Source organism: Seriola dumerili, unplaced genomic scaffold (genome assembly GCF_002260705.1).
Source record: "Seriola dumerili isolate Sdu_G_001 unplaced genomic scaffold, Sdu_1.0 BDQW01000149.1, whole genome shotgun sequence".
In the NCBI taxonomy this organism is placed as follows: domain Eukaryota; kingdom Metazoa; phylum Chordata; class Actinopteri; order Carangiformes; family Carangidae; genus Seriola; species Seriola dumerili.
In genome coordinates this window covers 4635234-4756121 of record NW_019174404.1, presented here as the reverse complement: position 1 = coordinate 4756121, position 120888 = coordinate 4635234, and the positions used below count along the sequence as shown (strand labels likewise).

The window sequence follows — 120888 nt, the reverse complement described above, 5'->3', positions numbered from 1 at the left end:
GCTCATCACAGCTCGCCGTTCATATTCTCACCTTGAAAAGCAGCTCAGTAAATCTTTGTGTAATCGCCCTCAGTGTTTTAAATATCTGATGAAGGGTGCCACATGAGCAAAAAGTGGTCCGCCATCTATCCCACTTCACATCAGCAAGGACCATTGGAGAAATAACTCGGGCTGATAGGTGAAAACAGAAGCCTTACAACCATTTAGCAGCACTGGAGCACTCGCCACTTTTTTTTTTGTCAGTGAATTGCATTCGACCTTCGTTGTTTTGGGACTGGCTGTGAGATAGGTGGAAGTGGTAGAGTAGTTCAGGTAAGTATGAAATGAGTTAATTCTGTAATTCTTGAATAGTTTAAAAGAAGTGAAAATAAAAAAGAAAGATATGCCATTGCTGCTGCCTTTGTGGAAGCGTGAATAGATGGGAGTGCATGCAAAACATCCAGAAGGTAGAGAGCAAGGCTCGTCGTTTTGACAGCTACTACTACAACCACTGTCCAGCAATGAAAGACTGAACGAGCCCATTATCCTCTCCTGTGCGTCACTGATACTCTAGAAAACAGAAAAAATAGAAAAGCTAAACCGGATCTTCCACAGATTTCACGTATAAGCAAAAGAAAACTAAAGGTAAATAATGTGCATAACACTTTATTTAATAATAACCTAACTCCTAAAACATCTGCTTTCATTACAGTGCTGAGATGAACGCACACGTTTTCAGATAGAGAAAACCCCAGCAGCATGATGATTGTGTTTGCACCTGCTCAACTGTCCACACAGTGTAGAGATATACCAGTCTCAGCTCTGGTATATCTCAGGTTGTCTCTACAACGCAGCTGGATCCAAAGCAAGTGTAAAAATAAGCCAAAAGTCAACCTTCATCTAGACAAAGTTTTTCCAACAGGACGGGGAATGAATTCTTGTATCAATCTTTGGGAATAAGGTGGAAGTATTGTTTTACAGTTGTAAAGCTTTTATTATGAATTTATAGGCCCCCTGTAGACACATATTTGTATTAGCTAAGTTGTTATCGCACTTTATACACTGAAGGTCATACCACAGTCTATACACAGTGTATTATAGTATGGAGATTTATGGATGGATTATGCTATGGTTATTGTTTATATTTGCTATTATCTTACGTGCTGGAATGATACATATATTTTTATTATTTACGAGAGGTGATGGTGATGTAAGGCTGTCTCATGTGTATTAGGAACATCATGGTGTTATTAAGATATAGAGAACATTTTCCCTGGACTTGCGACTTATGCTGTTTTCATTCACAACTAAGCTGAATATAATCATGTGGAACACAAAGACAAAACTAAGATGCATTGTTGACTAAGTGGTTTAGGAACTTTGAACAAGGTGAAATGACAGTGTGGGAAGAATGATTCTTTTATGAATCCAGCATTGGACACTCGCAAACCAAATGTAACAGAGATCCTTATTTGATTTTGCACAAATTTGTGTAACTTGACTGACGATTTGGATTTGGGCTGATTCAGGATTCCACATCTTCTTGTTGTTCTTGTATCTTCCACATCCTAAAGGTTAAACAACAACATACATCATCTTTCATTACCCTCCAGGACAAGTCCCATAAGCATTTTCTGTTCTTTACGCCACTATCAGCAGGATCACATCATTCGTCTGTGCCTTCCAAAACCGTCACAAATCACCGTTTCAGAAACAAAACAAAAGCGTTTTCTGATCTGACGCTGCTGTGGTTAATGTCTGGTTATGTTTAGGCACAAAAACAACAGGGTTAGGGTTAAGGGAAAGATCATGTCTTGGGTTAAAATTGATAATTTGTTAAGGTTATGGGGGTATTTGTTGTCATGGTTACGATGAAAACCAAGTGGTTAAGGTTTTGGAATAGCCATGATCATGGTTAAGTAAGAAACTTGCGTTGACTGTCGGTAGGAAAACAGGAAACAAACATCCGTCTCCCTGTCGCCGACCCATCCATCCACCCTGGCCTTCTCCCTCTGTGGAGCTCTGTAACAAAAAAATAATGACATGACAAAAATATCTTGTTTTTGGGTCATTTTTTTTTTTAAACAATGCTGTTATTTTTCTCAGTAGAGTGTGGAGTGTTTAAGTTTTGCACATCTGGACAAAAATGGATGATTGTGTGTCTTTTTCTCTGATTTTTGTACTACTGTTGAGCATGTATGTATGTGTGTGTGTGTGTGTGTGTGCATGCATGTGTGTGTGCGTACATGCGTGCGTGCGCGTGTGCGTGTGTGTGTGTTTGAGAGAATGAGAGAGAGAGAGACAGACAGAGTGGGAGAACTCCTGTGTGTATTCTAAAAGCAGGGGGTCTCTTCCAATTGCCAAAAACACAAAGAGCTGCTCAGCATGAACACACCGGGGGGGCTCTTATGAAACCCATCAGCTCACAGGGAAAGGGCAAAGGAAAGACTTAAATGTAGGAAATAGGCTGTATATGAGGAGCACACACACACACACACACACACAGACACACACACACACACACACACACACACACACACACACACACTCACACACACAGATCCTTAAATCCTGTCTGACGCACTGTTCCACACTATAGAAGTAGGAGACAGCATGGGAGAAACCTGACGTGTGGAACCACAACTTTACTGAACACACTGATACACAGGCTGAAAATGTTTGTGAGACTGTTTCAAAAAAGCATAAAGTAAAAAAAATAAATAAAAAAACACTTATAGTGCCAAGAATTTTTTTTTTTTTTTGTTGACTAGCTGGAGGAGAAACCCTACACCCCATGCTGGCCATTAGACAATCCACAGTCTAACATCAACACATTAGTGTACAAACACAGTCAAACTGTCGGATCTTGCAGGGACACTCACACACATAGGCAGGCCCGCAGACCCTCCCACCGTGTTTCCATTGTAGCAGCCATTGTAACAGTTTTGTCTGAGCCATATGGGCTGGTTTAGGGATGTGGACCCCCGGCAGCTGAGGCTTTGTCCCTGTGTCACAGAGGTCGCTGGGATTGTGTTCCCAGCTAATTCCCTCTTTCAGGGACTGCAGATCAGAGTCTATAATGATCTGGGCGGCCTAGCACAGGGATTACTGCTGCTGCCTCTGACATCAACAGGCTTGTGTGTGTGTGTGTGTGTGTGTGTGTGTGTGTGTGTGTGTGTGTGTGTAGGTGGGTGGGTTGGGGGTGAGAGAGAGAGAAGGAGATAGAGAGAGATGACATCTTAAGATGAAACAATGTCGCTGCTCCTTAACAACAGGAATCAATTGATTCCCCCTCTCACACCAAACCCACCCACCACACCGAAACATATCCACACACACACACACACACACACACACGCTCTGAGTTTTCCACCTCATTTCCCTCAATCCAGCTTAGGCAAACATTATTAGCAGAGAAAGTGAAGTCACTGAAGGGAAAGTAATAACTTCTTGTGTCTTGACTGACCTCCACTGTCATCATATGGTTTACAAATTACAAAGTACTGTCTGAATATTTTGCCTTGCTCCTCTAGTGTGGCAGCTTCTGTCCTACCACAACTAATGAATCCACCATTTAAATGTTATGATCTGTTGTTCCTTGTCTGCAGTTGTAGAAGAAGCATTCAGATATCCTATATTAACAATAATAGAAACTCCATTAGAAGTAAAGAACATATTCAAAATTGTAATTTGTTATGAGTAATTATCAGCCAAATATACTTTAAGTATTAAAAGTAAATGTACCTATTATGCAGCGTAAGCCTGCCTGTATTGCAATATTATAAGCAATATTATTGATATACTAATAATAACACATTACATTGTAAGAATAATATAGTTGATGTGCTAGTTTTATCGATTACATTTTAGAGATGAAACGATTAGTCACTTAATCATTTAGTCAATCAACGGAAAATTCATATGCAGCTGTTTTGATAATTGATTAATTGTTTAAGTTATTTTTTAGTGAGGTTTTTTTTTCTTTGTATTTTCTCTGATAGTCAACAGAAAATTTTAGGCTTCTGGACTGTGAGTCAGACAAAACAAGTAAAGCTAATCAATAATAAAAGCAACTCTTTTTTTATGTACTGTTAGATAGTTTAACATGTGATATAACAACGATGATTTATATGGTCATCTTATGTTTTTGTAGCCTAACCAATACTGGGTTTTTACTGGATAAGGATGTACTGGCCAGTATAATTTTTTTTACATAACACATTACATAACCAAACAATGTTGATACAGATCTTTGACCTTTGAAATGTATGTGGGACAGAAAAGTGTCTTTCGATGGAATTATACTCAAGTAAAGTAAAAGTAGTCTATTCAATTACAGAACTTGATAAGCTTTGAATGGATTTTGCTCTATGATGAGATATTATACAAAAATAAAAGTCAGTCTACTTTTTCTCTGGACTTTATGGCTCCCACACAAACTGGAACATCACTGAGATCACAATCGGGAAAGCCTGTATTTAAGTTAATGGCTTATTGCAACTAGAGTATATCAATTACTTTCAGTGGGGGAAAAAGCTATCGTGCACAGTTGAATTCATATATTCAAACATTGTTGTTGTATTGAATTGTTATAAACAATGCTTTCCAGACACACTTCCAGGAAATAGAAAACCAACCTGAATAATCAGATATATGTGTTCTCAAGAAGAGAGACATCTACATCCTAAATGAAGAGCCCTCGCAGACATACATGCTGAAGAAGACGCACCTTACTTTTCATGAAGCCCTCTGCTGCTTTACAAAGAGTACTTTCAACAAGGCAGCTGAAAACAAAACTTGTTTGCTTTCCCTTATTCCACTTTTAATTTTCTGCTCTCATTTGTTTCCTTAGGCATCTTTCCATATTTTATTCTCTTTCTTCTTTCCCCAGTGAAAGGGACTTTCATTGAAATTCATGTTCTCGAGGACCGACACCCATGCAAGGCCGGAAGATAATAGGCCGACCTATTTACCCTGCAGTTTTATTTATCCCTCCCCCCCTCCCGGCTTTGGATTGATCATAGTCGCTGCGAGATGACAGCTGTCTCCTGTGCATTTGCATTGCAAATGAAATAGAAGAAAAAGAAGTGGCGCTTCAGTGTGTTGAGCCACTGGCCTGCAGTCTGGGCTGGGAGAGCAGATCAGCATCCTGACCAAGTGCTGCCAGGACACTGTGGGACGAGGAACAGCTGCCCAATCGACCATGGATATGTAAGTATTTCCGGGTCATACAAATATGGTAAGCACCAAGTTTGGTGAAGAGTGAGGGAAATTTGGAGAACAGTGACAGTTGCATTTTACAATAAATAAATAAATAAATAAATAAAATAAAAATGTTGGAAATGTAATTATGCACAAATGGGCATGGACTATAAAAATCAATTCTGTTCAATTCAAAGAACTTTATTTTTCTCAAACACGCTATTAAAAATGTATTCAGTGGAGCACACACACGTCTCAATTAAAACACATTATTCTACCAAGGCTCTCCGTTAATGAGTTATTAGCCAAAATACTAAATCTGTATACTTGGCCATATGGTGACGCTATTGACACTGCTATTCATGCCACCATTTATAGGTTGAGGGAGACTGGGTGCCAAGTTTGATGTCTTTAGCATTAAAAGTTTTTGAGATATTTGATAGGAAAGTGTAAGTAGCCCACATTTTAAATGGTGCTTGTATTACTGCATCTTTCTCATTGTGGCAGTTTGTTTTTAGTTTGATGAGGTGACCATTAAGACATTTTTATTACACTGTTTCTGACTGAAAATGAACATAACAAGTTTGTTTGTATGTCCTCATTTATCTAGCATTTTGCTAGCTTCATAAGAGGGTCAATCAATGCAGAATTATTGATTTTTATTCTTTGATTTTTTATTTTATTATTATTGAAAGAGCGTCACACATGTGGAGGGGAAATGCATTCATTTTGGCCATGTGATGAATGCAGCTGTATAAAACCAGGATCAATTAACACAAGGTATTAAGTCCAGCCTTCACACAGTCATGTATGTTAGCACCCAAGGACAAATCTTATTAATATCACATCTACAGCGAAGCAATACATGTAGGTGATTGTTCCAAACCCCTGCAAAGTATTGTCATGGTAACCGGTAAGCACTTCAGACAAAGCTGCATGTATCCTCATGGAGTGAGAACTCAAACACACACACACACACACACACACACACACACACACATGCGCAACAGTAGTACCAAAATCTGAGAAAAAGAGACAAAGGTTGTGAGGCTTAAAGTTTACATTAGAAATAATTCACCATGGTTGTTATGGTTAGTTCAGCTCAACCCTTGGTTATGTGTGATGCTCAGCAGTTTTATCATATTATAATACAGCAATATTGCGGCAATATGCAGCTGTAATAAATTACTATATGTATAACATATAACGAATAACAAGTATATTTATATGTTTCATGAATGGGCAGGAAGAGCAGTACAGGGATCTAACGATGGCCTTCAGTGAATGGAGCAACAAGAACTGCCTCCTTCTGAACACATCCAAGATGGAAGAGATGGTTATCTATCTGTCTGTCTGTCTGTCTGTCTGTCTGTCTGTCTGTCTGTCTGTCCGTCAGTAATTCCGTCTATCTATCTATCTATCTATCTATCTATCCAAGTGAGGCATAGAAAGTTATAAAAATGTTATAGTATACATTTAGGCATAAAAACATCAGGGCAAAAGAAGGACTAAAATAACGTCATGGTATAGTAAGACATAGAATAGTGTAAGGTATTAATTGTTTTACATGCATAACTTTGACTTTAGAATATAATATTTGTTTGACTGTATATATATGTGTAGGAGACTGAGGAATTTAGGACATTTCTGGAGTTCCTGGTTAGATTGATGAATGTTTGTGTTTGCTGGTATGGTTGGAATCCGACGGATGGAGAATGATCTCAGGAACTCTGAAGAAGGATGAGCAAAAACTACGAGGCCCCACGGATGTGAACTTCTCCTGATCAACATCAGCTTGTCACGCACATCAGAGAGAAAAAGAGTAAACAAGCAGTCAAATTTTTGTTACTTTTGTTACCTTGGTGTGCCTTGTACAAGACCTGTCTTTCGTGTAAAAAATAAAACCAGCCACATTGAAGTGTTGACTTGATGGTCTGATTGTGTTACTTTTTTCATCTTTTTGTCACAAGAAATCATCTCATCAGGTAGGCATAAAAAGGCATCAAATTGGCATTGCATAGTAACACATAGAGAGTCACAAAAAGTCATAGTATAGTAAGGCTTAAAAACGTCATAGTATAGTAGGCCATAAAAACATCAGAGTATAGTAAAGTATAAAAAGTCAAGGAAACGTTACAGTATAATAAGACATTAAAAAAGCCATTAAAAACGTCATAGTATAGTAAGGCATTATAAGTCATAAAAAGTTCACAGTATAGTTAGGTATAATGAGTCATAAAAATGTCATAGTATAGTGAGGCATAAAAATGTTATACAATTAAAAGGCATAAAAGGTAATAAAAATATCATAGTATAGTAAAGCATGAAAGTTCATAAAAATGTCATAGTATAGTGAGGCATAAAAAGTCATAAAAATTGTCATATTGTAGCAAGGCATAAAAAGTCATGAAAACGACATATTATAGTAAGGTATGAAAACGTCATAAAAGTTTCATTGTATAGTAAGACAAAAAAACGTAATAGAATAGTAATGCATAAAAATTCTGAAAAACAACATAGTATATTAAGGAATAAAAAGTCATAAAAATGTCATAGTATAGAAAGAAATAAAAAGTCATAAAAATTACATCGTATATATAGTGAGGTATAAAAACATCATGAAAACATCATAGTAAGCTATAAAGTTATAACAACGTTATAGTATACATTCAGGCATAAAAACATCAGGGCAAAAGAAGGACTAAAATAACGTCATGGTATAGTAAGACATAAAATAGTATAAGGTATTAATTGTTTTCCATGTACATAACATTGACTTTAGGATATGATATTTTTATGGCTATATATATTTGTAGGACATTGAGGAATTTAGGACAAATCTGGAGATTCTGGTGAGACTGATGAATGTTTGTGTTTGCTGGTATGGTTGGAATCTGACGGATGGAAAATGCTCTCAGGAACTCTGAAGAAGGATGAGCAAAAACTACGAGTCCCCATGGATGTGAACTTCTCCTGATCAGCATCAGCTTGTCACACACATCAGAGAGAAAGAGACCAAAGAGATACAAAATTTTTGTTACTCAGAGAGAGACCTTGGTGTATGTTGAACTAGATCTGTCTTTCGTGTGCAAATAAAACCAGCAACGTTGAAGTGTTGACTTGATGGTCTGATTGTGTTACTTTTTTCATCTTTTTGTCAAAAGAAATTATCATATCAGGAAGGTATGAAAAGGCATGATAATGGCATTGCACAGTATGCCCTAAAAAGTCACAAAAACGTCATGGTATAGTAAGGCATAAAAACATCTTAGTGTAGTAGGGCATAAAAGCATAACAGTATGGGAAGGTATAAAAATGTCATGAAAACGTCATAGTACAGTAAGGAATAAAAAAGTGACAGGATAGTGAGGCATGAAGTCATAAAAACATCATAGTATAGAAAGGCGTAAAAAGTCATAGAAACTCATAGTATAGTATGGCATAAAATGTCATGTAAAAAACATAGTATAATAAGGCATAAAAGTCATAAAAACATCATAGTATAGTAAGGCGTAAAAAGTCTTAAAAACGTCATAGTATAGAAAGTCATAAAAACAACATAGTATAGTAAAGCATACAAATAAAAAAAACGACATAGTATGGTAAGGAATAACAAACATGACATCGACATGGTATAGTACAGCATAAAAAGCATAGTATAGTAAGGCATAAAAATGTCATAGTTAAGCAATGCATAAAAACTCATGATATCGACATAGTATAGTAAGGCATAAAAAGTGAAAAAAATGTCATTGTATAGTAAGACATAAAAATGACATAGTAAAGTAAAGCAAAAAAATTTTAAAAAACTACATAGTATAGTAAGGGGAAAAAAACGACAGTATAGTAAGGCAAAAAACATTTTAAAAAACGACATAGTATAGTAAGACATTAAAAGTCAGAAAAATGTCATAGTATAGCAAAGCATAAAAGGTCAGGATATCGACATAGTACAGTAAGGCATAAAAGTGACATAGTATAGTAAGGCAAAAAAAGTCATGAAAACGACATGATATAGTAAATCATGAAAAAAAAAAACGACATGTTATAGTAAGGCATAAAAAGTCAGAAAAACAACATAGTATAGTAAGTCATAAAATGTCAAAAAACGACATACTATAGCAAAGCATAAAAAAGAAATAATATAGTAAGGCATAAAAAAAACAAAAAAACATAGTATAGTAAAGAATGAAAAGTCCTAAAAACAACATAGTGTAGTAAGGCATAAAAATGACAAAAAACAGTAAGGCATAAAAAGTGAAAAAAATGTCATTGTATAGTAAGGCATAAAAATTTATAAAAACGACATAGTTTGTAAGGCAAAAAAAGGCAAAAAAAAACGACATAGTAAAGTAAAGCAAAAAAAGTAAAAAAAAAGACATAGTATAGTAAGGCAAAAGAACGACATAGTAAAGTAAAGCAAAAAAAGTCCAAAAAATGACATAGTATAGTAAGGCGAAAAAACGACATAGTATAGTAAGGCAAAATTAAAAAAAAAAAAACGACATAGTATAATAAGACATTAAAAGTCATAAAAATGTCATAGTATAGCAAAGCATAAAAAGTCAGGATATCGACATAGTATAGTAAGGCATAAAAATGACATAGTATAGTAAGGCAAAAAAGTCAGGATATTGACATAGTATAGTAAGGCATAGAAACGACATAGTATAGTAAGTCAGAAAAAGTCAAAAAACGACATAGTATAGTAAGGCATAAAATGTCAGAAAAACAACATAGTATAGTAAGTCAGAAAAGGTCAGAAAAACGACATAGTATAGTAAGGCATAGAAACGACATAGTATAGTAAAGCATAAAAATTTATAAAAACGACATAGTATATTGGGCGAAAAAACGACTTAGTGTAGTAAGGCGTAAAAACAACATAGTATAAAAAGGCAAAAAAAAAGTTAAAAAAACGACATAGTATAGTAAATCATAAAAAGTCATAAAAACGACATAGTATAGTAAATCATAAAAAGTCAAAAAACGACATAGTATAGTCAGGCATAAAAAGTCAAAAAAACAACATAGTGTAGTAAGGTATTAAAAGTCATAAAAATGTCATAGTATAGCAAAGAATAAAAAGTCAGGATATCGACATAGTATAGTAAGGCATAAAAATGACATAGTATAGTAAGGCATAAAAAGTCATGAAAACGACATAATATAGTAAGTCATAAAAAAAACCCAACATGTTATATTAAGGAATAAAAAGTCACAAAAACAACATAGTATAGTAAGTTATAAAAAGGACATAGAACAGTAAGGTATAAAATGTGAAAAACCATCATATTATAAAAAGTCCGAAAAACGACAAAATATAGTAAGTCATAAAATGTCAAAAAACGTCATAGTATAGTAAATTATAAAAAAGACATAATATAGTAAGGCATAAAAAAAGACATAGTATAGTAAAGAATGAAAAGTCCTAAAAACAACATAGTGTAGTAAGGCATTAAAACCACAAAAAACAGTAAGGCATAAAAAGTGAAAAAAATGTCATTGTATAGTAAGGCATAAAAATGACATAGTATAGTAAGGCATAAAAATTTATAAAAACGACATAGTATAATAAGGCAAAAAAAGGCAAAAAAAACGACATAGTATAGTAAGGCCTAAAAAGTCATAAAAACGACATAGTATAATAAGGCAAAAAAAGGCAAAAAAAACGACATAGTATAGTAAGGCCTAAAAAGTCATAAAAACGACATAGTATAGTAAGTAATAAAAAGTCAAAAAACGACATAGTATAGTAAGGCATAAAAAGTCATAAAAACGACATAGTATAGTAAAGCATAAAAAAGACATAATATAGTAAGGCATAAAAAAAAGACATAGTATAGCAAGGCGAAAAAACTACATAGTATAGTAAGTCATAAAAAGTCAAAAAACAACATAGTATAGTAAGGCCTAAAAAGTCTAAAAACGACATAGTATAGTAAGGAAAAAACGTCAAAAAAACGACATAGTATAGTAAGGCCTAAAAAGTCATAAAAACGACATAGTATAGTAAGTCATAAAAAGTCAAAAAATGACATAGTATAGTAAGGCATAAAAAGTCAGAAAAACAACATAGTATAGTAAAGAATGAAAAGTCCTAAAAACAACATAGTGTAGTAAGGCAAAAAAAGTTTAAAAAAACGACATAGTATAGAAAGGCATTAAAAGTCATAAAAATGTCATAGTATAGTAAGGCATAAAATGTCATAGTATAGCAATGCATAAAAAGTTAGGAAGTCGACATAGTATAGTAAGGCATAAAAACGACATAGTATAGTAAGGCATAAAAATTTATAAAAACGACATAGTGTAGTAAGGCAAAAAAAAGTAAAAAAAAAACGACATAGTAAAGTAAAGCAAAAAAAGTCAAAAAAATGACATAGTATAGTAAGGCGAAAAAACGACATGGAACAGTAAGNAGGCAAAAAAAGTTTAAAAAAACGACATAGTATAGTAAGGCATTAAAAGTCATAAAAATGTCATAGTATAGTAAGGCATAAAAATGTCATAGTATAGTAAGGCAAAAAAATTAAAAAAAACGACATAGTAAAGTAAAGCAAAAAAAGTTAAAAAAATGACAGTATAGTAAGGCGAAAAAACGACATAGAACAGTAAGGTATAAAAAGTGGAAAAATGGTCACAGTATAATTAGGCATAAAAACAACATAGTATAGTAAGGCATAAAAAGTCAAAAAACGACATAGTATAGTAAGGAAAAAAAAAGTCAAAAAATCGACATAGTGTAGTAAGGCATAAAAAGTCAGAAAAACAACATAGTGTAGTAAGGCATAAAAAGTCTTAAAGGTGTCATAATATCTAAAGCATATAAAGTAAAAAAAACCACATAGTATAGTGAGGCATGAAAGCGCCATAGTATAGTAAGGAAGAAAAAGTAAAAAAAGACATAGTATAGTACAGCCTAAAAAGTCATAATCGTTCTTACGACTTAGTATAGTAAGGCAAAAAAAGGTCATACTATAGTAAGGCAAAAAACATCATAGAATAGTGAGGTATAAAAAGTCATAAAAACAATATAGTATAGCAAGACATAAAAATTTATTAAAACAATATAGTACAGTAAGGCATCGAAAGTCATAAAAACATCATAATATAGTAAGGCATAAAAAACGACATAGTATAGTAAGGTTTACAAAACGACATAGTATAGTAAGGCTTAAAAAGTCATAAAAACAACATAGTATAATAAGGCATAAAAACGACTTAGAGCAGTAAGGCATAAAAAGTGAATAAAACATCATAGTATAGTTAGGTATAAAAACAACATAGTATAGGAAGACATAAAAAAGACATAGTATAGTAAGGCATAAAAAGTCATAAAAACGACATAGTATAGTAAGGCATAGAAACGCCATAGTATAGTAAGGCATAGAAACGCCATAGTATAGTAAGGCATAGAAACGCCATAGTATAGTAAGGCATAGAAACGCCATAGTATAGTAAGGCATAGAAACGCCATAGTATAGTAAGGCATAGAAACGCCATAGTATAGTAAGGCATAGAAACGCCATAGTATAGTAAGGCATAGAAACGCCATAGTATAGTAAGGCATAGAAACGCCATAGTATAGTAAGGCATAAAAAGTAATAAAAACATCATTGTATAGTTAGGCATGAATATTTATTGAAACTATATAGTACAGTAAGGCATTAAAAGTCATAAAAAGGACATAGTATAGTAAGGCATAAAAGGTCAAAAAGGTATTAAAACAACATAGAACAGTAAGGTATAAGAGGTGAAATACTGTCATAGTATAATTAGGCATAAAGGTATCATAGTATAGTAAGGCATAAAAAATCATCAAAACATCCCAGTATAGTTAGGTATAAAAACAACATAGTATAGTAGGGCACAAAAAGTCTTAAAGTCGTCATAGTATCTAAGGCCTAAAAAGTCATAAAAAAGACATAGTATAGTAAGGCTTAAAAAGTCATAAAAATGTCATAGTATTGTAAGGCATAAAAATGTCATAGTTAAGCTATGCATAAAAAGTCATGATATCGACATAGTATAGTAAGGCTTAAAAAGTCATAGTATAGTAAGGCATAAAAATTTATAAAAACTAAAATAGTATATTGGGCGAAAAAACAACTTAGTATAGTAATGCGTAAAAACGACACAGTATAGGAAGGAAAAAAAAAGTCAAAAAAAGGACATAGTATAGTAAGGCATAAAAATTTATAAAAACTAGAATAGTATATTGGGCGAAAAAACAACTTAGTATAGTAATGCGTAAAAACGACACAGTATAGGAAGGAAAAAAAAAGTCAAAAAAACGACATAGTATAGTAAGGCTTAAAAAGTCATAGTATAGTAAGGCCTAAAAATTTATAAAAACTAGAATAGTATATTGGGCGAAAAAACAACTTAGTATAGTAATGCGTAAAAACGACACAGTATAGGAAGGAAAAAAAAGTCAAAAAAAGGACATAGTATAATAAAGCATAAAAAAAAAATAGTACAGTAAGGAAAAAAAAAAAAAAAAGACATTGTATAGTAAGGTATAAAAATTCTTACATTCAAAATACCAAAAAGTAAAAAAAAACGACAAGGTAAAGCATAAAAAGTCATAGCAATGTCATAGTATAGTAAGACATAAAATGTCATAAAAATGTCATAGTATAGTAAGGTATAAAAAGTCATGAAAACAACATAGTGTAGCAAGGTATAAAAACCACATAGTATAGTAAGTCATAAAAAAGAAATAGAACAGTAAGGTATAAAAAGTGGAAAAACCGTCATAGTATAATTAGGCATAAAAACGTCATAGTATAGTAAGGCATAAAAAGTCATGAAAACAACATAGTGTAGTAAGGCATAAAAACCACATAGTATAGTAAGTCATAAAAACGTCAGAACAGTAAGGTATAAAAAGTGGAAAAACCGTCATAGTATAATTAGGCATAAAAACATCATAGTATAGTAAGGCATAAAAAGTCAGAAAAATGACATAGTATAGTAAGTCATAAAAAGTAAAAAAAACATCATCGTATCGTAAGGCAAAAAAAAGGTAAAAAACCGACATAGCATAGTAAGGCATGAAAATTCTTAAATTCGTCATAGTATAGTAAGGCATAAAAAGTCAGAAAAATGACATAGTATAGTAAGTCATAAAAAGTAAAAAAAACATCATCGTATCGTAAGGCAAAAAAAAGGTAAAAAACCGACATAGCATAGTAAGGCATGAAAATTCTTAAATTCGTCATAGTATAGTAAGGCATAAAAAGTCAGAAAAATGACATAGTATAGTAAGTCATAAAAAGTAAAAAAAACATCATCGTATCGTAAGGCAAAAAAAAGGTAAAAAACCGACATAGCATAGTAAGGCATGAAAATTCTTAAATTCGTCATAGTATAGTAAGGCATAAAAAGTCAGAAAAATGACATAGTATAGTAAGTCATAAAAAGTAAAAAAAACATCATCGTATCGTAAGGCAAAAAAAAGGTAAAAAACCGACATAGCATAGTAAGGCATGAAAATTCTTAAATTCGTCATAGTATAGTAAGGCATAAAAAGTCATAAAAACATTATAGTATAGTAAGACACAAAAAATTCACTAGAACAATATAGTATAGTAAGGCATAAAAAAGACAGTATAGTAAGGCAAAAAAAAAAAACAACATAGTGTAGTAAGGAATAAAAAGTCATAAAAACAACATAGTATAGTTAGGTATAAAGCGACATAGTATAGTAAGGCATAAAAAGTCGAAAAAATGACATAGTATAGTAAGGCATAAAAGTCATAAAAACATCATAGTATAGTAAGGCATAAAAATGACATAGTATAGTAAGGCATTAAAAGTCCTAAAAATGACAAAGTATAGCAAGGCAAAAAAAGGCAAAAAACGACATAGTATAGTACTGTCTAAAAAGTCATAAAAACATCATAGTATAGTAAGACAAAAAAACGTCATACTATAGTAGGGCTAAAAAAATCATACAGTAGTGAGGCATAAAAAGTCATGAAAACAACATAGTATAGTAAGGCATAAAAAGTCATAAAAACAACATAGTGTAGTAAGGCATAAAGACGTTGTAGTATAATAAGGCATAAAAATGACAGAGCAGTAAGGCATAAAAAGTGAAAAAAACATCATAGTATAGTAAGGAATAGAAACGACATAGTATAGTAAGGCATAGAAACGACATAGTATAGTAAGGCATAAAAAGACATAAAAACATCATTGTATAGTAAGGCATGAAAATTTATTAAAATTACAAAGTACAGTAAGGCATCAAATGTCATAAAAAGGTCATAGTATAGTAAGGCATAAAAAAGACATTGTATAGTAAGGCATGAAAAGTAATAAAACAACATAGGATATTAAGGCACAAAAAGTCAAAAAAACGACATAGTATAGTAAGGCATAAAAAATCATCAAAACGTCCCAGTATAGTTAGGTATAAAAATGACATAGTATAGAAAGGCATAAAAAAGACATAGTATAGTAAGACCTAAAAAGTCCTAAAAACGACATACTATAGTAAGGCCTTGAAACGACATAGTATAGTAAGGCATAGAAACAACATAGTATAGTAAGGCATAAAAAGACATAAAAACATCATTGTATAGTAAGGCATGAAAATTTATTAAAATTACAAAGTACAGTAAGGAATCAAAAGTCATAAAAAGGTCATAGTATAGTAAGCATAAAAAAGACATAGTATAGATAGGCATGGAAAAGTAATAAAACAACATAGAATAGCAAGGCACAAAAAGTCTCAAAAATGACAGTATAGTAAGGCATAAAAATTCTTAAATTTGTCATAGTATAGTAAGGCATACAAAGTAATAAAAACGTCATAGTATAGTAAGGCATAAAAAGTAATAAATACGTCAAAATATAGTGAGGCATATAAAGTTAAAAAACCACATAGTATAGTAAGGCATAAAAGCGCCATACTATAGTAAGGCAAAAAAACATCATAGAATAGTGAGGCATAAAGTCATAAAAACATCATAGTATAGCAAGACATAAAAATGTATTAAAACAACTTAGTACAGTAAGGCATCGAAAGTCATAAAAACATCATAGTATAATAAGGCATAAAAAAGACATAGTATAGTAAGGCATAAAAATAAAAAAACTACACAGTATGGTAAGGCATAAAAATAAAAAAAAAACGACATAGTATGGTAAGGAATAAAAAGTCATACAAACAACAGTGTAGTAAGGCATAAAAACGACATAGTATAGTAAGGCATAAAAATGACATAGAACAGTAAGGCATAAAAAGTGAAAAAAACATCATAGTATAGTTAGGTATAAAAACAACATAATATAGAAAGGCATAAAAACGTCATATAATAGTGAGTCATAAAAAGTCATAAAAACGTCATAGTATAGCAAGACATAAAATTTTATTAAAACAACACAGTACAGTAAGGCATAAAAAGTCATAAAACGACATAGTATAGTAAAGCATAAAAACGACATAGTACAATAAGGCATAAAATATTACAAAACCGTCATAGTATAGTAAGGCATAAAAAGTAAAAAAAACGAAATAGTATATTAAGGCATGAAAAGCAATAAAAACGTCATAGTATAGCAAGGCATAAAAAGTCATAAAAAAACATTGTATAGTAAGGCATAAAACCACATAGTATAGTATGGCACAAAAACGACATAGTATAGTAAGGCATAAAAATGACATGGTATAGTAAGGCCTAAACAGTCAAAAAACGACATAGTATAGTAAGGCAGTAAAAGTCATAAAAACAACACAGAATTGTAAGGCATAAAAAGTCATAAAAACGTCATAGTATAGGGCATAAAAAGTCATAAAAATGACATGGTATAGTAAGGCATAAAATATCATAAATTGGTCATACTATAGTAAGGCATAAAAATGACATGGTATGATAAGGCATAAAAAGTCATACAAACAACATAATATAGTATGGCATAAAAACGACATAGTAAGGCATGAAAAGTAAAAAAAAACCCACATATTGCAAGGCTTAAAAAGTCTTAAAACGACGTAGTATTATAAGGCATAAAATATCATCAAACCGTCATAGTAAAGTCAGACCCAAAACGTCTTAAAATTGTCATAAAAACAACATAGTATACTAAGTCATAAAAACGACATAGTATAGTAAGGCATAAAAACGAGATGGGATGGTAAGGCATAAAAAGTCATAAAGTCAAAAAATGTCATAGTATAGTGAGGAATCAAAGGTCATAAAAATGACATGGTATAGTAAGGTATAAAAACAACATGGTATAGTAAGGCATTAAAGGTCATAAAAATATCATTGTATAGTCAAGCATTAAAAAGTCATGAAAATGTCATAGTATAGTGAGGTATTAAAAGTCATAAAGTCAAAAAATATCATTGTATAGTGAGGCATCAAAGGTTATAAACATGACAAGGTATAGTAAGATATAAAAACAACATGGTATAGTAAGAAATTAAAGGTCATAAAAATATCCTCGTATAGTAGGGCACAAAAACATCCTTGTATAGTGAGGCATAAAAAGTCATAGAAACGTCATTTTATAGTAAGGCATGAAAAAGTAATTTAATGTTATGGCATTAGATTCACTAATGAACCTTATCTGCATATCTTTGGACTGTTGGAGGAAGTTGGAGTATCAGGAGAGAACCAACGCAGGCACAGGGAGAACATTCAAACTTTTACTTTTCCATACTGGTATTTTAAGTAAAGGATCTGAGTACTCTTTCTATGACTGTTTATCAAATACCTGAGAAAGATCAGTGATGAAGCTTATCTTTTTGAGACCACCTCAGATTTCACGGGGCCAAAGAGCCGCACAGAGGAAGGACAAGTAAACTGGCTCCGTTCTTTACAAACACTAGAGTGGCCATCCTCCCACTGCCAGTCCCTCACACAGAACCACAATTAAATTCTTCGCCCTCTCATTCTTCTCCTCTTTTTTTGTCTCTTGAGAAGACACCTCACTTGAGAAACCACTGTGGCTGCTTTTTAAAGGTCCCTGTGTGGCAGGGTGACAGAGGACACCACTCTGTGCCTTTTCTCTCATTTGGAAAGACTGGGTGAAATTGAAAAGGGGGTCCTCAGCTCCCTCCCCGAAGACCCTCTCTACCCCTGACCCCCCCACCCCACCCCACCCCAAAAGCACCCCACTGTCCCCCGCCTCGGCCTGGGTGGACTCCCCTGGTCGGTTCTCAGACCTCCCCTGTCTGTGTGATACCAGCAGTATTGTGAGAGGCTGACAAAGAACAGGAAGCCCGGGGGTCGGCAGGGCAGGCCTGAAGGTCAGCTCAATCAGTCTCTGTATGATGGATGCAGTGTGGGGGCCAGGTCACCTGAAAGTGCACCAAACAAGCTTGCCTAATGCATGCTCCCCTGACCTGTTCTTTTTGCAGCTCCTACACTCTCTCTCCATCTCTTAAATACACACATGTACTGCCACTCTGTCTCTATGGATATATGTAGTTTTAAAAGATACTGTATGAGGGGTTTTGCTGGTGCACCTACATTTCTGAGCCACAAAACAGTATAGCAGTACACAAATAGTGAGACAGGGACATTTGCTTGCATTTTTTAGCCAAACAAATTGTTGTATATTTCAAATAATAAGGACCAAAAAAAACAACTAGAACAGACGTTCATAATAGTGATTTCAGTGCACTGAAGTTCTAGTGATGTCTTTCACTTGTAACTTGGATAAAAGCATCTGCCAAATGAGTAAATGTAAATGAAAATGTAATTAGAGCTTTTCGGATTATTAGCAAGCAAACTGAAACTGAAATATTAACACATTATTTATAAAACAAGCAGAATTAATTGTAGGACCCACAAAATAAAAGGGGAAACTAACATCAATCTGATCCAAGAGACACACTGATGTAAATTATGAATTATGAGTGTATCCTGCGGGCATCCCAGCAGCCTCTGCACTGTGTCATTGTGTGGGAGTGTGTGTGTGTGGGAGTGTATGTGTGTGTGTGTGTGTGTGTGTGTGTGTGTGTGTGTGTGTGTGTGTGCTGGGGGGTGTCCACCATCGTCATGGAGACCCCTGTGTGTGGGAAGCAGTCCAAACATGACAGGGCTAAGTTTACTGACTCAAGGTGACTGGGCTGAGGGCACAACAGCACACAACAGGGGGACAATGGCCGCCCCATTAGTGCTAATGGGGGACACATGTAACAGGATTAGGGTGAGGACACCTGGGGAGGGGACCACATGGGGAGATGGTACACTAGTCCCACCCATCCCCAACCCCTCCCTGTCCTGTCCCACTCCATCAAACTTGCACAAAACTAAGAGTCAGCTGTAGTGGGACGGCCGCCTGCCCACCATGATGTGTGACTTTTTTACCCTGCACAATGTGTGTCGATTTTTCTGTGAGACCATCCAAAGAAAACTGCAGGGTTAGTATAAAATTAAAAATGATGAGGCAAGATATTTATGCTTCATTTGGATTTAAGAAACCATTTCAAAAGTAGTTAACAGTTAATATTTTGTGGAGAGGCTTCTTATATATATCTAAGACTTCATGTTTTTTTATGGCTGCACCGTTTCATCAAATGCAATATTCTAGATGTCGTGTGCATCATTTTATACAGATTTTCTTAAAATTCAGCCTGGCACATTAAGTATATCTGTAAAGAATGTAATCATTGATCTACCTGCAGTTTCAGCTCTTAAATCTCCATGGTTATTGTAGCAGTGTTAAAGGATTTACTGTAACATCTGACCCATAAACAGTAAAATTGAAATGAATAAATTAATGTGCAGTGGATGACTTTTGGAAAAGCCTTCTTAATGTGCGGCATAGCCTGAAATCTTTAACAATGTGCTGACAGCTGGCCTCCAAATCTTAACAGTAGATGCTTTTGCCCAAACAGAAAAGCTCCTTTTGCCCATCACTACCACAGTCACCCCCCTTGCAGCAATGTAAATCAAACGGAAATAAATCTGAGACAGAGGTCAATGAATCTCCATCGGTAGACTCTGAATCTGCCCCACTCGTTCCACCCCTCCATCCCTCTCAGCTCATCCCTCATCCCCACTTTTCCGTCTCCCCCTTCTGCAAATTCCTGTACTCTGCCCAAGACGCCCAGTCAATTAATAAGACATTGTCTCCTCCCCTTGGAGCCCCTGCACAAGAGGCCACCCAGGAGCCGGCAGGCCTTCCTTCTAAAGCTGCTTCTCTGGTGGCCCCCAGGAATGCCAATCGCTTTGGGAACAGTCAGAACAGGGCAGGAATGGGGGGGGGGGGCTAGATAATAGAAACAGCCCCATCATGCTCATGTGCTGGAGCAAGCCAGTCAAAAATTGGAGGGCAACAAAAGGAAATGCGTTCCACTCCCAAGGATTGGCACTTCACCCCTCTACAGTCCAGCCTAAACCCCGCAAAGAGAAGCACACAAGCAAGAAGACACACACAAACAGACACACACACATTGCCTTACATTCACTTCTTGCTGGTTTACAATAAACGTACCCCTCGCCCTAATCTAAAGCGTTGAGCCTGAAGTCACGATAGATCTGACCAAAACTTCTACACAGGACTATTGGATCGTCAGGTCCTTGGGCGTCCCCATGCCTAAAGAGTTTAAGATGCTGACTATTTAACCGCAACATCCTCAGTTCAAGTCCAGTCGAGAAATTATAAGCTTCCTAGACAACAACAACAAAAATAATGCTAAAAAAAGTCCTCCATCATGCCCTGTCACATTTTGTGTTCATCTCTCAAACACAGCTACCCTCTTTGAGGAAACACCCACTGGGAGGAGGTGTAGACAACTTTCCCTATGGCTGTTTGATTCTTGAATTGTAAACCTTTGGCACTTTAAGGGAGCCTTTATTATTGCTTGTAGGGTTAAGGCTAGGGTTAGTTTTTTGGGTTGTCCCTCCCTCCATCCTCCATCCATACATCCCATTCTTGTGAATATATCTCAGTAACACCATGAGGGAATTTCTTTAAATTTGGCACAAACATTCACTTGGACTCAAGGATGATTAGATTTTGTTGGTCAAATGTCAAGGTCACAATGACAGATTGTAGCCTTATTCTGATTGGTTGATTTTTAGCCGTGCTCTGATTGATTGGTTGGTAGGTGTATTTTGATTGGTTGGTTGGTAGGCTACAATCAGAATAAGGCTACCAATCGACCAATCAGAACGTGGCTACGAATTGACCAATCAGAATACAACCTCAAATCAGAACATGGCTTCAAATTGGCCTATTCAGAACAAGGCTACAAATCGACCAATCAGAACAAGGCTACAAATCAACCCTCCAAACAAGGTCACCAAACAACCAATCAGAACACGGCTACAAAACAGATAAAAGCTATAGCACCATACAGGTAGCTAGCTAGCAGTCATGGGAAATCCATGCAGGTAACTTTTGCCGAAAAACAGTATTTCCGAACCTGGCCACAAAAGACAGTTACAGAGTAATGATGAATGAAAAAACATAGTGTAAAAGTAGAACAAATATAAAAGAGTCACACAGTCAGGGAACAGACTCTGTGATTTCCATTACACAGCAATAATGATAATAATATAATAAAGTTAACTAACATTAGCCACATTAGCTAACGATAATTCCAGACCATGTAAGTCTGTAGCAGCATTACATCAAACAAGGCTATGTTTTGTTGCTTCAACTGAATTTTTCATTTGTCAAAGGAAGATTGTATCATTTCCTCTGGGGCTGCAACAAACAACACATTTTAATCACTGAATGATCTGCCAGTTATATTTTCAAATGAATAATGAATGGTTTTGTCTATAAAATCAGAGTGACAAACTCTCAGCTCCAAAATCCCGAAATATTCAAATTACCCTAACACAAGACAAGGAGAAGCTGCAAATTCTCACGTTTGAGAACCTGGAACCACCAAATGTATGTCTATTTAAAATATGACCAGAATGATTAATTGATGTAATTGCAGATACATTTTTTGTCCATCGAACAATCGTTTAATTGATTAGCCATTTAATCATTGCAGCTCTAATTTCCTCTTTTAGTAGTTGTATATGGTCTCACTTTAAAGCCACAATACAGTATGACATTTTCAACTATAGTTTGTTTCCGGCTTTGTGGCGACAGGCAAAGAGCTGTTCATTTGCATTTACATGGCTTCTTCTTGATGTCACAGTTATACATTTTGAGTGCCAAGTGCACTAAAAATGCCAAGTGCTTTCAACAACACCTTGTCAGAAAATAGGCAGACTAAGAGAATTTGTGAGTGTGAACATGAAAGAATGTTACTGACAGATGTCTTTTGGAAGTATATAATTAAATAAGTTGACATGGATTAGAAGAAAAGTAAAATTGCCTCAGATTGTTGTCAGTGCTTTGAAGGACAAAAAGGGGTTTCAATTATGCTTCTAAGCAAAACAAAGGTTTTTTTGTTTTGACTTTTTACTGTTCCTTGAAAAAGAAAATGTTTTACAGAATGTTTTATCCTTAAATTTCAAAACTGCCTGTGTATCTTGGTAGGTAAGAATTAGACTGTAATATGAGTAAATGAACTGACCATATCTTAGACTTCCTTCTGAGACTGAGGTAAAGGATTTTTTCAAATGTTTTTTGTCCTGTGTGTATTTTTGTCTTTCTTGATGTATTAGCTGACAGCCTCCTTCTAAAACTCTCAGCGATGGATTTTAGAGTGCAGACCCTCCATCTGAATACTTGACCAAAGTATACAACACAATGTTTAGTAATGGATAGCATGTTAATGCAGAGAGATTTCAAAGAAAATAGGTATCGTGCACACAAACACACAAACACAGAGGACACACTGTATAATGAGTTTCTTCCTACTGAAGGTCCATATTGATATCCGTATGGCAAAATTAGCCAGGCGAAAGTGCTCTGTAAGTGCACCATCTGTACTGTTGCATATATAAGCAATTGGGGTGAAACCACAATAAGTGGACTGAAAGCCATGCATAAAAAATGAGTTTTGTTTTTTAAATATTGTGCAGTAGTACGGTATCAACTTGCATGCATCAGAAGCTGTGCAAAAGCCACCATACGCTTGGAAACATGACCTGCCAACTGACTTGTGTTGAGGTTACATCAGATTTGTAGATAGAAGTACAAATAACACAGGGTTAAGGTAAGAGTATCACTTAAAAACCTATAAACAAACAAACAAACAAATAAATAAACTTCAGATAACAAGGGCAAATAATTCAGCAACATGTTTAACTTTAAATTAATTTACAATCAGACTGAATTGAATAGAGAATAGGATACATTTGCCATGTTTTTAATGCAACAGATATTTGGACAGAACTTTAATTTCTGTAACAGATGACCCCTGACCTTTTTGATGTATTGATTCAGACCCTCTCTGGTGACTACCTGACCAGGTCTTGCAAGGAAATGATAGCTTTGGTTTCTGCATATCATCAGTTTTCTGACTTATAGAAGACAATAGTGGGAGTTTCCCTGTTGTGTGAGACCTGCTCAACACCTATAACTCAGTTTTACCTATTTATGTGATTTTTGAGAACAGATTTATTTAGACTGATTCAGAACAGATGAATTTGAAAGTAGTGGTCATTGCCCAGCTGACTGTGAGCCAAAGAGCCTCCTCTACTGTTTGTATATGGTAGTACACAATGGCTAAAATTACTTGAAGCTGTACAGTAAATTGGTGTAAATAGAGCTCTAACAGTTAGTTAATTGATAAGTGGACACAGAAAAGTAATCAGCAGCTACTTTGATAAATGTTTCATTTCTTTTTTCATTCCTTATTTTTTTGAGCAAAAATTATGAAGATTCGCTGGTTTTAGTTTCTCATATGTGAAAATCTACTGGTTTTCTCAGTTTTCTATGATAGCAAAATGAATGTTTTTGGGTTTTGGGGCTGGTTAGACAAAACGAATAATATGAATAAGTTAGTTTTGGTTTTTTGATTCTCCACACAGAAGATCCAACCATTAATTGATTAATAGAGTAAGTAATATTGAAATTAATTGTTAGTGAAAATAATCAGTTGTAATAGCCCTGGTGGAGAAGAAATGTAATGTTTGATTTTTTATTGCAACGTGACAAACAGTTCAATATTTTCTGAAAAGATTCAAGACCCTAAAGCCCTTAACTTCTAAAATAAAGATTTCTTGACGGATAAGACACTGAAGAGGCATAATTTGCAAACACAATGTTCATTCATAATTTCTCCACAAATAATCAATAAATCCCTTATTAGCTAAAGAGTTAATTCATAAAGACAATTCCAAAATCTCACAATTGTGTATTTGTTATATAATCTATAAACACATTGATCTTAAAATAAAAGAGACAGGAAACCTTTTGTCAGTTCCACTGCATGTGACTATTTTAATCAGAGCATAAGATTAATATAACTGCACATTTACAGTACTTACACTTAACTTTTTAAGTCACTAATAATTTTAATTTGGTTATAATATATATATATATATATATATATATATATATATAATGGATAATAATGGATTTAATTGTCCTGGTACATAGACATAAATCTATAGTCCTGCTAGACAACATGAAAAATGATCTTTTAGGTTTTAAACATATATTTGACTCATCAGTGGATAAATCATAGAGGCTGCACAGGAAACGTTCTCCTAGCGGTACTTTATTAAATGCTGCCATCTAGAGGTCTACTGCTGAAATGAAGTCTCCATGCCTGCTGACATGCCTTTCAAATTAGAGTCTGATTTTTAAATATGAAAAGGTTTGTACCTAATTTATTAGTCAAGACCAATAAATGAACAGGAAATCGTACATTTATTGTCCTTCTGACAACTCATACACACAAATCCTGGTATCACAAAATATCTTCAGTAATGATTTAAATACACTTGAAAATACAATGAAGCCAAAGATCTATTAAAAGACTCATCATGACTGGTTTCAGGTTATTAAATGTACAGATGTATTCAGCCAGCAAGTAAAGCATTTATTGAAGCAAATCAAGGTTTTTCCTCGTATTATCAATGGTGCGCCTGAAGACCTGAATGATGATGTTCACAGTGCCCTAAAAAAGCAGGTATGCACATGGTGTACCCTTGCAATAAGTAAAAGTACTATCTGGTGTTGAGGTTTATATTAGATCGTATTGGAAATATTGGACAACAGCCATCAATAGAAACAGACATCTGAACCTGCACAAAAACAAAGTGGACATTCTTTTTTTTTTATATAAAAAAAATCAATGGCATGATTAAAATAACATACAAGTGCAAAGTTTTGCCCTTATAGCTTGATTGCGTGTTTTGAAACAGTTAAATATTGACCAATCTAAAAGGGTTTTACTGCTACAGTACTTTTTGACACGCCTCAGTAACGATACGAATCAACAAAGATTGAAACATTGACCCGAATCAAGCAGTAGCACATGCATGATGGTGACGATGATGGTAATGATGATGCCTATGGTGGCAGGTTGAGTATGCAAAAGCATCAGAAACTGAAACACTAAAACCTTTTCATGTAGCATTAATTTCTGTAACCAACATTACATAGATCAATAATGGCAGAGTAAACTAACTAAAAAAAGCTCAAGAACACCTTTGACCTCTCTGGACGGGGTAACAAAAACAAATATTTCTGCATACAGAAATTCTGTATGCAACAAAACAGACAAAAAAAATAATAATAAAATTTCTCACTTACAAATTCTGGTCTAGCTTTGGCTTTTTTGTCCCAGGTTGTGAAATATCAGTCTATGAAATTTCTTCTGCACCTCCTGTATAATAGGAAAGAATGAAACTTTCTTAGTGGTGCTCGCATCATTGAAAATTTGTATTAAAAAAAAGGCAGAAACAGTGTCCCAATTACTCTGGAAAATCCACACACCACACTGTAAACAGTTTTCATTCAAACTACTTTCTCGCAAAGAAGAAGTTACTGTTTACAGCATATTTTTGTAATTTTTGTAATCTGAGCAAACCGATCCTTCAGAGCAGTGGTTTTCCAACCTTTTTTGTCTGAGTACACAAACATTAATTATGAATCTGGATGTTATTTTATACTTCGTATGTTTAAATTCTGATACAAGACATGATATTGCAATTGTTGATGTTTAGGCTTCATCTTACAAGTTTGTAGTTCTATTTGTGGATTTATTTCCCTCCTAAGAATTCTTTTTTTTTTTTTTCAAATTAGCTGAGCTACTTTAATAGTACTCCCTGAGGTATAAGTTCTCCTGGTTGGGAATCACTGCTTTAAAGGATCATATTATTATAACTCTTTGTGGAAAGCCTTCTGTAGCACCACCAGGGTTTTGGCCATTTCAGCACCACGGACAGCTCCATATGATCCCATACCAAAAAGACCCACACCAGCCACATCTGTTCAACATCACTTTCAAAGACAATAGCATACACCTCACTAAACGGCACGGTTTCCCATGCAAAATGTCACTTTCAGCTTTGGCAACCACATCAGTCTCTTAAAGCACATACATGAAACCACTCACAGAGGTACAGAAGCACACAGGAGCATCCCAAGCCTGATTCATTGACTCTAAAATGTACAACAGCAGTCACTGGTTTATACAAAACAGTTAACACTACCAGCCCTCTAATTAATGTTGCGAAAAAGTATAAAGTTATAGCTCATCAACCGGTGTGCTTTCAACCTTAAAAAAAAGAAACAGGAAGCCCTGTAAGCAGACAAATAACTTCCAGGGAAACAACACAAAAATGTATCAAAGACAACAGGACCTCAGATCAAAACTGGTCTCCCTCCCTCTTTCCTCAGAGTGGCAAGTTTGAAAATAAGCCACAAGAGACGCTGGTACTAAACCAACCCTTTCCTGTGATACACTGGTATTTTCCCTACAAAGAAAGTGAGCTGGGTCCCACAGAGGCAGTGAGTGGAGTACGGTATTTTCTTTGGAACAAACAGCGCTGCAGCACATCAGCTAATAGAGCCTGGCTCCCAGAGGGGAGCTCAATATAGGACACTCTCTTTCCTCTTCCTCCACTTGAGCTATTAATACACCCAAACAAAAGAAAAGAGGCTTAATGAGGCAGCAACGGGGAACTCATGCGAACTAAGTTAGACAAGAGCTTTGTAGTGTTTAGCTCCAAGAATTCAAGCTTTTCATACGGGCAATGGATCCTACTTTGCTATATCTACTGTGGCTGATGCTATTGGAGTAAAAGTACAGTATATGTACATCGCATTACGCCCTTTTAAGCACTACATTTGAACCCATTTTGTGAGGTCTTTTTTAAAAATGGCAAAAGCAACACAACAGTGAAGAGATGCATAGTTTCAAGCATGATAATGTGCTGGATATGAATATTATAGATCCTGTAAAGAATATCTGAAGAGACACACTGTTACAAAATTATCTGTGCTAGAAACATCTAGAATATTTCACCAGTTCGACAAAACAAACAGAAAACGTGATATACGACGCATTTTGTTGCATATTTGCATGAAAGGAAATATCTCATGCAGCTTAGAGCAGCTACCTTGAAGTTAATGCTTTGGTTCAGATTCAGAGTGCATTAAAATGGAAGAAGATGAGGGGGGGTGTTTTAATGCACACACTAGTCCAACTAAGAATTTGTATCCTAACCGAGCAGGAGAAACTGGTTCTGGGCAGCTTCACATATTGATCACAAATACCCCTGTACAACAGAATACAGTATTTCAACTATTACCATGGATACAGACGAACACATACTTGCAAAAAACAATTAACAGAGCATGGCATTGTAACATAGGACATTACAATATTCAGCCTATTGTAAAAGGGGTTTTGGTGTTTACATCCATCACACTTCAAAGACTAAAACTTCAAAGTCCCGAATTAGATCAGGGATATTCAAATATGCAAGTAAAAAAAAAACTCACAATAAATCAAGTAAGAATCTGTTTTTTCAACAAACGAAAAGAAGAGGCTGATGTTTCAGTTCACATCATGCACTGGGGACTTAATACTAACCGGATATCTGCCTCAAAGTGAGCGCTGTCACACAGTGCAAAGATCACCATTTCAGTCATGCAGTACAATACGGTAAATAGAGCAAAGGACAGTGTTGAAAGTAAAAGGGGTAGGTTTCTTTTTAGGCCTGTCCTCAGAAACTTGATGTTTTCTTAAAGGGTAGATGTTCTGAAGTGGTTTTAAGACTTAGGGCAGTGACACAAGGGGCAACTTTTTGCACTATATTGAATTAAAATACCCTCATGTATCACATTCCTTAAACTCATATAGGCTCAATACTGACCCTTACTTGACTAAACTGCATTTTTTGGCACAAAGACTTTTCCCTTTCTGAATTATTTTGTCATCAGTCTGAAAAGCCACTTAAAGCTGCCCTTTGGCATCCTGGATCTCAGAAAACTCAACCTCAAACTTCTTGACGCATTCACCTCGCACTAAGCTGATCTTAATTTTCCAAACAGAGAATTCAGCTCAATCCAATTGGTCGTCTTGATAATCAGACAATTAAGTCTTCTACCACACAAGGCAAATCCACTGCTGGGCTAAATACTGACTTGAGGATCAGACCATGTGGAACAGCAACAGTGCTGAGACTTGAAGCAGTCACACTCCCACATCAGAGGCAAACATAAGTCTAAATATAGCTCTTCTTGTAGGGTTACATCCCCTCAGGCAGCAGTATTCCCCATACAACAATAAAACCACAGATTTGGCTGAACATACTAAATCCACATTTGGTTGTTTCTAGAAAAAGATGTTTACACTTTTGCTTCTTTTAATCCTTATACGTAAGGAAATTGGCTTTTTTTGACCACTGGACACAGATGCAGTTGAATCCCAAAATTCTCCAGGCTCCATAAATATTTTTAAAAGTCTGTGACACAAATTCAACAAACCATTAACCAGTGGCTAATGGCGTACATCTCTTCTTGGCTATGATAATCTTACAATGTCTACATAACTTTGTCTCAACAACTGACTAGAAGCATTGATGTTTGAAGATTACAAAGAGATATGAACAACCATCTGACTACATGGAAACAGTCTTTTGAGCTGATAGGGAAAATAACATACACACATACACAAAATATCTTCTCTTTATTTTTTTAAGATTCACTCTATCCATTATTTCTTTTCAGATGGGTCTGAACCATAAATAAGTTAACAATATAGCTTATCATAAATAAATTTCAGTCTGTAAAATTCACATATAAATACCCTGCTCCATCTTGCAGAGACTTCCCAGAAAAGAGAAGTGGACCCATGTCATGTTACGCTGCAGCACACTGCATTTCTTCTCTCCCTTTGACAAAAAAAATACAAAGCGTCCATGGTGTAAACACTACGACTTTCCCTTTAAAACCTCTGGAGGCATCGACAAAGACAGGTAAACAGAGCAGACAGAGCTGTGATCTTATGATGAGACTAAAGGTGTCTCTCCATTGTCTGTCTGGACCTGTGGCAGAAGGGCAGCCCTTTTCATTTTGGACACCGGTGACAACTTCTTCCTCGTCCAGTCCCTGATTCATACAGTCTGTGTGGGAAAGTGAAAGAGAAAGAAAGGGATAGGCTATTGCTAGTGATGATTGATTGATTGATACTGAGGTGACGGTTGCTGCTCCTGCTGCATGCTTGGTTTTGGAGACGTGCGGACGTCCATGCAATTGAGCCAGAGGCAGAGAGCTGCCAGGGACAGAGAGAAAGAGAAGAGAGCTGTCTTTACACCGGTCGGAGCCTTCCTGCTGTTCATGAAACTGTCTGAATCTCCCTGTTCCTCTCCCTATCTCACTGTCCTTCTGAGAAGTGAAAGGCTGGATACGCTGGTTGGAGCTCAGAGTCCGTTCCCAAGGTCACGGGTGTGTTGACAGGGGTGATGAGAGGAGTGCTGTTGGAGGGCCGGGGGTTGGCGTCGCCCTCTGGAAAAGTCTTCTCCTGAGACTGGGAGGAGGAGGAGGAGGAATGGGTGCTCTCACTGGAACTGCTGCGGGTCTCTGTGCTGGTACTTGTCTTTTTCATCTTCCTCCTCTTGGCTAGTGGCGCCTTGTCCACTGTCTGCAGGCGGAAACCCTCCCGCTTACATTTGTTAAATGCCTGGGACCAAAACAAAAGGGGGGGTTGGTGAACCAGTTAAGATTTTTTTGAATTATTCATTTTTCTAAGGGATTCACTAATCCATTTCTATCAGACCACAGACTACTGTGGCATTAAAAACAGCAGCCCACTGTAACTGAATGAATGTAGGGGTAGAGGAAACACAACATTTTTATGACACTGACATAGAAACTCTAATTAATGTGGATCTTTTCCACCATGGCCCCCAATCCCCTTCATAAGGTCAGTATCAGCGCTAATATCATTGAATCACATCATTTCCCCATCTTCTCCACACAGTTTTAACTATATTTTGTCTCATCAAGTGAGTTTTTACCAAAGAAACATTTTTTCATGCATAAAACACTGATTTGAAACAATTCCTTCATCAACAGATGCAACAATTGATTATTTTCATTATCAACCAAATTATTTTCTTGATTAATGGACTAACTGTAGTGAAAAATGCCTGCTACAATTTCCTAAAGTCATAGCTGGTGTTTTTCAAATAGCTTGTTTGGCCTGACCAATAGTTAAAAACTAAGTGATTATCAATTTATTATCAAATAAGACAGAGAAAAGCAGCAAATCTGAAGCTTGAACTAAGGAATGGCTGGTATTCTTACTTAAGAATTTACTTAAAAAAAAGAATCAAAATAGTTGCAGATTAATTTATCCTGTCAGTTGCCTAATAAATCAATCAACTAATCATTGTCAGCTGTACTTTGGGCAAATCTCCCAATATTGTTAATCTCTTTATTTTCTTTCAGGTTGATCAGTTTAAGAGCTGTACAGGTCATGAGCAGCCGTACGTTGCCAGTTGAGAAAGCCTGATCGACATGTAACAACATCATTTCTTACATTGAAGGTAGCTTTGACGTAAGTGTGGACGGAGGCAGTGGAGGAGCCAAGAATGTCTGGGGTCATGAGTGGGTTCGAGGACAGCTGGCTGTCGTCCTGGAGCCAGGCATTGTAACGGAGACCGCACATTTTAATCCTCTTGTTTGGGTCCACCGTCAGCAGCTCTGCAGGAACAAGACACAGATAATTACCTTTAGTGCTCTAAATACGCCAGTGAAAAGGTGAGCCACAAGTGAGCCACAGAGAGGAAGTGATTTCCTCTTCGAGTAGTTCAGCCACTGTGAGCTACTTTGTGAGATAAAGGTTTAATCTTTGATACAAATGCTGCTGCGTCATAGTTGAACCCACTGGTTTTGACAGCGAGTCACCAGTTCCATCATTACCTTGTATCAGGTCCTTGGCCTGCTGGGATACGTTTCTCCAGGCCTCTCCTTCGAAAGAGAAGTCCCCCTGTTTGATTTTCTTCATAATTTCCTCAGCACTGGTGTGGGTCAGGCTCTTCTCCTGACACTGAAAAGGCACCTGGCCTGATAGCATGGTGTACTGCAAACACAGCAAAACCACACTATCTCATATCAACACAACAGGAACACACACAGTTTCCAGGCTGAAATATCTACAGTGTAAATATGATTTGCATTATTTGTGTGGTCAGTGTTGAAACAGAAAATCGTGTGTCCTACAATGAACTGGGAAAGTAAGGAGGCATTAGTGTTAAAATGCATCTACTCTTTAGAAAAAAAAAAAAAAAAAAAAACATGCTCTGAAAGAGCTCTTGACCGATCACGACTGTCCACATTTCTCCATTGTCATGCTTCATGTTGTTGACCATGGTTGAACCAGCACTAAAACAGAAGAGCGGTCTGTGCTCAGCTAAATGAACAGGATGCTCTCACCTTGGCCTGCTTACGTCTGGCCCTAGATTTCTCATTAAAATGACAGTGGTTGGGAACAGCCCTGTTGGCAGTAGAGGATCTGTCGTGCCCTGATCTCGCCCCCTCCCGCTCTGTCTCGGCACACTTTGCTTCCAGGGCATTGTGCACACAGCTTGTCAGTAGCCATTTCATCAAAGCTCCATGAGGCACACTACTCCCATATCCCCCCAGGGGGCGACGGTGCGAAGCAGCACTACAGAGACCAGTCTCAATACGGATGAGTGGCCAACTACAGAAATCTCTCTCTCAACTCTCCACACCCCCCTGTGTACCCTCTCCTCCTCCTCCTTTCTACCTCTCCTTTTAATTTTCCTCCTCTACACAGAAAAAGGTTGAATTAGGATGACATTTCCGCTACCGGGAAGCAACGTTTCATATGAGCTTTAACCAGCTCTGAGCGCCGGGGCTGGTGGCTTGTCATTCTGTGGCGACAACACGTTTAACTGTGTCAGCTCACCACAGGATCCTAAAGGGTTGTAGCACTGAACACAAGAGGGAGATGAATATCATGCAAAACAGATTAACCAGAACATGCACACACATGCATTCATACATGTGCTCATGCATACACACAAACACACACACAGCCAAAATCAGTTAAAATAACAGCTGATTGCTTCATCAGAATGGCCTGCAGCAAAATGTTTAATCCATAAACTGGATAACATCAACAAATCAACTTTGTATGGAGCTCATGATTAAACATGAATTTGGTTTTAGAGATGCTTCACTTAAAAAGTATTATGAAAAACAACTTTTAAAGTGGAGCTTGGAGCTGTGGATTTTGAAAAGACTTTTATAAATGGTAAATTTATATAATCAGGTCACTTTCCTGGGGCATTGTGCAAGGTGAGAGTCTAAAGTATGTTAAGATCAGGCAGTCACAAATAAGGATGTTCCTGAATAGGGCTAATCAATGATCTGTTATTTAGTCCGTATTAGAGCCTGTGAGAGGCATCAGTGCCATCAAAGTGGAAATTTAATTTTGATGTGGAGCATAATTCTCTCTTAGTATCCCATAGCTTTTATCCTTGTTATATCAAATATTAAATAGTGTGCTGTAAACATTCTGTTTCCTGGGTTCAAGGGTTAAAATACACTGAATTATTTGCCAAGACTGAAATTCTACAGCCCTGGTACTACTGTACTTTCTTTTTCTGACAGACAGACTCCTGCCAATGTTCTACTTTAAAAGGTAAATCCGATTCTCCTTCCATAAATATTTGCAGATTTGGTACATTATTGATTAACTAATAATTTCAGCTCTAACTTGAATCACCACCATCATTTTCAGGCAAAAGCATGTGTACAAGACATTATACACTAAAATACTTTAAAAATTTACATTTTTTCAAGCTGAGGTAACATGAAATATCTGTCATTTTTAAAAAGAAGAAGTGTTGATATGTTTCTTTCCCCTCAGAATAACATTGAGTTGAATAATGAATGTTTCTGCGACAGTTCAGCCACCACTATTTTGTTTTAACCTGAGCAGGTCTGTCATCCCACAGCCACTCACCAGAATGACCCCCAGACTCCACAGGTCACAGGACTCATCGTAGCCGTCGTATTTGAGTATCTCTGGCGCAGCGTACTGCAGGGTGAAGCAGGGAGTCTTCAGTAGCTGATTGTCTGGCGGTTTGAGGCGAGCAAAGCCAAAGTCTATGATTTTTATCTCTGAGTTCTCACTCTCGTCTGTGAAGAGCAGGTTCTGCAAAGCAATTCGAGACACGGACAGCAATCATTTCTTTCTGCCAAGCAAAACTGGTGCACTCAAGAGCTTACTAAATTGGACATCAAGACTTGTCTGGCCAGGTACTTTTGACCCATGTTAGGGTGAAACAATTTTACTCTTGTTTTGCAGAAGATTGCAGAGTCAGAATGACAATACGACAGATCATACAAAGTTCAGAAAAACACAGTAATTCTCTTTCAAAAGCTTATGATCCAGTCTGTCTGTATTCGTCACAAAGTCACAATGTGTTCAGACACTAAAAAGAATTTCTACTCCCTGAGTGTACTTCCAATACCTCCGGTTTAAGGTCCCTGTGCACCACTCCTACGTCATGCATGTGACTGACGGCGGACACCAGTTTGCGCATGATGCGGCTGGCCTCTGTTTCACTGAAATGTTGCTTTCTGCGGATCCTCTCCAACAGCTCACCTCCACCAAGCAGCTCCAGAACCAGGAACGTGTGCAGCTACAGCAAACAGACACACACACACATGCACATTTCTCATCAATCTCTGTTACACCCATTCCCAGCCTTTATTCTTTGACTTGCTCTGAAATAGCACAATGGGTGCAAACATTCCTTTAAGATTTGCAATAAAACAAATATTAACGAGTTTGTGTTAACCAATGTATCATCAATCTTGGTTTCACAGCCGGGATGTCAAGTTGAAAACAGCTGAATGTTAACATGTGGAACTGTTAGAATCTTTTTTTTTTTTTTTTTTTTTTGCATAATAAGTACAGCAAAAACAGCCCATTCCCAATCCCATGGGGGTAAGATCAAACCATAATGGTGTTGAGTAAAAGTGAAAGGAGCCAAACAAAGTGGGAAGGGAATAATGTGTCTGGGCAGCGGGGTAGAGTTTCTCATTAGTGCTGGGTCTGGGGAACAAAGGCAGGACTCGGTTGAGGCGAGGCGAGGCAGCGCCGCTTTGATCTGGGTCACAGGCCTCTGAGATACAGTAATAACCCCACTGAGCTCATCAGGACTAAAGTGGTGCTCCTGGGCTTGAAGAGCCAGGGCTAATGAACCTGTACACAGTCAGACACACGGACACACCTTCCCCATAACTGAGGTAAGCTACATTTGGAACATACGCACGCTTAGTTTGGGGTTGAGTGTCTGGCTCAATTAGCAACACGAGTAAATCTACGTTGTTTTTATTCAGTAGTACAAAATGGGTGTTTGTACAGCTGCAGTTTAAAAATACGTTTGGTGCGAAATAGCGAGCACACGTAGAGATGTTTATGGGACACTACATGAAGAGATAGAGAAAAGACCTCGAGGGCTTCCAGCATCCCCATTAATCTGCCTTGTTCCAGTTCCAGGACTTAATAAGGCTGCAGTCCCCACAGGCTCCAAAGAGGACCATGCAAAAACAGAGTTTCTGGTGGCAAATGTAACCGCTGCGATGAACCTCACCTGGTCGTGGTAAATTTCATGTAACTTGACAATGTTAGGGTGGCCATCACACAGCTTCAGGGCTGCTATTTCCCTCTGAGTTTGTGCTTCCATCCTGCAGCACAAAGAAGCAGAAAGGCAGGAAACTGTCACAAAATACAACATAAATACACACATGCAGAGTGAGAAAGTGACTTTTCAGAGGATTCTCCTTTAACAGGTTTTCAATTGGTCCTAACTAACTTACATATGAGTCGGTATAAGGCGCCAAGATTTTCTTTAAGCAAAGCAGGCTTTAGAAAGACGTAGAGAAGAAAGTATCCCCAGCCATCCATCACCTTTTTACTTTTAGAATGATACTTGTACAATACAATTCTTTGATAATAAAATGGGTTATGTGGGGTTGGTATTTTCTTCTGCTTGGCTGTTTCCCAGAAACCACTTTTTCCTTTCAGAGACATTTATATCAATTTTTCAGAGCAGTTTTGCTCTGCAACCCCACACTGCTTTTTGACACAGACATGGAGAAAGTATAACTAATGCATGGTTAGAAAACATACTGGTGCTGCGAGTGAAGTGTGATTTACTTTCCTAACATCCCGTCTGGATTTGAGGAACATGTGTTTGTGTCAGGAGGATTGCCCCGCTGAGGCTCACTCTTACTAGAGCCATAATATTTGGTGCCACACAGTCAGTAGAGACATGTAGGAGTGTAGTGTAGGACTGTTGTCAACACACATGATTAAAGCTTATTTTGTAGCAGTTGCCAACAAAAACAACTCGCGTTGTGTGGGCAGAGGTGTATTTACATTTATTTGTATTTAACCATCATCTGGCAACTTTACACAGTAACAGGGCAAATAAAATCTGAGAAATTATGTGATTAAGTCAAATTATGAAATAGTTTGCCTTCATTCGTTTCATAGAACATTTCTAATATCATACTTTTTGTAAAATTTTGTTCAGAGTTGGTTTGACAACAGTCCAATTTCTGCCATGGAGAAGAGCAGAGTGCCTGTCAGATGTATCCAGTCAAACTGTAAACACCACACAGAGCCAGAAGGATCTATGATGACAAACACGTCTGAGTGAGCAGGCTGTACCTCTTGCTGACAATTTTGACTGCATATTTCTGTCCAGTCTTCTTGTGTGTGCACCGTCTGCAGATGGAGAAGCTGCCCTCTCCTAGAGCGCTGTCCTTCAAGTCCATCTCATAGCTCATATAGAAGGGTGAGTCCTGTTATGGGAGACAGTGGACCAAAAGAAGTTCAAGTTCTGGTCAAATATAAATTTTAACTGACACCAAAGTGTCCAATACTTGCAAATGACCTAGATGTTACTATGTCTTTCAAGTGAAATGTTTTCTTCGGTGTGATATATATTGATATGGGTAAATATAATCAGCTCTGATACACTCAGATCAAATTAATCCACAATTTATTTGAATATGATCTCAGCTCTCAGACAGCATTTATCTTCTCTATGGAGAATACTTTAATGTAGGCCAGTGGTACTTTGCTTGCTGGCTAATATAGAAATCATGTCCTCAACACATTATTCTTATAGTACCATGTTAGTTCCTTTCTCCACATAAAGACACAACTTATGTAGGTGTGTCTTTTTTAATGACATCAGGTTGAAACATCGAGGCCAACCTCACTCTTACACCCCCATCAATCTCCTGATCGTTGTGTTTCTGCTTATACATTAAATATTCCCTATTCAACATTCAACACGTTTTGTGATGATAAAAAATGTTTGCTGTTTTAAGGTTATCACCACAGAGTGATCAGCAGCACTCTGTGGTGACCGTTTTATGAGGAACCCGGTAAACTTCTCCTGTTGTGTAATGCTATCAAAATGAATTTGCATTCTTTCCAGGTATGAATAGACAACTTGAAAATTACCACAGGACTAGACAAAAAAAGTTTTTTAACTGGCTTCCTGTTTGCGACAGGAAACATCATAAGAACCAATAAAGCACAGTGAGCTGAAGTGTTATTGGAATTCTGAGCACCTTTTGTTGCCTGATTGCTCAGCTGAAACTTCTTCTTTCTAAAGTGTGTAAGCATTAGAGGATGTAAGTAAGCTCTGACCAAGTTTAAACGCAAGCCAAAATGCTGATTTTTTTTTACTTACACCTTATATATATATATATATATATGTGTGTGTGTCTTTAACACTATGATGATTATTTATGACAAATATTGAAAACAGTTAAGTTTGTGAAACAGCTCTACTTCATATCACTTAAATCAACAGAACATATCTACACCAGCAGATACAAAGGATGTTGATGAGAAAGCCTGAAACTAAATGAGTGCAGATAAACCAATGCACTGCTACCTTCTCAAAAAACATTACGTTGCAGGTAAAGTTTATGAACAAAATTCAGTAAATCATCAGGCTGAAAACTGAATCTGAGTGTAGTAAAACAAGTACAGTAGAAAAATATCTAGTGGAATGGAGAGGAAGGAAAAAGCTCATCTGTCTGTGACAGCAGCCATTAGCTTAAGTGTGTTTGTGCAGGGGGATCCAAGTCCATTTATCTTACCTTCATCATGGCGCTGCGGGCCACCGCAGCAGAGCCCGGCCTCTCAGAGCCCCCACACAGCTGGACAGGGTCATCCATCACCACATTCCTCTTGAACAGGATGGAGGGGGCCATGAAAGAGTAGCCCTGCACAGAGAGACACATAAACTCTTGATGTTTACATTTCACTAAGACATAAAGCGAGGGCTGGAGTGTATAGACAGAGGAAAAGGAAACTTCTATTGATGCAGTTTACAGCCTAAGCATGTCTATACCACATGTATAGACATTTAGTGTCTTTTATATATTTCCATATTTACTTTGTAACTTGAAACTGTTGTGCATTTTTACCCAAATGTATCTTTGCCAAACCAGCCTGTCAGCTCCACAATAAGCCCAATTCAGTTAATTTATGAGTGACAGCGGCTGTCCAGCTGTTCCTATTGTTAGACCTGTCATTGTGAAGCGCTGCCTGCATAATTCCAGCTGTGAGAAGCCCAGAGCTTTGAGCTGGCATTAATCTCTCTCTCTCCCTTTTTCACTGACACACACACACAGCTGTGTGGTATGTAGTGACAGCCATGGATGGACGGAAGGATGGATGCTGAATGAATGAGATGCCCTAAATTGCCGGGCTTGAATATTTGATTGCTCTGCTGTGAAATTACATCTTGGCGCTCTTAATGCAATTTTAATTTTGTTTTGTGAGGCACTGTGGGGGAGCAAGTGCACGGTTTAAAATTGGGATTGCTGTCGTTATCTCAGAGATTGCTAGGCTTGCAAATTATAAAGACCACAAAATTTCAGACTATGTGAATGGCAGCTGAGAGCGAAAAAAGCCAAGATGAAGTTGGCAATCAAAGACTGAAGGCGTAACCGAGACAGACGTGGTGATGCTCTCAAAGTGTAACCTTTTATTCCATGAGAGAAGCCCGTTAATGGATCTATTGATCTACCGAGCTCAAGGATCCAGAAGGCAATCAGAGTTGAAATTTCATGCAATACATCAGACAGCCATCAGCTGGCACGGAGCTGTGGGCCATATTATGGTTCAAAGCTACATCAAAAATAGTCATTCACATCTGTTACTTCAATAAGAGCTGCATATGGCAGCAATTACTTCAATAAAAGACCCTTTAGTCAATTTGAATACCAATGCACACAGACAGACTCATGTTGACTTACAGCAACCTTTTGAGGACATTCAAAACTTCACTTGATTACTTCAATTGCTGTGGAGTATGTCAAATATAGTCACAGACAAAAAGTGGATAATGTATAATGCAATTTTTCATCCGTGTCAACATTTCACTCTGCCTGCACCCAAAGCCCAGACAAACATCAGCACAAAACGGATGCAAATATCAATGTTGTCCTGTGCAATGACCTGTGAGGAGCACAAAGGAATATTCCTGTCTGTAAACAACAAAACCATGAGTCACAACGTAAAAAAAAAAAAGTCTGGTTTTCTAACATCCCTTTCTTCTCTCCCACCTGGAAGATGCGGTCACAGTTCTGAGGCAGAGCTGCAGGGGAGTAGGTGGGGTCCATCTCTGTGAACTCGTCTGCAAAGTTGCTGACGTCCAGCTCATCCCGAATCACTGGCTTGAACGGAGCAGGAACCTTCTTAGCTGCCAAGTCCTCCCAGTTAATTTTCTAAAGTGAGTTTAAAAAACAAAAAAAAATATTAGTCTGGTCAGTCCCAATCCTTATTCACATAGTTCATACAAATACTCAGATTTCCTAAATGCCGCTCATTGAAAGAGGCCCCATTATGTAAAGTTACAGCCCACCCTGTTATTGGGTTCTTCTAAACATTGTGAAATATTCGAGACAGGCAATGAGATCCACCTGGTAAAAAGGGTGTTTCTTTACATTCTCTGCTCCACTAGGACCTGAACCTAATCTCTTCTTTGGATCTTTGATGAGGAGTCGCTGGATGAGGTCTTTGGCCAGTGGTCCCATATCTTTGGGGAAAGGAGGATCCTTCTTTGAAATCCTCCTGTGATATGTGAGACAGACATGGTCAGTGCTTGTAGAGCGATTATAAATGAGGGCTAACTGAATACTGTGGCCGTTGATCAGGAAGAATCCATACTTGGCAATGTCTGTGTGCGAGTTCTCATCTCCATCAACTGTGAAGGGTGATCCGCCAGTCAAAAGCTCGTACATCAACACGCCGAGGCTCCACCAGTCCACTGCCTGGAATGCATGAAAGCACCCACCCGTGACTTAGACTTAACAGAATGAAAGCCAAAATCTCACTGGAGAGCGCACACATGCAGGAGAACAGAGGATGGGGGAGTGTGGGCTGCTTGATTGGATCGAACAGACGACAGCATAAAACATAAAACTACAAATTACCTTGTCATGTCCAGATTCTCCTCCCTCCACAATCTCTGGAGCCATGTATTCAATGGTGCCACAGACAGAGAAAGCCCTTTCCATCTGTTAAAAAAAAAAAAAAGAACACACACACGAATGCATCGATGGACACATTTCAGAAGCCAAATATGACACAAAATAAATAAAATGCCTGCAAGTGACCAGGACTATGACAGAACTGTCCATGATCTCAAATCAGAAGTGTTTCTCTATATTTTCAGGGCCTTTAAGGGAAAAAGAAAAACCTCTTTTTTTTTTCTTTTAAACCTTTGAAGAGAACAGACTAATAAGTCAGTTTGAATTGTAAATTTGGCTTCTAACAGCTTTTGCACTCCTTCCTGAAAAGTTTAAGGATCAAGAACTGCGTTGACATACTGTACCTGATCAAACTCCTTACTAAGGCCAAAATCTGTGAGAACTATATGACCATTTGAATCCAGAAGAATATTCTCAAGTTTCAGGTCCCGATAGACAATCCCCAGCTGCAGCAAGAAATGACAGAGGGGTCATGATGTGTAAAAGATAAAGCATGTAAGCAGCAGTAGATAACTTCTGAACAGACAAGAGAGGTTGATTGTGTTGAATCTACGGGGTTACCTTGTGTAGATGCTCCAGTGCTGACACAATCTCTCCACTGTACAGGGCGACTTCCTGCTCCTTAAATCGCACCCTTTGCACCAAATGTGTGAAGAGCTCCCCACCATTTACGTAATCTGAAATGAAAGATATCATGTGTGTATATAAGTTGACTTTTCCACTGGTTGTTTATAGAGATTTATTCAGCTGCTTAAAATCACTTTCTTTCACTGACAATCAATAACTATTTATTTTACAGGTATAAATATAATACAAAGTGGAAATGTGAAAAATATGCTCACCGAGAATGAGGTGCAGCTTGGTATCCGTCTGGAAGGCATAGTGAAGTGTGACGAGGAATGGAGATTGGCGGATGTGCTCCAGCACTTGCCGCTCTGTTCGTGTGTGTTCAGCAGTCTTTGCCTTTTGCACAATCGTGGCTTTCTTCAAAACCTTCATGGCATACAGCTTTCCTGCATCATGACCACTCACTTTCCTCACCAGGAACACTTTGCCGTATGCTGGTAGTTAAAAAGACAGAGAGCAAAGCTCAGTATAAAGCAAAGGCTTGAAGAGAAATGACTGGTAAGACATGCTTTTATCTATTCTAAAAACACACAGTATTGGATGCCAGACTGTCATGCACACTGTCATGTGAATGTCATATATACACGGACAGACAGTTTTACTCACCTCCTGTGCCCAGCACCTTTAATAGCTCAAAGTTTTCAATGCCCACCCGCTCTACATGGCCTGTCAGGTTGGCTGAAGTCAGGGCAGAAAAAAAAATGTATGCTTTTTATTACTCAGTTCACACAACAAGACAAACATTGCTTGAATGACAAAATACACAGATAATCTAATAAAATCAAATAACAAAATAATATATCAGCAGATTGCACTTAAGGCTTTAAAGGTAACTTATATTTTACATATCTACAAAAAGATATATCTATGAGTAACTTGACCTGGAAAAGTCCCTGTTCCACATTAGGTATTAGGTATTTTACCACTGACTGACCACCTCAGGCTAATCTGGGACATGGGAAATTTCATGTTTATATTCACTGCACTGACAGCAATGAGCATGTTTTTGACTGCAGTGCTGCTGTTTGCAGTTGCATTATAAATCTGCCACCTACCATGACAGGTGCCACATTAGACAACTCCCAGGGGAATTAGCATAACTTACAGGCCATTCACTGATAATAGTGAAATACTATGTAGTAAAACCAAGACATTAAAAACCTGCAGAGGTACAAGTTGTAAATGCAGGCTGTACTATAAAAATACTAGTACTATAAAAATGTAGGGTTCATTTTTAAAAAATAAGGTCTTTAAACCTCCTTTAATCTTGGTTTTCACCAGTACAGCTGTTCCTGCTTCTAAATGATAAAAGGTGAAAAGGTGCTTGGTTTAACCAGTGAGCTAATGAGCTGGCATTTCAGCAATAAAATGATCAGCCTGTGGTCAAAACCAAAGAATACAATCTCATTGTCTATTCAGTGCTGTTGAGATAGCCAAGTTGAAAACACGTTTGAGACTGATCACCTGTTTTTAGCTGTTGTTTCCAACAGCTGCGGACCTTGCATGCCCACCAGAAGGCACATTACATCACCTTATAGGTCTCTATACTTTTTGTTTTGGAACTGGTGCCTACCCATTAATTATGTATTCTTGTATTTTGATGCAAAGAGAGTCTCACTCATGTTGCTTAGCGCAAACTTAAAACTAAAAAGGTTGGAGAGGAACGCTTTAAACTAGAGGATCAGCAATATAATACACTGGGCCATTTAAGTCTAGGTGGTTAAAGTGAATGCATGGTCAACATCAACACACTGGTAGCATTGGGCATCTTGGAATGGTTAAATTACTTAATAGTCAAAAATGTGCAAATACTGCAAGGAGCATGTGCATAATCAGTAGACTTCCTTCATGTAAACAAAGATTTAAAAAAAGTCAAGTTTTGAGCTAAAAAAGCAGACTTACTCTTCTTGACTCTCACTCAAATTTGCAATAGTATAAGACAATCTTCCATGCAACTGCAAGCAAACATGCTACATTAACCAGCAAAAGGTCATTATCTTCCATCAAAATACTTTAGTGAATTCAGCAAACACTGTCAATGACTTCTTGTGTCTTTCTAAATCAAGGTTTCCCGGTTCAGTTGACTGAGCATAGCACGCTCTTAGACATGCATATCCATTGTAGTGAACGCGTTCCTTCTGTCTCACACTCCGAAAATAGGCTACTGAGCAATTAAAGCGGCTGATTTCATCTATGCATGTCTCTCCTGTTACACGCAGGAGAAGAAATGCTGAAACTATTAGGTAATTCAAGTGGATACTGTGTCATTTCAAAACAACAACACTGTCCTTCAAATTTACGGTCAGAGGTTCAGATTGCATAACACCCTTGTCAAGCTCACCCTGCCAAGGCCAAGTTTGATTTCGGTGTTTATTAATAGACTGACAGAGGTGTCAAACCAGATGATGCCTTACTGCTTGACAAAAGGAACGTCTTCCGTTTACAGGAGGGAAAAATCTATGTTCCTCAAAATAAAAAATTTCAACAAACTACCATCCTTTAGGAAAAATTTAATCAATTTCTATTGTGTAAAGCATTGACAAGAAACTATAGCGATTATGTCCACTGTGGTATACTTTTACAATTTTGCAAACACAAATCCTTGCTATCTTGCAGGAAGATTAGCGCAGAAAGGCAAACTGATCTCTTGATATTGCCAATTTGCTTGAAAGGATAAACTTGTTGGCAAAAATATGTTTTAAAAAAAGTCTCACCTGTTCTGAATGGGCTTAGTTTGTATGTTTGTTTTTATTTTAATATATTGTCTCCACTGGGTCAAATGCTACTGCAAGGGTACAAAGTAAGGTGAAGTTGATACAGCGGTTAAAATGCTGTGTGAAATTTATCACAGAAAAACAAGTGCCAGTGACAACTAGACAGACTGCATATTTAGGGCAGGGCAGTAAATGGGGGTGCAGCATATTCATGTTGCAGCCTGAAGAGCAGCACTGTGTTATTATAAACCAGTTACAGCTGAAGCAGTGTCTAACTTCATTCAGCAGCTCTCTGCATTAAATCAGGAAGACTCACCACTCTACTTAACACAACCACCCTCCCTGAAGTCTCAATTATAAATAATGGGAAATTATAACAGTAACTAAAACTGTGTTTGCTGTTGATTCTACTCAGAGTCATGTTTTGAGATTGTGCTGCTACATCTCAACACTACTCCTCGTACCATCATTCAGCAAACTGATTCCAGCAAAAACAACATTCAGCACAACCGTCAGTTTCACCTTGAGGATGATATGTGTGTAATAGTGTAAAGTTAACAAGGCTAGACAAGAGACAAATGCATTTACCTGTCTGTCATTATTACACGAGCCCCAACAGCTGAGGTACACCTCTGTACAATGTGCAGACTGAAATCAGGGTAACGTTAGCTTTTGCGACTTGACAGCACTGCAGCTGTGTCTGCTCTGCCCTCGCTACGGAGAAGTTAGCTGTGACCGCTAACAAATCCAGGCAATAACAGGAAAACCAACTCATTTAGTAATTAATGCTAAGTTAAGGCGTTGGCAGTGGCATAAACTTGGTGAAATCTCTGTCGATGGTCTGATTTTACCTTACACGTTAACAACTGGCTTAAGCTAATGTTATTACCTGGGTTGACCACGGTTAAGTGGCAGTTAGCTAACGTTAGGGAAATGGTTAGGTAACAGTTTGCGTGAGTTAGCAGTAACGTTACAAGTAATGAGGACAGTCGGCTAACGTTAGCCTTCCTTTGCCATTTTTGGACTTGAGTAACGTTAATGTTAGCGCTCTCTATGAACGCCCATTGACAGTGACAGTTTGCTCTTCCGAGCTATCCAGCTAACGTTTCTCCCCTGACACGTGTCTCCAAAAGATAAATGCCAAATTAAATGTACTGCATTAAGAGTTTATCCAGTTCGCAGCTAACTTACCATTTTTCAGCTCATGTTTCACAGTAAACAGGTCACCTTCTCTGGAAGATCCCTCCATCGGGGATGGCATCGTAATTTCGTGCTTCAAATATGCTTTTCAGACAAGGTTAGGATCACCTCGCAAGCTTTTTTGCAATAGGAACATGCGGAAACTAAAATACACAGCAAGAAAATTAAACGCCAGTGAGTTTTGTGCCAAACTTGACAAATATTTAGGCAGAATGTTGTTACCAAACCTAGCAGCCAGCAAGCCCAGAGGAAACACTTGCTTCTTCCAGCACACCACAACTACCACTACCTTCGCAACCAGGCCAGTCCCTCTTCGCTCATTGGTGTTGCTATGTGAAAGTACGATCCCTGATTGGATATTTTTGTGGTAGCGACATATAATCCCGCCTTCCTCAAAAGACTGGTGCTGCCTTCAAATGTGCCTCGTACAACATTATGTCAAAGGTCAGAAGAATAAAAATTATAGTGCAACCAATTGCACATAAAAAGATACTTCCCAATTCGAAAAGCCTCGTAAATATAACAAAACAGTGCTTTGGTGTCTTTTGATTTATTTCAGGAAGTACGCTAAAAGTGGTATGAGTACAGTGCTGGCACATTGGTGCAAAGTAACTTCACTGAAGTACAGGGGCGGAGCCAGACATAGTAAACATTCGGGGCTTAGCCCCAACTTCAGTCTCTATGCAGGGGACATACTCCCCCAGGGAATTTTTTCCCCTGTCTTAGCAGCTACATGCATTGTTTACTGTATCAAGCCTTTTGTACATCATTTGGGGAAAACATAAAAGTTGCCCAGGAAAAAAAACATCAAGAGCTCGTATCATATTTTGAATCTATAATTATTCTCTGTCTCCATCCTTCTGAAACCATAACACAACAAATTTTGACAATGACTAATTTCCACTACTGCCACACAAAAAGAGGCAAAATGTCTGATGTTACTATTTTGAATTTACATGAGGTGGGGAATGAATTAGCATAAACAGCAACTCTAATCTTGAGACTTATTTTTGTTACATTATGCTGGAATAGAGTTCACAAATTTAATGTTTAGATGACAAATCTACATTTAAATCAAGACTATGATAATATGTGGTGCTCTATCTGAGCAGACATGGATCCACGACAAGGCCAAGTATATCTCTTCACTTCTCTGAACGGAATATAAAGCCAACAGAAGAACATTTTCTCTAATGATATTAAATTTCTTTAAGGAATAGCATCATAGAATAAACATCATGGACATGTACTGTAATATTATCCTGATCACTGTTCTTATTTCCTCCTCTTTTCTTATTCTTTCACTCTCTCAGCTCCACTCATCTATCTCTGTTCTCCACTTAAGGAAAATATAAATGTCAATGTCCTTCCCTCAAATCTTGACTGGCTGAAGGGTGGGCCTAGACCTCCAAAAGTCAATCACCACCTCCTTGGTCTTGGAGGTGTTCAGAAGGAATACTTATATATATTTACTATAAAATTGTGTATGGTGGTAGTTCTTGTTACTACTCACCAAAACAAAAATTATACAGTAAATGAGTGAATAAATAAAATGTCATAACAATAAAATCAATTTTCATGGTGGAGTCTCATCTTGTTATACAACCCTCTGTCAAAGGATAAATGCATGAACCTTGTAACATTTCCTTTATTTAGTATATATCATGACATATTCCTTACTATTACCACCTGTAAGAGATAAATTGGCTGTTCCAGTGACTGTACAGGACTAATGAAGATAACTGCCAACTGATTATAGCCAACGTGTAGAAAATACTAATTATGCTGAAAGCAAATGGACTGAATGATTACAATAGACTCAATGGAAAAGAAATGACAGACAGCAGTTATCGCTTTATAGGTTGGATGGGTATGAAATGTGCTCTCTTTATAATGCATTGTCCCAACCCTGGGGACAGTTGCAACACGGATCAGGGATGGGATGGGATGGTTTTATTTTTTTTTCTATAAGCATAGTATTCTGAAAATATGCATTGTTTTACAGTAATATTATAGTGTTATTTATTTATACAATAAGAATATAGTATTTCTATTTAATAGTATACTGTAAGATACATTTCTCAAAGAGAGATCTGTGTAATGTAGTTCACCAATTTGTACACAGGGTGTCACCTTTGTGCTGTGATCAATATAGAACATATAGTAGGTCACTCAGCTGCAAGCTATTGATAGATGGAAGGTGCAGGAAAAAAACTGTTTTAGACAGAAAAGGACCACAAGAAAAAAAACCTGAGGGAAGATTATGAATAAGTTTGAAGCTGAATAATGTTTTTGAGATACAGTATAATTTTATTATTATTTTATTGCTTTAATGTTTGAAAATGTAGAGCAGTCTGTCTGTATTTGCATTTTGCCACATTTTGTATGTACAGGACATGTATGTCACAGAAAAGAGGCTGCGGTATTGCAGAGATGTTGCAGAATTAATATTTATAGTTGTGAGATACAACTTGAAGTAGGAATAACTAAAACAGAAGACTACTTTTTTTTATTTATTTATTTTAAAACACACAAACATATATATAAAATACAATATATAGTTAAATACAATGTAAAGTTAAATTAAACCTCTTTTGCGAAATGCGAAGACTTTTTAGAGACCAAATCAATAACTGTTTATTTTTAGTTTGAAGTTTGATTTCTGCCTCCACCTTGTGGTAGTATGCTGCGATTGCTTTAATTTAGTCTAATAATTATTTTTTAAATTAGAACTGTAATGACAATAGTGTTTTATGTTTGGAAAAAAATACAACTTCAATGGCACAGTCAAACAAAAAAGAGTTTACATTTCATTGCAGGTTAAGGAAGTGGGCGGGCTAAGAAGCATTTCGTGGTGCTTGAGCGTCCAATGAGCTGCGAGTTTCTCCGCGTTAGCCAATGGAATTCGGGTTTTTTAATGAACACCAATCAGTGTCTGGTCCGATTGAACCGGTTTTCAGGAAGTAGCGCACAGTCACCAATCTTGCTTTCTTACCAATGATAGCACACAGACACCAAGCTAGTTAGCTTCACTTCAGACCGCAGCTGACTGACCTCCGCTCCCAAGATGGCTGGTGTTCGAGCCCTTGGTGTTCTTTCCAGATTGACATCAAGGAGATATGCTCTCTTCATAGGTAGAAATTGCATGTGGTTTGGTTTTAAAGTATAAAGAAAAGCAGCGCGTGGGGCGATACGGAAAGTACGGCGTATGCCAAGTGTCGTAGAGGGGTGATTAGCTTGTTAGAGTAGCTGTTAGCTCCGAAGTATGTTATGCAGACATTTGTGACAGTGCACCATAAAACACGGTCGTTTTGTTTTTTCAGCAAACGTATATCTCAGTGAAAGTTTGTTTGAAATAGTCATTGACAGTTGTACTTTTTATTGTACATCTTGTTTGAAACTTCTGGGCAAACTTGCTATCTATGCTAGCTAGCTGGCTGCTACGGAGTCACGTAAGTTAAGGGAGGGAGGGGTGACTCTGGAAATAAAAGTTTTAAACCACACTTTTTGCTTGTGCTTTTGTCTGTACGTTGTACCTGTCAGGGCAGTTTAGACAGGGTTATGACAGTTCAGATAAGGGTTTGAAGACTCGTGCCATTCATTCGCCATTGTGATGGCCACAGTGTGTCTCTGTGGTAGGCGGAGAATCTAGGTGAAGGGTCGTTTTCCACTGGATTACTCAGTATGGCCGAGACCGTCTGAGGTCAAGGCAATATTATGTGCACGTCTCATTTACATGTCGTATTTATGTTGTATGAGGACATTTTTTTTGTTTGTATATAGTGTTTAAGGTTTAATATAATGCTCTTGAATTACTAAACATGTTAAGATATTGACTGTAATTGTATTGATTCTCATTTTCCTTTTTACAGGCAATAATTTTCGCACGTTCTCAGTAGCTCCTGCCATGCAAGGTAATCCAAAAATCACCATAAATTTATACAGTATATGTTTAAAAAAAGGTCACCCTGTCCAATAATGACTACTCTTTATATAGTATATGTTAAAAATAAGTCACCCTGACACAATTATTTTCTCACTGCACATTATCTTCTCTTTATTTTTAGCCCGTACACATGTGAACTATGAAGTCAAGGGCGATGTTGCTGTTGTACGGATCAATGATCCTAGCTCCAAGGTGGGAGCTCATTGAAAATGAAATCTGACAATTTTCACTTCAGGGTTCAAATGTGAACCTAATGGTGATGTCTTCCCTTCAGGTTAACACCCTTTCAATCCAAATGCAAAAGGAGATGGCAGAAGTAATGGATGAAGTGTGGGGAAACAATGCTGTTCAAAGTGCTGTCCTCATCTCCTCAAAGCCAGGATGCTTCATTGCAGGAGCTGATATTAAGTAAGAGAAACATCCTTAAACTCACTGCCTGTTTTGAAATGTGTGCCATTAATCTCTTTCATAGTCTCTGAATGACATGCCATAGAGGTTTGTCATGTCTTGGATTTTCTGGATGTCTTTTAATACACTCTCCATCTGTTACAGTATGATCCAGGCCTGCAACAGTGCAGAGGAGGTCACCAAACTTTCTCAGGAAGGGCAGAAGATGTTTGAGCTGATTGAAAAATCTCCAAAGCCTGTTGTTGCTGCCATCAATGGCTCTTGCTTAGGAGGAGGCCTAGAGGTAAACATTTCGGCAACCAACTGTATTTTGACTCCACTGGAAATATTTGAGTGATGATAATGTGCTATCTTATCGTTTGTTTTGCATTTCAGTTTGCCATTGCCTGCCAGTACAGAATTGCAACAAAGAGCAAGAAAACAGTTCTCGGTACTCCTGAAGTAATGCTGGGTCTTTTACCTGGAGCTGGTGGTACTCAGAGACTCCCCAAAATGGTTAGTACTGAAATTCTATTCCTATACTCCCTCAATTCGAAGAATATTTGCACATTGTTTTTTTTTTTGCAACATTTTTACCCCAGACCCTGCAAAAATATATTGATGAGTGTGTGCGCGCCTCCCAGGAGATTGCTTTTCCTCAAAGTTCCATTACTTTGCCTCACTGTTTTAATTACTTGCTTTTTAATCAAGTACAAAAACCATACAGTATTTATGATGATGTAGAGTATGGTGTGTGAAAGCATCCTATAGTAGTCATATTATGGTTAGTTACATGAGAATAACACCTCAAATGGCTGTAATGCCAAATAATCTGGTTAATGCACATAATTGGTTTAAAATGTTTACAAGCATCTTTAAGACACTGCAAACAGATTATCCCCCCCTGCCCATCGTGTCCAGTTTTCAACAACTCTGTCCTTCGAAGCAAAGGATTGTGACTAACTACAATATAACCTCTGTTCAAAATTTGGAAAGAAAATCAAATTTTTTACTTTTTTCATCACACACTTTTTTATGGACTATACACAACACAACACTGTCTTAATTTTGATAGGAGATCAGTTTACAAATTTTCTTTTATTACCTTTAGGTTGGGATACCCAGTGCCTTTGACATGATGCTAACGGGAAGAAATATCAGAGCAGATAAAGCCAAGAAGATGGGGCTCATCGACCAACTTGTAGACCCTCTAGGTAAAAAGTTAGTCTTAACTAAGCACTGAACTGCTTTAAATTGGTAGTTTTTAAGTATTACCACCTGTGCATGTTGTAATCTGTGCACTTTGGTCAGTTTGTACTGTGCATGAGTTGGTATTTAGGATCAAAATGATTGTGTTATTTCTTCTTGTTTTCTAGGACCTGGCCTGAAAAGTCCAGAGGAAAGAACGATAGACTACCTCGAGGAAGTTGCCATCGAATGTGCCAGAGGAATCGTCAACAAGAAGATCCCTCTCCGCAAAGAGAAGGGCAGGATGCAGAGTAAGTTGGTTCTGCATTTATTGATTATTTGACTCTTTTGTAGTCATTTGAATTAGTTTCGTGATTAATAATAATGGTACATTAAGGAGTTGATGTTCTTTCTCCATAGAAATTCAAGACTACATTATGAGCTTTGGATTTGTCCGGAATCAAATTTACAAAACTGTCCATGGTAAAGTTATGAAGCAGAGCAAAGGACTTTATCCTGCACCCCTGAAAATCATTGATGTAAGTAAAAGCTCCTTCTAAGCAATAACTTCATATTTGAACATTTGGATGCCTCTGGGAGAAATTTAAGAAATGAGCTTGACTTAAAATTTGTAGTAAAAGGAGAATAACTTGTTTGGGAAATCCTGTAGTACACTTCCTGTCGCTTTTCTTTTCTCTCATATTTCACATGACTTTAAATTTAAACGTCATTTGTTACCGTTTTCTCTCAGTGTGTGAAGACTGGAGTAGAACAAGGCCCTGTTGCTGGATACTTATCTGAGTCTCAGGTAAGGTTTGTCACCCTGTATCGTTTGTAAATTTGGTATTTACAGTAGTGCCCCGTGTAAGTGAACATCACCAATTTCAATGTTTGTCTCAGAATTTCGGTCAGTTGGCGAGAACCTCAGAATCAGGGGCCCTGATTGGTCTCTACCACGGTCAAGTTGCGTGCAAGAAGAACCGCTTTGGAACTCCTGCAAGAGAAGTGAAGTAAGCCACTTTCACATACAGAGCTCGTCTGTGATTTGGGACAGTTAACACATGTTCAACTTAAACTTGACATTTCAGGCCAGTTCGTTTGGTCATAGTTAAATACTTAGTTGTCAGAGATACAAATCCAGGTCTGGTACTCATGTTGACACGTCTACGCTTATGTCAAACAGTACCTTGCACCTTTGCTTTGGTCTAAATGAAGTTTAAGGATCAATCTTCATATTGTTTAATATGTTCTATACCCTTTTTTAGGTGGTAGATAAATTGTCTGTCTTTGTTGTTTACCATCAGGACTCTTGCCATCTTGGGAGCAGGTCTGATGGGAGCAGGTATCGCCCAGGTTACTGTGGACAAAGGTGTGCACACAATCCTGAAGGACACCACTATTCCTGGACTGGCCAGAGGAGAGCAGCAGGTTTATAAGGGGTGGGTTCTCTGACAGTGATTTATCGCATCACACACTTAAATATTAGTTGTTCTGGTCATTAAGAATGTTACTTACAACAGATTAAGGACCCTATTGAACTTATATGAACCTTTTGGTTCATTCATCATATGCAAATGACACCAGACTGCTGCAAAGTAATCTCATACAGTACTAACAAAATCAGACTGGTCCACTATGACTCAGTGTTCTCTAGTTTAAGTGGGAGACATCAGATAACAGCAGCTCATTAATTGTGTTTGCCTCCTTTCCAACTTCCTTTTTAGGCAAAAGCAGCATTTCATGTTTTATTCCTGTGAACCCCGTTATGGTGCAAATGATGTGTCACATTTTACAGTATGATGTGAAACAATAGAAACCTGGAAAAAATAGCATTCTATTTATTCAGTCATATAGAGGACTTCAACCTTTTTATTATTATTTATTTCTCTCATCATTGTACAAGTTGAATAAAAACCCACAGCACCTGCCTCAATCATCTCATCCTTCGATATTTCACCTCCTGCAGCCCTTTGGCACTTTGTGCTGCTGCACCTACATGAACCAAAATAGCAGGTGTGCTTGGAGATGCCTACGCAGTCCATGCGGCCAAGACCTGCTGCTTTGCATGTGTTGTTGTGCTTGCTTCGATAAAATGGGGCCATCCTGACTTTAAAAACCGGTCTCTAAATGCGGTTACAGGTCTAACGACAGTAGGTAAAATATGATAGCTGTAGTTGTAAATTTTGCAGCATAAACATGTTGGAACCATAAATGTGTACGCATGTTTGTACGCTGATGAAACATTTGAATTTTATTCCTAACAAGGCTCAACGACAAGACAAAAAAGAAGAGCATCACGTCATTTCAGAGAGACTCCATACTGTCCAACCTGACCGGCCAGCTGGATTACGGCGGCTTTGAAAAGGCCGACATGGTTATTGAAGCTGTGTTTGAAGACATTAACATCAAGCATGCTGTCCTGAAGGAGGTGGAGGCTGTAAGTGTGACTGAAGAGGCTTAGGCCTTAATTACAAAGAGAATGTACCCACAATAGTTTCATAGTTTAGCTGTGACTTTGAGCTAACAAACATCTGCCTGCAGGTGGTCTCCCCTCACTGCATATTTGCCAGCAACACGTCTGCTCTGCCCATCAAGGACATCGCTGCTGCCAGCAAGAGACCAGACAAGGTTTGTACTTAGGAGCCTTGTAATTTAAAAATCCCAGATTGCTTCTAAATGAAAAGGCACCGTGTTGCTGAATATTTTCTCTGTATCCTCAGGTCATTGGAATGCACTACTTCTCTCCAGTCGACAAGATGCAGCTGCTTGAGATTATAACCACTGATAAGACGTCAAAGGACACTACAGCCTCTGCTGTGGCAGTCGGGCTGAAGCAGGGCAAAGTCATCATAGTTGTTGGGGTCAGTGTCTTTTTTTTTTTTTGTTCCCTGTAAAGTGACCTTGTAAGACTTTTAAATCCCTTATTAAATATTCACAGTGAAACATAGAAGAGACAACAAATAACTAACAATGAAGTTATAAGTGGCTGAGGGTGATTCAGCAAAAATACTGATCACAGCTTAAATTAATGACCACCATGAGTCATGTGTTGATGCATGTTAATTGTACCAATATTTCACTGCAACAACATTTGACACAAATGTCTTTGCAGGATGGACCTGGATTCTATACAACAAGGTGTTTGGCTCCAATGTTGGCTGAAGCTGTACGAGTACTTCAGGTTGGTAGTATTGCAGTACAAAAAGTAGCGGTGAATGAGTATTTATGTACACTGTACATACGTATGCTCAGTTGAACAAAGCATATACATACCTTTAGGATAGCTGTTGTACATACAGTATACCTAATGTATTAATCTACCCATGGTGCATTTACAGGAAGGGGTTGACCCCAAGAAGTTGGATGCACTCACCACAAGCTTCGGGTTCCCCGTGGGTGCAGCCACACTGGCTGATGAAGTCGGTATTGACGTAGCCGCCCATGTGGCAGAGGACCTCGGCAAAGCTTTTGGCTCTCGCTTCGGTGGTGGAAATGTGGAGGTTCTGAAGACCATGGTGGACATGGGATTTAAGGGTATGGGTGATCACATTGAAGGATTGTGTCACACTTAAGGTTGGATGAAGTATTTCATCCATTAATTAATGTGAGCATGTATTGTATTTAATCCTTGCTCCCCCCTCCCCTTAAGGCCGGAAATCAGGAAAGGGTTGCTACATCTACCAGCCAGGACTCAAAGTCAAAGAAGTCAACCCAGACATCGGAGACATCCTTGAGAAGTTCAGGATAACACCAAATCCTGCTGTGTAAGATGACACTGGACAATTGCAGAACTAACAACGCAGCAGTTTAAGTTGCACTATTAACCTTGTCTTATACAAAACTACTATTATTAGAGGAAGTCTAAAAGCACATGCTGTTAACCTTAAATCTTTCTCCATTTGTTACTCATAAGAAGTGGAGGTGACAAAACACCACCTATTGAGCTTTTGATTATATTTTGTTAAATTTTTAATTGTTTAACCATTGAAATACTCTGTTCTTACTTGTGAATGTTTTTCCAGCTCGTCGGACTCCGATGTGCAGTACAGACTTGTTTCCCGGTTCGTCAACGAGGCCGTGATGTGTTTGCAGGAGGGTATTTTGAACAACCCCTTGGAAGGAGACATTGGGGCAGTGTTTGGGCTGGGATTCCCTCCCTTCCTCGGAGGTCAGATTTCAACCTTAGTCATGGTCATCTGAGCAGCTTATGCTCAGTGTCTCTATACTCTTGTCAGTGGAAAGAGCATTACCTCCCCAAGGGCTCTCCTTTTGTTCTATGTTTCATGTTTCATAGCGTGTTCTGTCTAATCTAATCTCATATCTTACTGCTTCCAGGACCTTTCCGTTTTGTTGACACCTTTGGTGCCGACAAACTGGTGGAGAAGATGAGGGCGTATGAAGCTGTCTACGGAAATCACTTCACTCCATGCCAACTCCTGCTGGATCATGCAAAGGATTCCAGCAAGAAATTTCACAAGTGACCGACTCACCGCGCGTGCCAGTAGCTCATAATAAAGCCTGCCACATGAGTGGAGGCAAACATACTGGAGATACGCTCAGTTTCCAGTTTATTAGGTACACCTAGCTAAAACTAGTATCCTGCAATCTGTCTTTATAACATTCAGCGTTTGTTGAAACTGTTTCTACTGTATGATCATTTTGCATGACGCAGAGTGTGGTGTTGTATAGCAATAACATAGAGGTGCTTCTCTTATATAGCCTCCAAAGTGACTGTACAGTTGAATCAACAGCCTCTCTAAAACAGTGCATTAGTTTTAGCTGGGTGTACCTAATAAACTGGTAACAGAGTACATTATCTGCAGAAACATGTTTTTTTTATTGTACTTTAACATTATTGATTTACATGATGGTGTATAGATTAAGGAGCATAAGACGCCTAATTATTCATGCATTGCATTTAAAGACACTGCAGAGACAAAGGAATTAAAATATTTTCCAACTGGCAAATAATTTGTCAGTACTGATGAATGTCTACCAATATTCTTCAGCAAGTGTCATTACTTTTTTGTACATTAAAAGATTTTCTGGCCTGGTTTGAACGGTGATGTAAATGTGAAGCTTGAATAAATGTTTTGTTATTGAATCAAATTTGGTTTTCTGATACTTTTTTCCCCCCCTCTCTTGGTGCGTTCAAGTGCTGGTTAGATGTTGAGGTAATTTATCAAAGATTACATTATTAGACCATCGCTGAGGACCAGGAGAAGATTTGCTCAAATCCAATTCGTCGCGCAGGTCACATGTCTGGTTTCCATTGTCCGCAGAGCAGGGTGTGTACCGCGGGGAGGCTGTGTGGGCTGGGCCGGGCTGGCTGGGTGTTTTTCTCCAGCAGCATCCCTATTTAACATCCTGTGACATCGCATCCTTTTCTGGAAGATGCTCGGGGCGGAGGAGACGCCGGTTCGCGTGGATGATCTAAGCGGCTCAGAGTGGCTCACATGAGGTGTGTATGTCGCTCTCTGCTGCACCTGTACAGAGAAGGAAAGGCGCTAAATTGTAGCCACCGCCCGAAGATGATGATGATGATGATGATGACGGTGGCCTTTTTAATATGGTGAGGACAGTTATGCTTTTTCTCTCATTTTTGACCAAAAATGTCTAAAAGCAAACATTGCGAGGCGGTCAGGGTGGTGGTCCGCTGCCGGCCGTTCAACAGGAAAGAGGAGACAGCTCAGTGTGAAAACATTTTGGATATTGATGACAAACTGGGGCGGATCACCATCAGGAACCCGAAGGCACCACCTGATGAGCCGATGAAAGTGTTCACGTTTGACTCTGTGTATGGCTGGGAATCAAAACAAAGCGACATTTATGATGATGCGGTCAGACCTCTGGTGGAGTCCGTGCTGCATGGCTTCAACGGGACTATATTTGCCTACGGACAAACGGGGACAGGTAAAACATTCACCATGCAAGGGGTGTCAAACGACCCAGACAAGAGAGGGGTTATACCAAATTCATTTCAGCACATTTTCACACAGATCTCCAGAACTCAGAACCAGAAATACCTGGTGAGGTCATCGTACCTTGAGATCTACCAGGAGGAAGTGAGAGATCTGCTGTGCAAAGATAACAACAAAAAACTGGAGCTGAAAGAGAATCCGGACTTTGGGGTGTATGTGAAAGACTTGTCGTCAGTGGTGACAAAGAATGCCACTGAGATCGAACATGTGATGAACATAGGCAACCAGTCCAGGTCTGTGGGGTTCACCAACATGAACGAACACAGCTCTCGGTCTCATGCAATTTTTGTCATAACCGTGGAGTGCAGTGAGGTAGGGCCAGATGGCGAGGACCACATCCGGGTTGGGAAGCTGAACATGGTTGACCTGGCTGGCAGCGAGCGCCAGAGCAAGACAGGAGCAAAAGGGAAGAGAATGAAGGAGGCAACCAAAATCAACCTGTCTCTCTCAGCGCTGGGGAATGTCATTTCAGCTCTGGCGGATGGCAAGAGCACCCACATCCCGTACAGAGACTCCAAACTGACCCGCTTGCTCCAGGACTCGCTGGGTGGCAATGCAAAGACTGTCATGATAGCAACAGTGGGGCCTTCGCAGAAGAATTTCAGTGAATCCCTGGCCACACTCAGGTACGCCAGCAGGGCCAAGAACATAAAGAACAAACCTCGGATTAATGAGGACCCCAAAGATGCCCTGCTGAGAGAGTTTCAGCAGGAGATCGCACGCTTGAAAGCCCAGCTGGAGGAGCAAGGGATGCTTGCAAAGGAGAGGAGGAGGAGGAGGAATAGTAGAAGACTGAGTAAAAGTATGGCTGGGATGGAAGAGGAGCTCCTTAAGGAGAAGGATGTGGAGGATTGGAAGGCTGTGCAGGAGGAATCAGATTTGAAACAGTACATGAAAGAGGGAGGCATCCCCAAGAGTCTGACCTGCCAGGGAAGCAGCGAGAAGTTAAAGCCCCTGAACGAACACAGGAAAAGTGTGGAGGACATGCAGTGGGATCAGGATGCTTTGGAGAAGATCATAGAGAAATATAAGGTACTGTGCCTTGTTATTAAACAGCACAGTGGCTGATAAATGTGACTCTGGTGGAACAATAAAAAATTTGCATAAATAATTTATTGTGTTTCTTTGTTCACAGACGATGGAGAGCAAGCTGTTAGTCGGAGGAAAGACTATAATTGATCACACCAATGAACAACAGAAAATGCTGGAGCTGAAGAGGCAAGAGATTGCAGAACAGGTAATTTGCAGTTAATCAAAACAATAATGATTTAAGTCATTCTTTCCCAAAATTAAATGATATAAAGCACATTTAGTGTTACTTTTCAGCTCAAGTTTAAACAAGTATAATTGTGGCTAGTCTGAACTTACACACAAAGATGTTTGGAACCTAGCTGGATTTTTAAGGGCGTACTCCTTATATTAAAATTGAATTGAGCTACACATTTGTCTGTGATTTGCAGATCAGACGAGAGCGAGAGATCCAGCAGCAGATGATGCTGCAGGACGAGGAGGCCTTAGAAATGAAAGAAACCTTCTCCTCCCTGCAGCAGGAGGTGGAACTAAAGACAAAGAAGCTGAAGAGGGTAAGATGACTCACACGCACCCATGTGCTCCGAAGTCATCATCACAAAAGCTCAGCCACTGATGTGTTTTAAGGATTAAATCATTATTTAATTAGTTAATCTTATTTGGAAACAAGGATCTTTTTTTAGAGAGACGTCACCAGGAGAGGCGGAACTTGTGAGTCCATGTCTCTCTGGACAGACCTCTTTTTCTCTGGTGTTTACGAATAATTTCATTTCTCATTTCCAGTTGGTAGTGAACATTTTTTCCACTTGTGTCAATTAACTTTAAATTGTTTCCATGAATGCCTTGTCAGTTTCTGTTACAGCTCCACACTCTGACTGGTGTGATTCTCATGCAAACATTTGTCCCCTACTTCTTAAAATGACACTAGTAAATAATATGTCCCTGCTGTGTACAGTTGTATACCAAACTCCAGTTGGTGAAGGGGGAGATAAAAGATGTCATCGATGAACACGTCATGACCAGACAGGAGCTTGAACAGACACAGAATGAGCTCACCAGAGAGCTAAAGTACAAGTAAGTTCACTGCCCACATCGGTAAATACACACAGGTACATAATGTCACGTCTTTTGCATTTTTGTGTGGTTTTCCTATTTCAACATAATAATGCACGAACATGTTGCACATATTCATGCCCACATCGTGGTGTAGGTTCATCACATGCAGATTTTAGTTCATATATTTTAAAGACTGCCAGGAATCCAAGTAAGGTACACCCAACACTTGCTATAATGATTCTTTATTTGACTAACAACACCTTTCATGCAAATAAGTGAAGCCTGTTTGCTTTTATCCAAGATTATAATAATTCATGAATTTCCCCTAGGAGATAAATAAAGTATCTATCTATCTATCTATCTATCTATCTATCTATCTATATGCAATAAATGACATTGTGGTACAGTCGAGAGGTATATTAACATTAAAATATTAAACTTTTTAAACTATGTCTGCTCTACACTGAAATATTTTTCAAGAATTCAAGAGGCATAACTACATAACGCTGAGTATGTGAGAGGTTCTTGCCTCATCAGGGTGGGGTGGTGGCATGAAGCCGGGAGGGATCTGTAAAATGTAAAGTGTAACTAGTCAGGCACAAACATCTAATTTGTTCAATGGGCTGTGAGGTGGCATTGTTCAAAAAATCTCTTGCTATTACTGAATTTGTTTACGTTTAATTGTGATTATTAACATGTATAATTCTGCAGAAATTCAATTTTCTCTCAATACTTTTCTTGTGGTATGAATGAAATACTGCGGCTGACCTCAGATGACACATACTTGTATTGCGTATTGCAGATATCTCTTAATTGAGAATTTTATACCTCCCGAGGAAAAGAACAAGATTATGAACAGGCTGCACTTTGACAGTGAGGAGGATCAGTGGAGACTCCAGCCGGTCCTTCCATCAGAGAGGTCAGTGAATCCATCTCACATAGCTGACATAAGATACTGCAAGTGGTACATTAAAGACAGAGAAAAAAAATCCTCAAAACCAATTGTAAATCAGTGACAGATGCAGCCATCTAAAAAGACCACAATGCAATGCAGCTGTAAGGTACATTTTATCAGGTGTTAAGCCAAGGGTGCATATATTCCTCCTTTACAACTGGAAAAACATTAACTCTATTATAGTTCTTTTGACCTCCATGTATCACACCTGAATGCACCTGCACATTCCTGCTGTAAGGGCTGTCAGTCAACTGTGAAATGTAGGAAGTCAGTAGATAAAGCTCACTGGAAGACCTTCAATAAAATCACAGATAGATGATACAACAATTTATGTGATTAAAGCATCTTTCAGATTGTTTTAAAAAATAAAAGTTTTTTGCGTTGTAGTAAGATGCTGCCACCAGGGGATGGCAAAGTCAGAATTTATGAGACTCACATTAACAGACTGTAAGCTTACATGATATGGATAATTTATGTATTTTGCTTTTCCAAGAAACACATATCTTCTTTCAGGCTGCCTGGCCTCCCTGGTTATTTATTTGTTTTACTGAAACAGTTGGAAAGCTGAGTTAAACATGGCATAGGGAAGATAATAGGAGTGACTTTTTTCTGGTGGGAGCTGATCCGTTGACCATATATAGGGCCTTTGGGGTTACAGAAACTTGTGTCCGAACCGCTAAGCAAAGCCTTAAGTGTATTTAACTGAATCCAAACCCTTCCTTTCCCATGTCTTTATCTCAGTGCACCCACTCAGGTCAAGAGAAGGCCTCTCTCGGCTGTGGGATACAAGAGGCCAATCAGCCAATATGCACAGATGGCGGTTGCCACGGCAACTGGGGCCCCATCTAGATACCAGGTCAGTGCTCGGGCATTCACGAGGACAGTTGGGAAAAGTACAGCAAGAGATGTGAAATATTAGTCTCATTTCCATGTTCAAAGACGCCTTCTTAGCTGGAGGATGTGAGGATGGTTGTAGCCATGGAAACATTTCACAGTTTAAACTGTTGCATCTTTTGTTAGTGAATAATCAATGTAATGTCACAAAGCAGATACTGTAAACTCTCAAATAAAAGGCAGCACAAATAATAGAAAAGGATGAAGTCTATTCCAATAAATAAAAGGGGGGGGGGGGTTGACAGTAGTTACCTGTACTATATTGGTTCATATACAGTAATAATATAATTGTAAGTGAATGTAGGATCATCTGCATTTTAACAGCATTGTTTGTGACGATAATAACGATGATGTACCCATGCTTTGGTCCACACTGTGTTGCTCTGAGTTTAAAAAATTCAGATTGAGTTTTCTTTGCAGTGTGTTGCTGAAGATGTTTCATAATAGATGTTTTAAGGAAAAGGGAGCTGATTATGCACTGGAACAGATGAAAGAGTTTTGATTGAAACTGGTTGAGTAAATATCGAATTTGCCTTTACAGCAAACAGATGGGAGCAAAAGTTAACACAGCAAGTCGGAGCATAGCAGAAAACAGGGAGGCATCCCACAAGACAAGAAATGCCTTTGTATATGAAGTTGTGTTATTAAAACTGCAACTTTACTGTCATCTCTTCTTACAGGCTGAGAATATCATGCTGTTGGAGTTAGATATGTCTCCACCAACCATGTTCACCTTGAACCTTAATGGAACTCACCTGGAGAGGGCTTTCTCTCCACGGCTGATGCGGGATCTTCTGGTGAATGTTCCAACTAGAGAGAGGCCCACTTCCTCATCACGGGTCAGGAAATCCCAATCCTGGTGAGAGAGCAGCTGGGAAAGTCTCAGCACGTGGTGAAATCCTGTAGATACATTAGGTCATTTTGAGATATGGTACCATAACAAATCAAACATATTGGATCTTTAATAATAACTAAGTCTGTTTTTTTTAAATTTTTTTTATGGTCTCTAGGTATCAGGCACCGCAAGCAGCATCTGTCACATCATCGTCATCCTCCACCACTCTGGCATCAGGATCTCAGAGCTTCTCTCCCTCTCACAGACAGAGACCATCCTCTGCTGCCTATCTCCCACTGGGAGGTCCAGTTCAGACAAGCCCCTGATATGTGTTGATAGACCTGTACTGTAGGACCGGCCTTAGTTCAAGGTGGCACCAAGTACCCCAGACTGGCCAGGGGGCAATTGGGAGAGGTGGGGGGAATTGATATGCCTTGGTTATAAATTTATTTCTCACTTTGTTTCTTTATATTTTTGAGTAAGAATTACTTTAGTAAGCATGTGTGAGACCATAAAGACAAAACATTAATTTCCAAAGAACGTCTGTTACATAAATGCAATGGAGAATCTGTGAAGCTCTTTCACTGATCTTTCCTTGTTTGCTGGCTTTTTCCTACTGTTGCCTGAATCATGCAGTTTCTCTTGGCTCACACTGGCCTACCCAAATAGCACAGCTAAAACGTCTAGGTTTGATATACAGTAAACTGTTGTTGGGAATCTTTTAAATCTTTATTTTTCTTTATTTTGTTTTGTTTAATCAATTATTTACCAAAAGAAACACTTGAGTCTCCTTTTTTCTTTATGTAAAAGACTACAAAGTGTATCTGGTGTATCTTTGCCTAAATAGTAGAGGGTGATTGGGGAAGTGAAGGCCCCACCTAATAGGGGCCACCCTTGTTTAACCTGTATGCTTGATGAATTGTTGCTTGAATTTGTAGCCAATGTAATTGTGAGCCACAAATGTGAAGAAAGCTTGCAGTGCTCTCTTGATTAGCTGCCTTATTTTTCATAGTTGTGAAATCGTGCAAAGTCCATTTGCTTACACATGAAAATAAACAGACTGAAATGATCTCGAATTGCCTACTGTATTTTCACCAAGAGCTGCGGTTAGGCTGCAGTTTTCCTGTGATCCTGGTCTTAATTGCGGTTGACAGCTAAAATAAATATATGTGGGAAGCCTGGACTTTGAGATGACATCTATATACAGTAAGATGACGTTTCCTTCGGAGTCACATGACTCTTTACAGTAAGTCCAACATGGCAGACGGAGTGGATCTTACGCGGTAACTAAAGCAACATTTCAACCGAAACAGACAAATTCAACACTACTCTGCAACAAGGCATCCACAATGAGGGAGAGACAGAAGAAAAAGAAGGGGAGGACGTGGGCGGAAGCCGCTAAAACGGTATTTTGAGTGTTATTATGTGCCGTTTGTTGTGGTTGTTTTCCTTGAACGCTCCCACTTGTACAACTGTGTTTATGAGTTCATGACCTGCTGGTGAAGACGAAATGTTGCGTACGCCGCGCAAGGCCTGTGTTGACGGTTAGACAATTTGAGAGCCGCTGTCACTAGCTGTCTGGCTCTGCTTATCCGTCACCGTTCAGCGTAAATGCAGTGAAATGAATCTCAGCTGCGAGCACCCAAGCATGTTTGCAAAACCCTTCTGTGTGTTGTGTCTAGACGGTACTGGTGACATGTATGTCACGCTTTGAAGTCGAATAAAGTAACCGTGAAGTAGTCACGTCAGTGTTGCGTGCTAGCCAGGTTAGCACGCTAGCTCCTGCTAATGCAACTCAGTTCGTTAACAACTTTGTTTGATGCCAGTTTCTGGTAAAACACAAGAAAATACGCAGTGTTCATGTTGCTCTAAAGTTGCCTTAACTACATAACAGATGATCAAATTTGTAAATCTAGTACATGCCAACGCCTGGCGAGATGCAGAAATGAATGTTGCTAGCATCCAAGCTAGCTGTCTACCGTAGCATGCTAATGAGTACAAATTATCAAACTCCCAGCAACTATTTCACAATTAAAGTGTAACGTTATTGTTTGTGAGGATGTTAGCTGTCTAGTGATGCATTAGCTTCACCGATTTAACTATCGCAATTGTTTTGCTTTTACAACCTTGCAAACTCCATAAATGATAAATTGTAAAACCTCTAACATCCATAAAGTCCTGTTTCTCTGAGATGCTCATCATACTATAATAATACAGACTTATACGAGCAGTCTTCACAAAAAATATGCAAAATAAAAGCGACATTTTTTGCTCCAAACCAGATGTTTTTTTTTAAATAATGGAGGGAAAGTTTCTGCAGTGTTACTGTACTATGAGATACTCTTGTTGACATGTTTTGCTTTTAGCTCATATTAAAGTGTTTGTGATCTTACTGCATCCCCTGTATATATTTTAACATATGACAGTGTTTCTTAGAATGACTGTACCCTTGCCTTATGTGAAAATTACAGCTTAGTAGTTGACCTACTGCTATTTATTATCAGCATGGTTTTTTATGTGCATTTGGCCCTGAGAGCTAATCAGCATCATGGGAGATCTCAATCTAAATCTAATATAGTTAAAAAGCCACAATGTTTGTAAAAGATCTGTGGTCTTGATTATTCTGAGCATCGCATCCTGCTCTTTCACAGCCAAGGGAATTTGTAGGTTCCATAGGAACTTGTCAGAAAGCTTCAGTATGTGAAATCTCAGCCTTCAGCTGAAGTTGCCTTGAGACCATGTCACGTCTAATGAAAACCACTCTGAGGAGTTGTGTCATGTATTTTTTGATAATGATGTTTTGTTATTGTAGGTTTTGGAGAAATACCCTAACACGCCTATGAGCCATAAAGAGATCTTGCAGGTGATCCAAAGAGAAAGGCTTAAAGAAATAAGGTAAATATTTTTTTCACGACAGCTAATGCCCTTCTGTTAGGAGACATTTTCATGAGAGAGGGAACACTACAGTATCCTCCCTCTGTTATTGATTGCTCATGTACTTTCCTTTCTCTTGATCACATAGTCGTAATTATTTTATTCAATTAATAATTGTTTCATTTCTTTTTGTTGCATTGTCACTGTTCTCATCCAGAAGGTAAGAAAAAGCTAGCCCCCACCCCTTACCTTAACAAACTCACTGCAATGCCACTGTTTGGTTTTACTCTTTGCATGTTATTAACAATAACATGTCCTAGGTTCAGTTGCATAAAGACGCAGTGTTAGACTCACATTTGTGCTTTTACATAGATGTTGTAGAGCCACCTGTTGCATAAATATATATTGTATATATGTATCGTTGTATTTTCCAGTATTGTAAAATGACAGCTGGTGACATGGTTTTTAATTTATAGATGGGAAAGTTCAGTACTGTTACGTTATATTATCCAAAAGAATTTAACAGCAATGTAAATTAATGACACAAAATATCTGGCAGATTTTGGCCAGCAAGTTTAATTTACTAAATGAATAACAGATGTTGGTTGTTCTCTAACTCATTGAATTTCTTACTAATCAGTACAAGTACGAACAATAATTTTACACATCTAGATCTTTTGCATGACTGAGATGAAGTTTGACTGAATGAGTCATGATTTATTATGCAACAGACATCTTTATTTTAGACCAGTTTAATCTGACAATATCAGTCCCTCACAATAATTAGATTAGCCTTGAGTCAATTTTATGCAACTGACTCCACATAAAACTTAGAGCAAACTTCCTCACAACTATAGTGATGTGAATCTGAATTGAACTCACACATGTCCTCCTGATGCATGACAGCAAATTTCTTCCCAGATATCAGACCAGCCTTCACCCTTCTTGCGTCTTTCTCCCAGCTGTCTGATTTATTGGGGAACAGATGTGTAATTTGTGTTTTTCTCTCATGACCCAGTGGAACCTCGCCGCTGGCATGTCTGAATGCAATGCTGCACACAAACTCTCGTGGCGAGGAGGGGATCTTCTACAAAGTTCCAGGCAGAATGGGAGTCTATACATTAAAGGTTAGTTAGACACAAAGCAGATTTCATCACTCTGCCCTTCAAGGCCAAAAATGGCGAATGGACTAACAGACGTAAAAGATGGGTCTTTTATACTTCAGAGAGTTTATTTTTTCTTATTTGTCTCTGCCTTTCTCTTCCAATGCTTCATCTATCACATAAAAATAATATACTGTATGTTCTCCATTTTCTTAATGTAGAAGGACATCTCAGATGTGGCAAAGGAGCTGTCTGAGGAGGGCTCTGAGGAGAGTAGTGACAATCTCTCTGACTCCCGAAGCACAGAAAACAACAGCAATGCCATCACTCAAGAGGGGAGGAGAGGAAGGTGGATGCGGAGAGGTATAGTGGACTATACACAGCCTCGTCAATAAGAGTTTGTACATCACTGCGTCACTTTAAGTCATTTCTTTAGGAACAGTTTACTGACTACCTGATATGTTTATTGGCTTATTCTGGAATCACCATTCAGTAGTCATAATAGCATAATTAAATGGTCATATAATATTTATTGCATATTTTAAAATAAATCATAGTATATCATTTCATTTGATAAATGTCTCCATTACATTATAGCTAAAATCCTTATTCCAGGAACAACTTTATTTACATTATTAAAGAGTAAGGGGCTTCCTTCTTGTTTCAGTCGACAGTAGCCTAATAACGCAATAAGTAAGGTTTTTGTTGATTGGTTACCAAGCTCTATTATGGCAGCAAGAGTTGACGCCCCCTTCTCAACCGTTGTTTAAAGTCATTGCAGAAATGCAGGAAACCAGCTGAAGTAGCAGTAGGCGAGGCTAGTTGAGGGAAAGTGGCTTCACCACAAACATAAATTACTCCATCTTATCACAAAATATTTCCTGGATTACACTGAGCATCAAACATGATAATAGCAAAAGGTGGGTTTTATCTTTTAAACAAACATGCTGTGTCCATAATGTCTTCCGTCAACCGTCAGCAGAGAAGCTGCAGGCTGCGCATGACCATCGCATCACAGCAGTTCTTGCTCTTTTGTCTGGCTGTGAGGTCAAATCATTGCTTTATTGCAAATTGCACACCTGATTGTGCCTGATTGCAGCGCAACTTCGGAGAAAGCTTTTCGTCAAGTACCAATTATTTTGTTTTCCTCAGGCTGTGCTCTCACTGACTTTCATTATTTTTCTCTGCCACTCGAATATTTTAAGTGACTGTTAAAACAGGAAACTGTATTTTTTCAGTATGACCCGTGACCACTTCCTGATTATGCACAAGTTAGAAACTGCCGAGCAAGTGGGAGGACTCCGATATTGTTTTATTTTTGTACTAATCAATGTAAAGAACCACAAAGTCAAATGCAAATTCAGTGCCGTCGAGAAAGAAACGAGTGGAAATGCTACGGTATGTAGAAAAGATGTTTTATTAGAAAAAGACAGCGGACAGGTGGAGGGGAGGGGGTTGTTCTGTGCAATCTTCCTATTGAGATGTTCAGCCCTTTTTTAGTAATATGATATTTTAGCAAGGAAATGTAATCTGCTCCTTTGTGCACTGTGTTGGTTTCAGTTTCATCAAAACAAAAGCATGATGTGATAAAGTCTGTACACCACCCTCAGGAAGTGTATTTTGTAACATCTGCTCTGTGCTTTTTCTATTTTGTAGTTCCCTCCAAGCTGCAGTCACAGCCGTCGTCTCCGCAGCCTCGATGTTCGTCGCCTTCTGTTCCCACCAGTAAGCTCATCTCTCCCTCGCAGAAACACAGCAAGAAAGCTTTGAAACAGGTACTGGAAAAAGGTTCTGTATTTCTTTTTATTTTCTTTTTTTTTTTACATGCATTTAAGTTGTTTCTGAATGGAGTTAAGATATTAACTGGTTGTGGAAGCACACATCTCATGTTAAACGAGTTCCTGCCACACCCTCATACTCGCATACACCCATAAAAATCCCTGCCACCCCACTCTGCCACATACAAATACATCCTTATTAGGTATAATAATGTTTCTATGTATTTTATGTTGCAGTGATTTATCAAGTGTATATTGAATCTAATCCATGTCGTAATACTTACTCATACTCCTCTGCATTTAACTCAACTTTACGCTGACATGTTTTCAGTAAACATGTACATAAGCCATACTGGTGTTCCAGCAGGCGCTCATTATCCTTCCATTCCCTGTCTGTTCAACATCTTGTGCTGATTATTTAAAAACAATGAGGCGTCAGGGAAGAATGCCTATAGCTGGTTTTACAGTATTAATGTTCTCATAATCCACCCGTTCAACATTTTCCTATTGGCTGCTTTGTGCCTTTTGTGTTCCATTTAATTAGATTTCACTTGATTGCACAGATTGTAATTCACTCCATCTGTGCTGGTGTGGATTTTTCAGCTCTGTAAGACCAATTTGTATTCATTTATCGGGCGTAGGCAACAGTAGAAGATGGCAATTTGTGGCAATATTGGCAATATTAATAAATATTAGTGTTTGAGGGACCTATTGTGTATTTTCCTTCTGTGATTTCCTATATATTTCATTCAGATCAGACACAAAACGCTCAGTGGGTTGTCTCAGATTGTTTCTTTAATCTTTTGATATTGTTTTTTGAGGTGATCAGACTTCTTGACAGATTTACAACAAGGAAGTGATTTATGTTGGTGGTATGCAACCTATGTTTCATTGCCCTGCTGTTATTTAGCTGTTATTTAACCAGGCAACGAAGGGTTACACATATTCACACTCTTTTTTCATGGTTCTGGTTATTTGTTCCTTCCTTATTTTGCTCATTTTCAGGCCTTAAAGCAGCAGCAGCAGAGAAACCAGCGCAGACAGGGGGGGATGCCAACCACCTCCAGTCCGAGACTGCTTCTGAAAACCATCAAAGATATGGCTGACAACATTACTACAAAGACTGGTAGGCAGCAGCTATTATATTGTCAAATACATTATAAAATGAGGGACTGAGGAGTCATTTTCATTCAGTTTGTATATTTTACTGGTGTTCATTGAATGATATTATACACATTTTTGAAGATAAAAAACTGATATTGATGCAGTTTTTAGTTATTGTCCCAGTTTTTCATAAGACAACAACAAAATGTTTTCATTATTCAAACATGACTCATATAATTGGCCACCTCAGTGTGGAAACTGAAACAATAAGATCTTTGTCCTGCAATTTCTCAGAGCTTTTCCCTCTGCTCCTGTTCCTCTGTCCAAACAGACTTATGCCATCCAGTCGTACCCAGGAAAGTCTCCCAGAGGGCAGGTCGCCTTAGTGCAGGTAAGTCATCTGCTTTTATTTAATCGAATGGTTTGGAAATTGTGGGCTGGAGATTTTTCTTCCATTTTTCTTAATGTGAAAAAATACCATGAAAAAAGCAAAACCAATAACGAAGCAGACTTACTATCAGGTATTGTCCTTGTTGTCAAAGTCTAGAATAGCATATACCTCTTTGCCACAGACATCCACTGTTGTTCAAACACTATTACAAAGCATACCATTGCGTGTGTGTTAGTAGGAGCTAATATGACAGGTTTGTGCAAACCTATGCGTGTGTGCTTGCTTTTACCTAGATGAAATTAAATGCATTATTTCTAGATGTGAAGGAACAAGTGAAATGATCCTCCATTAGCAGAAAAGAAGAAGTAAAACAATTGATATAACTACATTTGCAAGTAAATTTCTCAAGATGTCACCTGCAAGATAGAAATTCATTTTTTGCACTGCTGCACCTGTCTTTCTTGTTTTGTATTGCAGGGCAGATAAAACGGACAAAGTGTAAAATAGATGTGGAGACTCCAGACTCTATTCTCGTGAACACCAACCTGCGGGCCATCATCAACAAGCACACCTTCTCAGTCCTGCCCCCGGACTGCCAGCAGAGGCTGCTCAAACTTCTGCCAGAAGTTGACCGGCAGGTGGCTCTAAAATTATACATACTTTTAATGCTTCTTTTTTTACATTGTGCAGGACTAAATTTAGAGAGTGTAATATTACTGCATGTGATTTCTGTCAATCATCATCTAATTTATTGAACCATCTCATAAAATGTTAAGTCTTTAAAAACTGTAATGTTCACTGATTTCTGTCGATGTGCTGCTGCAGTGATGGTGCTTATGATGATATAATTCATAACATTGTGCTTCCTCTCCCTAGGCTTGCATGGACGGCCTTCTCAAGGTCACTAGTTCTGCCTTAAACAATGAGTTCTTCACATCAGCAGCACAATCTTGGAAAGAGAGACTGGCTGAGGGTCAGTATAACAGCTTCCAACTGATAATAACAGCACTCACTTCACATTCAGAGAAACATTATGTCACCAAGGTCCAGTGTGAATATACTGAATGAATATAATATAATTTTTCTCTTTTAAATTACGTAACTGTTTTCTTTACAGGGGAGTTCACTCCTGAGTTGCAGCTACGAATGCGTCAAGAAGTTGAGAAGGAAAAGAAAGTTGAGCACTGGAAGGAGGCCTTCTTTGAAAACTACTATGGTGAAAAGTAAGTTCTTCTTTATGATCGAAAATCTTTATCATTTCTTAATTATTCATATTTTCCAAATGCCAAAAGACGGTTCTTTTCGAATTGAAGTCATCTATTTGTTGGACCTTAAAACAGTAGAATGGCGATCTTGCCCTAATTTTTTTTCTTCACGTCATCAAGAAGAATATCTTATTTCAGAAATCCATTGTTATTAAACAGTAGTGTGTTTGAAAGGATTATTAAGAGTTGAATGATATTCTAAATAGGATCTAAACACCACGCTCAGCTCCCTCTCACATTACAGGAGGAGATGAATACTTGCTCCGATTTCTTCCTGGAAACTTAAGTTATTTGTAGAATTACAGTGGAATTGTTCACACCATTGCATCACATTTTATTGAATTGTTTTGCATCCAGCAACATCATATTTATTCAAGACTTGGCTAAATCAAACTGAATTGATCTGTTGGCTGTTTCAAAAACTATCTAGATTCGGAGGCTCATTGTTTGTGTATCAAGGTGCCGATCGAGCAGTAAGTCAGTTTGGGTGAGATGAAAGAGAGTGGATGGATTATCACCAGTGACCACACTCCCCTTATCTCATACATCATACAGTACAAGGGCACTCATTACTCAGCAGGAGAATTGATTTTATTCATTTGAAAAAAATTTGTGTAACTGCAGGTCAAAGTGGTCACAAATGTGGAGAGTCTTTTATAACTTTCATTAAAAAAAGGATAGAAATACTACACCGTGGTGTTTTAATCTATAAAACAATCACCAAACTAAAGTATAGTGTTTGTATGTTTTCAGCAATTGTCACACTCAAAGTTCAACTTTATGTTTATTCCTCTAAAAGCTCAGTGTTTTATAAATCTCTATTTATTTCTTTGTCTTCCTTCTTTTTCTCTAGTTCTGGGCTCAGCTATGAGGAATCCAAAGAGCTGACAAAGACTGATCAGAATCAGGAGTCTGTCAGGCCCCAGTCTCCCCGTCATCAGACAGGACCTGCTGCTCAAGCACCAGAGGAAACCAAGGGCACAAAAGACAGCAGACAAACTGATGCCGCTGCTAAAGACATGAAGCCAACGCAGACATCATCGCAGGAGCCGCTGAAGGCACCGCCTGCTCAAAAAGAGCCAGTCTCCACCACAGAGCCCATGAAGACGCGGCGCTCGCAGTACCATGAGGATCGCAAGTTGAACACAGTGGTACAGACTGAGCCAGCACCTGCAGTGAGAGCACCAGAGGTGGAGAGGCGGATTGAACGAGGTGCAGCAGGTTCACTTCCTGATAAGGAGCATAAAGAGGAATTGAAGGAGGAAAAAACTGAACTCCCCCAGTCGCCTGTGAAGAAGAGCCCTCCACCAAAGGCTAGTTCAGAGTTAAAAGAGGATCAGACCACGTCTGTGGTTAAGCCGGCTGAGGAGAACGAAGAGGTCATCTCTGAGCCTGGTGGCCCCTCAGAGCCTCTGAAAAGAAAATCTCTCAGTGAGATGGAGGGTGAATTGACACCAGAGAAGAGGCCCCGTATGTCCTCAGTTTCCTCAGTGTCTTCAGTCTCTTCCGTGTCTCCCCCAGCATCATCCATATCCAGCCCTGCTACACCAACGCCAACGACAAATCAGAGGGTTCCACCACTCAAGGTAGGGAAGTTAAAGCCTCCTCTGATCTGTCTATCTTTTTGAGTATCAAAAGCTCACTACTTGTAGGCTTGAAAGGTGGCTCTGACAAGTTTTTCGCTTGCTTCTTTGCAGAGAGCAGCAGCTGTTGTCAGCTTATATTTCCAGTAGTTAGAGTGGATTCCAATGGCAACCCAGAGTCATGGCAAAAATGTGTAGAAATTTCTCCAACCCCTCCTGCAGCATAATCCATGTCTTAAGCATTGATCTCTATGCTCAGTATGTTCCAAACAGTCTTGGATTCCTCAGTAAATCCCTAAATTTTCTACTTGCAGCAGAGTTTTGTAGCTGTGAGAAGGTGATAACGTGACACAAATGTAGTGCATCTTGCTATATTGTGGGGAGACTTTTGTTTGTGGGTGTTTTTCGCGTTTACTATATATGCATATCTAGAAATAAACCTCTAACATCTCTTTCTTTTCACTTCGCAGATTCCAGTGTCACGAATTCTTCCTGTTCCTGTGTCACCCAGCCAAGTCTCACCCAGGACTCCTCTCCCCACCCCGCTGAGCAGCCCGGGCCGCACTGGTGCTCGTACTTTGGCTGACATCAAAGCCAAAGCCCAGCTCGCCCGAGCACAGCGAGCAGCGGCTGCCGCGGTATCATCTGCATCTAAAGGAGCAGTGCCGGGCCCGGGGCCAGGAGGAGGCAGTGGTGAGCTGACACAACCATCACCTAGCCCCAGCCCAACATCCCCACAGGCATCAATCAGGTTAGCAGCCACCAGCAGCAGCAGCACTCAGAGTAGTACACCTCCTTCTCACCCACTCGACTCCTTTGGTCAGCTTAGCCCAAACGGGTCTCAGACGTCTTATTCAAGCAAACCTGATGACGTACAGAAAGGTCATTCTGCGGGTCCTGTCGGTGCAGGGCACCATAGCATTCTAATGAGTTCAAACTCAGCACAATCTTCATCTGTGCACACTCACATACAGGAAAACCCATTTCTTATTGGATCATCAACCAGGACCAGCTCCTGCATCCCTGCTAACAACCCGCTGGTCACTCAGCTTCTGCAGGGCAAAGAGGTTCCGTTGGAGCAAATCCTCCCAAAACCGCTGTCCAAAGTGGAAGTAAAGATGTCAAACTTACCCTCTGGTAGTAAGGGGAAGGCATCACACTCTGCTGAACAAAGGGTTGATAAGCAGATGTCCCACCAGTTCAATACAGCAGGACGAGCTGGAGTCTTCCCAGAATACTCGAGACATCACAGAGAGCTTCCTGACAAGGAGACTCAGGAACAGATCCTACAGGCTCTAATGCAGAGGAAAGTCCAGCAGAGCCAGCCTTACGGTGGATTGGGTCCTCAGCACCCTCAGTACAGAGGCCATCAACTGGTGCGTGCAGAAGAGCATCAGGACCAATCCAGGATTTGTGTAGGCTTTTTGGGTCGTAAGAGGATGCCCAGACCCGCCATGACAGGACACTACCTGCTCAATGTGTCCACATACGGCCGAGGACCAGAAAGTAAAAGACTGCTCCAGTCTGCCATCCCAAACACGTCTGTGTTTGGTTTAAAAAGGGAAAGCATAGAAGGAGAGGACGCAGCTAAAGAAGAAGAACCAACCAGGAAAGTTTTCTCTCCTGTTTCTGGGGTTAAAACAGAGCAGCAGAGATACTTATTAACCAAGTCTGAAGAAGCAGCGAGCTTTCAGCATTGCTCCAATGTAAAGACTGAGCCTGGATTAGAGGACAGTGCAGCTAGTTTCGATAACAACAGCACCAGTGCGACAGCCAAAGACACCAGCTCTTTTTCTCAGTCACACCGAAGGCACCTCGAACCCTGCAATAGTAATCAAGGAAACTCCGAGCCATATCTTACCCCAGTGGACCCCAGTCACCAGCGGCCGCCTGCCTTTCAAACCCAGAGAACGCTCGATAATCAGGAACCTGTGGTAGCGTCATGCTTCGGTGGCACTATCAGCATGTCCGTACCTCACACTTTGAACCATAGCACTGCAGGCACCGGCTCTTCCACGTCATCATCAGAGGCTGACAGCGGCGGCGTCCACGGGAGCGTCATGTCTTTCTCAGTGACCGTCACCACCATACCTGCGGGTCACTCGTTAGACCACGGTAACCAGGGTGAGCCCTCGCCTGAACAGTCGTTCATCGAGGGCTCCAACATGGAGGACGTCCAGTCTAAATGCTACTGCCGACTGAAGGCGATGATCATGTGCAAAGGGTGTGGAGCCTTTTGCCATGATGACTGCATCGGCCCCTCGAAACTGTGTGTCTCATGTTTAGTGGTACGATGATATGAAATCAGTAATAACCAGAAGATATCGCGGTTTGATTGGTATTGAACCAAGGCACAAAGCAGAAGCAGGTCATTCAGAATCAGTGCAGAGCTGGGTGAAGCTTATTAGCCATGCTCCAGACAAATCAGCAGCCTGCATGTATGTGGTCGCTGTTGGAAAGGCAAGGATTTACACTGGATGGTCTTTTGTTTCACCAACGTCTAAGAAAAGTTGTTTTGTGCAATTGTTTTGGTAGAAATGTCAATCAGTTTTCAATCCGATCAGTAGTCTGTCAGATGTGTGACAAATATAAAATCTGGCAATGTTTGCACTCGGCTAGGATTAGTGTTATATATTTTTTTAAATATATATCTATATGTATATAGATATACATATAGATATATATATATATATATGTCTGTGTGAGAGTGTGAGTGTGTGTGAGTGTAGTTTTTAAAAAAGGAGGGAAAAATGAATGTTGCTATTTTTGTAGAACATAATGACTGTTGTGTTTTAGACTGACACTTTTTATTATTGGGCCTAATCAGTCATGGTTTAAAGGCAAAAAAAAGGGCGCTAATGATAATCATTGGTTGTAGAGTACCTCCTATTTGGCATTTATGCACGCATGGCAGGGAAGTGCAACTTACAGTAACTATTTTATATAAAAACTGTACATTTATTACTGAACACACTCAGATTTAAGAACTAGAAAAAAACATGTATAGTTTTAGAAAGAGAATTTAAAAGGAATTTTGAATGATACTTTATAAAAATCAACTCGTGAGAAATGCACATCACATCATTTTTTTGACTTACAGTTACAGGGCGCAGCACTTGAAAACCACCTGGAGATATGGTAGTAACTGTGTACAGCACTTCAAACACAGGGAAAAGAAGAGTCATTTATATGTATATAAAAATGCCTATATGTTCCTGTTTAGAAAATTGAGATCTTTTCCATTCCAGGGTAAGATCTAAACAGATTCCCACAGATCTAAAGATCTAAAGATCTGTCTGAACCTGGATTTTCTCCCCAAAAAGCCGCTTTGTAAATATCGTCTCCCTTGGAATGGGGTTTCTTGTGCTTGGACATCTGTATAAATAGATCAGCAGTGGCAACGTAAAAGAAAAAAACACTCACGGCAGTGTGTTTTTTCACTGTAAATATTTGCTCTTATATGGTATATGCCTAGATGTAGAAATTTATTTTATTTTATTCGTGCAGCACACCTTGCTTGAGCATATCCAGCTCTTTATTACAAAATGATTTTTACTGTGGAAAGACAATAGAGAAAAACAGTAAATTAGCTAAAAGCTAAAACGCTAAATGCTTGATCATATAATGATTAAGCGCAGCATGATTAAGATTTGACAGAAACGATTTGGAGGTACAATATGACACCGATTAACAGGCAGGTGAAACACTTTTTAAATGGCCTTTTTCCTCCATATTAATGTGGTATGAAGTTTTGTAAGCACAAAATAATACTGTATCATGTTTATATACTGTACAATGAGTGTGTATGTGATGTACAAGGATGAACCAGCACATTTGTGTGTGTTGTTACAAGCTTGTAGGTGCTTTTATGACGGTGTTGGCACAATTTTAATGCTTACTTTACCACATATTAACATGCAAAAAGGCCAATGTGAAGTGTTGCCTCAGTAGATTTTTTCGGGTGCTCATGCTGAATGCAAATAAAGACGCATCATTTCTATTTTGAAATCTCCTGGAGGTGCAGCATAGGCCTGTTTTATAGCAATTATCTCCATGGTAATATGCCAAAGTCACCTTAAGAAAACAAAATAATCAGAACTTGTTTTTAATGTCTGACTAGTTAATCAAAGTAATATATTTTAATTAATATATTTTAATATAAAAAAAATCTATTTGCTAATTGTTTTTGACCAATCAACAGGGTATTTACTATAATAATGTATTGGCTGTCCGTTATTTCCTATAATTTTGTTCAGACTGGACAGACCACCATACAGAGAATAACTTGACTTTTGTAATTCAAATTGCCCAGGTATCTGATACTCTGTATGGCCCAGGTTTTAAAACGATCCATTCATTTATATTTTTCCATAGAGATGTTGTCTAATGTGTGTATCCGTCTAGCTGTCTACATTTGTGTCATTACCTTATCAAAACAAAAAGATGTTTTCAGATCACCAATTTTTTTTTTTAGGTCTGTGGATTAATCCCAAGTCAATTTTTTAAATGTATTTGTGATTTAAAAAAAAAAAAAAAAAAAAAAAAAGGGGGGGGGGGGGGGGGTCGTGTCTTGTGGAAAATTGGTTTTAAGATTGTAGGGCTAGAATCTGAAGCGGCTTCCACATATTTAGTATAGTTGTTTCACTAAAACTGGTGTACTAGTATTTGATTCTGTTAACACAAATTTGATTTACCCCCCCACCCCATAAACATTTAGGTCTTTGAATGTGAGGTTAGGAGGCTGAATTTACTCACGTAGAGTCGGGGACTGGACTGCACTGCAAAAAAAAAAGAAAAAAAAAGAAATACATTAACACAAACATTCAATCACAACCCAAAAGGCAGCTGAAATCTTTGTTAATGAGGACTGAAACATGAGTCAGGCAGCAGTCCCCACTGTCACTGAAGTTACCTGTTGTCTGTGTGAGTGTGTGTGTGTGTGTGTGTGTGTGTGCATTTAGAGGAACAGTTCATATAGAATTGGCGATGGGGAAAACTGTCATGGGCGATCACCACCATTTTTAAAATGTCACGGTTTGTCACTAGGTGAATTTGTTTAATATGTCTGTGTCATTTTGTCTCCATTTAAACTCCGGGTGAATGTAATATAGTAATCAGCACTTGTAAACAAAGTGTATTTTATCAAAAGTTATAGACTATTATGAATAAATAATGAAAAGAAGTATTTTCTGTGCGTCTTTGCCTATCTCACACAGAAGCTCAGTTTACTCATCACGAGTACTAAGCAGTCTATGGAAACAGTTGTATAATGTCCTCTGTGGCTCTGTGGAGAGCTTTCCAAAGTTTGGAAAAAAAAAAAAAAACTCTACTGATTTCCAGCTGGAACCTTTTAAAATTTAAAGCCAGAAAGTTTCAAACTGGAACTGAATTTGAAAGAAGTGGCCATATAGGAGGCAAGGTTGGTTTAATACAGTGCATTCAGAAAGTCTTCAGACCCCTTTGTTTTTCTCACATTTTGTTATGTTTCAGCAGAAGGAACCGCCTGCAGAGCTCAGAGACACGATTGTGTTGAAGCACAGATCTGGGGAAGGATACAAAAAAATTTCTGCTGCGTTGAAGGTTCCCAAGAGCTCAGTGGCCTTCTTAAATGGATGGGGGAATTTTTATTTATTTATTCATTTATTTCTTTATCTAATATAACATGAGGCTGCAACCTAACAAAATGTGAAAAAATTGAAGGCTTTCAGAATAAACTGCATCTGGTTCTGGAAGTGATTATTTCCCATAGGGAATGTCATGTGACTCCCACTACTGTGGAAAAGATTACGCTGTTGAGAAAACTAATGACACAATATGCAATGTAATTTAATTTGCCTTTGGATTCTGGGTCAATTTTGGATTAAATCAGCAACTATATTCCAGTTGCAACGATGAACTACTTTAAATTTGTTACTGCCCTGGTGAGGCTCATGGGTATTGTAGTATTTAGAACCATCTGTCATGCCAAACCTTCAAACATACAAAACATGATATGATTTAAAATAAAATAAACTGATCACTATAACCCTACAGGGCCTTGCATTATTGTGCATTTATTGACGAGATCAATAAAAGAAATGTATTTGAACAGGGAGACTCTCATACAGATGCCACTGAATTGCATTATGGGAATTGTAGGATTCAGTGTAAAAGGATATTTCTGCCTCTCAATTCTGACCAAATTTATGTCTTTAAATCTGCATCTTGTGAGTCCTCCGACTTTATAAGTGCAACATTAAAATCTGGAGTGCCCCTTTAAATTAAAGTCAATCTGTGGTTCTTGTTCATCTCCACTTTACTATGCCCAGGATCATAATTCAGAGTAACAGCAGCAATAGTAGTAGCGCGCCTTTAACCAGCGTGCGTGCGCACATGCGTAAAGTATAGTAGGTGGCCGCGCATGGCATCTCCGAGCCTGCTGCTCTGCTCTGCCGTCCTCTGCCGCTGGGTCGCTGATGATGCCGAGCGGAGCGGGGCGCTCGTACATTTCTATGTGCGGCTACAACCGCAGTTCCCAAGACTGAAGTCGAATGAAACGGGAGAGGAGCTTGAAATATGACGATGGATGGTCCGAGCCGTTTCTCATCGCTCGGACAGCTGTAACGTCGGCGGACACACGCGTGGATTCATCAAAGGTGAGAGTGCGGCGGTGAATCACGGAGGAAATATCCTCCTTAATTCACCCTGGACCACTTATCCTCCCCATCTGATGCTGATGCTGCTGCTGCTGCTGCTGCCTCTGCCGATGATGATGGTGATGATGATGCTCTAAACGCAACCTGCGTGATTTTCCTCTGGAAAAGGCCAGTTCCCTGCTATACCTCTTATTCGACTGTCGAGACAGCAGTGAGAAATGTAAAGATGCAGGTTTGCCATTGTTTCTTATCCAAAGACAAAAATATGGGCATCACGACGCACCGTTGCCATTGCGGAAATAAGGTAAATAGGCAGTTAAATCAGCAATATGGCTGCGTTTGAGCTCTACCGTCGCTTCAGAAGTGAATTTTAAGTGTTGCAGGGCTCCTCGGTGTGAGGATTGAGGCTCGTAGAAACGGAGAAGTGTATGATGTCAGCGGAAGGGAGATACTGCAGTAACCGAGTCCTTATGTTGACTCCCGTCAAAGGATGTTGTCATTACCTCGAAGCTGCAGGTGCGGTTACAGTAAAATGCACCTTTACAGGCCTTTAATGATGATCACAATCAGCATGAGCTTATGATTATTTTTGTGCAACTAAATCCCATGAAGTCAGACCTTTATCGCACGGATTCTGGTCTGTGCCTTTGAATGTGCTCTCATCTGTGAATTCATCTTGTCTATGAATTATTAAGAACTTGTGCCTTTTCCCTTATCTTTTATAAAATGATAAATGTACCTAGGAGACTGTCATCTGCTGTCATGCACTGCTCACAGTTCTTCTGCACATTGCCTGCCAAAGCAAGGCCTGAGTTGCCTACTCATGAATTTCTGCAGTTACTTCACAGGCTGAATATTTACAATGAACCATTGTGTTGTTTTGCTGACATGTGTCTGCTGGGTCTCCCACTGCATAGCAAATGTTTTCTAGCCTTTCCCCAGACGGTGCACTGGTGCTCCTCTGACTTATCACCCGTTCAAATGCTCAGACACAGTTTCTGTTGCATTGCTTCGGACCCCTTTTGATATGTAATGAAGCCGACCAAGTTTTTCCCCAACTGCCTTATGAGCCCTTAATCCTGCCCGGGTTGGAGTCATGAATTGCCGCTTGAACTACAAAGAGCCACAGTATAGTTTCAAAGCACTAAAAAAGCTGTTTGATTTGGCACAAAGTGATTTATTCCGACCCTAAAATGCAGCTATATATGCTGGCTGTGAAATCAGCTATCATAACCAGAGCTGAAACAATTAGTCGATTCATCAGTCGCTTAATAGGCAAATATTTTGATTCCCAATTCATGGTTTCAGTCCTTTTTCAAGTAAATGTGTCAAACATTCTCTGGCTTCTGTTTCTCAAAAGTCAGTAATTTGTTTTGTATGAGTGCAAAATGAATTTATTTGGGTTTTTGTAACTGCTGTAGAAGAAGTCACCTTGAGCTCTGGGAAATGGTGATTGTCATCCTTTCACTATTGGAGAAAAATAATTATACGCCAATGAAAATAATCATTAGTTTCAGGCCCGATCATACCTTGTTGTTTCAGCTGCTAAATGAATGAATGCCTCACTTGAACAACACAGCACTTCAGTGGAGGACACCCTTTCAAAGACCCTGTTACCAGGAATAACAGCCACCCAACAACACAAGCCAGAGTTGTAAGTTAGAGAGTGGAAAGAGGCTCTGTCATAACGCTAGAGATCAGTGTGAGAAGACGTGTGTCTGTGATACAAGGTGTGATGCGGAAAAAAAAAAAAAATGTAGAGAAACCCAGCCGTTCTGCTGACTTCTTGTGAGTAGCAAAACATTGGTTTCTTTGCTCACACTCTGTTGGTCAGCTGATCCTCCCCGCACCCCCGTGAACATGCATGTGATCCAGACTTGTTTCGGGCGCTCGGATCCTCGGTCCGAGGCTGCCCGGGACACCCAGCGCTCATCAGTCATTGGCCAGCCGTAATGTGCTCTTTGTCCATCATCATTAAGTGGTTCCTTTGCAGCTCAGTCGGTGTCATTAGCCCACAGGATGCAGTCACTGCTGAGCGGGATGTCATGGAGAATTATCATTTGCACAGACCACGGGCGCTGGAGTGTTCCCCAGCTAGCTCACCAATATCTCTACAGGAGGAGAGAGAGGGGAAACAAAAGCACAAATTGAGAGTTAATGAAGTCCTTGAAGGAGGGAGGGAGGGGAGGTGTTAATTACTTATTTAAAAGTCAGCCACATTTTGTCAGTGGGCTCTCATAGTAATGGTTATATCAAGTCGAAAGGCACCCTCGCTAACTCTTAATTTGTCTTTCTCTTCACAGGGTCGACGTTAAGGGCTGCACTTTGTTTGACATTCAGCCAGTGACAGGTAAATTCTTTAAAAAATTGTATTAAAATCAGATATACAATGCTGAAGTTATTACTAACAATTTATTTGTCATGTCGAGAGCAAAGGATACAATTTCCCTGTACATTAGACTACAAATTTATGCCGCTAATGTGTTGATATTACAATGAAATATCTTCATTTCATAAGAACACAGGGTAATATCACTGTTAAAGAGCAGCTGAGGATATCTCCTTCAAATTAAAGTGTCCACTGCTCAAGAATAAATGACACCTACTCTGAAGAAATGACTTCCGCCACACCATTAAAAGCCCTGATGGCACTTTTTGTAAAACCGTAGACAGAAGGAATCAATAAAGAAAAAATAAAAAAAAGATCGTTTCAAAGGGAACTTGTCTTCCACAAGTATGAGTATTAAGTTCAAACATCAACAAAAAAAGGCTCCAACGTTGAATCCTTTTGGAAATCATCAACACAATTTACAAGTTGAAATTTAATGGATTCTTTGGTATGAAAGAGACGGTCGCTCTCTTTGTTCCTCCACACATCATCTGATACCTGAACCCAGAGATTAAAATCTTTGTGGATAGCAGTGTTATTCACTATTTTTTCTTTTCTTTTTTTATCTTTGTGCAGTTGCAGATTGTCAGCACAGTTTAAATTAGGGGTTTGACATACTGGGGAAGGCGCCTGTTTTCTGTCTTTCCGGTTTAGTTTGGCCAAGACACAATTGACACAGCCAGGAAATAAACCAGCACAAAACCCCCAACTTTTTACAATTTTTTTATTACATTTTTGGATACATTTTGGATAAAAAAAAAGAGATACAACGTGTTAATTTCACAAGCTTTACAGCTGCTGATAGTCAGACTTTGTAACAGTTGAACAGAGCCAGGTTAACTGTTTCACCTTGTTTCAACATGCCTTTGAGCTAAGCTAAGCTAAGCTAATCGGCCGCTGGCTGTAGCTGTAGCTGTAGACACGAGAATGGTGTCAGTCTTCTCATCTAACTCTCAGCATTAAAGCAAATAAACCTATTTCCCAAGATGTTGAACTAGTCAACATTAAATTTTCCTAAGTTTCTTATATTTGTTGTGGATTTCCATGACAGTTTCTGTATAAACTGTGCCAAGATTCAAACATTCAGAGACACTTTAACTTTAAAAAGAATTATCATTTACTTCTGGTTTTCATTGGCCTGAAGTGCTGCCCACGTCTCCATCCGCAAAATGGCAATTCAGACTGGTCATTGCTCTGCTAGGTTTTCATTCTGATTAAATTACCGGTGTACCGTCCATCATCTAAAAACAGCCGAACCAAGCCTCACAATCTATATATCTGACAAAGCAAGTGGGGTGACTAACACAGCCCTTGATGGACAGGATAGATAATAAAGATGGAAGAACATGCTGTATCCTGTTCCTACACCAGTGTTCAGGAGCTCATCTGTGCATTTCAGCCACTTAGCATGACCACATTAGAGATCACTTATCTGTATTCCTCCACTGATGAAATAATGCACACATGAAGACCAGACCCTCTGAATGTTGATTTATGAGGTTTATGTTAACACTTATTTTTCCTGAAAGCATTTTCTTCAACTGCATGCATGATGTGTTTGTAAGTCCCGCTCTCTTGCATGGTATCTGAGTGATTTCGGACAATGAAAAGGAGCTGTGTGTTGCATTTGTCGCCATGCTGCTGTGTGAACAGTGAGCGCTGCATGCTCTCTGCTGTTTGATGTGCCACAGAATGATCGAGGAAGGCAGTAAACGAGGCAAGGCCATGGTGGAGAAGAGGCAGCTCTTCATGGAAATGAGTGAGTGGAGTCGACTGAGAGAAATCTCTTTTCACTATTCATAGTCATAGTCAGCACCGGCTCATGTAATTCTCTGACTGGCTCGAAGTAGCGCAGGAGATGCGTGGTCCCTCACACGTACATTGTTATTCCTCCCACACAAAGGCAGCGATAGTGTTTAAATGTGCTTTCAGAAATCCTGATTGTGTGTGTGTAAGATGTTTCATTTTGTTTCGTTGAACTGGACAGGCTATACATTCCTCTGAGAGCATATTGTGGGAAATGTATTGAGACTTTCTATGTGTGTTTGTCTTGTAGGAGCTCAAAACTTCGATGTTATCAGACTGTCGACTTATAGGACTGCCTGCAAACTCCGGTTTGTGCAAAAGAGATGCAACCGTAAGAGCATGTTCCTTCCAGCTGTTCTGACACTGTGTAACCAATAGAAACGTTTGTTCCTAAATTGCTCACAGTCTGTCTGTTTGCCCCCCTCCCTCTTCACAGTTCATCTGGTGGATGTCTGGAACATGATCGAAGCCTTTCGTGACAACGGGCTCAACACATTAGACCACAATGCTGAGATCAATGTGTCACGGCTGGAGACTATCCTGTCTTCCATCTACTACCAGCTCAACAAGCGGCTGCCGACCACCCACCAGATCAATGTGGAACAGTCCATCGGGCTGCTGCTCAACTTCATGGTGGCCACCTATGACAGGTATGAGGCAGGTGGTGAGTGTGGAGGAGCACCACTCTCTGTAGGCGCCGATCATCCGTCAGAATCACTTTTTCTGTTGTTTGGGTAGAGATGGTGCAGAGGCCACATCAAAGTTACTGAGGGCTGAATGTTAAAACACACCTTGGAAGCTAACAGACATGTATTTAGAGCAGTGGTCCCAAATCTTTTTATCTTGTGGCCCCAAAAAACAGCTATGTAAGCCTTCATCACCAGTTACAAACAGTATGTTCCTGTTAAAAAAGTTACTTGCTTTCAACCTTACACTCATGCAATTTGATCATATGCATGTAGTTGTGTGATTTTGAGTGAATATTTTAATATTTAGATTTTTCATACATTATATATTGAGTAAAATGTTCTATTACATTCTCTGCGGCTCAAGGAAATTTCTTTCAACTATTTGACTAAAACACTTGCATTGTTTATTTATTAAGCAAAAAGAGTCAAAAACAGTCAGTGGTTGTAGCCTCTTCAGAGTGAGGATCTGCTGCTCTCCCTTGTCTTATATTTCAGTGAACTGAATATCTTTAGGATTCAGATTGGTCGGACAAAAACAAAACTTTTTAAGATGTCACCTTAGACTCTGTTTTCCCTATAATAAGTTCCAAATATAGGAAATTACAGACCTGTAAAATGAAGAACTAGCATTTTATTTCCCAAAATGAAAGTCAAAAGCCCTTCCCGCACTGCCAGAGATAAAATTCTAGTGGAGAAATACTGAATTTGTTTATAATATTTTATCATCTTAAAAGTAGTCAAATTTGAATATATTGAGTGTAAAATACTGGAACATAATAAATACTGTCCATGTGTTCATTTTATTGTAGACTCTCAAGGTTGCTAGAAGCTCCAAATTTACAAAAAGGCACATGAACTTCTTTCATGGAAGCTACTGCAGCCTTGAGCCTCACTGTACAAACTGATATCTTGGCAATAAGCTGACTGATGTTGGAACAAATACACATCTTCTAGCTTTTTCCATCACACCGCAGATAGAAAAAGGCGCTATCAGCTCAAGTATCCCTGGTGATGCTTTACTGTATATCCGTCCTCTTAATGTGCGCTCTGCGCTCAAGGCTCCAGACACTGTGCATCCTGGAGCACCGAGGTTTATTACTGACCGTAAAGCTCTCTCATTATTGTACGCTGTGTGCTCGGATTGATTGGCTGCTTGCCCTGTCCATTCATGGACCTCATTCACTTGGTTTACTTTTATCCGTAAGGCCACTCTGGTCCCGCTCCATTATTATTCATGCTGCTGTATCTCTGGGAAACTTCGTGGAAATGACTGACTGTGATCACAGGAAGTGGTTTCGCTATCTTGTCCCTGAGGTCCAAACTGAATTAGGCAGAAGAGCTTTCATGTACCTCTGCTCGGAAGCCAGAGCTAAATGAATCTGAAATGAAAGAGCTGGTCTCTCTTGGCAAGTTAAAAAGATTTTAAAGGGTCTTGAGGCAGACTAATAATGACCTGAATATAACATATTAAGATGTGATTTAAGGTTTAGTTAATGATTTTTGACATTTCAGGCCCTAATGGATTCAACAGCACTATTACACTGATTTGTTTCAGTTAAATGCTTACCCATATGAATTGCTGTATGTTGTATTTATTATAGTACAAATGTTTCTTTGGGTCAGCCTTTTAAATTATTAATCTCAGCATTAATTCTCATCTTAAAGAAAGGTTCTGCACAAAAATGGATTAATATAAAAATGCATCCTACTTTTCACTGTAACCTAATTTTGTTTTCAATGGTCATAAACGTGCAATGTTTCTCTGCAAACATTATATTAACATTTATTAAAGCAGTTAAACAGTGGCCACTGTGGCCAAAGGTGACAATTATGGGAGAATGTGAAACTTAGTTAGCTAACATTAGCAACCAAAAGCTATAGTCATACCAGGCAGAGTAACGCATTGTATTGCTGCTTTTAATTTATAGGACAAATAATAAGACTATTATGTTATTATGTTATTTCTCCATCAAAAGTCACTTTAATGTACAAATGAAGTGTCACTTTTTTTCCTCCTTGCAGTGAAAGCCATGGGAAGCTGACAGTTTTCTCAATGAAAGCAATGCTGGCAACAATGTGTGGAGGCAAAATTGTGGACAAACTACGTTGTAAGTACATATTTTATGACCTTACGTTTAACACGTCAAAATATTTAAATGTAAATTAGCTGCATTTTTTAAAAATTTGATTTGTCCTGGGTAGCTGAACATGCTTCGTTTTCCAGGGACAGGTCAAGTTTTCGTGTAGTTGCTCAAATTAACCACATGAGGGCGCTGTTGGAACACGCATGCAGAATTCATTTACTGTCTTAACTGCTGAGTTTATGCACTGTGGATCAGTAGTGCATTCACAGAAATGTGAGGAGCCTGTTTGCAGTGTTGTTGCTGAGAATGAAGTCTGACAGTTTCTGTCTCTCAGATATTTTCTCACAGATTTCCGACTCGAGTGGAGTCATGGTGTTCGCTAAGTTTGATCAGTTTCTTCGGGAGGTGCTGAAGCTGCCCACAGCTGTGTTCGAGGGCCCTTCATTCGGCTACACGGAGCATTCGGTGCGGACGTGCTTCCCTCAGCAGGTAGGATCCTTGAACACCCTATCCTCTTCTTCTTCTACTTCTTCTCTGTCTTCTTTTAAATTTGTAATAATGTACATTTCTCACTGGACACATGTTTGTGTTTGTATCCAGAAGAAGATCATGCTGAACACATTTTTGGATGTGTTGATGGCAGATCCTCCTCCTCAGTGTCTCGTATGGCTGCCACTCATGCACCGACTTGCTAATGTTGAAAATGGTAAGTTCTGGCCTGAATGTGTGGGCTGATTTAGTAGTAGATGTACATCAGTTAAACTGTGCATCCATGTTGGAATTTCAGCATTTGAACATTCAAGTCCCTCATTTGATTTTTCTACATTTGAAATTGACATTGTCCAATGACTTGATATGAATTTCTATTCCTTAAAACTGTCTTTACCAACCAGTTTAACATGTACCACAAAGTGTGGTTGTAATGCAGTTGACAGGGGTTAACTCAGTAGCTCAGTTAATTTGAAAAAATAGAAATTGTGATGTAGTTATAAAATATTTATCCCCCATATTTATGTTTAAGAGGAAAACACATATAGGATTATAGATGCTACCCCCTGTCAACTGCATTACATGAGATCATTTTTTATTGTCACAATAACGAATAAACTACAAGCTGAGAGTCAAAACGGATTGCTAAAAACAAAATAATTTAACTGATAAATGGTTGAAACCTCCAGCTGCTGCCACAGAAGTAGTTCAGCAAACAGACAGAGAGAAAGAAAAATGAAAATCATCTCATCTCTCATGACGGATGTTGTTGAGATAAAGGGGTACTTGAACGTCGTGTAGTGCTGTGGGCAGTTTTAAAAGAAGTATTCAGATCCTTTTCTTCAATAAGTTCGTACCAGTGTTACAGTGCAAAAATAATCCATTAGAGGTACATGTTCTGCAAAATCCCACTCGTGTAAAACCTCAGAACTACTATCAGTTTAATGTACTTAAAGTATCAAAAGTAAAAGTAGTGGCCTCTGTCAATGATATATTTTTTACATATGACATTATTGGATTGTTAATACTGATGCAGCAATGTGTAAGTAGTGTTTCACTATCGCAGCAGGTTGAGGTGGAGCAATATTCACAAGATAAATCATAGGGAACCTGAGATGACAAATTGGGCTACAGAAATGTTTTTATCATCTTTTGGACTCGCTAATCACACACAGGCCAAAATGTTAAGGAACCTCTAGTTTAATCTGTATCAATATGTTAATTTATCATTTATCTTTCTTTTTTTTTTTTTTTTTACGTTAAATCTTAATCTGTAAAGTTACCATTAATTATATCTGTCAAATAAATGTAGTGGTGTAAAGGCAAATCCTCCCTCTGAAATTTAAAGTAACATAAAATGGATATACTAAAGTAAAATTTGACTTAAATACATTTCTAGAGTTAATCTGCTTCGATACTTTCCACCACTGATTGTGGCGGGTATGTCAGATATTAAAGGTTGGGAACCGCTGCTTAAAACTAACTGCATGCAGAGGTTTTTCTTTTTCAGTGACCCTGTAAGAAGAGATGTCACAGCTCGACTGAAAATCCTGTCTGTGTTGTTGTTGTTGTTGTTGTTGTTGTTGTTTTTCATCGCTCAGTCTTCCATCCGGTGGAATGTTCATATTGCCGGAGCGAGAGCATGATGGGTTTCCGGTATCGGTGCCAACAGTGCCATGGCTACCAGCTTTGTCAGAGCTGCTTCTGGCGTGGCCATGCCAATGGTCCCCATAGCAACCAGCACCAGATGAAGGAGCACTCATCTTGGGTAAGGCAAAACCTTGATCACTCACAATTTTTGTTGTTCCTTTTTCTAAACAATTCAAAAGTCAATACCTCTCCATGAGAATGATTTTACAACATAGCAGACTATTCAACCGTCCTCCTACATTTCCTGTCCTCTCAAAGCAATCCAACAGGGGTTTTATGGGGTTTTAGTCATTTTGGCAAATTAAATTGTATTGATTGAATTCGCCATGTTGCTGCATTCCCCCGAAGCTCGATCATTATGTTATAAATCGAAACAAGGGAAGTCATATGCGCTGAATCCCAAATCCAATTCCCATCCCACTCGTTTTTTGTACAGAGCTGAATGACTCGGCTCGTGAAGCCTCAGGACCGGAATGACTTGCGTGAGTGCATGAAAGACAAAACTGTCTGAAGAAAACATGATGACATTTATGGTGAAGGTTAGGTTTAATCTGTTCTGGATGTTTTTGTGACAAATTTGTGTGAATCGAATGTCTATGAAACACGTCTGTGACATTGTTCACCATGTCATCTGGTTTCCAGCTCTCAGAACCATCTGCAATGTTTGGTTTTGGCATTTGGCAGCATTTTCAATTCACCTCTGTTCTGATTATCTGGCAGTACTACTGGCCAAAGAAAATATGACTGCTCATTAAGGAGTCCATTGCTGTGTCACCTCCTATCTGCCACCAAGTTCATATATATTTGTATGCATTGTATGGGCAAAGCAATTTCACGCACGAAAAGAAAATTCAATGTGCTTTACATTAAAATTCATACAACATGTATAGAAGAATATAATAAATAAAATATGTAGTATAAATACATCATGGACACAGTTGCAGTAGATCATTGGGCAGTTTGGACCAAAGTAAATGACAGCACCATAATATTCTCAAAAACTACGACAAAAAATGAATGAAAAATTTGTTGCATTTATGGTATTTACGCCACTTTTTGCTTGAAATACAATAATGCAATGTTTCACTTTTGCTTCATGTGTTACTTACACCTATGCAACAACAGCACAAAATGCTGTAACTCATCGGTGCTTCAAACTCTCAGTTCACTTCTCGCTCAGATGTGGCTCACAGCCATCAGCACACCGTGCCTTTTCCTCACTGTAAAAATTAGTTTAAATGTGAGGAGTAGCTGCCAGTTTCAATCAGCACTGAAGTAATAAAAGTAATACAGTAGTAATCTAAGAGTGGACAAATCCTGCTTCTTTTTTTTTTCAATACCAGGTGTCCATTAACTTTATAAAGATGTTTACAGATACCTTCAAATAAGGAACAACCTGTGGTCAAACATACCCCAATATACTGTAACGATAGGCCAAGACATGACATTTCAGATGAGATCCTTAACAATCAACCCGGCGTAAAGGGTTCAGTTACTTTCTATCATGATATTCTAGAGGTATCTAGTGATAAACTGCGAGTAGCCTGGGAACAGGAACTCCAGAGGAATGTGCCCCAGGAACTATGGCAGGAAATACTTCACAGTATACACCGTATTTCATTAAATGCCAGACACTTTTCAGTTCAATTCAGAGTTGTGCATAGAACTCATTATACCGAATCCAGACTCTGTGCCATTTTCCTGGGGATGTCTCCTCTTTGTGAGAGATGTAAACAGGAAGTAGGTGCACTCATTCACCAGCTTTGGTCCTGCTCAAAACTTGAAACCTTTTCAGTCACTTATTGTCGATTACGTGTCAAAAGCCTTTAAAAAAAAAAAAAAAAAAAACCCAGACCTCACGGTGGATATATTCGGCCTAATCTCTACTCCGTCCTCTTTAAACAACTATGAGAAATGAGCCATTTCTCTCTGTACGCTTTTGGCCAAAGGTTTAATTTTGCAGAAACAAACCCTAAGTCCCACATTTGAGAGCTGGCACACATGCTTCACCTCAATATACACTTATCAACAGGGAAAATATTCTTCACAAGACTTGGCAACACCTTCTTGACAGATGGGAGGGAATCGGCAGGACCTCCACCTGACAGCTGAGATAGTGTCACTTGCACACTTTCTTGTATTCTGATAAAAAATACTGTCTGTGGAATTCAGCTGCATATACCGAAGTGTTTGTGTGTGTGTTTTTGTCTTGTTAAACATAGCATATTTTGAGAGTTCAATGTATTTTAGACGCAAGGGAAGAAATGTTTACACAGTGGAAATGGACTTAAGGGAACTTCCCTCCTCTTCATCATGTCGAAGTATTCTAAAACAATAGTAGCTGGTAACTTTCTTAAGATGTTTCCCCCTGACAACGAGTCCTGTGTCAAACTTTTGTGCATGTTTTATTTATTTGCTATTTTTTCCTAAATGGTGGAGCATGCTACACTGATCATCCTGCCTTAAGGAGCTGCAATGATTAATTGATTCGTCTGACTTTTTTGTGTTAGAGGACTAAAACTTAAAATGTGTTTCAACGACTTTTCTAACGTCCCAGGAACATGACAGATATTGTTCAGGTCATATCGGAGTCGTAGTAATTATCACTTTCTGGCTTGTAAATATCATTCATAGTTCACACAACATTCGAGATGCAATTCAGATTTTTCTCTGAAAGCTCTGATGTATCTGACTTGGCACTTAATAATCTGGAATCAACCTAAAACCTGAATTTAATGGACATGGTGTTATACTGTCAGTGCACAGAGTTTTCAACCCTTAAACAAACAACTCTGCAATCGTACAACCGTCCTCAGTTGTCTGATGAATGGAGCACATGTAGTAAACATTTTTCCCATACATCCCATGTGACACGAATGCAGCATAATGGCCGAACTGCATTACAGATTTAAGGCTGTAAAGCAGTTTGGATTACAGCCGCCAACAAAACTGCCTGTGAAGTAGCAGATACAGACCCTTCCTGAGTGTGCACAAACCGCTGCTGATCCACACTTTTGACACAGTAAACAAACTGTTGACCTAGTTATGTAAATGGCTTCTGAAGCAGCTTAAAACTGTTTCTGCTACTCCAACACGATGACAGCAGCGGATACAACAGACAAGGTGACAATAATTTGTTTTTCCTGCCTCTCCTCACAGAAGTCTCCAGCCAAAAAGCTGAGCCATGCAATCAGTAAATCTCTAGGCTGCGTCCCCATCGGAGAGCCTCCGCATCCTGTGTTCCCCGAGCAGGCTGAGAGACCACAGGAACTCACCCATACTGTGTAAGTGCCATTCCCAAGACATTTGTTACCACTGGTTGTGTCATTAATGAGGGATACCCAGCCGATTTGTTGATTAACAGTACAGCAAGGCCCAGTGTGCTCATGATCTATAGTCTGTTCTCTTCATGTAACTGCCTCCATCTTTTCCATTTCGCTCTCTCTACATGACTGATAGAGTGCCAGCTAAGATGTCAAGCCCCTGATTATTTGCTAACGCGGAAATGCTGATATACTACACGGTCTCAGAGGCTGCCGCCGTTAACAGCACAGTCGTCCTCATCAGTCTGTTGGCAATGAAACGGGGACGATGGTATAAATCTCACACTCCAGGCTTTGAAGCTCCTAGAAGTCATTATAGGAAATGCATTATATTCTGCTGCTGTCTTAAACCCTGCACATTCATTTACATTTCAGTTGAAAAATGGTACGATTTCCATAATCAATTCCAGCGCAGAGATGCATCCGCAGTAGTCCACATCGCTAAGGCCACTTCATATTTTTCTCATCATTGTTGCACTGAAACTCTGATGCTTTTGGCCTCCACCAAGACACAGTCTGATGATGTTTCAGATTTTTTTTAAAAAAGTGATAGGACCACAGGAAATCTCTCAACTTTCTCATTGGAGTTTCAACATTTCTCATAACTCATTCCATAACAAAATCCCGCTCCATATTCCAGTCACGACCATAAATATAAAACTGTCTGTATATGCTTTTGCTGCTGGCAAGTGTCAGTGAGTAATTGATCGTGAGCTACATCATGGGGGGAAAAGTAGCTCAGTGAATGCCAAGAAAAACAGACCCAACGTAAATATATCAGCATGATTTCCTGTTGTACTGCGTGATAGATACCATCATCTTTGTATCAGTTCTCATATCCCGGCTCAGCCCACTGGCGGAAGGATTTTTTTCTGCATTGTGCCCAAACTTATGCATTTAAGATGAAGTCTACATTTGCATAAATTTACAATTCATCACAACGTGGAGAATCAGCTGTCGACCTGGATGTTTTTTTCCCAACTGAGAGATGAGGCGATTGGATTAGCCCGCACGGTATAGGCTTTCTAGCATGAAATTACATCACACAAGTAGATTAATATTGATTAAAATAGAATTTGTGGCTAAAACTATTTTGGATTACGTCTCTCCAGTGCCCTCAGCAAGCAGTAATCCGTGTCGTTTTTTTTTTTTTTTTACGATGTTGATTATTTCAGATGATGGAGGCCCCAAGAATATTGACTTTGGTCCATTTGGGGCTCTTGGTTATATTGGATTTTGTAGCACAAAGGCCTTTCATTATAATTCTTTTTCTCTGAATGATTTTTCCATGAAGGGTCCTGTTTGAGTATATTTTCTAAAGACAGATATGTAAGTTATTTGCAGAGGTGGAAAATGATTATGTACTTTTACTCAAGTATTGTACTATCTGAAGTACTTGTACTTTAGTTGAGTATTTCCATTTTATGGTACATTTCAGAGTGTTCTTTTATCACCTCTACAATTATCTGGCATAAGTACTACTACTAGTTACTTACAAATTAAGATTTTACATTGGAAAGAAAACACATGAGAAGCCCGTATAATATGACGTATTATCAAAAATCAAACCAGTGGTACCCTATCATTTTGGCTTGTGACAACTTACAAAAATGTGAGTTGTTAGCACTTTTACCAAAGAGACATTTCTCCTTTAAACTTGTCAGATGGTTTCAGTTAAATAACTTTTAGCCCAAATAGGTCAAATGATCCAATAATACACAAAGCAAAGATTAAAGAAGAGTAAAAAAAAAAGCTGTGTAAATATTTCTGCCACTTCTGGTTATTTAACAGATAATGTATTTCTCTGTGGTATTTCTTAAATGGAATTTTTGGGGCAGAAATTCTAGGAATTTCTTGTCGTCATGTTCTCCTTTAAGACTTTAATGGACAAAGTGCATTGTCATGCTCTTGCAAATGGCATTTCAAGGTTGGTGGCACTGTGTGTGTGTGTGTGTGTGTGTGTGTGTGTGTGTGTGTGTGTGTGTGTGTGTGTGTGTGTGTGTGTTCACTGACTTTTAGGATAATGGATGTGACTGTTGACCCCTGAGACTTGTTTGTAGGTCCCTCTGTCTCTATTGTTATGTCTGACGCAGGGAAGTTATCTACCAAAAGTCTCCATCTTTGATGATGGAGAAAAAAAAAAGGTATTTGTGGTTCCAGATGTAGTTATTCTTTTATTTGTGTATTGTGATTAAGTAGCGCCGCTCATCAACCGTGCAATAAAAAAGATGTTTTTAACCTGATTACCTTTCAAAATAGGAATTAATCAGCAACTGCCATTCTCTATTGTGGTTCCATATTTAACTGTGCATGTCTTCAAAATGAAACAGGTATATTGGCAAATCATTTTCAAAAAAAAAAAAATGCATATATGCAGCAGAATATTACAGAATATGACACATGATACTAGATTGTAACATTTGAAGGATGAGAGGATTTGTACCACGTTTGTATCTGTTAAGTATGAAGCTTCAGCCAACATCTGGTTAGCTTAGCATAAATACTTCAAACAGGGGGACACTGTTAGCCTGGCTCTGTCAAAGAGCAACAAAATCCACCTACAAGCACGTCTAACGTTCACAAATTAGCATGTTATATCTCATTTGTTTAATCTGTACAAAAACGAAATCTAAAAATGACAACGTGTGGTTATATGTGGGTTTGATGAGAAGATTAATACCAAATACTTTGTCGCTCTGTTTAATATGTAGCTACAGCTAGCTAGGAAATGTTAGCTTGTTTTAGCATAAACAATGGAAATAGGGGAAACAGCTACCAATACAATTTTAATGAGCTATTTGTAAGTTCTGCTATCGCTACATAGCCAACGTTAGTATCAACAGTTGTTTACTTGCCCGTCGAGAAGAAACGTCGTAAGTTTAGCATCAAACTTCATTCCTTTACTTGCCAAGAGCTGTCTCCAGTGATGGAAAGCAATGTCAATATTAAGCTTGTCTCTATCACATCTTTTCTACTGATGTTAACATGCTAATAAGCTAGCCCAGGTTCGTCTCCTCACTTTTCGATAGCGACTCATTGTAGCCTCCAATCTGCCCTGATTGACGCTGCTCAGAGGGCGCATTACAACCTCTTGTCTTGTAAATACAACGATGGCCAAACCTCTTGTCAAGCGACAATCACCACCACCAGCTCCCAATAAGGTGTGGCACTGACCTTCTCCTCTATAACTCTCAGCAAGAAAGCAAACATTTCCCAAAAAGTTGAACTATTCCTTTAAATCCATCTGTAAATCTTCTGCACTCTTTGTAGCCATGAGCCATGAGGTAGAAGAACTGGCACTAATGGAATAATTCCCATTTGTTAACGGCCGATTTCAGAGAAATTATGGGTGAATACTGTAATTATCTGCCTACCGTTCCCATGTTGATTTGCCTGCTGGCTACAGAAATCTTCCCACAAACTGGATCTCTCAGATAATTAGTCACAGGAAAACTGCCAAACCTCCAATTTTGTTCTACTTTGACTCCATTTTATTGATGATACATAACACCAAGAGGTATGTATTGTTGGTATTCTGAAACTAGCGCAGCCAGTTGCCAATCCGGATGAATGTTGTCTGCGCAGAGGTGTTATTTCATGTTGTACACCAGGAGACATCCATCAGCATGGTCTCTCAGGTGTGTGTGTATGTATGTGTGAGGGGTGACTAAGTGCCTGTGAGTGAGTAATAATGGCAGAATCAGGGTAGAGCGTCAGGTTTGATCAAAACTCCCAAATCGAACGGACATGAGACTCCCAGTCGTCCAACCCCCTCGCGTCGTCTCCAGACAAAGTGCAGCTATTCTGACGCTGTTTTGAAATATTTACTGGCATCTGAAAGCAAAGACTAACAGCGAACTGAGCTGTGAATTTTTCCCTTCCACTCAAACTGTCAGCGAGATTCTTGGGGATTTGTGTTTTGGAGGGGAGTTATAGGTTTGAGATGCACCGTCTGTCTCAGGAACTTTAAATCTATGATACGGCTTCTTACCTTCAGACTTAGCACCGCTTCTGCCAAAAGACTTAAAGCATGGAAATAGTCTAAAAGTTTGAAAAAAAAAAATAGGCATCTTACCTTACTTTGCATTAATGTGGAACACACATTTGGGCGTCAGATTCTCAGTGCCATGTTTAATATTTAGCAACCAATTTTCCACCCTCTATATAATCCCCAGAAATCCCTTAACATTTTAAAATGCCTTCCTCTGTTTTACAGCTTTTTTATTCTCCGGGTCAATGCAAATTCCATCAGTGTCATCAAAATGGGAGAGGGCAGGCATGTAATTCACTTTTCTGTGAGCGTGATCCATTGGGTTTTTATGGCCAAGGTACTGACAGCCTCGCAGGGAAATAGGAGCGCCGTTGCCAGCAGGAGAGGATGCTTCATGTTTGGGTATTATTTTTAGCTGGCTGAGGGCGATTGAAGGCAGCCATGCATCCGTCGTTGTCAGAAATAAGGTGAATGTGTTTGTGTGTGTGTGTGTGTGTGTGTGTGTGTGTGTGTGTGTGTGTGTGTGAGTGGGAGCGTGTGTTTGTGTATGAAGCGCCACCAGACTTAATTTTCCCCCTGAACCTTTGCCAGCTGCCAAGTGCAAGGAAAGGGTGTTACATTGTCATTCGCTGCACACAGGTAGAACGAGGCTTAGCGCATTGCAGACTTTGATCTCATAGTTCCTAAATGTTATGTCAACTCACTCCAGTTTGACCTCCAGGACACCGGCTGGATGTCTGTGCTTGGACTGTGTGTCCTTAATCAACATCTCTTCAGCCCGTGAACCACAGGGCTGCAGATGCTGATGTGAATGAGTTAGAATGAATCCAATTTTTTAGAGGGAAATGAAATACGGCTACTCAGAGGCTTTTACGTAAGAAGAAGCTCTTTTTTTATTGCTCCCTACTGCGTAAAAGGACTGATGATTATTTATAGAAGGATAGCTGTGAAGAGCTTTGACTTATGTGACTTGCTGAAGGTAATGGGGGAAGAGTTGAGATACAGTATGGAAATGTATAGTATACTATGTATAGTAGAGGCTGTTTTACTACACATTTTTCTCCTGAAGGGATGAGAGTAGATTTGTGCTTTTTTTTTTTTTTTTTTTTCCTTTGTAGAGGTTGCAATTGAGGCATTTTGAGCAAATGTCATTTCCCTAATTTCCAGGGAGTGTGTTAGCGAGAGGTGAAAGGACAGTCAGAGCAGAGAGCTTCAGAGAGACAGAGAAGAGGAGAGAGATAGAGAGAGAGTGTATGTGTGTGAGACAGAGAGAGAGAGAGAGAGAGAGAGATAGAGAAAATCTACGTCGTCATAGAGTCACGTGACCGCCGAGTTTCCTTGGAGACAGCAGCAGTGTAGTACATTGAGATGCTCGCCTGCTCAGTTGAGGGCAGGTTAGGCATCTGGCAACAGCAGCAGTTGGATGTATTTTGCCAGCCAGGCAGGTGCTTTCTCTCCTCACAGAGGTAAGTGTGATGGCTCGGGTCTCGCCTTCTGTCTGGAGCTCACCTTCAGGGTGGATTACTCTAACATAATGAGCGTTAAATGAGAGGCAAACATTTTACTTCTCTGCTTCAGAGTGAGACTACAGGGCAACATGTGCAGCTTGGAGTAGTGACAGTTGCTTTGCTTGTTATTATTATTATTATTATCGCATGGAACATGAGAAATTAGCAGGATTGTGTTTGTGCAAATTGCCGTAGAAACTAAAAAATTAGGGCTGATGAATTACTCATGTAGGACCGTCCGGGGTTTTCTATTGAATCTGTTAGGCTCGTCCTGAGGGAAATTTAAATGCAGCATGTCTTTAAAAAGAACATGTTAACCCCCTTGAGCAGCCACATTAATGCAGGGAATATGTTACTTTAGTTTGTGAAGAAAATAACACTGCAAATTATTTGGAAAACAATTGGTGATGCAAAAATCTATTTTCTGTTTTGTTTTTAGTGGCACAGTAATATTCAGAAAAGACAATGTGTGCTGTTGAGGCACTTTGTGACACTGTAGAAAAAGAAAAGCTCTCAGTGCTTCATGCTGATAACAGTATTCTGCACAATGTGGATATAAATAGTTTGATTTGGCAAAAAAAATAAAAATGCTGATTGGACAAATACACATTATAAGCTGTTCAGTGCTTTGCCTTTTATGTGGTAATGAGAGCTTTAAATAAAACAGTCAGTTACAATAGGAATCGGGGCTGATAATTACAGGGAGACGCTGTGTGCAGATCGAGGAGATGCAACTACAGAGACATGGAAATCAAGTGCCGTCGTGAGTGGCTGCTATTTTCTGTGCCGGGTGAAGTGTGAAGCTGAGAGCACCTGAGATGTACAGGGAGATATTTTGATCCGTTAATGAGACTCTGTGGTCCGGGCTGCGATGAGCTCGTCGGAGGCCACTGATTCAGCCGCCAGATGGACCCCATCGCTTTGTTTACTCTCACAAATTACCTCCCACAATGTCACCTTTCCTGCTTTTTCACAGACTTCCAGTTTAATTAGATTTTCTTGTCTGCTGTTGTTGCCTTTGCTCATGTTAATTAGGTTTAAGCTAATGGCCTAAAAACATCTAAATTGCCGTTCCCTTGGAAAAGTCAATTATTTTGCAAGAATTTGAAGTTAACTCGTGTACAACATGTTGCCTGCTTTGTGCACCGCACTCAGTAGTTTGTTATGATCTCTACCTGCCTCCCCTCTCACCCTCTCTCTTTGTAAAGTTGGATTAAATTGAAGTCAGGATCGCTGATTTATGAATATTAATAGAATGCAAATACCCTCTCCTCCATTCCCTGGTGACAAGCGCCACAGGCCTCTGCAGTGTAGCATTAAAGACCTCTAATCTTGTCTTTTAGTCAGCCGAAACCAGTGGCCAACAACATGAACGACACAATGCTCATGTCCTCTGGGGCACCTACTCCCACCAAAAGGTAAGCACCCCCCTCCCCCCCCAAGGCATGATGTCTTTTTTTGAAGATATTTACTGCACAGAATTAGGTTAATGTTTGTCATTATTACCCCTAAAACGTCAGTTTAAGAGACACACACCCAAACAACATAAGTCCTTTTAATCACACAGAGCGCGGTCTGTGCTCAGAATAGGTGACATATTCTCTCTCATCAGTGGCAATAACAAGAATAGCGCAACAAATCAGACTACAGATGTTATTTGTTCCCTCACACTTGACACACATTTTTTTGCATCTGAGCAGCGTGCCCTTGTGAGTGTATTTTTAGAGGAAAATTTGTTACGCTGTCACGAAGGGTATGTGAGCTCTCCTACTTAAAGGGCTGATTTGACAAATAGATTATGATAGAATTGGAGCCTTATCGTGTAAGCAGATAGCGGGCGAGGGCCCCGTGAAAGCAGCCTAATTGTCCTCTCATTCGAGAACCCTCTCAGTTAAAGGCCACCTCTATTATTATTTACACAGCGTGGTAATGAAGCATTGTGATTATATGAATTCGATAATGGAGAGCACTCTGAGGGGAGCTGTAATGTATCTGCACTCTGTCCTGCAGGTCTGTGCTGGGTGAATTTTTGTCTGTCTTTTTTGTACATTATCTCTCTCTCGCATCGTTCCACCAATTTGTGTTTGCAAGACGGTCCTGCTCGGGGACTCAGGGCTTCCCACAACACATTAGAAGGGAGGAGACATCACTGTCTGCTGTAGACAAATAATAGAGGTGTGACCAACCACCTTGTTTAAGATCAGGCTCTTTGTTTGACATCCAAACAAAGGCTTTTGGTAGAGAATTCAGAAAGAGCTCGAATGGCTGTTTTTTCCACTTGTGCTCCTCTGGGCAGGGTTATCATACAGTACACCAAGGACCCAGGCAGCCGAAGGGCAGTGTGCACACTGCAAAAAATGTCCATCGCTGCAGGAATGAGGCTTAAAATCTGTAGTTTTAGTTGTGAAAGTCTGCCAAAGGGTTGGGGTCACGCCATTATTCCCCTTACTCCACGCAATAAATTGACATTACATTTTGAAGAAAGTGTAATCATCTACCGTCGCTGGAAGATTTTCTGTCTGCCTTTAGAAAAATGAGATGCTAACAATCAATACTAGATTAAGTTTCTTGCAGAGATGAGCATTTTGTGCAGTGCAGTGTTGTCTCCGAGGGCTGACAGGATCAAGATTAGAGCGGGCTTGAGGGAAGCTGACAAGATAGGGACACCCGAGGCGGTAAACGATGCCTTGCGTCCAAAACCCGTGGAGGTCAGTGGAAGACATCACGTGTTGCGGGATGTACAAGTGGAAGGCGACGCTCTCCTGAGGTTTGTTTCACTGTGGCAGTAATGAAGAAGCCTGATAACCTTTGTCTTGACATTTTGCTCTGTGAGTCAGAGCTGCTTTGGGAAGATGTCATGCACTGAGGATGCTGTTGCCTTGAGGGGGGGCATAACAACTACAAAGCTGCCATATTTAGGGCAGAAATTGCGCATTAAGCCACCGTGACGCCTCCAAAATAGGTTGTGTTGAGCGTCAGTGTGGATACCGGTAGATAAGGTGTTGAATGTGGAGGGAAGGAGCAGGTTTCACTTAGGTTTGGTTCCAGTGAACAGAAGGCCAGTTGCTACCAGGCTCTCTCTCTCTCTGTGTCACATTTGGTTTGTGAATATTAATCTATTGTTATAATCAGCCTGCACTGGTCTGCCTGCTTTCTCATGAAGGGCCTATGAGTCAAAGATGCCACTGCTGAATAATGCAAAGCTCCTTGTGGCTCTGCCTCATTTCAAGAGCCTCAAACTGAAAAGCAGCACCGCCGCTGTCTTTGTTTGTTTACCCTTTCAAATTCCACTTTTTCATAAGAGAAGGAATCGCAAAACACATTCATGACTGTGTGTGTCAGCGCGGAGTTGAAACTGAATGCACTCTGTTTGAAAAATAGTGTGTGTTGTGCTTCCAGCCTCCATCACAGTCTGCGCTCTGATACTGTCTGCTCTGCTGACATGGCATCTGTTCCCTCCCACCTCGCTCTCTCTCGCAGACAATCGCTCATCACTAGCCGCCCCCCCCCCAGCCCACCCCACCCGAGGGCGAACCAGCACCGCGGTATTTATTACCTGTTAGCCATGCAGAACCACGGCAGCAGCGGATCAAATGAAATGATAAAAAAAGAAAAAAAAGAAAATGCTTACTTGAGCTTCATGAGATAGAGAGGATCATTTTTAAGCAGCGCACCATCATTGAATGAATGTAACTGGAAGCTGAGACACAGAGACTGAGACAGAGACTTTAATGTGGATCTGTCACATCAAGGCCAATACATGTGATGAGGTCAGTTTCAGGGCTGATACAGATCTGGCAAATTGGATCTGTCATTATGTTTTTATTGGTTAAGTTACAATATTAGAAAAAATATATTATTACTAATAAACAAATCATATTATATATTAATATAAAAATATTGTTATTAACTAGTCTGAGTGTAAAGTTAAAGTTCCCATATTTTACACTTTTCTGGTGTTTTATTTGAAGTTTTGATATACAGTACATTAGAAGATATATTTGGCGCTCTGAGCCTCTCTTCTGATTGGCTGATTTCTGAGTGATTGAATCCTTCAAGGTTGGATGGTGGGTCAGGGTGGGCGGGGCTTGGGGCATGGCTGAGGGCGGTGGCTGCTTTGTTGTGACATCACAAAGTTACAGAAGTCCTGACAACTCATTTTAATGCTCAGTCTCTGAATATGGCTGTTGTGCATTTTTCTGTGGACTGAGCGCTTTGATACATATATACATGTGTGTGTGTGTGTGTGTGTGTGTTATATATATATATATATATATATATATATATATATATATATAAAAAGACACGGACATCTCACTTTATACAATATGGGCCCTTTAAGTACCATGACAGTACCATGAATTCTGCAGTTAGAAACAAGATGCTTCACCTCTCTGGATGATCTCTGGCCTCTCGAAGTTTTGACCTTTAGTTTAAGTGTCGTAAGTTTGGTCAGGACACGGTGTTCGAGAGCATCGTGTACCCACTTCTAACAAAAATAGGACGTGTGGTGTCTGAGATATTGTGTATGATAGAAAAAAAAACACTTCACATGTGCAACTAAAATAAAAAAATACCTGGGAAAGATGCCAGTTCAGGAGGGCTTCAAGGCAGTTCATGCATCTTTGTCCAAAACCTGGCACCGATCATCAGGTATTGCCAGGAAACTTCCAGCCAGGAGCAGCTTCTAGTCTGATAGCCTGGAGATCCAGACATGTGGTCCAACTCCGGAGGACCGTGTAGGGTCACAGCTTCTCCTGAGCCAACCCGAGCAGCTCCTTGGTGTCTGTTAATGTATTACTTTAATCCTGCGAGAAAGCTCGGGCTCTGTCGATGCTTCAGCCCGAGGATGAGGCTGTAAATTATTTAGAAAGTGTTCCATTTAAGAAGACGTTTTTTTGACAGCCTCCTCAAAACAGGCGCTTTGACAGTTTGTGGAGTGATTTCACTTTTTCCGGGTGCAGATCAACTGAGCTTTCTTCAGTCAGGTGACGTTATCTCGCCAAAAGTCGGATGATCTGCAGAGTATTTTTAGATACCATCACTGGAATAAGAAAACTCTTGAAACAAACAAGGAAGGAACCGGGGCAGCTAAAATTATTTCATCAGACTGGCAGCTTTATTTTTATTTTTTATTTTTATCTTGCTCTGAAAAAGATAAGATTTTAACACAAATGTTGATTAAAAGGCTGGTTTGCAGTGTTTTTGGGGCCTGGGTAGTGAACCCTGCGGGGACTGTGGCTGTTGGTGCAGTGTGTTTGAAGCCAGATTGTGTTTAATGATCTTAATCATCGTTCACTCTCTATCCAGAGATTTAGATAGCACCCAGCACCATTTCAGCTCTCCTTCACTCCTCATTTCAGGCTGCATGCCGAGACAGGACAGCCTATGTCCTGTCGTCTGTCCACGCCATATGCCACGCCCATGATCATTGAAAGTCTCATGCCGTATTTGACATTTCCAGTCAGCGGTGAAATGGCCAGAACGGACATTGGCACGGTCACAAATGCATTTGGCATGCTGCATTCTCTCTTAACCATCTCCATTCATTGTTATGACCAATTATCTCAGACTGTCTATCAACACTGGACTCAAAGCCAAGTGTCATAATATTAAGGTCACCCCAATTCTAATGTGTGTTTTTTTATGCAAATTCTTTTACATAACCACTTTGACTGTACAAACTTTTCCTTCTACTTACATAAGAGCTTTTGACATTAGAGTCACTGTTGCTGTATATATATATGTGTGTATTTGTGTGTGTGTGTGTGTGTGTGTGTGTGTGTGTGTGTGTGTGTGTGTATGTGTGATGCATCTATCTCTTTGACTTTGGGCAGTGTCTTGGAGAGTCCCAGCCGGCTAGATGAAGAGCACCGCCTCATCGCTCGCTACGCTGCCCGCCTGGCAGCCGAGGCGGGCAACTCCACAGTGAGTGTCTCGCAGAACGCCCTGTGGTGGACTTCAGTCAACCTGCATTTCACGTTTAACGCTTTGACAAGTTATTGTTATACATTTCATTTCATCTGTGGCTGGAGAACTTTGAGCGTTGAAGCCGCAGCTTAGAGACAAGTCGCACTTACGAGTCGAACTGCGCAGTAGTCAGCCATAAATAACGGGGAATGGGAAAGAAGAGGCAACTTGTTTTCCCACAGTTTCACTTGTTTGATCCTTTTTCTTGAAACAGGATGAAATAAGAAACACGTGTCATCGGCTTTAAGGTTGTAATACTTAAGATTTCAATCCTGATTGATTCCTATGGTCAACACGGGGACAGCAAATAGAGTGTAATACAACAGCAAACAGTCCTTAAGCAGCTGCTTTATCAGAAACACAACAGAGGAGCATCTGGTGTATTTATGTGCAGCGCACTCAAACAAAACGACAAAAAGTTGGTCAATAATAACTGAATCTGATTTATTGCTGCACATGACACGAGGAACAGGACGCGGCAGAGGGAGTTGGTTTTCTTGCTGAGGAGCTGGACGTGTGCAGCCTGTCGCACGAACAGCTTCTCCTTCTTGTTCCATTAATCACTTGCAGAAAATAAAAAATGATCCGCTGTCAAAAAAATGTCCAATATGACTGTTGACAGTCAGCACTAACCACGGTGACAAATGACATTGCATTGCGCCAGTTGCATGACTTTAATGTGAAGCAGCTGCAGGAGGAAATGTTGGCTGCAAACAGAATGAACAGTAAAGAGAGGATGATTTCATGAGATTAAATTACTGTGTTACATGCGTGCATTGTTTTCCTGTGAATTCCCCACGCATAAGTAGGCAATCTGAATCCAGTGTGTGCATGGCGGACTCTGCCACTAACAATAAAATACTATACAGGGAGGTAATAACTGAATGTAAATACATTCAATCCAACCTCAAATAAAATCAAAAATTTAATTTGGTTAAACAAAAATCTGAAGGATTACAACTTTAACGGTCTTTAATTTGGCCTCAAATTTTAAGTATTTCTTTATAACAATAAATACTTGTGACTAAATAAGTGACATCAAAGTTTAAAAAAGGCATCCTTATATAGATTTTTTTTTGATTGAAAAAAAAAACTTAAGGCAGAAAGTATTAATGTGGGGTTACGTTTAGGGCTTAATTGGATTTTTCCTTCGCAGTCTGACTGTAATGTGGAAGGCTAAAGGAAAGCAGTGGTGACCTCAAGTGACTCCTGTTTATGCAGCGACATAATCAGTCTCCAGCTGAGCATCATTACTACTTACTGTGGTCAGGAGGTAGCTGCTGGTGCTCCACTTTTTTTTTTAATGCCACTCTATGATAATTTTGTTTTTCAGCAACAATGTCCTCCAACAGATCTGAGTTTCAACTTTGATGCCAATAAGCAGCAGAGACAGCTGATTGCAGAGCTGGAGAACAAAAACAGGTACAATTCATCACTTAGACATCATTTATTTATTGGAAACTGGACTGATTAGTTGGCTGCTGGTTGTCAGTGGTGGAACTATGTACATTTACTGTCGCTACTTTATATTTCTACAAAGTATTGTACTTTGATGTGACAGCTGTAGTTCTGCAATGAAGCACGATATATAGAATAGTAAAAGGACCAGTTTTAACATTAGACATTTTGACATTAGGAGATTGATGCCACTCTAATATCTGACGGGTAAATATAAGGCTACAGCATGCAGTCTATTAGCTTAGCTTAGCATAAAGACTAGAAACGGGGAAACAGCTAGCCTGGCTCTGTCCTTTAACTTGAGTTGAATGCAGGACTTGAATGACCGACTTGTAACTGAGTGTTTTTACATCACTGTATCGCTCCTTCACTTTTTAATTAAAGAATCTCAGTTCTTCTTCCACCACCCTGAACAGTTAACCGGTTGTCTGACTTATTCAGGGAGATCCTCCAGGAGATCCAGAGGCTGCGTCTGGAGCATGAACAGGCCTCTCAGCCGACCCCAGAGAAAGCCCAGCAGAACCCGACGCTGCTGACTGAACTGCGGCTCCTCAGGTATCACTCCTGCTACCGCACCACCACACCACTCACAAGAGCATCTTCCTCCCAACGACAGGAAGACAGAGCGATATATATTATGGCAATCAAGTAGTAAAAGCACTGCAGGGCTGGTGTATTTATGTTGGCTGAACTCATTCTTCAAGTAGAAATAATGTCTTCCTAATTCAGGAGGGTGGTTTTGAATTAGCAGCATGGGCATTTATCATGCTGGCAGGACGCTGAGACCCTTGGGTTCATTTCTTGGAAGAGACTCACCCTGTGAGGACATGTTACAGCACTTGTTGCCCTGAATGACTCCTTGTTTGTCTTGTCTGCTCTAAATAATGAGTCAGCACTGAGGTTTAAAGGTCAACAGCTGTGACAAAGTTAAAATGTTATATTCATCTAATCATTTAAATCATAAATTACAGGCTATCCATCAATATAAAGTTATAGCAGATGTATTTGAATGTTTTTCTCAATGTCAACATCCTCACACCGACTCCTCGGCTTGATAAAGGATTGTTGTGTGTAAAGGAAACTAATTATATGTACTAGTAGAGAAGCAACAGTAAAATAAATTGGTTTATGTCACTGGAGGACACAATTATTCCAGTTATTATTTCTCCCAGTTTTAATTAAACATATTTGGAAGCATTATGCAGCCCGCTGAGCCTGTGTGTGATTCAGGCTTTAGACCAGGATGTTATCAAGTGATAACTACTTTATCACAGACTGTGGACTGTGTTTGGAGCCGGGCTGGACAGCTCTGATATCGCCCTTATTCAGCCCAGAGACACAGAACAGAGCACAGATGTTTACACTCTGCAGATGTTTGTGAGGTTCTGATAGGAGGACTTCAGCCAGAGAAATTGCTACAGTTCTTCTCTGAGGCGTTTTTTCAAAATGCATTTACACACCGTGGACACCAGGGGGTGATAATACGACAGAGTCTTCATACTCTCAAACTCAAGATGACCTGAGGGCAGGTTTTTCTCTCCTCAAGGAGCCAAATGAACATCACTGGAAAACAAAATACTTTTTTTCCAGCAATAAATTTAAATTTGATAATATTTGAAGCTGAGCAACTCGTCTTCCCCCCTCCTCTCCACTCTACCTGTCACACTGCTCTGTATATGCATAAGTGAAAAAATAATCTTGAAATGGTCCAAATCGATCTTTTATGTTCATTTAGAGATATTTTGGTGCCAGGTACACCCCAGTAAATCAGAGTAAAGCGATTATGTTGGTTTTACAGCTGGGTTCATCCAGCAGCTCGCTCAATGTTAAAAACATTTTTATGCTCTAATATTAATTTAAAAAATGATAGTCGCAAAAGGAAAAAGTAGGTGATAAATGTAAAAATAAAAGGCTGGAGAGAAATCACAGTGGGAAAAAAAAAATAGTGGGTCGGACCCCTTGCTTTAAGGGGACCAGGTATGATTTAAATGTCACTTTTTTCAGTGGTGACAGATTAATGAATGTATTTTTGGCAGTGACACTGGTGCAGGTAAAAAAGAGAAATATTTTAATACTAGATCAGAACATCAGGAGCCCAGGGCAGTGCTGCAAATAATGCACACGCCACATGACTCAGCACATACAGGGAACACATGTACATGTGAGATTCATTTGCAGACATGTGTCTCCGAACTCTTCACAAAAAAGGAATAGATTCACCAAACAATCAAGGCACAAAAAGTTTTTTGGTGTGAACAGTATCGTGTCAATTTTGGCATCAGGAGCAACTGCTTTTGTGTTTTATTACTGTCAAATCCAAGTAGCGCTTCTGCCCTTTGTTTTTTAATGCTAATCCCTAAACTCTTTCCTTCTGCTTCAGACACAGGAAGGACGAGCTGGAGAGACGCATGTCAGCCCTGCAGGAGAGCAGACGGGAGCTGATGGTGCAGCTGGAGGGGCTCATGAGGCTGCTGAAGGTAAGACGATCACCTGATCACCTGAAAAGGCCTCTGAATCAGTATTAATCTCCTAAGATACACATGCATACACAGTAAATGCAGATCTGCTGTTCTTCTTGAGCATTTTACAGCGTTTGCCAGTGTTAATCTATCTTGCACAATGTGGGTTTTAAAGCTTGGTGGCATGTTTGATGAGATGAGATGCTGACATGTTAAATTCTTCAAAACCACGACACTGCAGCAGTCTTAAGTTATGTTAATGTGCCGTATGGTGCATGCAGATATCCCTTTCTTCTTCTCCTTTCACTGCTTTAATTCAGTTGCTCTCACTCTTCTTGCTCTCTCTCTCTCTCTCTCTCTCTCTCTCTCTCTCTCCGCTTACCTTTGCTGGCTGATAGGATGAGGAGCAGAAGCAGGCTGTAAGTTGCCCTTAATTCAGTTTGCCAGGCTCAATACCTGGCTCTAGTCACAGCACTTAGTTTAATGCCTCTATACACCCCCCTTCACACAGATGTGATTGAAGTTTTTATAATAGATTTTAAGAAGGATGTTAGGAAAGTTGATAGGATTCCACAAACTAACTGGGTTACTCTGATCTAGTCCGCTTATGCAGGCTACTGCTTCACTTATTCGCTAGTCATATTAGAGAGCTACAACCAAAGACTGAGACACAATCTTTAAAACCAGGCTTCTCATGTCCGCGGTCCAAACAAGTCGGGAGAACTGTGTTTTTCTTAGCCCCGAATGTCAGGGACCTGTTCCTTTCATCGGCACTAACAACCTCCCTTCTAATGTGACTGCAGTCTGGCTGGCCATCTGCTGCCTGGCTCCGAGCCATCGACCTGGGCCTGCTCAAGTCCCAGAGACACACAGTGATCCTTTCTCTGTGAGATATAGCTCCCGACTCAGCACAGGCCCCAGTCGCTCACCCACACATGGTTCTCATTACCCCTCGATGCAGTAAAGGTGCACTATAGAGACACAGAGTATAGCCAGCCAGTATAGGATTACCAGATTTTCTTGCCTTCATACCGTTGTTTTTGTTTGTTCTCCCTAAAAGGATTAAGATCTTTCGGTCACATCTGTGTGTGTGTGTTTGTTTTAAGAAAGTCACCTTTAAAAGCATAAAGGTCATCTCTTCTTAAAGCTGCAATCTGTGACTGCACTGCAGCATCTTCCATTGAAACGCAGTCCTTCCAGACCTGGCTTTGTTGATGAAGAGATGAATTGGATTTAAGTTGTTTTTTGTTTTCCTCTCTATCAAAATCCCAGATTCACTAAAGGTTTGCACTTGGAAGACTATCCAGTATGTACGAAAATACCCAGATAATTTATGTTATTTAACTTTGCACTAGTGAGAATAAGCTTGAACACACCGATCGCCTGTCACAAGCAAACACATGGATGATGAATGTATCTCATGCTTTTGATGCTAATCAAGATTGTGACCAACTACCCTCAAATTGTTTTTAATAAAGCCATGAAAACTGGCATATTGTCTCATCTATTATGACTACACTTGAGTCAAAAGGAACAGCTGGACATTTTAGGAAACATGCCTCTCTGCCAAGGATAGATACCATTCTCATGTCTGTACAGTAAATACAAAGCTACGCTCAGCAGTCGGTTAGCGTAGCTTAGCATAAAGACTGGAAACAAGGGGAAGCTGCTAGGCTTACTCTGTCCAAATGTAGTAAAATCTGCCTAGCAGCACCTTTAATTATCCTGTTATATGTCATTTGATTTATCTGTACAAAAAAGGTACAGAAATGAAACATTATGGTGCTGTACAGTCACAGGAGTCGTATCAATCTTCTCATTTTAACTGTCAACAAGAGAGCGAGCAAACATATTTCTTAAAACTGTAAAACTATTTCTTTAACATCTTTTTCAAGATTGATTGAGGTGAAAGAAACCTGTATTTTGATCTGACGGATTAAACAAAAGAGAAGCAAACAGAACATCCAAATGTCAGGGAATACAGTAAATATCACATTTTAAAGATGAAACAATTTGCTGATGATACTGTAACTATAATGGCTGTATTTTTTTTTTCATCCTGCAGTCCCAGTCTGGAGGCTCCCCTCATTCCTCCCCCAGTCATGGTGCAGGCTGCTCCATGCCCATGCCCATACGCTCCACCTCGGCTGGGTCCACCCCAACTCACACACCGCAGGACTGCCTGGCGGGGGTGGGAGGGGACGTGCTGGAGGCCTTTGCTCAGGGTGAGTCTCAACCAGCACCTGAAACAAAGAGCATTCATTACAAGCTCATGCAAAATGTACCACACACTGATTAATTCATGTTGGTGTGGAAATAAAACATGTTGTAACAGTAACATTTCTGTTATCAGTGATCAGTGATCAGTTTACAATGTGCACTTCAACTGCCTTTGCCTGTTTGTTCTTCCATATGGTTGCACTGAAAAACCAGAAACTGCATGTGTTGTTAATTTGGTTTCAAAATGTCTCCGTTTCCCAGGTGTACCTAGAAATCTTCGGAATGATCTATTAGTTGCTGCTGATTCAATCACAAACACCATGTCGTCTCTGGTGAAAGAGCTCCACTCGGGTTAGTCTATAACACATGTTTTATGATATAAGTCTATTTTACCATCTGGATTATGTTTCCTGGGTTTGAGTCTTTATTAAACAATTAATCTTGCTCTGAATTTTCATCATTCTCACACCTGCTTCTGATATGGTGTGTATCGAGTTTTACATCGTGACCAAAAGCATCGATCACTGACATTTGGGGTTTTATTTTTAAAGTAGATGACGGGGGAGAGGACGAGGAGACCAACATGAGGAACGGCGGGGACAGAGGTGAGTCTGGGTTCATGCTAATAAAAGTGGTTTCCTAACTAAGTCTTTCAAAGCCAATCATACCGCAGTATAAATAGCACATATAGTAAGCCACGCAAAATAGAATAAAAAGTAGGAACTATAATTAATTAATATTATGTTAAACATATTTCACTAAACTACAGCACTGTTGACTCAAGATAACGAGATGATTGAACAAGAAAATGACTGATATGATGCGATAAGAGGATAATGAACTCATGACCTTGAGATGATGTGATGAAATATAATTATTGCCATCATGACCATAGAAACAAGCTGCCTTTTAACTACATTAATTTTTCGACAACTAGAGAACTGATATCAACTGCATTGTTTTTTTTTCAGTATTTGGTCACGAGGAGTGGGTTGCAGCAAATATATATATAATATCTCAGCAGCCAATAATATACGCGTTGCAATGTGGGTCAGTGCCACAGAGTCATTTATACCTTTTTTTCTTTTTTTTTACTAATTCAGCCAGGCTGTGCCGGCTGTCAGCGACACTAAATTTGCTCCTCTGTGTGTGTATCCAGGCACAGTGAGAGTACAGAAGCACTGAGGGAAAGAGAACACCATCCCATCCTGTAAGGACATACGGTCATCAGCTGGGAAGAATCAGTAACAACAACAACAACTACAACAACAACTACAACAACAACAACAACAACAACAACCCTGGCATTAGCACGTAGAGTAATGCATGCTGTAATCTAACAGGATTTCACTATGTGAAAAAATTGTTTCTTCACACCTTGCAGGTAGCAAGATGTGTCTAATTAGCGAGTGTGTTTGTTGTCCTGTAAACAAAAACTGCTGTAATTACCCAATGATTTCCCTCATGACTGCTAAGGAATGGCTTGCTGTGCTTTGTCCCCAAACTGTTCCACTGCAGCAGGTCATTCTGTATATAAGATACTGTAAACACATGACCTTGGGACACGGTGATGACCTCCCGTCACAACGTGTTCCCTGTCATTGCTTTTGTATGATTAGCGCTAGTATTTCTTTATTTCTTTTCTTTCTTTTTTTTCTAAATTATTTTTGCATGAAGTTGCACTCATGTCTGGATTTAGGTACTGTACCATGCTATGCCAGCTCTTTGTGGGTTTATGATGACAGCTGGGGTGTCAGAAGTGTCCTGCCTCAGAATTCATGCTGAGTGTGTTTACTGCACATCCACATTCTGTAGCTGGAGTCTGAGGTCAGCCAGGACATGCTGCAGTCTCACTTAAAGGAACAGTTCAACATTTTTGGAAATACATTATCCCCTTTAGATGAGGGGATCAATACCATTCTCATGTCTGTCTGTTAAATATTGAGCTGGAGCCAGGACATGGTTATCTTAACTTACCTTAAAGACTGGAAAGAGGGGGAAACAGCTAGCCCTAGACTTCCCAGGGTCTTGCTGTCGCAGGCAACCAGCAAAACTCAAGAAAGTCACTGCATCCAACTAAAACAAAGGCATATAATCCCTCGTAAAACCACAACTTGTTGTTTTTATACTTGGAGATATAACATGTTAACAAGTGAGCTGTAGAGAGGTGCTGGTGCAGATTTTTAACTCTTAAATTAGCTGTTATCCTGTTTTCAGAGTTTTCAGTTTTTTATTTATTTTCTTTTTAAAGGGCCATGTACAACGTGCAATACGTGTTACCATTTGATGTATTGTATCAGAGTTAGTTTAAAGCTAGTTTTTTAAAGTTTATTCTGTTTTGGACAGTAGGTCAGCAAAATAAGCAATCACCTCAGACTTGGGCAAAATGTAATGAGCCTTTTTACCATTTTATGAAATTTTCTAGGTTAAAATTTTTTTAATCAATATGAGGACATGGCGAGCTGTCAAGTAGCTTAGCTTAGCACAAAGACTGGAAACCAGGGAAAACAGCTAGCGTGGTTCCGTCAAAAGGCAATAAAACCCACCTATGAGCACCAACAAAAGCTCAGTAATTAACATGTTATATCTTTAATCCGAAGGATAAAAACAAGTTGTGGTTTGGGGTGTTTTGTGCCAGGCTATTTCTTGGCCAGGCACAGTGATTTTGTTGTCACTGGGAGGTTGCCAGCCAGGCAACACGACCCCTTGTAAAACCACAACTTGTCATCTCTACACTTTACAAAAGAGATGTACCCAGCCCCTGCCTTCAGTCTTTATGCTAAGCTAAGCTAACTTGCTGAAAGATGTTGTCCCACATTGACCTCACAGACATGAGAGTGGTATTGATCTTCTTATCTCCTGACAGACTCCAGGACACCAAGGAAATTTATGGTAATATCACTTCTTTTCTTGTGTCCAGCTGTGTCCATTTTTGCAGTATGAAGATACAAATAAAAAGCTGATGTCCATTCTGACCTTAACCAGGAAAATATGAGCTGTTCTCCAGAATACTGCCTGCATGTAAACACACTCAGTGAGTCTCATATTGTACTGCTGCTGCTACTGTGCTCTCAGCGAGCCACCCTTGCAAATAAGAGGGCTGTGCGGTTAAGAGAAACCGAGGGGCTACTCCAAACACAATAACGAGCCGAGTCTCATTGTTTCCTCCTGATGGAAACTTAACTGAACCACCTGAAGGGCATTGTAACACTCAACGCAGCACGGTGCCTCCTTCCAAAATACACTGACTAGTTTGTAGTCTCAGTATTTATTGTTTCAAGTGTGGGGAAGCACCTCAGGATGTTTAATAGTAATGAATTAGACATTGCGTTTTAGTTGTGAGTTACAAAATGAACACTTATACAGTATGTGAGGATGTAAGGTAGTCATAAGCAAGTAGGAAATGCTTTGATAGCTTTATTTAGTTAATAAAGGAATATTGAAAATGTTTATGTGCAATGACGGTAGGTGCTCAGGGACTGCAGAGCTCTTCTAGGTGAAATGTGGTAGTGATTACTAGAAAAGTAAAAGGTCGATAATGATTGAAAATGAAGGGTTTCATTCTAAAATGCTGTGTTATCATGTGGGAGAAATTCATTACAAGTCAGTCTTTCAAACTGCTTGTTGTAAGATTTTGTCAAGGCTTCCCAAAGTTAGGTCATTTTATTTTAATTTCACCAGTCAGTTTGTCTCATTTTGGAATGAAACTCTTCAAATATTTAGAGGAAAACAAAAGCAAGTGATTAAAATGCTGGGTTAAAGAATGTGGATTATAAGAAGCGGAGAAGTTTTTCTGAAGTGCTATTTGGTGAAGCATGTTGTGGGGTATAGTTTGTCTGTGTGTGAATTTGTGTCTTTCATGGAAAAGCAAAAGCGATTTGTCTGTCACGGAGGTAGCTGTCAACCAGACAGGTTTATTTTGAGTCAGACAGAGATCAGCTCCACATTACCTTTACATTCTTGTCTTCTGGTTCAATGTTTTTTGTCCTTCAGGGTAGCAATTCATCTCAAAGTGAAAATGAGCTACGTCTGGTTATGTGATGAAGGTCTGGGAGCAGTTTCAGAATGATGTAATAGGTCGAGTCTGACTGAACTAAACCACAGAAAGTGTTAGTTTTTTCTTTATATTATTTGTACAGTAAGCCCATCCTATAAGCTAAGTATACGGTTTCAACAACCTGTTACACTGTGTCAAGAAAAAGAACAAAAAGAGGCTCCTCCTGTTATTGTCGTTCTAAATGTAATGTTTTCATTCAGTTCTCTGTTCTGCTCTATGTCGCCATTATTGTTCTTATTCTGGTTTACAGTATTAGTGGAGTATAGTCATTGTAATGAGTTTGTCGAAACGCAGATTCACGTGCACTGCACACTCGCACTTGCATAGTTGCCCAATTATTAATTCATACAAAGCGGGACTAAAAACTGAAATACCACAGTTTAAAATTCTGTGACCACTGCTGTCAAAAAAGTTTATTTTATTCAGCTGAAAAAGGGTCCAGAAATGACTAAAATGCAGAGGTAAAAATTTAAGCAGTGTTCTGTCTTCCCCTTCCTTCTGGCCACACATTTGAATGCAAAACTTACTTTCTTTTTCCGTTCTTTCAGTTTGTGCCTGTAGCTGTTCTGTAAAGTGCTGTATAAAGTAACCATTCAGCAAATAAGATGATCTATCAGCCTTTATGTCGGCGTTTTAGTCTGTGACTTTGTAGAGATTTTATTCATTTATTCAAAGTGTTCTGCAGGAAAATTACGCTCAGCCTTTACATTTGTGCCAAACTGTTTGCAGACATTGTGTGTCATACAAATTACAGGTATATATCCAAGTATATCTGCGTTAGTATGTTGTTGTTGCCCATAGTTTATTCACAGAATGCCTGGAGATGTTCACATTTAATGGTTTCCACTGCTGGAATCTGCTGGAAAAAACTCACATTTACTAGTTAATAAAGATAGAAAACACATTCCAGATCTACTGATACACAGTCACTGATGTCATTTAAACCAATGCGGAGGCAATACTATATATACCCTGTCAGACCAAACTCGGGGTAATACAAATAAGACACAGCCGGTCATACAGAGGTGCATACATTGTGATCCTTTTATTGTTTGCAGAGAGACAACGTGCAAAGAGGACAACCTCAACGACGCTCCCCTGATGTTATTTATCTATGTATGTGTTCTGTATGGTTATGCTTCTGGTACATATTTGTTTCTCATGTTGATTTTACAAAACATAGTTTTATGTCACAAAGCCACTGTCTTTTGTAAATAAATCAAATGTGAGATATATTGAAAAGATTTAAAATATGTCTCTGACTTGTCATGTTATTATTGCTCTTGTGTTTTTTTATTAATCATCACCAAACACTTACTCAATGTTACTTACTCACTTACTCACACTGCTGTTCTTAAGTCTAATTTTGAGACACTTACTTTACTTGACTATTTCCATTATCTGCCACTTAGCCTATTCTCACTTTACATCAGGGGGAAAGGGTCTACTTTTATTCTCCTGACAACTGGAGTTACTACTTTCTTAGCAAATTTCAAAACGTGGTCATGTTATAAAAGATGCTTTATTACATAATAAACTACACAGCAACATATGAAATAGTTAAAATGAGCTCCACCTCAACCAGCCACAAAGTTTAAAAATGCTGCCTACACATAAATGCATCAGTAATAATAAACTAAAATAATGATAATATAACATGACTGTTCTGTATAGTGAGTACATTCACTTTTGATGACTTCTGCTGGAGTGCTTTACCATAGACCACTTTTACTTGAGTTACAGATTTGAATCTACTTACATCATTGTCATTCATAAAGTCACTTCATAGAATATGGGAAATAAAAGTGACAGCTATTGCATTCATATCTTATGAAGAGAAAATGATTTAGAACATAAGCACCTGATTTTGCCATTAGGATCAATACTTCATTAATTTAATGAGCAAAAGAATGAAACAAGGTTTTGACTTACCTATACACCATAGGCTTGGTAACTGTGAGAAAATGGTTAAATAATACAAAGTAATATTGGTAATTAGTATTAGTAAATAGTGGGTCATTTTTGAGGAACTATAATTACTTTTCCTTTTACATCACATAGTACTTACACTTCACTACATTTCAATAGGAAATGCTGTACTTCTTTACATTAATATTGTTTTACAAATTTAGATTTTTTTTAGTATTCAGAATATATAATTCTAGCCTGTAACACTCCATTCTGCTGCATAATGAACACTTTTTCTTTTGATAAGAAGAAGAAATTTTTATTGATATTTCTCTGCTTCCACTTTTTATATTATGACATTTCAATTACTTTTTACACCTTAATTTGATGTGACGTTTTCATGCGTTCTGATACTATGACATTTTATGCCTTTTTATGACTCTTTATGCCTTACTATACTATGACATTTTTATGCCATACTAAAGTATGACATTTTTATGACTTTTCATGCCTTACTATACTGTGACGTTTTTATGACTTTTTATACATTACTAGACTATGTCGTATTTTTGACTTTTCGTGCCTTTCTGTCATATCACCTTTAAATGACTCTTTATGCCTTACTATACCAAGACATTTCCATACCTTTTCATGCCTTACTATACATGTCTTTTTTATTACTTTTTATGCCTTTCTATATAATTACTTTTTTATGCCTTACTATACTATGACCTTTTTATGACTTTTGATGCCTTACTATACCCTCCTAGGACCTGGCGTCCACATATGTGGACCTCACATTTTGGGTTCTCTAGACCACAATACTAACCTTTTCCCAACAAGGGCCTGGTGACCACATAAGAGGATATTATTCTGCCACTCAGTGGTGGCAGAAGAGTATAACACATTACAGATTAGATTCAAGATGGCAGACAACACCCCCAGACGTTCAAATGGCCACTCCCGATCCAAACAATGCCCAGGTAAAAAATTCAATCAAATTTCATGGTTGATTCTTGTTCAAATATGTATAAAATTATTCAATGTTTGTTACGGAAGTAAAATTTTACAAAAGTTAGGAACTGTAATGATTTACCATGCCGCTAAACATGATGTCCACATATGTGGACAAAGGGACTTAGTTTTGTTGGTTGGTGAAAAGGTCCACAACTGTAAATTGTATTCTTGGGTGATTTTGGTAGAAAACAATAGTTTACTACAGTACAAACAGATGTTATATGTTATAAATAAATCTACATAGATTTTTATTCGACTTTTCTCATGATGTTTTTTTCCATTATTCTATCTCAGAAGTAGTGGAGTTACTGGGGTTAATTAGTGGAGACAACTCAGAGGTGGAAGATTTGTCAGACATCGATGATGTAGTGGGGGATCCTGAATTTCAACCCTCACAACAGGAGCCAAGCGGCAGTGAGGAGGACAGTAGTGGGTGTGAGGACCCATTTGCGCAGCCCTCTAAGCCTATCAGCGGACGTAAACGTCTCCGTGATGAACATAAAGGATATCGTTCAGATCGTGACATCGCCAGATCACGCGCTCCCAAACGTCGCTCTCAGACACAGCAGGATGAGGCTGATGTCTCAAACAATGTCCCTGAAGAGACAACACCAGGACCAAGCCATCAAGAGCAGTCCAAGAAAGCGCGTGAGATGCGATGGACGGCTTCTCCGCTAACACCAAAACAAGCCCAGTTTGAGCATGAGGAGGAAACTGCGCAGGACAGAGAGGACTGGACCCCACTGGACTACATTGAACAGTATATTGATAAAGATTTGATGAAAATGATTGCAGATTGCTCTAATGCTACGTCACTGGCTAGAAGTGGGTACACACTCAACACATCAACTGACGAAATTTATCATTTTTTTGGTGCCTGTATTTGGATGTCTTGTGTACCATATCCTGCAATTAGGATGTACTGGTCCAACGGCTTGAGATTCCCTGCCGTCACTGAAAAGTTCACACGTGACAGATTTTTCAGACTGAGGCGATCACTCAAAGTGCTCATTGATTATGACGTTCCGGAGCATCGGAGAGAGCGTGATAAATTCTGGAAGGTGAGGCCTTTTCTGGACCGCATTCTGAAAGGATGCAAATCTCAGGCTCGACCAGAATGCGTTTCCATTGATGAGCAGATGATTCCATTCACAGGAGTTTGTCCGTATCGACAATATATACCAATGAAACCAAATCCAGTTGGCGTGAAAAACTTTGTTTGCGCAACAGCAGATGGTATTGTGCTGGACTTTGACCTTTATCAAGGTGCAGATGCACTCCTTGAGCAGGTTGAAGAACCAGAGGATCTGGGTTTGGGAAGCTTGGTGATAGATCGTCTGTCTCAAACTCTGCGTCCTAATACAAATGTTTACTGTGATCAGTTCTTCACATCCGTCCAAGCTGTGGAACACATGATGAAGAAGCAGATGTATGTAACTGGTACAGTTATGAGGAATCGGATCTCTGCAGCAGTGCAGAAGCTACCAACTGACAAAGAAATGAAAAAGGACGGAAGAGGTACCTCAGCACAAGTTACCACTGAGGATGGAAAGATTTGCGTAGTAAAGTGGTATGACAATAAACCGGTATTGATGATGTCTGCTGTTCATGGTAGAGAGCCAGAAAACACCTGCCAGAGATGGGACAAAAAACAGAAACGATATGTGACCATCCCGCGACCAAGTATTATCCATGAATACAACTCCAAGATGGGTGGAGTTGACCTTGTTGATAGAATGATGAGTTACTATCGCATGAATGGCCGTACAAAGAAATGGACACTGAGGATGCTAATGCACTTTACAGATCTGGCTTTAGCCAACAGCTGGCTACTGTACCGCAAGGACCTCAATCTATGTGGCACACCAAAGAAAAACATCATGCAGTTCCTTGAATTTCGAATGGAAGTGGCCATGACCTTCTTGAGTCAGCGTGACAATGACAACAACAACTCTGACTTTTCAGAGCTGGAAGATGACCCAGACATTTTAGTCCAAGGGAAAAAAAGTCCAGTGAAGGCAGTCCCCCATGTCTCAATCCGCAGGCGGGCTAATGCACATCTGCCAGAGGCAGTAGACTTGAAGAATGCAGCGCGCTGCAGAGCAAAAGGCTGCTCAGGGAAAACTCGAGTGCAGTGTGGTACATGCAAGGTTTTCCTCTGCTTACAGGCAGGTCGCAACTGTTACAGAGCCTTTCACACGTAGGTGTAAACATGTTCCAACGGGGGAAAAAATAGTTTGAAAGTCTTTGTTACAGACATACGTCTTTCTGCAACTGTTTTGCAGTACTTCAAATGAGCCATATTGCTCAGCACAATTGTTCTGTCTCATTTTGTTTTTGCACTCAGGAAAATACTGCTGTGTTCTGGCACCAAATAAATAGTTTAGCACATCATTACTTAATTGTGACTTTATTGGTTTCTATCTAAATTTAAAACTAATGTCCTCATATGTGGACATCATTTTTCTCAGAAACTATGTAAAAAGATAATTCTTTGTTGTTATACTCATCAGGTCCCAATCAGCCTAAATAGCAAAGAGAAATTAAAAATGCATGCCATGCAAGAGTTCGGGTTTTAGGAGGACACTGTGATGTTTTTATGACTTTTTATGCCTCACTATACTATGACGATTTTTTACGCTTTTCTGTACTATGTTGTTTTAATAAATTTTAAATGCCTTACTATACAATGTTGTTTTTATGACTTTTTAAGCCTCATTATACTGTCTTTTTTATGACCTATTATGCTTTACTATACTATGACGATTTTAAGACTTTTTATGCCTTACTATACTATGAGGTTTTATTGATTTTTTTTGCCTTGCTGTACCATGAAATTTTTAGGACTTTTGATGTCTTACTATACTCTCTTTTTTATGCCTTACTATAGTATAATGTTTTTATGACTTTTTATGCCGTACTATACTATGAGGTTTCATTGACTTTTTATGCCTTACTGTACTATATTCTTTCAATACATTTTCATGTCTTACTATACCATGTCTTACTACACAATGTTGTTTTCGTGACCTTTTATGCCTTATTATACTATGACGTTTTAATGCCTTACTATATTATGACATTTTTGATTTTTATATATAATTATATTATTATTATTATTATTTATTTATTTATTTTTTTTGGCTGAGGTGTCATACAGCTGCTTCTCTGTCCTGCCAGAACCTTGTGGAGAGGGTGGTTGGTATTGTCCAAGATGGCCTGAATCATTGCATGTGTCTCTCCACAACAGCAAATTTATTTTTTGTATTTGTGGAAGGTGTTTTATATTTACAGATTACAAATTTAAGCACAGATTGTCGAACTGTTCACACAAATAATACTGAAACAAATCTACCTCGATAACCTTTCCTGCTTCACCCACAAATCTGATACAAAAACAAACTGACCTTTTTTTCCCCTGTGGTATCACACACTCACAATGAAGGAAAACTATACAAGTTAGACGAGTAAGACAGTCTGACCTATCAGCATCCTCCTCTGATTTCTGGGAAGAGACAGAGAGCTTCCACCGGCCGGCAGCACACTGCTGTCTGTAGGTCATGAGGCATCGTCTTGCCTCTGCTGTGGCTGCTGTCCTCAGATGAACCACAAGGTGCCATTGATTCTACGAGAAAGAGGAGACGCTTCTACTTCCAGATCAGTGAGCCACATTTGACCTGCTGCACACACATTTCCTCTCCTTCTCTTTGTCCCTAGATGGCCCTAATCTGCCCAACAGGGAATTGCTCTGTGAGCCTTAAACCCTCTTGCATTTGGCAACCTGTAACATTTATCTCACTGTGTCTCCGTCTAGTGGGCATGCATGGGATAGTGGGCATGCATGGGATAGATATGTTGGTTGCAGTGGTTAGGCTGCTGAGGGGATGGTGATAATGGAATGAAAGTGATATGAGATTTGATATCTTTTTCTAGCTGCACTCTAGGAAATGAACTGGAGATGAAGCGCCAGATGAAGCTTCTGCTCAGGGGATAAAATCTATGTGGCCCACATCCGTTGTGACATACACGTACATATAGATTGACGGCCAAATAAGAGATTAGTCCAGTGCACCCAGCACTGTGACCGGTTTGATTTTCCTATTACTATCAGTACATGGTCAGTATGTCGTTGTCATTCAGCAAAATTGTGCAAAAATCATCTCTATGGCAGTGTTTGCATCCCTCATTCTTACATGTTGTTCAGCAGCTACATCACTGCCTATTAGATTTAGTGAGTAGTCCAAGAGATCCCAAGTTGAAAAAGCTTGGGAAATAGAGAAACAAAAGAAGCCAAGCTGACTTTGGCTGAAGTAACATTATCAAGAACAGAAACTGCAGGTTTCTTTTCATGTATGTTTCTCTTCAGTTTCTGTTATGCAAATGAAAAGTGCAAGATGACCAAACTTCTAGTGTTCTTACACACGAAAGGCGCAGGACTCTCAGTCTTGTGTTCTGCTATATTTCTGATATGACTAATGTGTTTACTTGATGAGCGTTAACATTTTTTTTAACTTCCTGCCAGAAGTTTGTGTATGTTATGCATTAGCCTACATGTTGTTCTGCTCTGAAAAATTGAAAATCTTGATAGCTTTATAGTATAAAAGCTTATAGCATTTTTTTTTTTTTTTTATTGTTTCCACATGAATCAGTCAAATTATTTGTAATTGCAGGAGAAGCACAGGTGGAACTAATAACTTTAATGATGGCTCTGCTCCAGCAATTAAAAATGTTATTAGTAACACCTGTGTTTGACAAGTCAAAATGTCTTTGTATTAGGATTGTATAGGAAAAACTGTATGTATCCCTGACCAGGATGTCAAATACACAGAACAACATGAAGGAGTTCTAGTAATGACAAACGTGGGCAAATGTAACCACAGCGCATGTGTTGCAACAGATCGGCTGTATGATTTAATACACTGCTCAAAAAAATTAAGGGAACACTTAAATCACACATCGGATCTTGATGAACAAATTACTCAAGATGAAAATCTTTACAGATGTGCATAATTTGTTAAGAACAAAATAATGTAACAGCAGTCAATGGGGCCAAAATGATCAACCTTAACAACCCATTGAGGGCCTTATTTCACAGAAAATGAAAATGAAAATGAAAATGAAAAAATTTCTCATCACAGGTTGATCCAAATTGCGTGAATTTCATCACGGCAACTCATAATGGGATTTGGTAGTTGTGTATGGCCCCCACGTGCCTGCATGCACTCCTGATAACGTCTGGGCATGGTGCTGATGATTCGGCGGATGGTGTCCTGAGGGATCTCCTGCCAGACCCGGACCAGGGCATTCGTGAGCTCCTGGATATAGACTAATATAGACTGTAGAATACTCTGAGCAATAACTGTAGAAGGCATATGTTGCACTTCACTAGGCCCCAAAACTCGCTTGAGGCATGAAGTAATTGCATGGCTGCTTGGGGCCCCACAACCACCAGGGGGCCCTTAAATGAAGCAAATTAAAATGGGAAGTCTCCCCAGGTTCCTGTGGTCATTTAAAGAACATTAGTGCAGGTTTGTTGTATATTTGTTGGTTGTGTAGATTTTATGGCCTTTTCAAAAGAAAGAAACTGCACTGCCTCTCAGTAATTTTAATTATAGTGAAATGTAATTCATTGATACTTTACCCACTGACTGGAAACAAGAAAATATAAAACTGTTGCCTTGTGTCCTGCTTTGTTGTGTTACTTTTTAGCACACCACATTTCTACCAGTGTTATCTTTCAGTATCACATAACACTATAAAAAATTTAAAAAAAAAACACTGTATGGCAATAATTTCCACTTTCCACCTCATGGGTGCCTTTGTGACTGTTGTGTGACCATGTAGTGCACATGAAGGAATCAGTGGTCAATGGGGTCAAACACATTTTTCTTAAGGGCTCAAAACAGGTAAAAGCTCTCCATGTTTGGCCTTCACAGTGGCACCTAATCATTGTATGAGGTTCCATGCAGGGATGTACACAGACTCTAAATAAGTGTAAATTAGAGAGGGGCACGCCACTTCGCACACGCAAATTAGGGGACATTAAATTGTCCAGTTCTGAAATGAAGCATGGGAGTTTTAAAACTGGGGGCTGATATTTAAGTGTAAAGGCATAAAAAAGTCATAGTGTAGTAAGTCATAAAAACTCATAGTATAGGAAGGTATAAAAAAGTCATAGTGTAGAAAGGGATAAAAATGTCATAGTATAGGAAGGTATAAACGTTTTTAAACCT

At 39.1% G+C, this 120888-nt stretch overlaps 6 protein-coding genes across 9 annotated transcripts; 5 read left to right on the top strand and 1 right to left on the bottom strand.

The window, feature by feature from the left end:
* Nucleotides 1-24771: 24771 nt before the first annotated feature.
* Nucleotides 24772-44900, bottom strand: LOC111225707 (ribosomal protein S6 kinase alpha-5-like). 2 transcript variants are annotated; one of them, XM_022750730.1, is made up of 18 exons: nucleotides 44861-44900; nucleotides 44625-44776; nucleotides 41326-41397; nucleotides 40935-41153; nucleotides 40654-40769; nucleotides 40437-40538; nucleotides 40036-40119; nucleotides 39770-39873; nucleotides 39523-39673; nucleotides 39166-39327; nucleotides 37693-37818; nucleotides 36242-36375; nucleotides 35160-35253; nucleotides 34032-34202; nucleotides 33521-33712; nucleotides 31450-31609; nucleotides 31067-31230; nucleotides 24772-30205 (listed from the first exon to the last, which is right to left on the bottom strand). In XM_022750730.1, exons 2-18 carry the CDS (start codon nucleotides 44692-44694, stop codon nucleotides 29900-29902), a joined length of 2427 nt encoding a protein of 808 aa, XP_022606451.1. In that variant the 5' UTR covers nucleotides 44695-44776; nucleotides 44861-44900; the 3' UTR covers nucleotides 24772-29899. The 2 variants fall into 2 exon arrangements, with proteins under 2 accessions (XP_022606451.1, XP_022606450.1); XM_022750729.1 differs by having other exon boundaries at nucleotides 44625-44892.
* A 2725-nt stretch (nucleotides 44901-47625) lies between these two features.
* Nucleotides 47626-55263, top strand: hadha (hydroxyacyl-CoA dehydrogenase trifunctional multienzyme complex subunit alpha). The gene is made up of 20 exons (XM_022750731.1): nucleotides 47626-47767; nucleotides 48506-48547; nucleotides 48701-48771; nucleotides 48854-48987; nucleotides 49132-49270; nucleotides 49363-49482; nucleotides 50078-50180; nucleotides 50343-50465; nucleotides 50575-50693; nucleotides 50906-50962; nucleotides 51055-51164; nucleotides 51459-51593; nucleotides 52420-52591; nucleotides 52696-52782; nucleotides 52875-53015; nucleotides 53267-53335; nucleotides 53493-53688; nucleotides 53804-53918; nucleotides 54177-54322; nucleotides 54490-55263. The coding sequence occupies exons 1-20, from the start codon at nucleotides 47701-47703 to the stop codon at nucleotides 54633-54635; spliced, it is 2292 nt and encodes a 763-aa protein (XP_022606452.1). The 5' UTR covers nucleotides 47626-47700; the 3' UTR covers nucleotides 54636-55263.
* Nucleotides 55264-55479: 216 nt separating this feature from the next.
* LOC111225352 (kinesin-like protein KIF3B) lies at nucleotides 55480-61947 on the top strand. The gene is made up of 8 exons (XM_022750166.1): nucleotides 55480-57167; nucleotides 57271-57372; nucleotides 57596-57718; nucleotides 58120-58238; nucleotides 59023-59139; nucleotides 59917-60031; nucleotides 60750-60928; nucleotides 61080-61947. Exons 1-8 carry the CDS (start codon nucleotides 55767-55769, stop codon nucleotides 61228-61230), a joined length of 2307 nt encoding a protein of 768 aa, XP_022605887.1. The 5' UTR covers nucleotides 55480-55766; the 3' UTR covers nucleotides 61231-61947.
* A 226-nt stretch (nucleotides 61948-62173) lies between these two features.
* On the top strand, nucleotides 62174-75490 carry asxl2 (additional sex combs like 2, transcriptional regulator). Of its 2 annotated transcripts, XM_022750161.1 has the most exons (13): nucleotides 62174-62310; nucleotides 63717-63799; nucleotides 63996-63998; nucleotides 64797-64905; nucleotides 65103-65244; nucleotides 66538-66656; nucleotides 67665-67785; nucleotides 68095-68154; nucleotides 68632-68792; nucleotides 69031-69127; nucleotides 69272-69377; nucleotides 70273-71005; nucleotides 71473-75490. In XM_022750161.1, the coding sequence occupies exons 1-13, from the start codon at nucleotides 62254-62256 to the stop codon at nucleotides 73297-73299; spliced, it is 3618 nt and encodes a 1205-aa protein (XP_022605882.1). In that variant the 5' UTR covers nucleotides 62174-62253; the 3' UTR covers nucleotides 73300-75490. The 2 variants fall into 2 exon arrangements, with proteins under 2 accessions (XP_022605882.1, XP_022605881.1); XM_022750160.1 differs by lacking the exons at nucleotides 62174-62310; nucleotides 63717-63799; nucleotides 63996-63998; nucleotides 64797-64905; nucleotides 65103-65244 and adding an exon at nucleotides 65780-65801.
* Nucleotides 75491-77464: 1974 nt separating this feature from the next.
* On the top strand, nucleotides 77465-112954 carry dtnb (dystrobrevin beta). Of its 2 annotated transcripts, XM_022750170.1 has the most exons (20): nucleotides 77465-77637; nucleotides 79941-79987; nucleotides 81718-81785; nucleotides 82083-82163; nucleotides 82269-82482; nucleotides 84544-84629; nucleotides 84940-85094; nucleotides 85206-85311; nucleotides 86696-86862; nucleotides 89904-90028; nucleotides 96910-96984; nucleotides 101404-101494; nucleotides 102870-102958; nucleotides 103436-103549; nucleotides 105375-105471; nucleotides 105852-105872; nucleotides 107519-107678; nucleotides 107935-108024; nucleotides 108225-108278; nucleotides 108833-112954. In XM_022750170.1, the coding sequence occupies exons 3-20, from the start codon at nucleotides 81719-81721 to the stop codon at nucleotides 108856-108858; spliced, it is 1818 nt and encodes a 605-aa protein (XP_022605891.1). In that variant the 5' UTR covers nucleotides 77465-77637; nucleotides 79941-79987; nucleotide 81718; the 3' UTR covers nucleotides 108859-112954. The 2 variants fall into 2 exon arrangements, with proteins under 2 accessions (XP_022605891.1, XP_022605892.1); XM_022750171.1 differs by lacking the exon at nucleotides 96910-96984.
* A 1609-nt stretch (nucleotides 112955-114563) lies between these two features.
* Nucleotides 114564-117295, top strand: LOC111225752 (piggyBac transposable element-derived protein 3-like). The gene is made up of 2 exons (XM_022750777.1): nucleotides 114564-114621; nucleotides 114950-117295. Exons 1-2 carry the CDS (start codon nucleotides 114564-114566, stop codon nucleotides 116857-116859), a joined length of 1968 nt encoding a protein of 655 aa, XP_022606498.1. The 3' UTR covers nucleotides 116860-117295.
* The last annotated feature ends 3593 nt before the right edge of the window (nucleotides 117296-120888 follow it).

What these genes read in the sequence shown, in the direction of transcription:
- LOC111225707 (XM_022750730.1), bottom strand. Translation starts at nt 44,694, where the DNA reads ATGCCATCCCCGATGGAGGGATCTTCCAGAGAAGGTGACCTGTTTACT. An exon ending in CAAGCTGCACCTCATTCTCG is followed by an intron (nt 40,770 to 40,934) that starts GTGAGCATATTT and finishes CTTTCATTTCAG; the next exon opens with ATTACGTAAATGGTGGGGAG. An exon ending in GGAGTCTGGGGGTCATTCTG is followed by an intron (nt 31,610 to 33,520) that starts GTGAGTGGCTGT and finishes CTGTGTTTGCAG; the next exon opens with TACACCATGCTATCAGGCCA.
- hadha (XM_022750731.1), top strand. Translation starts at nt 47,701, where the DNA reads ATGGCTGGTGTTCGAGCCCTTGGTGTTCTTTCCAGATTGACATCAAGG. An exon ending in AGAGAAGGGCAGGATGCAGA is followed by an intron (nt 50,466 to 50,574) that starts GTAAGTTGGTTC and finishes CTTTCTCCATAG; the next exon opens with AAATTCAAGACTACATTATG. An exon ending in CCAGCAAGAGACCAGACAAG is followed by an intron (nt 52,783 to 52,874) that starts GTTTGTACTTAG and finishes CTGTATCCTCAG; the next exon opens with GTCATTGGAATGCACTACTT.
- LOC111225352 (XM_022750166.1), top strand. Translation starts at nt 55,767, where the DNA reads ATGTCTAAAAGCAAACATTGCGAGGCGGTCAGGGTGGTGGTCCGCTGC. An exon ending in AGACAAAGAAGCTGAAGAGG is followed by an intron (nt 57,719 to 58,119) that starts GTAAGATGACTC and finishes TGCTGTGTACAG; the next exon opens with TTGTATACCAAACTCCAGTT. An exon ending in GGGCCCCATCTAGATACCAG is followed by an intron (nt 60,032 to 60,749) that starts GTCAGTGCTCGG and finishes CTCTTCTTACAG; the next exon opens with GCTGAGAATATCATGCTGTT.
- asxl2 (XM_022750161.1), top strand. Translation starts at nt 62,254, where the DNA reads ATGAGGGAGAGACAGAAGAAAAAGAAGGGGAGGACGTGGGCGGAAGCC. An exon ending in AGGAAGGTGGATGCGGAGAG is followed by an intron (nt 65,245 to 66,537) that starts GTATAGTGGACT and finishes TCTATTTTGTAG; the next exon opens with TTCCCTCCAAGCTGCAGTCA. An exon ending in GCAAGAAAGCTTTGAAACAG is followed by an intron (nt 66,657 to 67,664) that starts GTACTGGAAAAA and finishes GCTCATTTTCAG; the next exon opens with GCCTTAAAGCAGCAGCAGCA.
- dtnb (XM_022750170.1), top strand. Translation starts at nt 81,719, where the DNA reads ATGATCGAGGAAGGCAGTAAACGAGGCAAGGCCATGGTGGAGAAGAGG. An exon ending in ACTTGCTAATGTTGAAAATG is followed by an intron (nt 85,312 to 86,695) that starts GTAAGTTCTGGC and finishes TTCATCGCTCAG; the next exon opens with TCTTCCATCCGGTGGAATGT. An exon ending in ATGAGGAGCAGAAGCAGGCT is followed by an intron (nt 105,873 to 107,518) that starts GTAAGTTGCCCT and finishes TTCATCCTGCAG; the next exon opens with TCCCAGTCTGGAGGCTCCCC.
- LOC111225752 (XM_022750777.1), top strand. Translation starts at nt 114,564, where the DNA reads ATGGCAGACAACACCCCCAGACGTTCAAATGGCCACTCCCGATCCAAA. An exon ending in CCGATCCAAACAATGCCCAG is followed by an intron (nt 114,622 to 114,949) that starts GTAAAAAATTCA and finishes ATTCTATCTCAG; the next exon opens with AAGTAGTGGAGTTACTGGGG.